This window comes from Astatotilapia calliptera, chromosome 20 (assembly GCF_900246225.1).
Source record: "Astatotilapia calliptera chromosome 20, fAstCal1.2, whole genome shotgun sequence".
Lineage (NCBI taxonomy): Eukaryota > Metazoa > Chordata > Actinopteri > Cichliformes > Cichlidae > Astatotilapia > Astatotilapia calliptera.
In genome coordinates, this window is record NC_039321.1 from 14220323 (window position 1) to 14364501 (window position 144179).

General features: G+C 42.7%; 8 protein-coding genes and 1 long non-coding RNA gene across 9 annotated transcripts; 5 read left to right on the plus strand and 4 right to left on the minus strand.

Moving 5' to 3' along the window:
- Positions 1-370: 370 nt before the first annotated feature.
- Positions 371-39266, minus strand: LOC113013699 (putative bifunctional UDP-N-acetylglucosamine transferase and deubiquitinase ALG13). The gene is made up of 17 exons (XM_026154833.1): positions 39202-39266; positions 36175-36243; positions 35949-36059; positions 35694-35819; positions 10297-10414; positions 10098-10162; positions 8907-9007; positions 8739-8824; positions 8369-8639; positions 8042-8149; positions 7653-7800; positions 2973-3093; positions 2629-2748; positions 2456-2496; positions 1833-1950; positions 1453-1560; positions 371-1005 (listed from the first exon to the last, which is right to left on the minus strand). Exons 1-17 carry the CDS (start codon positions 39232-39234, stop codon positions 644-646), a joined length of 2106 nt encoding a protein of 701 aa, XP_026010618.1. The 5' UTR covers positions 39235-39266; the 3' UTR covers positions 371-643.
- A 9144-nt stretch (positions 39267-48410) lies between these two features.
- Positions 48411-49275, plus strand: LOC113013705 (uncharacterized). Its single transcript, XM_026154843.1, has 2 exons — positions 48411-49053; positions 49189-49275. Exons 1-2 carry the CDS (start codon positions 48425-48427, stop codon positions 49253-49255), a joined length of 696 nt encoding a protein of 231 aa, XP_026010628.1. The 5' UTR covers positions 48411-48424; the 3' UTR covers positions 49256-49275.
- A 5125-nt stretch (positions 49276-54400) lies between these two features.
- Positions 54401-62890, plus strand: LOC113013698 (uncharacterized). Its single transcript, XM_026154832.1, has 12 exons — positions 54401-56069; positions 56393-56510; positions 56877-56991; positions 57071-57258; positions 57420-57492; positions 57732-57932; positions 58284-58387; positions 58570-58640; positions 58725-58878; positions 59166-59291; positions 59416-59563; positions 61945-62890. The coding sequence occupies exons 1-12, from the start codon at positions 54491-54493 to the stop codon at positions 62059-62061; spliced, it is 2994 nt and encodes a 997-aa protein (XP_026010617.1). The 5' UTR covers positions 54401-54490; the 3' UTR covers positions 62062-62890.
- A 5848-nt stretch (positions 62891-68738) lies between these two features.
- Positions 68739-88660, minus strand: LOC113013707 (probable UDP-sugar transporter protein SLC35A5). Its single transcript, XM_026154845.1, has 3 exons — positions 87835-88660; positions 70235-70503; positions 68739-69611 (listed from the first exon to the last, which is right to left on the minus strand). The coding sequence occupies exons 1-3, from the start codon at positions 87920-87922 to the stop codon at positions 69543-69545; spliced, it is 426 nt and encodes a 141-aa protein (XP_026010630.1). The 5' UTR covers positions 87923-88660; the 3' UTR covers positions 68739-69542.
- LOC113013700 (uncharacterized) lies at positions 78452-80527 on the plus strand. Its single transcript, XM_026154834.1, has one exon. The coding sequence runs from the start codon at positions 78517-78519 to the stop codon at positions 80515-80517; it is 2001 nt and encodes a 666-aa protein (XP_026010619.1). The 5' UTR covers positions 78452-78516; the 3' UTR covers positions 80518-80527.
- Positions 88661-89922: 1262 nt separating the features above from the next.
- On the minus strand, positions 89923-92891 carry LOC113013701 (uncharacterized). The gene is made up of 2 exons (XM_026154835.1): positions 90260-92891; positions 89923-89964 (listed from the first exon to the last, which is right to left on the minus strand). The coding sequence occupies exon 1, from the start codon at positions 92113-92115 to the stop codon at positions 90559-90561; it is 1557 nt and encodes a 518-aa protein (XP_026010620.1). The 5' UTR covers positions 92116-92891; the 3' UTR covers positions 89923-89964; positions 90260-90558.
- Positions 92892-99000: 6109 nt separating this feature from the next.
- Positions 99001-100143, plus strand: LOC113013706 (uncharacterized). Its single transcript, XM_026154844.1, has 2 exons — positions 99001-99921; positions 100057-100143. Exons 1-2 carry the CDS (start codon positions 99293-99295, stop codon positions 100121-100123), a joined length of 696 nt encoding a protein of 231 aa, XP_026010629.1. The 5' UTR covers positions 99001-99292; the 3' UTR covers positions 100124-100143.
- Positions 100144-121301: 21158 nt separating this feature from the next.
- LOC113013708 (uncharacterized) lies at positions 121302-134173 on the minus strand. Its single transcript, XR_003270854.1, has 2 exons — positions 134121-134173; positions 121302-122541 (listed from the first exon to the last, which is right to left on the minus strand). It is a non-coding gene; the product is annotated as an uncharacterized LOC113013708 (long non-coding RNA).
- On the plus strand, positions 134124-136880 carry LOC113013702 (uncharacterized). Its single transcript, XM_026154836.1, has 2 exons — positions 134124-135443; positions 135579-136880. The coding sequence occupies exons 1-2, from the start codon at positions 134446-134448 to the stop codon at positions 136063-136065; spliced, it is 1485 nt and encodes a 494-aa protein (XP_026010621.1). The 5' UTR covers positions 134124-134445; the 3' UTR covers positions 136066-136880.
- The last annotated feature ends 7299 nt before the right edge of the window (positions 136881-144179 follow it).

Genomic DNA, 144179 nt, shown 5'->3' on the forward strand with positions numbered 1-144179 from the left:
CACAGCAGCTGTAATGGAAAAAAATGCCTTTATTGATTTTAGTTTCCATGGAAACTAAGAAAATCAGAGTCAGCCTCCAAAGCTCTCAAATTTTCTGCTGCTATGAATCACACTCACCCCTAACCTGCACAGGTGAGAGTTTTCTACCTGAGAGCTCAAACTGACACACTGAGGCGCTGCCCCCTCGCCAGAGATGACGACCTATCACCTGTAACTCCCCTCTGATCCCCGTCTCTCACGCCCTGTGGAGAATCGCACCTTTCTGGCTTTATTATTTTACTTCCTGTTTGCTCAAAGCATAAAAAACAGGAAGTTAATGTTTGGGACTGTTAGCTGGACAATAGTCATGTGATGAAGCAAAAACGCCATCTGCTGGTGAAACAAACTTTATTCACCCAAAACCCAAAAAACAAAACATCAACACAAAGATCCCTCCACAAATAGGGACTGGTCACACCCACCACCTCATATTGGCTGTCACAACATGAATTTTAACCAACAGCAACATCCATTAACATCCAGCCAATATTTACCTTTAAATCCTAACTTTAATTTTGAAAGTCTTGCTGCAGGAAAAGTGTTCATAATAATGTTACCACTAATTCAAAACAAAAGGGGTTTTAGCCTTGAGCTAATATGCACGTTACATAGTGGGTGGGATGTAGAGTGTGTCTGTGTGGTGAGGGGGCGGGGCAGCAATGTATCCAACAACATGAGAAGGGTTGGGGGCAGGGCAGTAGAGTCGTGGGGCGTGGCCTCCAGTCGATATTGGCCCCCAGTAGACAGAGGACGGGTGGTAGGAAGAGTGGTGAGGGTGGTGGGCGGGATGTGGAAGAGGAGGTGCAGGGGCTGTAGTCAGGTAGGTGCTTGGGGGTGGAGCTTCATATGGCAGGTGGAGCAGTGGGAGAGGAGGGAGGGGCGACTGATCTGGGTAGAGGAGAGCAGAGGAGGGGGCGGAGCCTGGAGGAGTAGGACTGATGGAGGAGGAGCTTTCCATGGAGACACCTGAGGAGACAAACCACATGCCTTTATTTTCAAAGTAAATTCGTTTATAATGCAGAAAATTTGGGTTTTAATGTGGAGGCACACTAATCATGTGACCTGACCAATGACTAACAGCGCCTGCAATTGGCCCATTGTGCTTCTGCCTTCATCTGACTCCAGAATTACTGCACCGCACTTCCTGTCTGTTGCCACGCCTGTTTGCTATGTTCATCCGGTCAAATTTCACCTTAATAACAATACAGTAGTCATTGGGTACAGGAATGTGACAGCTGGATGGTGTAGGGTTTACGCCACCCTTCCCTCCTCATTGCGCCACTCTCACCATTATGCAGCTGTAAAGCTTCACCAACAGACCTGCTGACCTCCGGCACTTCTACACTGTCTTATTGACAAACACTTCCTGTTTTGGCAGCGTGTGCACTCCAAAGGTAAAGGTAAAGTACTGACCGCCGTTGCGTCCCTCTGTCTGTCCATCTGCAGACCTGGAGGATTCTGGGTAGGAGATGGCGGGCTGATGGGAGATCCGCCCAGTCTCAGAGAATGGCTGGGAGGCAGCTGGGGACGGAAGATGGGACAGATCAAGTCACAGTAAAGGGGGTGGAGCTTAAATTAAAACACCTGAGGGACCATCCATGCTGTAATGACATCACTGCACACATCTTCCTGTTAGTCATGTGTTCCCCACAGTTGCCTCCTACCTGATCGCACTGTTTTATTGTGAAAGGCTTCGCTACGGAAGTGAAGGCTCAGCTAAAAGATGAAACTTGCATCTTTTGTATACAGGTGGAGGAAGTGCAGCACCACCTGCTGGAACCGATCACTCTTACCGTGCAGAGGGGGCTCCTGGCCCAGGTAGGGCGTGTAGGGCTGGTAGGGGTAGGCAGTCTCAGGTGAGGAGGCGGGATACAGCTGCTGCTGTTGCTTCCAGCAGCTCTGATGGTACCACTGAGGAGACAGATGGTCACATGACGGTCACATGACAAATTCACAGCATCATGTCATCACCTGAACCTGAAACACCTGCAGAATCATCTATAAACATTCAAAGAACCTGAAGGAAACGTGTGTCTCTTTGAAACGGCAGCCACAGGTTAAAGGAGAGGAACACCAGTCACATGACCTCCACAGGACCCAGGTGATCAGAGTGCCCTTGGAAGATGTTTACCACACCTGCAAGTGACTCAGGTGCACTCAGACTTCTGCTGCTAAAACAGATCTGCCAGTGGAGGAGCTGAGCTAGTTTCAGTCATTATGTCCTGTTTATAGGTCGGAAACCTGCAGTCAGCTGAGACTGAAGGATCACCTGGATGATAACGAAAGGTTTCTCCCACTGAAAACGTCCAGAACAGAATCAACATTCTGTGATGCTCCGTGAGTTCATTCAGGCGTCTCACCTTCACCTGTCAGCGCCGCTTCAAATACTGCTGTTTATTGTTCAGGTGTCTCTTACCTGGATGCCCAAATTGAAGTAATACTGGAGGACTCTGCAGTCTACACACACACACACACACACACACACACACACACACACACACACACACACACACACACACACACACACACACATAAATCAAACTGATCCATATGGATACAAACTGTAGACACAAGCTTTTGACCTCTGACCTCTTGGTAAATCCCTTCCATTAGGGTCATATGAATAAGGGGGCGGGGCTACCACAGTGCAGAGCGGCTCACCCAACTCATTAACCGACCAGGAAGAAGCAGCTGGCATCGCCATGGCAACTGGAACCAGAAAACGTGTTAGTGTATGGCAACCTACTGAGAACCAATGAGACTGTCAGACTTCGTGTCAGCTAAAGCTCTCAGAGGTGACAGAAGTCCCTCCCCCTGATATTCAGACTTCCTGTTTTAGAGGTGCAGCCAATCAGAGCCAATTAAAGCGGGTTCAGGCCTTAAACAGGGCAGAGCTCTGAGAGAAGTAACTGAGGTGGGCAGTGTTTGCTTACCTGAGCGTGTCTGCGCGTGTGTGGCTGACAGCAGGTGAGCAGCTGCTGGTAGCCGTGATGAGGAAGAGGAGGGTGAGGAGGAAGATGGAGACGAGCAGATGACTGACAGCGGCTTCACTACCTGACACACACACACACACACACACACACACACACACACACACAGCAGTGAGCGAACACCTGCAGCTCTGCAGGCAGCCACAGGGGGCAGCACATCAGGATTCTGTGATCAAAAGATCTCAATTTGTTTTCAGTCACAGCGATTCTGCTCGTACAGACAGAACCCGCCAAGCGTTTTCTTTTTCCCCCCTTTTTTAATACAAAATATTTTTATAGAGTATTTATGGATAAAGTTTACAAAGAAAGAAAAGACGGACAACAAACTGTTTATAATGAATACAAAACAGAACTTCTCATGTTAGAACATTGTTTTCCTCTTATTATTTACCAAACAAGCAACGAAAAGAAAAAAACAACAAGATAACCAAAGCCAGAGGGATTATGATATTAACTAACCCTGTCCACAAGAACCACACAGAAGTTAGCTGCAACATCACTGAGCTTCACATTCCCGTTAACACAGACAGACATCAGACCACTATGGAGAAGCAAATCCGTTAGTCAGCTGGAACATCCGTAAGTTGAAGTTTAGAGACGTTTTCCAGAAAGAGACCCCAAATTTTATCGAATGTGCCCTTTTGGTTCTGGATGGAGCAGTGGATCTTTTCCAGACTGAGACATGACATGAGATCAGCAAGCCACCGAACATGGGAGGGCGGGGCAGCGGCCTTCCACCTCATCAAAATGGCACGCCTAGCCAAGAGGGAGCCAAAGGACAGCAGCCTGCGCTTTGCTCTGGGAATATACTAATCATCCTCTCCCGCTGTACCACAGAGAGCATGTAGGGGGTTGAGAGCTAGTTTCAGGCCGGTAGCCTTGTTCGAAGTGCAGAAAACCTCCTCCCAAAAATTTGCCAGGGCAGGTCCAAAACATGTGGGTTAGATTGGCATCATCAGACCCGCACCTGTTACAGTGAGGGTCTAAACTGGGATAAAGCTTAGCTAGTTTGGATTTAGATAAGTGGGCTCTGTGGACTACTTTGAATTGTAACAGGGAATGATGGGCGCAGAGTGAGTCCCAGACGGAGTGAGTCCCAGACGGAGTGAGTCCCAGACGGAGTGAGTCCCAGACGGAGTGAGTCCCAGACGGCATCTGACATAGATACACCCAACTCCTTCTCCCATGTGGACTTGAGAATGGGAGCTGGGGTTACACTGCACAGTTTATTATAGATGCGAGACATTACAGCTTTGCGTGATAGTTGCAAATTAAGGAGCTCGACCAGTAAGTTGGCAGCTGGAGCTTCTGGAAAATTTGAGAGGTGGGATTGCAAAAAATGTCTGCTTTGTAAATATCTAAAAAAGTGAGTTTTGGGAAGATGTATTTTCCTGCCAGCTGATCGAATGATGATAGTTTATTGTATATAAAGAGACCTTTAAAGTAAATAATACCTGCTCTAAACCAGACCTGGAACAAGTTGTCCAAAGCTGGGGGAGGAATAGGTGGTTTGAAAGGATGGGGCTTTGAAGTGAAAAATAATTAAGATTGAAATGTCTCCTTAACTGCGCCCAAACCCTGAGGGAGTGCCGAATTATTGGATTAGATGTAAAGTTGTCAATGAATGAAGGAAGAGAAGAACCCAGAAAGGAGGCAAGAGAAATTCCCTGAGTTGAGCCTGATTCCATTGCCAGCCAGCTGGTGGGGCCCACACCCTCCCCAGACTGGAACCAGTAGGTCAGGGACCGAATGTTGGCAGCCCAATAGTAAAAACGGAAGTTGGGGAGTGCCAGACCCCCTTCAATCTTAGGTTTCTGTAAATGCACCTTAACTACTCCAGGTCGTTTACCCTTCCAAATATAAGAGGAGATTCCAGGAGAGTCTAGAGTTGTAAAGAAAGACTTGGGGATGAAGACTGGTAAAGATTGAAATAAGTAGGTCTCAAAGGTACGGTTTAACTTGGTTTAAATCCTACCTCTCAGAGAGGCCGTTCTCTGTTGCTATGGGGCAACACTCCTTGGCTTCTGCTCCTATTTACTGTGGTGTGCCTCGAGGGTCCGTGCTCGGTCCTGCTCTTTTCTCTTTGTACATGTTGGGATTAATTTTTAGAAAATACAACATCTCCTTTCACCGTTATGCCAATGATATCCAGATTTATTCACCTCTGAAATCCGATGTGTCTGCTTCTTTGCAACCTCTGTTCAACTGTTTGCATGAAGTTAAAATTTGGTTATCACATAATTTTCTTACATTGAGCGAAAATAAGACCGAAATCATAGTCTTTGGTAGTCACACTCTGCCACACATCGAACTCCAGGTTTCTGTAAACGTCCCCGTCCAGAGACTTCATCACTTTGTAGGGCAGAGACAGTCTGGAGGGGGGCAGAGCTTCTGCAGGAGGCTGAACAACAAAAACATTACATCAGCTGCAGTTCCTCTGATGTCCAGCAGAGGCAGCAGTGAGTCAGTCCCATAAACTTCCATGTTTGCTGTCTGCTAGCTTCACCTGACCAATAATATGGCTGCTGTGAGGTTACCGTACCAACAGATCATCCAAGAAGGCGGAGCTCCAGTTTAATGAGTGAAATTCAACAGTTATGATTGGATGCCACTGACTTGCACGTCACGGATTCTTCTGGCATCATTTGGCTCTTTGCATTTTTACCTTTCTTACTTCACCAATGACGAGTTCACGTGTTCCAGCTCCTGCTGATGGCGTCCTACGACTCTGAACAAACTCAGGCTGAAACTAGACATTAAAAGCTGCAGAACAGAGGTCGTCACTGCAGAGCCTCAGGCGTGAAGCAGGAAGTAGAGCGTGTTTCTAAAGACCCTGGTGGCTCCTCTGAATGTTCTGGTTATCACATAATTTTCTTACATTGAGCGAAAATAAGACCGAAATCATAGTCTTTGGTAGTCACACTCTGCTAGACCGGTTAGCTGATGCCCTTGGCCCTCTCGCCAGCCATCTCTCGCTCACTGTAAGAAACCTCTGAGTGTTCCTGGATGGCTCTCTTTTAAACTTCAGAAACACGTCTCCACTGTGGTAAAAACAGCTTTTGCCAGTTGCGTCAGATATCCAAAGCAAAGCCGTTCCTTCCTTTAAAGGACCTTGAAAAGCTTATCCACGCATTTATCACATCCAGACTGGACTACTGTAACTCCCTCTACTCGGGCCTCCAACACTCTTCTCTTTACCGGCTTCAGTTAATTCAAAATGCAGCTGCGCGTCTTTTAACAGGTACGAGAATCTATGAACGCATAACTCCCAATTTTAGCCAAATTACATTGGCTCCCTGTCAAATATCACATAGATTTTAAAATTCTTTAGTTCACTTTTAAAATTCAGAATAATTTAGCGCCCAGCTATCTCTCTGAACTCCTCCACTTACACAATCCCAACAGAGCACTTAGATCGTCCAATCACAGGCTCCTTGCACAACCTAGGACTCAAATGAAGTCGAGAGGTGACCGGGCCTTTGCAACCGTGGCACCCAGACTCTGGAATAACCTCCCTGTTCATATTCGTACTGCCGAGTCGATCCAGTCATTTAAATCACGTCTTAAAACGTATTTTTTTACTTTGGCCTTTGATTCTAACTCGTTGGCTGTTTTAGCTTATTGTGTTGTTGTGTTGATATTGACCCTTTCCAACCTGTGGGCCAGCGCTTTAGCTAGGATCTTAAAGTCAAGGTTCAGAAGTGAAATCAGCCGGTATGATGCACACTCAGTTGTCGTTCCCCTTTTTTGCAATTAAAGTTTATGGGACGCGCGCGCACACACACACACGCACGCACGCACGCACGCACACACACACACACACACACACACACACACACACAATTAAAGTCAGTTTCTGATGAGTTTTCACAGTAAAAACCTCTCAGACCTTTACTGTGAAAGGTTACTAAGGGGAAGGAAGTGAAAATCTGAAGTGAGCAGTGGCGTCCTCACCCTGGTCCTCCACTGTGCTTATGTCCTCCTGCTCCTCCTCTGACGAGCACACGGGAGTGTTTCTGGGTGGGGGGGCAGGGGAGAGGGGCCCAGAGCCTCTCTGAACTCTATAGGAGGAGCCAGAGGGAGGGGCTGGGGCACCAATGGAGGGGGGAGGAGCCACAGTGGGGCCCTGCATAGGAAACGGTAAAATGTGACCTGAAAATGTTACACCTGACTCTTCTTCTTCGACAACAAGTCTGTGACCAATCATCAGCCGCCTCACTCAAGGGCCCTTTCTATTGGCTGCCAGCAACAACCAAGAAAAGACTGTATATAAAAGATAGACATGTTTGTAGGAGTTTAAAACTGCATTCTTGTTAATGGCCTAGAGGGGGCGATAGCTATGGTCACGTGGAAGTGGAAAAAACCTCAGTTACTCATCTCAGCTCACACACAATAAAATGGAGTCTGACGTCTCAGAGGACAAATATCTGGGACACTCTTAAAGATGTGATGTCGCTGCTTACCTCACCTGTCCTCAGTAATGTAGAATCTGGTTTTTGAGTAACCATCATTTAAACGTGTTTACCATAAACCACGTGAAGCACACGGCCCCTCCCACCTGCCTCAGCGCTCCGTGCACACACGCGCCGCATCATCGGAGGATTTTTCCAAGTACATACTCACTGGCAGCGGAGGGAAGACACCGTCGCTGGCGCCATCGAGCTGGTAGTACGAGATGGCTGCGTCCAGATCGGCCGGCTCCTCCACCGCCTCGGGAAAACCAAACTGACACTCTTTGTTCAGAGCCGCCGCCAGCTGACGCCGAGTGCGCCTGAAAAAAACCACGGAGGAGAAAATAAAAACCCACCGACTGACATCACATCCTCTTTCAGGCCAGAGTGACTTTGTCTGCGATTACGGCACCTCATGTCACATGACTCGATTCATTTTAAAAACAGGAGCTGCTTCAGAGATCAGCTGACCGGTCATTCCTGGTGGTTACATCAGTGTCGTGCATGTTGGCGTGTCGTGCGTGTTGCCGTGTCATGCGTGTTGGCGTGTCGTGCGTTTACCGGGACCTGAAGGTGAAGCTCTCGTAGTCCTGATAATACCTGCGACCAGGATGGTAATAGGTCAGCTGAGTACCAATCAGGTGACGGTTCAGGAAATGGGTGGAGCTTCTGACCAGAAACATTTGCGCGCGTGCACACACACACACACACACACATACACACACACACACACTCCTCATTAACATGATATTTTTCACTGATGGTCAGAGCCACTGACATCGATCAGGTAACTAAGGGGGCGGGTCCCACCTTCAGAAAAGTGCATTTAAAACATTTGTGTCTGTGATGGAGTCAAACTGCACAGGTGCATCTCAGGTAAAGTCTCACCTTAAGGCTCCGTAGCGTGGTGTTCGGGCTGGGGGGGGATGGTGATGGCGAGGGGGGGCATAGGGGTTATAGGTCATAGCTCCAGGTGATGGAGGAGGGGGTGGGCGGGGGTGGCCCGCCGGTTGGAAGCGAGGTGGCAGACTCGAGGGGGCGGGGCCTCCATAGGAAGGAGGAGGTGGGATTAGCAGCTCTGTTCCCTTCATCCCACGAGATTTCCTGAAGTAGCGATGGCGGTGATGCCGCTGACGCCGCTGACCACGAGAGTCCGGGTCTGAGGGAGAGACAGGAAGAGACCGTACAGGAAGTCAGGTGAGTAACACAGGAAAAGGATAATACAAAACAGGGAGTGGATGGGAAAAAAAAAAAGCACCGAGGTCTCCTTTCCTGGAGGGGGCAGCCACATTCCAGACGGGAACCGGATTCACGGGTTTGAGGTCCGTCAGAGGGACCAGGTGTCTGTGAGGAAAGACACATGAGTGATGTCACAGCGGCACTGATGGACGTGATCCTGCCGTGTGTGTGCGTGTGTGTGTGTTACTTCTTGCCCAGTTTCTCGATGAACACCGTGATGGCGGATGAGTGCGTTCCCACTTCCTGGATGAAGGCGTTGTAGTACTTGCCCTTCGGCTCCAGACGCACCTGAAACAAGTTTCATTCCTGATGTCACAAACATGGTGGCTAGGGGGTGGAGCCAAAAACAAAATGCCACCTATCTTATAGTACCACAAATGTTTTTGGAGCTTCATTCATAAGAGTTACAGACAGTAACCACAGACAGTAACTGTTTTTCAGTGCTTTCAGTGTCTGAACAGCTGATTAAAGTTTGACCTCTGACCCCTCGCTGTAGTGACCTCACCAAAAACTCACAACACGCATACCGAGACGCCTCAGAGGTCACGCTACCCAGAGTCCCCTTGATGTTTACGTGCTTGATAATTACATTCTCCAAAACTACTTCCTCCAAATGTTTCAGCATAAAAGCCTCTTTAAGAAGTGAAGTTCAGTGTAGTGAAATGCTGAGAGCTTTTAATTTGAAAGGAATACAGGAAGTGTCAAGAGTTTGTAAAGGAGAGTGAGCCTAGATGCACTGGTGGATTATTTTATTGCAGGTGAGGTCAAAGGTCAGAGAGCGGTTCCTTTTTTTCTCGTCATGTAAAATGTTGACAGAGCTTTGACGAGGACGTCCGTCTCTGCACATCAACATAAATCAGAATAAAAAAAATAATTCACCATGTCATAAACAGCGCCAGCCTTATTAAGCATCACTGGGCACTCTCCCTTTGTATCCTGTAGCATCTAGATAACCTGCCGGCTGTGAGGTCAGAGCCTGAGGCGGTTTGGTGTGAATGAACTCTGACCTCTGTGTCTGAACCTTGTTCACATCCGCATTATAAAGTTTTCAGTAATAAATGGTAAATGGCCTAGTCCCTAAGGACCCCAAAGCGCTTTACATATCCAGTCATCCACCCATTCACGCATACATTCACACACTGGTGATGGCAAGCTACATGTAGCCACAGCCACCCTGGGGCGCACTGACAGAGGCGAGGCTGCCGGACACTGGCGCCACCGGGCCCTCTGACCATCACCAGTAGGCAACGGGTGAAGTGTCTCGCCCAAGGACACAACGACCGAGACTGTCCAAGCCAGGGCTCGAACCAGCAACCTTCCGATTACAAGGCGAACTCCCAACTCTTGAGCCACGATCGCCCCAATACAGTCTTCTTACCTGACACTTGTCTCCCAGGAAGTACCGCCTCCCTGCAAACACCATGTAGTCCGTCTTCTGCATCTCTATCACAGTGATCAGATTAGACCGTCACAGGAAGTAATCAGATTACACAGCCGTCAGTTGTACAGTGTCCAGCTTCAGTTCACCAGCATTACTTTATCCTGACGCTGGTCTGGATTAGTTAAACCTGCGTTACCTTTGCAGGTGTCCTGCCACACATCGAACTCCAGGTTTCTGTAAATGTCCCCGTCCAAAGACTTCATCACTTTGTAGGGCAGAGACAGTCTGGAGGGGGGCAGAGCTTCTGCAGGAGGCTGAACAACAAAAACATTACATCAGCTGCAGTTCCTCTGATGTCCAGCAGAGGCAGCAGTGAGTCAGTCCCATAAACTTCCATGTTTGCTGTCTGCTAGCTTCACCTGACCAATAATATGGCTGCTGTGAGGTTACCGTACCAACAGATCATCCAAGAAGGCGGAGCTCCAGTTTAATGAGTGAAATTCAACAGTTATGATTGGATGCCACTGACTTGCACGTCACGGATTCTTCTGGCATCATTTGGCTCTTTGCATTTTTACCTTTCTTACTTCACCAATGACGAGTTCACGTGTTCCAGCTCCTGCTGATGGCGTCCTACGACTCTGAACAAACTCAGGCTGAAACTAGACATTAAAAGCTGCAGAACAGAGGTCGTCACTGCAGAGCCTCAGGCGTGAAGCAGGAAGTAGAGCGTGTTTCTAAAGACCCTGGTGGCTCCTCTGAATGTTCTGGTTATCACATAATTTTCTTACATTGAGCGAAAATAAGACCGAAATCATAGTCTTTGGTAGTCACACTCTGCTAGACCGGTTAGCTGATGCCCTTGACCCTCTCGCCAGCCATCTCTCGCTCACTGTAAGAAACCTCTGAGTGTTCCTGGATGGCTCTCTTTTAAACTTCAGAAACACGTCTCCACTGTGGTAAAAACAGCTTTTGCCAGTTGCGTCAGATATCCAAAGCAAAGCCGTTCCTTCCTTTAAAGGACCTTGAAAAGCTTATCCACGCATTTATCACATCCAGACTGGACTACTGTAACTCCCTCTACTCGGGCCTCCAACACTCTTCTCTTTACCGGCTTCAGTTAATTCAAAATGCAGCTGCGCGTCTTTTAACAGGTACGAGAATCTATGAACGCATAACTCCCAATTTTAGCCAAATTACATTGGCTCCCTGTCAAATATCGCATAGATTTTAAAATTCTTTAGTTCACTTTTAAAATTCAGAATAATTTAGCGCCCAGCTATCTCTCTGAACTCCTCCACTTACACAATCCCAACAGAGCACTTAGATCGTCCAATCACAGGCTCCTTGCACAACCTAGGACTCAAATGAAGTCGAGAGGTGACCGGGCCTTTGCAACCGTGGCACCCAGACTCTGGAATAACCTCCCTGTTCATATTCGTACTGCCGAGTCGATCCAGTCGTTTAAATCACGTCTTAAAACGTATTTTTTTTACTTTGGCCTTTGATTCTAACTCGTTGGCTGTTTTAGCTTATTGTGTTGTTACCTATTGTTTGTTGTCCTGTTTTATTGTTTGTTTTAATTGTCTCGTGTTTTCACTGACTGTGAAGCACTATGGTCAACACTGTTGTTTTAATATGTGCTATATAAATACATTTTGATTTGATGTGTAAGAATTTAGGAAGGATATTCATTTTAATTGAATTAATTCGTCCGACCACAGTTGTGTTCAGGGGTGACCACTGTTGAAGGCTTTGTTTGACATTCTTCAATAGTGTAAAAAAGTCGGCTTTGAGAAGTTGTTTATACTTTCTTGTAATTGTAATACCAGGTAGGTGAACTGCTCCTTGACCACTTTAAAGGGGAAACCCGACAAATCTATTGGAAATGCTTCTTCATTTGATAGACAAAGTTCGCTCTTGGACAGATTTAATTTATAACCACAGACTTGACTGAAACGCGTGAGTAGAGACAATATAGACGTTAGGGAAGCATGTGCATTTGAGATAAAAAGCAATAAATCGTCAGCATAGAGAGAGACTGTTCAGTTTGACCTCTTTGTATGCCCTGGACAAGTTTACTGCTTCGAAAAAGCATTGCTAAAGGTTCAGTAGCTAGATCAAATAACAACGGGCTAAGGGGCCGGTCCTGACGTGTGCCACGTTTGAGTGGGAATGGTTTTGATTTCTGGCTATTAGTGCAAACAGACGCAACAGGGGACAAGTATGGGCACTTGATCCATGAGATGAAGTTGGGACCGAACCCAAATCTTTCCAGCACAGCAAATAAATAGTTCTACTCTACACGGTCAAATGCTTTTTCTGCATCGAGGGAAAGAACACATTCTGGAGTGTCCTTGGACGGCGTGTGCAGGTTATTAACAATTATTAATATTACCCCTGATATTGACCCTTTCCAACCTGTGGGCCAGCGCTTTAGCTAGGATCTTAAAGTCAAGGTTCAGAAGTGAAATCGGCCGGTATGATGCACACTCAGTTGTCGTTCCCCTTTTTTGCAATTAAAGTTATGGAAGCGTCGTACCAGGAGGTTGGCAGTTTGCCTTGTGTGAATGCTTCAGATAGAACAGAGTGGAGGATGAACAAAATTAAACAAGATTTAAACAGCATTTACGACGAGGAAATCGAAAAAAAGCTCAAATTTACAAAACAAAAGTATTATGAGACGGGACCTAGGGCGCTGAAGCTTCTGTCGTGGAGACTGCGAAAACAACAGGAAAAGAACAGAATTCATAAAATCAGGAACCCTGAGTCACAAATTATTTGCAGTAAACTGGAGGATATCCAACGGGCATTTGAACAGTATTACAAAGACCTATATACCCAACCTCCCCTAGTAGAGAATACAATGATGGAAGCCTTTCTAAACTCATTAGACCTACCATCTATAGGAGAATTGCAAAATAAAAAACTCATGGCAGAGATAACTGCTGAAGAGCTGCATAAAGCCATTTCCAGACTGAAGGCGAATAAGGCACCAGGTACAGACGGTTATCCGTCCGAATGGTATAAAGCATTTAGGACACAAGTAACACCAGTGCTGCTTAATTGCTTTAATCATACACTAAGAACAGGAGTAGCCCCACAATCTTGGAGAGAAGCAGTTATCTCAATTATCCCAAAAGACGGCAAAGATAAAAAAGAATGCAGCTCGTATAGGCCAATTTCTATCCTTAACGTGGACTATAAATTATTTGCTTCAATACTAGCTAAGAGACTGGAATCAATTATCCCGGAGCTGATAGACTTAGATCAGACAGGCTTTGTTTCAAATAGACAGACTCAGGACAACCTGAGGAGAACGCTACAAGTGATGGATCATATAACATCAGGAAATATTAGTGCAATGTTGGTCAGCCTAGATGCCGAAAAGGCATTCGACTCGGTGGGTTGGGAATATCTATTTAGGGTACTAGCAAGATTCGGATTCAAAGATGGCTTCATTAAATGTATCAAAGCACTGTATTACTCCCCAACAGCCAGGATCAGGATTAATGGACACCTGTCTCAAAATATTACTCTGAAGCGAGGGACACGCCAGGGCTGTCCCTTGAGCCCGTCCCTGTTCGCCTTGTACATTGAGCCTCTGGCTCAGGCTATTAGAGAAAACTCTGAAATACAAGGAATAATGATCAGGGGTGAAGAACACAAGACTTGTATGTTTGCGGATGATGTTCTTCTTTTTATTACAAATCCTGAATCTAGTTTGTCCCAATTGATGACCTTACTAAAAGCCTACAATCACTACTCTGGCTATAAACTAAATATTCAAAAGACTCAATCCCTTACGTTCAATTATACACCTCGACCGGAAACTGTAAAGAAATTTAACTTCAAATGGGACTCTCCCACAATAAAATACTTGGGAGTAAACCTAACGAAAGACATGTCTAGACTCTATGAAATTAATTATTGCCCCCTCAACAAAGAGATCAAATCTGACCTAACTCGGTGGTCTCTCCTCCCTTTGGATATGAGTAATAGAACAGAAATAATTAAAATGAACGTTCTGCCTCGAATTCTCTATCTCTTCCAGTCACTACCCCTGGAGATAACCCAAAAACAATTTGACGAGTGGGACAGATGGATCTCACGGTTCATCTGAAACGGCAGAAGACCAAGGGTCCAGTACGAGCTTTGCCGTGCTTACAAGATTACTACTACACCGCACAACTGAAGCCCCTGGTAAACTGGTGCTCCCCAAACTATGAAGCTAAATGGAAAAATATGGAAATTACACAATTAGACTTCCCATTACAGTCTCTTTTAGGAAATAAGAACCAAGCTGAAAAATTTTACAAAGATTTGAACCATTTCACCCGGTTCACCCTGAAACTATGGTTCAGGGTAGTGGGGAAACTACAAATAGAAAAACAGGCTAGGACCTTGAATTGGATAGCTTATGACCCGGAGTTTGTGCCTGCCAGGCTGGATGGGACCTTTAAACAGTGGACTCTGAGAGGAATTACTTCTTTTTGTTCACTAGCAACAAATGGGGGAATCCAAAGCTATAAAACCATCTCAGATACATACGGACTGGCAAAGCATGACTTCTTTAGATACTTGCAGGTTAGAGACTATTACAACAAGACGTTACTATTCAGAGATGAAAACGAATACAACCTAATTCATATCTTTCAAGAGGCATACAAGAGAAAGGACTCTAAAAAGATGGTCTCTAAAATATACGGTAGTATACAAGCCTCTAAAAATCACTCTACGTTGTACATTAAGCAAAAATGGGAGAGGGAATCAGGCTCACAAATTTCAGAGGACAGCTGGTGGGGAATATGTGAGTCTCAGGCTACCACTGCAAATTCAAGGTCCTTAAGAGAGTTTGGTTGGAAGAATGTAGTGAGATTCTTTAACACTCCTAAACTCACAGCTCGGCAAACAGGCTCACAGAGCCAGGGCCTATGTTGGAGAGGTTGTGGAACCCCCATGGCAAACCATTTTTATGTCTTCTGGGCCTGCCCAGGGATCCAGCCATATTGGGGGGAGGTGGCCCTTGAGATAAACAAAATAATTGGGATTAGAATAGACTATTCATTTGATACGTTGTATCTTGGCAAATTGCCTACGGCACTCCCACATAATGATAATTATTTATTGAAAATACTTTTGGCTGGCTGCAGGAAGGCCATAACCCGAAGATGGCTAAAGGCAGACCCTCCAACTCGGGCCCAATGGCGTGGGATAGTGGAAGAAATTTTTGGAATGGAAAGACTTACCTTTGTCCTTAGACTCGAGCTTGAGAAATTCAAGAAGCTCTGGGAAAAATGGGTTGTGTACTCCCTTTGTACTGAATAATTGAACATTACCATGATGTAAGTAGATGCTATATAACACACACACACACACTTACATACAGTCCTTGTCTTGTAACCAAAGGGGGGTTGCAAGGGGAGGTGCTTTGTAAACTATTGTTTGAAGTTTGTCAATAAAAGGCAGCGAGAGGAGGCCACCATTTGGGGTTCTTTGTCGTGCTGGACACAGATGAGGCCTCCCTTGTGCAAATAATGGATCGATCGACTGTCTTGTTTTCTTCATGATGAATAAGTCTCTAGAATTAGCGGGGTTTGTGGAAACACAGACCCAACATTTATTTGGTCCTTCGGAGCCGGAGCCTAACACATTGCATCAACCGAGGAGAGGGAGAGGACGCCACCGCAACGTCTGGGATGATTGACGTAAAGCCCTGGTGTTTTTGGCTTGCCACCAGGCCGGGAAGTTTGCGCCTGACCTCCCCTCGGGATGGATGACGATTGACGGGATCCAGAGACTCTTCCCATGAATGTAAACAAACAGTGAGTACAGAAGGCCTTAGAGAGCGGCTACGGGCTGTGCGTTAAACGTAGAGCTGGGCGATAGAACGATAACGATATGTATCGCGATATAACTTTTACTCGATAGAGAAATTAAGCTATCGCGATAGACCTCGCCGCTCTTGTCTTCTTTAAAAAAAATAAAAAAAAAAAAGGTCAGCCAATCCAAATTAAGTAGCGCAGAGCCGAACCAATCACAGCCGCAGCGTCACGTCACGTGACTTGTTATGTACAGCACAAGTGCCAAGCCGCACGTGTGTTTGTTTGGGAAGCAGCCAGCGGGTAATGGAGCCAGCGCGTAATGGAGGAAATGAGTGTGCCGAATAGAAAATTCAACCGAGCGTGACCGAAGAAAAACCAGATGATGGTTCCAATGCCGGAGAGATTGTCGAACGGAAGAGCCATAGAAGTTCCGTAGTGTGAAGGTATTTCGGCTATTTCAAGTCTGACAAAAACAGAGTAGCGTGCACTGTAAATTGTGCCGAAAGCAAGTCTGGAAATACAATAAACTGGTGCATGCGTCACACTGTGCGCCACGTTATTGTTTCGGTGAAATGAATTTCTACAATACTGTTAATTCTACTCTCTGCAGTGTTTAAATGCTTACATACACACAGTTACTGTCCGTCCACACATACGACTCGGTTCTGCTTCTATGCCGCAGCTTTGTTTACTTTTTCCCACCGAGGCTTCTAGACTTCTGATTGGCCAACATTTCTGCACGGTTAGGAATCTAGCTCCACCTGCTGCTTTGGCATGTTCATAGCAGCGTTTTCCTTCATTTCTGCCTTTATGTGTGGACGGGATTATTTTTTAAAACGAAAACGGAAAATCTCCGTTTTCAAAAACACCCGTGTACGTGTGGACGTAGCCTCAGTCTCTGACTGGAAGCGCTAATTCGTCATTCGGCTTTTGTTAGACTAAAGTAACTGTTAAAACTGTTTGAAAAGCTAAGCTATACAACAAGGAGAGATTGAGAATTTCCTTTTAGTTCTCAGTTTATTTGATATTGACAAAAGTTAGTCAGTTTTGTCTGTTCTTCTGTAAAACAAACTAAGATTTATTTTTTAGAATTAATATTTTGTTTCTAAGTGGAATTGACAATTTAGTCTGTTTCGTTTGTTCTATTTTGAAACTTAAACGCTTTAGCGGCTGCCTTTTGTGTAGTTTGCAATATTTGCCTTTATTTATCTGAAAAAGTCTCATGTTCCTGAAGTACATCTACCCTGTTGAACTTATTATGGGAAATAAATATTTAAATAAAAACAAGCTGCTGATTATTTCACATTTTACTTGTGAGCAACGGCACATTTAAATCTTACAAATATAGTTATTTGGCTTATATCGTGATAGATATCGTAATCGTCTGAAATGAAAAAAACATATCGTGATATGAAAAAATCTCATATCGCCCAGCTCTAGTTAAACGTGAGTCCGGGAGCGCGCTAGCCGCGTGAGAGAGACGCAGGCTTCTCCGCCATTTGGGGCGTAGAGAGTTCTCCGCCATTTGGGGCGTGGAGAGAACCTAGGTTCAGAGTCCGGAATCTCCGCCATTTGGGGCGTTGGAGAGTGTCCGAAGGTTGAAGTCTCCGCCATATGGGGCGTTTGAGAGTTTTCAACAGAGAGCGCAGGCTGTGCGTGCAGACGCAAGCGATAGGCCTATGTTGTGTGTGTGCGGGCCAGACGTGGTCTGCGTGAGTGTGGCTGATTGTTGTCTTGTAATGGAGAATAAAATGTGTAAGTCTGCCTTAGAAGGAGATGTAAAATTTATGCAGAAAGTTTTACCAGGCAGCACGCAGTATGTAGGTTGTTGGTGTAAGAAATGTGGATTTGAAGGGACATTAGTGGAAGTTCAGTGTAAAATGCTGGTAGAAAGAATAGCTGTAAGTGTAGCAGGTAAAACAGGTAAAGCGAAGCAGAGGAAGGAATTGCAGTTAGCAGTTGCTAAGTTGTGGCTGGAGCAGGCTCAGAAGAGGAGAGAAGCAAGAATGTTAAAAGAGCAATATTGCAAGAAGTAGTTGTGAAACCTGAGGATGAAACTACAGCTTAATCCACTGCAACTACTCTAGAACAACACCGTAGAAAAGCATTAGAAAGAGCAAGAATGTTAGCAGAAAAGTAGAGTCAGAGAAGAGGGTGAGAGAGCAGAGGCAGAAGTGGAGGAGAGATTAAAGGCATATTAGGAGCAGCATTGAGTCCAAGACAGACTAGGCAAGTGAGGAAACAGAAAGTAAAGTTAGTGAACACAAACGTTACAACTACATATCCATCCCTGACACAACACAAAAAAACAACATATGGTGTTTCTGTAACAGAGTGTGAAGATGAAGAAAGTTTTTCTCCTGATCAATTCCGCGAGTGTGAGCGTGTCTGACGTCATGGTGTGTGTGAAAGGTATCCAGCTGGGCAGACGTGATTCTGCAAGTCACCTGCCCAGTGGCCAAAAAGAAATAAAATAGTTGTGTGGATGAATGATAGCATGAAGAGTGCTTGGTGTTTCTGGGTCTGAAACAGCTGTAATGCTATTTTCTGTTTTGGAGAAAAGTACAGTTAAAGAAGAAAAACAGAGAGAGATGTGTGTTGTTTTAAGCAGTGATGAGAATAATGGAAGTGTGATGAGAGATGAACACAAAAACATACTGAAAATGCATTAACCATACTAACCCCACATGCATATACACATCTGGTGTGTGAAGAAGTTTTACCATGGCACACATTTAGTTACATGAGAACTAAAATTATTATGTGCTAAGACAACAGGGTTATGCTGTATGTTGTGTGTATGGCTGATTGGATGAATGTTTGAGATTAAACTGGCTGTTAATTTGTCTTTTATTACTAAAGTTGAACCTGCCAATTGGGTTGTGACGATTTATCCCCCTGGCATGAAGAACACGTGTCATGACTTAAACAAGGCCTTGCTTTCCTTTATTTTCTTTGATTTCTTTTATTTTCTTTTATTTTGTTACTTTCATGGTGCACTGAAAGTTTTGTTTGATGATCTCTGTTTGAGCAGATCTGCACGATTAGAATCGAAGCATCGTCGAGAAAACTGTTGCAAAGTGAGCTTCTCCAAAATTAAAATGGGCTCTTATTTGGGACAATCAGGAAACAAGTTCCTGTCCAAAAAAATTCAACGAGGAAATCCAGTCTAAATTATTTTTCTTTTTGAAATGACGTTGTTTTGCTGAGCGTGGAAACGAATGCGACGATAATTTCCACAATTAGCAAAAGAAGGAATCACTGAGTGAATGAGTAAGAATTTTAAAATAAATGGGGAACTGACTGACTGACTTAACACCATTGTGTGAAGTCAACCCCCACCTGACAAAGGTGTGGATGTATCTCTGTGTGGTTCTCTGTTGCAGGAGCAGAAGGAGACCACAGGATTCCTCCTGTGGGTCACATGACTATGTGAACTCTGAAAATGTAACCTTTTTAGTTTAAATTCTATGTCTGTGAATTTACCATGTGTGTGTCATTGACTAACTTGTGGTACTCACAGAAGTTACTGTGAGAAAGTGTGTACACACCTGCGCAGCGCTAACATTTGCATTTTTTCTTACAGCATTGCAGTTTTTCATGTGATTTGATGATGTGGTTTTTAGCAGAACAACTGGTGGATGTTTGTTTCTTTATTACAGGTTTTGTTTTCTTTAAGAGTGCATGTAGCATTCAGCAGAAGTGGACAAGTGACATGAGTAAAACAAATAAGAGATTACGATATTTATGGAATAGTTTATTATGGGCTCATTTGCTGGCCACTTTTGAACCCATAATAATAATAATATATGAGTGGAGTGACTTTGCTTAAGAGAAGTCACCGATTACATTAATGTTAACTGAGCACATGGGATGATCCATGTCTGAGGCGAGTTATGGTAATGATAGTGATTTAATGATTTGAGAAAACCTGCACATGACACTTGTCTCGCCCGTGCCGAATGCTTATTACTTTTTTGATATAATTGTTTATACGTGTGAAGGTTGATTTTATTTCCAGATTTTGTATATGCAGGCAATGTTTTCTATTATTGTTGCAGTGATTTGTGTGATTAGCTGTTTATTTACAAGTATTAAACCTATGCAAGTGGTGCATCCTTGTTCAGATGAGGCTTTGATGGCCTATAAGTGAAGTTCACTGATTACAATGTGGAATAACATTGAGATGTTAAATAATTTGGAATAAATTATGGGAAAAAGTAGGAGTTTAATGGGTTTAGAATAAACCTGCAATGATACTTGTCTCTGTGATGCTGAATACTTTATTACTTTCATGATCTATAGTTGGTTGCAAATGTGAAGTTGTTTTAAATTTTAAGACTTTGTCTTCTGTGATACAGGAGCTGGGAGTTAAACAAGTTGAACATTTAAGTGCTGACTAATGTTTTACACAGGGTTACAGCTTGGAGTGAAGCTGCTCCAAGGGACAAACCCTGGAGATTGTTTTAGGGAGACTGTGCGACACTCTTTTACATGTCTCATTGGGGAGTTGACACGTGGCGAAAGCCGTGTGGCGAGAGGAGTGTCATTTTTTCAATTTGTAGATGTCGTGAGGTGCCATGACGAGAAGGAGTGACTGAGAGGATCGCCCACAAAATGGAACTTGAGGGAGCGTGCCAAGCTCCAAAAAGTGACAGCGCAGAGGAGGTCCAGCGATGGACTTGTGGTTCTGTGAACAGCACAAATACAAGGTGACTGTAAAATAACTAACAGCACTTTTTCCACAAGTGAAGCCAGTAACTTACTATCCTAAAAGATTAGCTCTAGTTGCTCGTGCTTTACCTCCATGCGTGAGATCAGTATGTGCAGCAGCTTAAGCTGTACAATGTTTCAATGGTTTATTTCACCTTTTGACATTGTTAGTTCCACACGAGGTAGATGTTTACTATCGCAGACTAAACTTACATTTCTGTCACCTACAAGACACTTGTCTTTAATGTTACTGTTACTCTCACAACCACACATATTACCATAAAGTGGTGCAGAATTCTGAATCTGTCCAACCCTTTTTGCCAACGGAGGAAGGGCACTTCTCATGAGTGTAGAGAGCGCGAGGAGAAGACGTGTAAGCTGAGGAATGACTTAATAGATGTGCCACTCGTTGAGGGAAAGGTTTGGTTTGCTGATGATTTGAGTTTTACAACAGCAGAGGGACAGACTAGAACACGTTTTACTGTAGCAGACAGTGAGAGAGAGTTATCTATGTAGGACAACTAGCATGTGTCATATTTGCTTGAGCAGCAGAGATGCTAGCCTTAACGGAAGCGTGTAAAGCTGTAGAGAGACAATATACACTGATAGGCAGTAGACATTTGCTACTGTACATTTTTCTGTAGTGCAGTGAGTGAGACGCGGTGTGACAACCTCTACAGGGAAACCTGCAGAACACACCAAACTTTTGCAAATTCTGCTGGAGGCAGCGTTGTTAACCAGTGGAATTGCCGTTTGTAAATGTGCAGCACACATGTGAGGGAAAGATCCAGTTGCATTAGGGAAAGTTTTTGCAGATAAGATCACAAAAGAGGCAGCTGTAGTTAAACATGGTGTTAACCTTTTATCAGTACAGCATCAGCAGACATGCAGGCCCACTCACCTACAGCAGGAAAACAGTTGTGACTTACAGAGGGAGCAAGCTTGCAGGATGATTTTTTATCTGTGTGATACACCAGTACTGTCTATAATTTGTATAAGACTGCTGCTATATTGAGCCATTGGCTATGCCATGTCTCAAACAGGAGGGAGATGAGCAGTCGTTATACTCACTCTAGGATTATTAAATACTTTAAAAAAAAACTTTTTTGCAGAGAGAACTAATGGAACAGTAAAGTTAAGATTTAGGAAGACAGGCAGGACATGGTTAGACTGTATAGAATAAGTACATGAGGATTACTCCAACAGAGAACGGTCTGACTCTTTGAGATAACACATGTTAGAGCATTTAGAGTTCCAGTCTTCTGTAGTGATGATAGAAAAGCAGAAGAGAGAGCATATTAGCAGATTAGATGCTTGAAAATGTTTAAAAGTAAAGTAGTCATGAGAACAAATGATCTGCCAGATGATTCTGTTTCTTCGCAGGAGCAGAGCCTGAAGTCTGGAGATTGGATGATGATAAGGCCATGGAGAGGAAGTGCTGGTCCAGTCCACGATGGGAAGGTCCATATCGGATGCTGCTGACGACGACTACAGCAGTGAAGATTGCTGGAAGGAACACTTGGATATATCAAGCGCACTGCAAGAAGGTGACACACGTCCAGGCCAGCTCGGAGTAAGTGGCAGGAAGACCGGGAACAAAGGGGGGGGGAAAGCCTCCAGGGCCCCTCGTCTCAATCCGGTGAAGAAACCAACTGAGCCACAGGTACTCATCAGAATGGCTGGGAATGTGCTGTGCGTCTTCTTGTGCCTGTGGACCCTGAGTGGGATGACAGGGAGCGCACTGGAACAGAGCAAACCACACCCAGTACCCGCATGGGTTTTCAACAACTACTGGTGGCAGTTTAAGAACACAACCGCTCACATAAAGAACGAGACCAATGGTTATGCTTGTGATGCCACTGGCTACACATTCTTCTGGACTGTGGCCCTATAGCATCACTGAGAGCGAGACAGTTTGTTTGGTTGCTTTGGCAACACATCCAGGAACACTGCCAACTTTTCAATTCCTCTGAACCTGAATGGAAGGTTGATTCACCAGTAGCTGGGAAGGTGAACTGCTCTGGTGAGACAGACCTGCTCGTCTGACTCAAAGAATATGACTTGTTGCAGGACATTATACAGTTAAACGAACTGGAAACAGGCCAATTGCCTATGTGTACGAAGGACAATGGATTAGCCCAAGTTGGAGATTAACCATGGAACATGGCAACATCACTTATTCTTTTGTCTTTTGCAAGAAGGATGTAAACAGAGAAGCCTTTTGTCTACATTTACATCATGAACACTTGAGATTTTGAGCCAAGAAGATCAAAACAGCTTGATCCAATTTCCTTTACAAAGCTTTTTCTGTGGTGACAACAGGACAGGAGAAGAGTTGTAAATGCAGATAATTCACAAGTTGACTCTAACCCCCACAGGATGCCTACAGTGAGAAGATTTGGGAGGTTGATAGGAGTCATAAAGAAGGGTGTTGGCTAGGCTGCAGCTTTGAAGTTAGCTGAGAGCCATATGGACAAACATTAAAGTCAACTGATGCGTTTAAATACCTATGTCTGTATACAGTTGGATTGTAGTGACATATGATTTTTGAGAATGATGATTCTTCTTGTTTGACCTTTGACATTCAGTTGTGTACTTGAAGAAATACATGATGAATTGCACGACAGGAGTAGATCCGCCACAAGACTGGATAGCTTGGTTACTGTCTGGTCCTTGGTGGCATCTTCTTTTGAAAATATTAATTCCTGTTTTTGAACTGTTGATATTGATTTGCTTATGTATAGGATGCATTTTACCGTGTATAAGATCATTGCTAACTAAAATGATTTCTGATACATTTGTTAATTATGTACTCTTACAGCAATATGAAATGACTGAAATTACTGACATGACAGAAGCCTGTGTATGAATGAAAGCTACACTGACACTGTCTAAACAAAGGGTGCATAAGTTGAAATTTAAGTATACAATGACAAAAAGGAGGGAAATGTTAAGTCTAATTGTTGAATGTTGCCATTGTGTTTCTTAAATTTGTATAGTCTTAGTTTAAGCAGTAGGATCAAGCCATTCCTTTGATCCTGACCACCTCTCCAGCCACTCTGTGCTGGGGGAGGTTTTATTGTAGATACATCCTAACTGAAAGATCTGTTTCTTTTGATGTAGGCTTCCTGGGTTTATGACCCTTTTGGTCAGCAGGAGGTCTAACACACACACACACACACACACACACACACACACACACACACACACACACACACACACATTCTCACATAACACACACACACACACACACATACACACACACATTCTCACATAACACACACACACACACACATTCTCACATAACACACACACACACACTTACATACAGTCCTTGTCTTGTAACCAAAGGGGGGTTGCAAGGGGAGGTGCTTTGTAAACTATTGTTTGAAGTTTGTCAATAAAAGGCAGCGAGAGGAGGCCACCATTTGGGGTTCTTTGTCGTGCTGGACACAGATGAGGCCTCCCTTGTGCAAATAATGGATCGATCGACTGTCTTGTTTTCTTCATGATGAATAAGTCTCTAGAATTAGCGGGGTTTGTGGAAACACAGACCCAACATAAACGGCCGTGAAATTGGACGGTCTAGCCTTCTGATTAGCGTCACCGCTGTCTCGGTGGAGTTTAATAAACTCAGCCGTCTGATCCTTGCTATCTAAAGTATAACAGGACACTGGCGTAAATTCTCAACTGTCTCATACTTCTGTTTAATCAGTTTTCTGTTTGACGTTTAGTCAGCTGTGTAAAAATCAAGGAGGAACCCACCCAGGGGATTAATAAAGTTTTATTTTATCTAATCTAATAACTTTAATCTCAGCCAAACCGATTTACTCACGAACAAACAAAACACTGAAAAAAGCCCAACAATAACATTTTTAGGTTGTCTAAGTGACTTATATATTACGTTTAACCCGAGCAGCGAAAGTCCGCGGTGATCTGAAAATGATGTGCCGGGCGTTGTGCCGTTCTCGGCCGCATCAGTAACCCTCGAGCTCCCGGCTAGCTTTCGAGCTGGTGGGTAGCAGACGTCTCCGAAAACGGCGAAGCACTTATGCAAATATGCGATATCTTGATAAACCGAGCAGATATTTGATGTTTACAGAGCTACTTTCTCGCCTGAAAATACGTTAAAAGTTTATTTTGTGACCCAGAAAGATTAGTATGAGTAATTTTAAAACTTAGTAGCGGCCGCCATTGTTGGAAACTGGAGTTTGGCTGGGCCGCGCTATGAATTCTGGGATATGGTAAGCCACGAAGGATACACCCGACCCATCCTTCAAATTCGGGGAAAAGGAGGACGCATTTGTTGGCTGCATTCGGAGGAGTCTACGAATTTGGACAGCCTTCGGCGCGTCGCTGTGACGTAATCGGTCTACAAATGCGGCCTCAGGAGGGTGCAGCCCATGAATTTGGACACGACCTTTGTCCCGACTGCCGTTAGACCAAAACCAAGAGAAGAAGAGAGCTCGGCGCGTCACAGGAACAGGAAGTGCTCAAAGTCCAAGCACCACCACCTTCAGAGGTTGCGATCTCTGGAGGATGACGTTGGACAGGCGCTTTAGGCCTGCTGTACAGGTTTTTGATTGGACGAACAATGTTTAGAGCTGTTCTCTGTCCAGCTTGTCGCCGCCCACCGAGACAAGGCGGAGCAGAGATGGCAGCTGCAGTCTGTGGCGCGGTCGCAATAATATTCTCCTGAAGTCTGAAGCAGGAAGTTGATCTTCCCCGGGTCTGAAACGAGACGCTCAGACTGCGAGGCAGCAGCGCCAACCACTGAGCTACCCTGGCACCGCTGTCACACACGCGATGATGTCACCTTCAAGCTACGCTGCGGGACGTACCTGCTGGCTGTAGCTGAAGTTCACGTCTGATCTCGTGGGAGAGTCAGCCACGCCTCCTTCCTGCTCATCCTTTCAAAATAAAATAAAAACAGACTGATTACAGCTTCATGGGGTCACTGATCACATGACCTCTTCACACGTGCGAATAAAAGGGCGTTGAAAGGCTGCTCCAACGGAACTTATTGTTTTCGGAGGAAAACACAACAATATGAAACAGGAAAGTACCGCAGTGTAATCCATTTATTTCAACAAAGTAACTGTATTCTGAATACCACCTTTTTAAACGGTAACTGTAACGGAATACAGTTACTCATATTTTGTATTTTAAATACGTAACGGCGGTACATGTATTCCGTTACTCCCCAACACTGTCCGTGTTCCACATGTTGCATTCGCAGATTCTCATTTTCACTGAACAATCGTCTCTTTCCGCCTGGTCTTCTGTCTCTGTGCTTCTGTAACATAAAGAACGAGCTGACATTTTTCTCACGACACCAGCAATCAGCTCAGCAGGCCCTCAGATTACCTGCATGCATCCTCCTACTCACCTGTCAGCGGTTGTTTAACACCTGCTGCTAATTCAAGAAACACGCCCACGTTACCTGGTGATAGACTTGTAGTCAAGACCACCTAATCCGAGACCAAGACAAGACCAAGACCAGAGGGTATCGAGACCAAGACAAGACCAAGACCAGAGGGTATCGAGACCAAGACAAGACCAAGACCAAGTTGAGACAAGACCAAGACCGAGTCAAGACGAGACCAAGACCAAGACCGAGACCGAGACAAAAAAAGTCTTTAAACTGCAGCCAGATGCTATTCTATGCAGGACACCTTAAACTAGTTTTTTAATTAACCAGCAAGGCAGAACAAAGTCGGGCCTGTATCAAGACACAGGGACTAAACCCCAATTCAACCAGACCCAGAACTGATCCGGAATTAAAACAGGACTACAACAGTTCAAAATCAGGACTACTGAGGACTTAACCGAGACAGAACCAGAATCAGAACTAGATGATAGTAGCACTAAAAAATCATCATAGACCTGCACTACACTTATTTTTTAATTCTACCAAAGTACAATATTTAGATTGAGAAAAGTTTATATAATTATTTAGCCTTGTTGTGCAAACAAGCCTGCATAACTTAATAAATATAGAATTTGAAAAGTAACAAATGGTATCTAAAAAGAAACACTAGGTACGAGATACATGTTCTGATGAGTTTTGGCAAACAACCATTTGACTAACATGTGTGTCTCACCTGCTCTTTTTCATCTCTGTTCTGTCCTCATTCTCTCTCTCTCCCTCTCTGTTTCTCTCTCTCCCTCTTTGTGCTGACAATCAAGCCAAACACCAACATCATCAAATATACAGTTGAAACCAGATATTTATGTACTCTTCAGATAAAAACACAAACACTTTTTTAATTGTAACATCAAATCAGACTAAATGTTTATTTTTTTTAAAAAAAAAACACATTTGTTAACTTTAAGAGTAAAGAGAGAAACTATCTGTATTTCTTAATTGCAAATGGCACCAAATTGTATTCAAAATTGAGCCACACTTATGGAGCTCGACAATTCTTTTCCTGATGTTTTGGTTGACATCTCTTTATTTTTCCCATGTCACAGAAACAGGCTCTGTGTTTTGCCTTATATGCATCCACAGGTGTGCCACCAATTTACTCACATGGACTCTACTAACCTATCAGAAGCTTCTTCAGCTCAGAATGGAATCGTCTGGAGTTTTCTTATTAATTAACAATAAACTTAGTGTATATGTACTCCTAAATTTGATGAAAGTGATTAAAATAGACAGTTCCCTCTTTTTATTCTGACATTTAACTAATTCAAAAGATATTTCAACATTTATTTATCTAAAACAAAAGTTTACTCTAAATTGATGTTTAACAGTAAAAAAAAGTTTTTATGTTTTCTCCATAAAGTGTATGTAAATATCTGGTTTCAAGTGTGAATATACTGCTGTGTATTGAAAATCCTCTTGTTTTGCATAGATATACTAAACAACATCCAAAGCATAATATATAAAATAACATCTACCTGAGTTTTTTCTTTGAAAGAAGCTCCTTATGTCCATTGTTGTGTTCATCAGTACACAATTGAAACCGATTTAGAGAGTTTGTTTAGCCGTGGAGGCAGGGGCGGAGCGTGGGGGTGGCTTACTGGGCTTAAGCCCGGGTTGTTTTGTCAGAAGCCCGGGGTATTTTGGAGTGTAATTTTTTCATAGTTAGATACCTGGCTGACAACTGTATAAAACAAAAAGTACACACAATATTCGAAGCACATAGTGCACACTGTGGGAATTTACGACTGTGCGTGAATCCCCCCCTGATATTGGTATGATCCAAGCTCAGGCACTAAGCGACTGAGCGAGGGGGCGGGGCAGCTGCTGCCCGTGAGTGCGGTGTTGGAGAGACGGAGCCAGCCATACTAAGGAGAGCTTAAGTTTGACCAGGTACCAAAGAAAATCATTCGTACTGTACAAATAATGTATATATGACGGTGCATCACGAAAGATTGATATCAAACTGATCACTTGACCAATATTACGTTACTTGCTCTTCAAGTGAATCAACAAATGGCGAAATGAAAAGCCGAACAAATGCTATTTTTTTTAGAGAGTCTTAGCTTACGTGTGTTTATTTCATATTTTCAGTTCTTACCCTCCCCGACAAAATCGGTTTCAGTTATGTACTGAAACATAAGAATGGACATTCGAGGGTTCTTTCAAAGAAAAAACTCAGGTAAATGTTATTTTATATATTATGCTTTGTATGTTGTTCAGTATATTTATATGCAAAACAAGAGGGATTTCAGGACACAGCAGGATATTCACATTTGAAACCAGATATTCTTCTGACAAAACAACCCGGGCTTAAGCCCAGTAAGCCACCCCCACGCTCCGCCCCTGCCTCCACGGCTAAACAAACTCTCTAAATCGGTTTCAATTGTGTACTGATGAACACAACAATGGACATAAGGAGCTTCTTTCAAAGAAAAAACTCAGGTAGATGTTATTTTATATATTATGCTTTGGATGTTGTTTAGTATATCTATGCAAAACAAGAGGATTTTCAATACACAGCAGTATATTCACACTTGAAACCAGATATTTACATACACTTTATGGAGAAAACATAAAAACTTTTTTTTACTGTTAAACATCAATTTAGAGTAAACTTTTGTTTTAGATAAATAAATGTTGAAATATCTTTTGAATTAGTTAAATGTCAGAATAAAAAGAGGGAACTGTCTATTTTAATCACTTTCATCAAATTTAGGAGTACATATACACTAAGTTTATTGTTAATTAATAAGAAACTCCAGACGATTCAATTCTGAGCTGAAGAAGCTTCTGATAGGTTCGTAGAGTCCATGTGAGTAAATTGGTGGCACACCTGTGGATGCATATAAGGCAAAACACAGAGCCTGTTTCTGTGACATGGGAACATCAAGAGATGTCAATCAAAACACCAGGAAAAGATCTGTGGAGCTCCATAAGTGTGGCTCAGTTTTGAATACAATTTGGTGCCATTTGCAATTAAGAAATACAGATAGTTTCTCTCTTTACTCTTAAAGTTAACAAATATGTTTTTTTTAAAAAAAATAAACATTTAGTCTGATTTGATGTTACAATTAAAAAAGTGTTTGTGTTTTTATCTGAAGAGTTTGTAAATATCTGTATATTTGATGATTGTCAGCACAAAGAGAGAGAGAGGAACAGAGAGGGAGAGAGAGGAGAATGAGGACAGAACAGAGATGGAACAAGAGCTGGGGCCCGTTCTTCGTACGTCGCTCACTACATCCAAGATCAAACCATCGCGCTAACCGTGAGCTCGCTAATCCGGTTCCCCGAACACACCTGTTGTCGACGATTAGTACTGCTGGACGCAGTAATGTGACATCACTGGGTGTCGTAAAAGGGGCTACGCATCGATAGTAGAAACATTGATCGGCAACCCGCTGATTGGTCGGCGAAAATGTCGAAGGGGCGCGCTCGGTATTTTCCGGCAGCAGAGCAAGAACTCTTGATTGAGGGATTTCAGGAGTTTCAGAGTTTAATTAAAACGCAAGGGAACACTGCAAAGGCTGCAAAAGCAAGGAGTGAGGGCTGGCAGAAAGTTGCTGACAAATTAAACTCGTAAGTAATTTAATCATAACAATAATAATGGAGTGGATTGATATAGCGCTTTTCAAGGCACCCAAAGCGCATGACAATACCACTATTCAGTCACTTTATTATTTAGTCATAGATTTATTATATTACACTATATTATCCAATATTATATTACATTATATTATATTGTTATATTATATCCCCTTTCACATTAGAGCCACAACAGGACCCACTAGAACATGGGAACAAGTAAAAGTGGAATATAAGAATATCCTACAGAATGGTAATATTTATCGCTTATATTGCTTTTCGTCTCTTGGAAAGAGACCCTGAAATAATCTGTTTGTTTGTTCATAACAGCAACCAAGAAAAGGGCGGAGCAAAAAAAGACAGGTGGTGGTCCTGCACCCCCTCGTCAACAAGTTGGTTAAGTGAATAATACCCTCACGGGAATATCGATATCTCTCTATGAGCACACTGTCGCGCTGAGCTAAAGGATCCTGTCTGTCCCGCAATATACGCTGGATTCTGAGGACTCTCCTTATCAATCTTGCACCTTCCTCAATGGGTGGCTCGCGTAAACGGACAGGACATGGCTGCGACAGACTTCCCAAATCCACCTTCGCTTTTATAGCCGTGGTCTCTCATCTTGATTACACGAAGTAATTTACAATTACTACTCTGAAATATGAATTACATCTGTAATAATCACATACATGTAATAGAATGTTAATAGTACATTTCCCGTTTTTAGGATATGACCTGTATGTATCTGTGTGAAATCAATAAAAGGATCAAGTGCTGCATTATCTTTAGTTACATTGATGTTATTTATTTATGTTGAAACAGTGGTGGAATATCGCTGTTGCTTTCGTATAAATGAAGCGGACATACCTGCGTGGCCGCGATCTAATCCTGTTTACATAAAGTAAACCTGCTCGGGAGCAGGTTTACGCTTACGGCTCTGTTGCTATGACAGCAAGTCCCGGATGAGCTTCGGGGAACCGAACGATCCAAGATCACGCGAAATCGTCAACAATCTAATCCAGCTAACTTACCTAGCGAGGTACGAAGAACGGGCCCCAGGTGAGACACACATGTTAGTCAAATGGTTGTTTACCAAAAGTATCACTGTATCATAGGTCCTCATGTATCTCGTACCTAGTGTTTCTTTTTAGGTTTGTTATTTTTCAAATTCTATATTTATTAAGTTATGCAGGCTTGTTTGCACAACAAGGCTAAATAATTATATAAACTTTTCTCAATCTAAATATTGTACTTTGGTAAAATTAAAAAATAAATGTAGTGCAAGTCTATGATGATTTTTAGTGCTACTATCATCTAGTTCTGATTCTGTCTTGGTTAAGTCCCAAGTAGTCCTGATTTTGAACTGTTGTAGTCCTGTTTTAATTCTGGATCAGTTCTGGGTCTGGTTGAATTGGGGTTTAGTCCCTGTGTCTTGATACAGCCCTGATTTTGTTCTGCCTTGCTGCTTAATTAAAAAACTAGTTTAAGGTGTCCTGTATATGTGATATATATTTTTCCCTATATGAAGTCATTCTTTTTTGAACAAAACTCAAAACAGAGCCTATTAATCTTTCAGTCATTTCTACCCCCCCCCCCCAAGGGAAAAAAAAAAATCCCACATGCATACTACCCTTTTGGGCTAAGCCCCGGGTGTTTCAAATGTCTGGCTCCGCCTCTGCGTGGAGGGTAACAACTGAAAATATGAAATGTAAGCTAAGACTCTCTAAAAAAATCAGCATTGCTGTTCGGCTTTTTATTTATCCATTTGTTGATTCACTCGAAGAGCAAGTAACGCAACCAAGTGATCAGTTTGATATCAATCTTTTGTGATACACCGTCATATTTACATTATTAGTTCAGTACGAATGATTTGCTTTGGTGCCTGGTCAAACTTAAGCTCTCCTCTGTCTGCAGCAAACTCGCAGGCAGCAGCTTCTCCCCCCTCGCTCACATGGGTGCTGTGCTCAGTCGCCCAGTGCCTGAGCTCGGATCATACCAAAATTAGGGGGAATTTACGACGGTGCACTCTGTGCTTCGTGTGTTGTTTTTGTTTTATACAGTTGTCAGTCAGGCATCTAACTAAAAAATTACACTCCAAAAGACCCCATGCTTCTGAAAAAATGACCCGGGCTTAAGCCCAGTAAGCCACCCCCCCGCTCCGCTGATGGTTAACTCCAAATCTTCCGAACACTATGTCGATTTGAGAACGCAAGACCGAAACAGCGAGACCAAGACCGAGACCAAGACAAAAGTCCGTCGAGACCAAGACGAGACCAAGACCACGTAAAAGTGGTCTCGAGACAAGACCGGTCTCGAGACATCCAACTCTACCTGGTGATAGTCACAATTTAACTGGGCAGCCGGTGCTCGATATAAAGCAATGTCAGCGCATTTTTCTGCACAAGATAAGTAAATATAGTTTTTTTCCCGAATGCAGAGCTGCTGGAGCTTGTTTCCCAACAGAGCACTTTATAGGCAAACCTACTTTATCAGCGGCTGATGTCCAATCACCGGCACAGCTTTGAAACCTCACCTGAATTTGAGCTCTCAGTGGTTAAACGCTGGACTTAATTCACTCAGGTTTTGTTTGTCGGGTCACGTTTACTTCGCTGTTTTATTCACAACTGAGCAAATTGGTTTGGCTGAGGTTAAAGTTACGTTTCATAACTGCACAGTTTTAGAGATGTTTGATGGTTCACTGGCACATGTGTTAGACTGAACCATTCGCTTTTCTTTATCTGGTGTGTTTTGGATTTAACAGTGAATTTTAAGATTGAACTGACTTTTAAAAAGAGAAGGCGCATTTCCACTGAGAGGAGCAGAGTTTGCAACAGCATGTTCATCATCAAGACTGCAACCTGGACAGAAATATTATATCATCTGTTTTTTAATAGTTATTCAACTGTATTCTAAGCACCAGCAATCTGTTAGAATTTTTAGAGTTTACTTAACTAAAAATAAACGAGGTTAACATACAATTTGTGTGATTTTTTTTCTTTTCTTTTTTTTCTTTTTCGGTCACATGATGTTTAACTGTCAAAGGCTTGTTACAAACTATGAAACACGTGGTGCAGACTTCTGGATGTTAGAAGAAAACTAATACTGCTCATGAATGAGACTAAAGGCAGGAAGGTGTCCTTTAAAACTAAACATGTTAATAGGACCTCCCTATTTATATCATAGTTTATGATATAGCACGTGTATTTCAGTAATAGCCTACTTATTTCAGTGTAGTGGTGAACAGTCACACAGCTCACGTGGGCGTTATCTGTGATACTCCTTAACTATAATTTATCCAAGTTAACTTCAGTTAACCATTCAGACAGTTCTTTTGCAATGAAAACCATAAACACCCATGCTCCTGGTAGGTTTCCGCTGTGTCAGCTGTTTACATTATAGGTGCTTATGCAGTAACCATGGTAACCACGGACTCTGAGCGGCTGGATCGACAGAGGTCAGACAACAATTTTACATATATGATCTTCAAACAGGACACAGCCATTATCCGTCCTGGCCTCATATCAAATGTGAACGCAGACTGAGTCTATGTTTGACGTTTGCTTTATATCTAATCTTCCTCTCAAACATTTAAACAGCAGCGAGTCTGCAGCTGAGGGAACACAAACTCAAATTGTCGGAACAGGTTTGCTCGTTTCTTGCGTGTATTCATTTGGTGATTTATTAAATGTGTAACTGTTATTCTAATCTGCTGCTGAGTCTCTTACGCTGATGAAAATGCAGAAAACACAGATCACGAACACCTGTTCAACCAATCACTTTCATTCCACTTTGATCTGCGACAAACTGACGGTTCATCTCTGTTACAGTGTTGCGTTAGACTGCTATATTTTTTTGTTCTTTATGCTGTAGATTTTCACGTCTCTGGAATAGTTGGCAGTAATAAGGATGATCTTCTGTAAAATCATATTGATATGACCCGTGACATATTCGTAGATGTCAGTTAGACTAGTCAGCTGGGAAACTGTGTTAACTCATAGAGCTGAAGATATCGTGGATATGCTGACCTCGCTCCGTGGTGTACAGGTCCGTTTACCCTCATGATTACTATTCACAATAAAAATATTAGCCGAACATCATGAAGTCTGTATGTGTTTCATAGTGTCGAACAACCTTTGTACAGTTAAAGCAAGCAGTTACTACATGACGGAAACACCAACGTTATCTCTTTTATACGTTTATACGCAGGTCACGCTGATTACTGAACAAAAACCCAAAGATCAGCTGTTAATCGAATTTATTTGCTCTCTCTCCTCCTTAAACATGTTTTTAATGTTAGTCATAATTCCGAATTGGCGACTGAAACACGTAGGACACATAAGAACATCAGGAAAAAAAACCCGATAAATATAACCTCAGTAAAAGAAGTCAGTGTCAGCGGGGGTTATTACAGCTGTGTACCGGGGCCTGCGCTTTGTCAGTGATAATAACAGCTCGATTGCTTGCGAGACGAGCGGGTCTATCCCACGCTTTGCCGTGAGACTGGGCAGACATCTCCGAAATCATCGAAGCACTTTTGCAAAGAGCAAAGTGCTAGAAACAATGGCCACCAGGCCAAAGCAATGGTTTTGACTCGATCAGTGTTAACCCTGCCCACTGAGTTTGATGGGTGAGGTTGACAGATAAAATTATTTCATGGTGAGACCTGAAGGAGTCAACTGTGCCAAAATGAATAAATTAAATAATTACTTAAATGTGTCAATAATTAATTAAAATGTGAAATAAATAAATAATTAATTAAATGTGTCAATAATTATTTAATTACATGTGTCGTAAATATTTATGTACCGTAATTACCGTAATTGTCGGGCTATAAGCCGCTACTTTTTGCACAAGCTTTGAACCCTGCGGCTTTTAGTCAGGTGTGGGTTCTCTAAGGATTGTCCATGATTTTTGTGATATTGTAAGAGGATTTGTTTTGTTTGTTCCGCTGTTGTACGGCACTACGTTGCCTGGCGGAAGGGCATGTGATCAGACACACAGTATCGGGGTTCAAGAGTGGTATGTTGGTCACATGTCCGTCCGCCAGGCAACGTAGTGCCGTACAAAGTAGCGCGAAAAACAAACTTCAAAGTAGCGCTACACGTTCAGCGGGAGGCGTGCATCACGAGCGGTGATAAACTTGCGAAAAGCAAGTTATGCTCAACTCCACCAGTGGATTCTGACAGCGTGGAAAAGTGTGAAAACATCCACGATCACCAACGGATTTCGAAGGGCTGACCTGCTGCATGATGGAAAGGAGGACACCGCCACGGCCCTTCTGAGGGTGTTCGACTCTGACAACGAGGATTTCTTTGGTTTTGAAAGTGACAACGAAGGAAAGAAGCGGAGAGTGGATGACGAAGCCACCCTGAGCCTGTTCGTTTCCGACACTGGAGAAGAGGACTTTGGTGGTGTTAGTGCGCAGGAAGAAGAGAAAGATGGTGGTGAATGACTGACTTTTCTTCTTGTTAAAGCCGTGTCACTGCACCTGAGCCTAAAAGGTAGTCTGAATCTATTTTTTTTGGTGTGCTGTAGGTAGGTTATTGTTATGTACTACATTTGTTACTCATTTATGAAGCACAGTACATGTTTCGTACTTGTAATTACCGCTACTTGTACATATGCCTAAAAAGTTATGCAAATATGTACTCCTAACTTGTTTTCAAAATATTAATAAAAGGGGTGTGTCTCCAAACAGCCATCTCTTTCCTGACAATTCCCTTTGTGCATATTCTCTTACATATGATAAGTCAACATTGAAACACCTGCGGCTTTTAGTCAGGTGCGGCTAATGTATGTACAAAACAAGATTTTGCCCTGATTTTAGCTTGCGCGGCTAATATTCAGGTGCGCTTTGTAGTCCAGAAAATACGGTAATTATTTCCGATTTTAATTAATTATTGCCACATTTAATTAATTATTTAATGGTGTATTTAATTAATTCATTATGGCAGTCCTGGTGTTCCATACATATGAGCTGACCATGTGACGTAGAAGAATACAAAGACATATTTTGTTGAATGCATTGAAACTGAGAACAAATTTTACCTTTTCCATGGCCACTTTGTGAATCATTTGACCCAAATGTTCTGCTTCATCTTTTGAATCGTCTTTAGATTCATCCTGTGTGGGTCTGTTATCATGTGTCCCATCCTCTTCAGATGCTGCCACCATCTGTTTTAAGAGAAGACAACAATATGTTTGGCTCATTTTTGATATATAGATTGTGGAAGCAGTGAAACTGAGGATGAATTTCACATCTCTTTGTGGCATAGGACACCCAGTTTTGTTTTTCATGGCTACCTTAGGAATCCTTTTACGTTCTTGTTCTTCCTCCTCTTCTGAATAGCCTTCAGATTCATCCCGTGTGGGTTTCCAGTCATCTGTCCCATCATCTTCAGATGAGCTCACAGACTGTTATTAGAGCAGAAAAATATATATTTTGCTCATTTTCCATGGATGTGTGGAAACAACATATTTACATCGTTAACTACAGGAGAAGAAACTTAGCTGGATTTTTCTTGCCCACCTTAGGAACCCATTCTCTTGCTTCACTCTCCTCCACACCTGTCCTATCGCTTTTAGAAAAGATCACCATCTGTTTTTAGAAAAGTAACAAAACAAAACATAGAAAATAAAATAATTTCCAACAGTGCATTTTGAGATCTAAGCATCCCAGAAACTGCACAGACATATGTCAGACATAACTTAAAACCACCAGTATAGGTTTATCAAGGCCCGAGGGGAAAAACTACGTTTCCCACAAAATATTATGTTACTTAATGGCAGACATGCATCCTTTTTTTTTTTTTTTTAATTTTGTTTTTAAAATTTTGGTCGCCAACGGAGAGTGTTTGGTAGCGCTGTCCTCAGAAAACACCGTTTGTACTGTTTCGAATCATAACTCTGGTTTTACGTGACCTATTAACACAATTAAGAAAATATCATTTGAAGTCCGCACTTTCAACACAAGTTGAAATGGAGACTGGGGCTGTGTCCCAATTCAGAGACCGCACGCTTGAAGTACGCATTTTGAGTGTGATTACGTCACCGCCACGTGACGACTGTCCCAACTCGAAGTGTACTCCAAATGCGCCGTCGATTTCCCCAAATATCAAGCGTGGTCCGGTGCACGCTTCGTGGTCCCATATATCCCGCAATTCATAGCGCGGCCATGGGTGTGGATAATTTTGCCGCATAATACGGCAGAAGGCAGCAGCTGAAGAGTAAACTGTCAAAAGTAAGTACTGAATATTATGTCACTTTTTTTATGTGCGAATGTTTTATAATGAAGAACATTGAAACATTAGTGTTGGCCGCATGTCGGCAAAGTTGTGTGACATTAGTGATGTTTGTACTTTCAGCGTTAACTTGGTTTTAAAGCTTCTACTTCTAAATATATATATAGTTGACCTTAATCTTACAGAGAATGTGATGATTTGATAGATAATTAAAATCAGTCGTATATCCACAAACACAACAAGCTGAAAGTCAGTGATGCTGCTCGGTTTGCAGTCCTGAATATCACGGCACAAGCAGGATTCACTGCACTGTTAATGTTAGCTATGTTATATTGCTGCCTCTGTTCGGTGGTGTCGAGCCAAACGGACTTTAACGTGTGTTTGAACGAGCTGACGGTTCACTCGTTAAGCTGAAAGAAAGATGCTTTAATCACAGGAGTCACACATGTGTCCACTGTACCATCTGGGAACTCTTCTTGTTTAGCACTCGTAATAACACAAACACTAAATCCTCCTTCTCTGGTGCTGTTTTGTAGCAGTGTATACACCTGAGACTGTCACCTGTCTGTCTGTCCTGCACTCTCTCTCTCTGATTGTGTAATAAAAGTCTGAACATGTATTTATAAGTTACACTTGTAGAGGAGGAGGAGGAAGAGCCAGCAGCAGCTGACAGATGGAGAGAATAGACAGCCTGTTCCCTGTTTGTGGTTGACTGCTAGAAAAGTTTACAATAACTAACCGTCTGTCCTGAATCAGTCTTATTAGGTAATGTTAAAATAATTTTATAATAATTTGTGGGAGAAAGTACTCAGGGTCTTCAAGTTAAACACTGTGAAAGGCAGCAACAAGTTTAATATTCAGAAACCTAAAGTATGTATCAGCAGCAGAATGGACCTAAAAATAAATGTTTGTTTCAGTTCTATGAAGCTTTGAGTATTTTGGATTAGTAGTGTTTGTTGCATCATTTTGCTGTAATTGTTTATATGCTTTATATATTCTGAGGTAAGTTGATCTATAGTGTTACATCATATTCTATAAGGATGTTCTGTGTTTGTATACTTTCTGCCCAGTTTGACCCATTTAGCAGAAGTCAGCCTGTTTAAGGCTCTGATATCTATTTTGTATGACTTAAAGCAGTTATGACATGGTCTGAGTTTCTCACCCAATAAAGGAATAGTTCATATATCAGTCTACTCTTCATTCTATCAGAAACAGTTATCACAGCTCGTACATTTTCTTTTTACACATAAAAGTAAGCATTGAGCCAAATGTAATAATGCCAACATATTAAACGAACAATATTTGTCTCTTATGTATAATACTGTCAAAGATACTTGTCTTTGAGTGAAGATTTAAGGTGATAGGAAATATAAATAACTGCAACTTGAATCTTTGACCCAGAGTTCAAGCTCACTGCTGTAATATGTATATAAATATATATATCATAATAATCTGACAACACATATATTATTGGCCATATTATATTTACATTACCACAGTGAGATGATTTTAGTCTCATGAACAACATTAGCTAATTGTTATTTACTAACTAATCTTAAAATGACTGTTCAGTACAGAAATGAAGCCCAACAATCATGTTTTACAGTCCTCTGGTCTCAGCCTCAGATACTCAACTAATCAAAGTGATGTCATGACAAAAATAAATGACCAACAAAACATTTTTTTCTCCTTCATTTCTGTCAAACAAAGCTGTATGAAACGTTTCTCGCGGTTAGTATCATGGTTGTTAGGCAACCTTAACAGCACGACAAAGGCTAGACCGTCCCATTTCACAAGCCTCTCACTTCCGCACTTCTCGTACTTATAGTACGTAGTACGCGCACTCAACCGTGCAGACCCTGAATTGGGACACAGCCTGGTATGGCGTTATTTTTGTGCCACTATTCTGAGCGCACGTAAAAATTGAGAGCACATAAAAAAAGTTTGCAGGTACAAGTGTTGCATTTTGAGGAGAAATTTATTTTGAGCGAACAAAAGCTGAATTTTAGTGAACAAAATTCATTCATGCGTGCAAAACATGTATTTCAGTGTTTGCTATTTTCCATACAAACACACACAACAGCAGCCCCTCTCGCTCGGTTTTTGCATTTGCGCTCGCTAACAACGTGTTGCTGGCGCTCTCAATATTTCTGCCCGTGCGCGCTCAACTCTTTCTCTACACCGTTATATTTGTGCCACAAAAACAGCCAGACAGGACAGGGTTAAAAAAAAAACCAACCAAAAACAAGCAAACGAAAAAAACCCGACAAGATACCTGTTTGTACTCATGTAACTTTTGAAAGTTAGCTTCATACCTGAGAGCTGGTACCTTCAAACTCGTCCTCCATGGTGCTTCTATCACTAAAACAATCCGCATAAGGCAAAGACTTTCAAAATAAGACAGGAAACAAGAAACCACTAAACAAAGATGGAGACACGAGACAGATACAGACTAGACACTGAACAGAAACTGCAAACTGCGGTCAAGTGAGCCCTCACTTACGAAGTCGCAGTCAAGCTAGCCGCCCCGCCAGCCGCACCTAAAATGTTGTTGCACTACTCTTACGCATATTACGGTATAGGTGCCGACTGGCTTAGAAACGCAGTGTTTTCTGTCCTGACACTATTTTACTTCACAATCCACTCCCAGTTTTGGTTAATCTCCACTTTCACCCCTGTGATCCACAGCCCAAATTACTGTATGATTCAGAGAAAATTAACAATAAAATTTACCCAATTTACTCAACTATACTTTTAATGTCCTCATCTTTGAGCTCAGATTACAGGAAAACTGAAAGAGGTGACGCAGATATCTCACTGGATTCTGACTCTGGGTGACCCCCACTCTGCATGCTGTGATCCACAGCCAAAATTACTGTACAGTTTTTGAGAAAATTGATAGTAAAATCTTCCCATTTTGCTTTACTGTACTCTACATATTGACATCTTTGATCTCCGATTACAGGAAAACTGTAAGAGGTGACGCAGATATTTCACTGGATTATGAATCTAGGCTGTCTCCACTCTGCACCCTGTGATCCACAGCCAAAATTACTGTACGGTTTTTGAGAAAATTGATAGTAAACTTTGCACAATTTACTCTACTGTACTCTATATATTCTCATCTTTGAGCTTAGATTACAGGAAAACTGTAAGAGGTGACGCAGATATCTCACTGGATTATGACTCTGGGTGACCCCCACTCTGCACCCTGTGATCCACAGCAAAAATTACTGTACAGTTTTTGAGAAAATTGATAGTAAAATCTTCCCATTTTGCTTTACTGTACTCTACATATTGACATCTTTGAGCTCAGATTACAGGAAAACTATAAGAGGTGACGCAGATATTTCACTGGATTCTGAATCTAGGCTGTCGCCACTCTTCACCCTGTCATCCACAGCCAAAATTACTGTACAGTTTTTGAGAAAATTCATGGTAAAATCTTCCCATTTTGCTTTACTGTACTCTACATATTGACATCTTTGAGCTCCGATTACAGGAAAACTATAAGAGGTGACGCAGATATTTCACTGGATTATGAATCTAGGCCATCTCCACTCTTCACCCTGTGATCCACAGCCAAAATTACTGTACGGATTTTGAGAAAATTGATAGTAAACTTTGCACAATTTACTCTACTGTACTCTATATATTCTCATCTTTGAGCTTAGATTACAGGAAAACTGTAAGAGGTGACGCAGATATCTCACTGGATTCTGACTCTGGGTGACCCCCACTCTGCATGCTGTGATCCACAGCCAAAATTACTGTACGGATTTTGAGAAAATTGATAGTAAAATCTTCCCATTTTGCTTTACTGTACTCTACATATTGACATCTTTGATCTCCGATTACAGGAAAACTGTAAGAGGTGACGCAGATATTTCACTGGATTATGAATCTAGGCTGTCTCCACTCTGCACCCTGTGATCCACAGCCAAAATTACTGTACGGTTTTTGAGAAAATTGATAGTAAACTTTGCACAATTTACTCTACTGTACTCTATATATTCTCATCTTTGAGCTTAGATTACAGGAAAACTGTAAGAGGTGACGCAGATATCTCACTGGATTATGACTCTGGGTGACCCCCACTCTGCACCCTGTGATCCACAGCAAAAATTACTGTACAGTTTTTGAGAAAATTGATAGTAAAATCTTCCCATTTTGCTTTACTGTACTCTACATATTGACATCTTTGAGCTCAGATTACAGGAAAACTATAAGAGGTGACGCAGATATTTCACTGGATTCTGAATCTAGGCTGTCGCCACTCTTCACCCTGTCATCCACAGCCAAAATTACTGTACAGTTTTTGAGAAAATTCATGGTAAAATCTTCCCATTTTGCTTTACTGTACTCTACATATTGACATCTTTGAGCTCCGATTACAGGAAAACTATAAGAGGTGACGCAGATATTTCACTGGATTATGAATCTAGGCCATCTCCACTCTTCACCCTGTGATCCACAGCCAAAATTACTGTACGGATTTTGAGAAAATTGATAGTAAACTTTGCACAATTTACTCTACTGTACTCTATATATTCTCATCTTTGAGCTTAGATTACAGGAAAACTGTAAGAGGTGACGCAGATATCTCACTGGATTATGACTCTGGGTGACCCCCACTCTTCACCCTGTGATCCACAGCCAAAATTACTGTACGGTTTTTGAGAAAATTGATAGTAAACTTTGCACAATTTACTCTACTGTACTTTTAATATCCTCGTCTTTAACCTCAGATTACAGGAAAACTGTAAGAGGTGACGCAGATATTTCACTGGATTATGACTCTGGGTGACCCCCACTCTGCACCCTGTGATCCACAGCAAAAATTACTGTACGGATTTTGAGAAAATTGATAGTAAACTTTGCACAATTTACTGTACTATACTCTATATATTCTCATCTTTGAGATTAGATTACAGGAAAACCATAAGAGGTGACGCAGATATTTCACTGGATTATGAATCTAGGCTGTCTCCACTCTGCACCCTGTGATCCACAGCAAAAATTACTGTATGGATTTTGAGAAAATTGATAGTAAAATCTTCCCATTTTGCTTCACTGTACTCTACATATTGACATCTTTGAGTTCCGATTACAGGAAAACTGTAAGAGGTGACGCAGATATTTCACTGGATTCTGACTCTAGGCTGTCTCCACTCTGCACCCTGTGATCCACAGCCAAAATTACTGTACAGTTTTTGAGAAAATTGATAGTAAAATCTTCCCATTTTGCTTTACTGTACTCTACATATTGACATCTTTGAGTTCCGATTACAGGAAAACTGTAAGAGGTGACGCAGATATTTCACTGGATTCTGACTCTAGGCTGTCGCCACTCTTCACCCTGTGATCCACAGCCAAAATTACTGTACGGTTTTTGAGAAAATTGATAGTAAACTTTGCACAATTTACTCTACTGTACTCTATATATTCTCATCTTTGAGCTCAGATTACAGGAAAACTATAAGAGGTGACACAGATATCTCACTGGATTATGACTCTGGGTGACCCCCACTCTGCACCCTGTGATTGCTAACCCAAATTCTGATTTCCCACCTTAAATAGCAGCATTCCTTGTCCTCAGCCAGAAGTTAGGGCTCCACTTGCCACTTTCCACCTCTGCCTTAGCCCAGCGGCTTTACCCTTGGGGTCCCATCTTCTTCACTTCATCTCACCCGTTAGTCTGAGCTCACCGGGACTGAGTGACGCCGAGTAATCGTGACTGTGCCTGCCTTAGGTTGTCCCAGGGTTTCGAGGTGGGATCTTACCCGTCATGGGCTATCCAGCCTTCCATACTCGCCTGATACGGGGGCCAAGTGGGCAGGGGTATGAGGGGAGGGAACACACTGGCTCTGGAGTGTAAGCTGCTTCCTTCATTGCATCTTATATTAAACTATCTCACTTCTGATTCTTTCCTAGAATAATTTCACATATGGCACTTTGTGTATGTGTGTTTTCTATTCATTAATGTAATTATCAGTTATTTTCTCTCTTCATTTTACTTTTTTATCTGTTTGTTTATAACGTTCTACTTTAGTTCTACTAAATCCTGATGTAAAAACAACACCCTCATTTCACGCACACACTCTGCAGTTTGCCTACGCACACACTTCTCTCTCAGACTTCCTTTTATGGGCATGTAACTTCCTGTCACACACACACAGGACGCAGCTTCTCAGAGCAGCTCAAGCTGCTTTTCTGTTTCTCCAGGCTAATCAAACTTATTTTGTATTTACAATCTACAAACCCTCTGTAATTCTACTAACTTTTGATCTAAAATGTAGCATCATTCACACAATGATTTCATAATCCTCTCACACACACACCTTTTTAAATAAACTAAACTCTTTGCATTTGTCAACATTCACATCACAGCCTTCAACGTGCTCACTTTCACTCAGTACCAGACACGGAGATGGACATCTCCTTCACCTAACATAAACTAAATTACCATATCAACATACAATTACTGAAATTCAAACTGAAATACACCGTCTGTTTTAATAAAGTCAAAGAGTAAACGGGTGTACCAAGTGTATGTACGTATGTGTTTTTAAACTGAAAGAAAAGAAACTCAAACTCTTATAACATCACTCATGCATCTCTTAAATTAAAAACACTTTCAAACTTTAAAACATCCTACTTTACATCACCAAAGAAATACCTCTCACACCTTTATTCATCATTCAAAACCTTCTAGTCACCGCCTTCACACACTTAAACTGTGACCAGAGTTGAGGAATATAACTCAAAACACACTTTCCTAAGAGTATTTTAGACATGCTTGTCATAATCAGAAAGAGCAAGTAAACAAAAACAAAGAAAAAACGATTGAATACCTCTATTAATTCTCACCGCACACACAAGAAATTAAAAAATAAAACACACCAGCAACTACTGCTGGAGAGAAGTAGTATGTTAGTTTTAAGTATATATAGTGCACTCAATATATTTATATATCTACATCCAAACTTAGTCAATTACTATACATCCACTACGGCAACTCAATACTTTATTTATAGTCCTCTAATGAACATAAATGGCATTTGAAACTCACACTCAACAATGTTTGCAGCAGTATTTGTAAAACCAACTGTGGTTTAAACAGTTCACTGCTTACTAATTTGCATTTTCACACTCACACACACTCCGTCTAAAAATAGCTCCAGCATTGCCTCAGACTCCTTTCACACAGAGATCCCTTATATTACAAAGACGTCTTATATTTACAATTACTGTCAGATCTGTCAGCTTTAGCGCCTAACCAATTTCGACAAATTTAAGTTAACGGTCCAACCGATAAAAGTCCAACTTTTTTGTAATCAATTAACCAGTATCTGTCCAACAGTTTCTGGCCTCATCTCTAAAGTCCCTAACTCAATTTAAAAGTGTCCAACACCCAAGGTCCAACCTTTGCTGCCCAAAAAAGCGCAGATTACCGTTCCAAACGGTAAAGTGGTCCAACCACTAGTTATTCTGGAGTGCCCCAAGCTCCACAGTGACCAACTGACTATCCCTCTTAGAGGACAATGCCTAAGCGTCCCTGGCATTGGCAAGCGTTACCTCTGAGCACTGCGCTTCCTAGAACCCCCACGGTTCCGTTCTAAGATAATTTATAATACTTTGAAACAACAATCAACACCCAAAACAAGTGTATGACTGAAGCAGGTCCAACCTTATAACCAAAAAATAACCAAATTCCCTAACATACTAAAATCATTGAGCAGTCCAACTGCTTTCCACAGTCCAACCGTATTAAATCCTTTTAGCGGTCCAACCGCATTCAATCATTACCAGCAGTCCAACTGCTTTTTACGGTCCAACCGTATTCAATCATTTTCAGCAGTCCAACTGCTTTTAAATCCTCAGTACTGTCATGAGATTCTCATCAAAATCAAAACAGACATCCACCAGTAATTTCAGTGAGTAGACTTAAATTTTATCATGTCCAATTTGGCACACTTTGGAAATAATTCAACAGGTAGTGCCTTACCTTTGGATAAGCCGGCTTATGCCCATTCACTTCGACCACTGGAATTCATGTCTGCCCGTCAGACCACCTAAAACCAAATTTCTCCATCTACACCTCCAATTCTCCCTCCTCAACCACCGGACGAAGCCCCCAAAATGTTAAGGTTCAAATATTGAGGAAGGAGAGTACAAACCACCATTGGTCCAGAAGATCTTGGTCAAACAATGATTTTTAATGAATACACATGTGTGGGAAGAACAGCTCTGTTCGCAGACAGGAACTGGTCTTCGACTTAATCAAAGCATACACAGATTTTTATAGCATCAGGGTTTGATTTACTGACGCCCCTTCATGCGTCACAGACAGGATATAGACATACGTCAATATCAAAACTACAATGACTTTTACCACCATTCGAAAGAACATCATCTTCTATTTTCATGGCTGGCACTTCCTGTCTACCTTTCAGTTCTTGTCTTGTTCCTCTTTTACCGAGACACTTTCGCAGTTCCAGCCAGACATGACTAACCTCTCCTCTAAATAAATCTAACTCATGTGTGTGTGTGTGTTGACCTCACATGCTCTTTGTGTCACCTCTTCACCTACTAACTGTCTGTGTCTCGTCCTCAAATGCTCTTTCTCAATTCACCTGTTGCACTTCTGACCTTTTACCAGAACAGAGGCTCATCCTTATGTGTTACAACCTAACTGAGACTATGTATATGTCATCTACTAAATAAATGTTCTAACCAAGAACCTCTACTAAAACCTTAATATAAAATGACCTGATATAAGTGTTTTGTAAGCATGTACGCAGTTTTAACCTTCTATAGCTCCAAGTCACTTACACAATAGATTGTCCGGACATCGCGCCGAACAAAGCTTACAACCTCCAATTAATTGACCGAGCTCCAACTCTTTAATAAGCACAGATATGCATTGTGTATAAAAAATACAAAGTTAACATCTTAAGGCCTTCTTAAAGCCATCTGTTACATTGTTACAGCCATGATCGTCTTAGCCTGCTGCTCAAAATAACTTTCTGCTTTCACTTCTGCAAACTCTCTGCAAGCCTATTTCCTGTCAGCCTGTGACTTTTAGCCTTTTCTGACAGACACACTGTTTAAACCTCTGAATGCAATATCCATGCTGCAGATTATATTTATTATTTAACAATAGCAGTAAAATAATTTCCCTGCTCCACATATGTATAGGACAATTGGCCTCATCTAATATTTTGTATGAACCTGTCCAGCTGTGATTAAATGACAAGTAGATGGAGGCAGGACTCCACAGCAGGGGCATACTCCATAATGTGCTGTGCGTTATCATATGTATATTATATATATTGCTCACTTATTGTATTTACCAACATCAAGGAGTTATGAGCAAAGAAAGGCCACACCATAGTGCATGTTTAAATAGGGAAAGTTTATTGATCAAAATGTATTACGCAAATACGCATTACATTTTTTTCAGCCCCCCAATCGAGAAAACAAAACCAATTACATGTTCAAAGCAATGGAACGGTGGCCCAATATCGGAGAGAACGCCACTCTTGAGTGAGCAGTGATGATTGAGCAGTCCGTTTTATTTTGCAGATTCAAGCTGCTCTTCAAAATTTTCACCACCAGATGTCACCGGAGAGGACTGTGTTGAAAAGCTTCGAGTAATGAACCGTTTTTCAATACAAGCTTCAGTGCTTCGGAAAGCTTCATTTGGCCATCACTATCGTAAACGGTCATGATGTGCCTGTTCACTGTACTCTGTACCCTATAAGAAATGTTGTAAGAGATTGAACAACTGACCTTCCGATTAGTGGAAGATGCACAGCCGCCCATAACAATCTTCTGTTTCTGCAAGTCCGAAAGTACAAAGATTCATTTACTGGGAAGAGATAGCTAAAAGAGCAGAACTCTTTATGAAACTTCCCTTTGATGACATGTTTATTCCTTCACTTCACACGGGCCTGTGTCATGTCCCTGCTTGCCAAAATGTTAGTCAGAATATTCATGAATATGTTAATCAAATGAAGAAGCAATGAAATCAAATGAACAAGTAATGTTTTTTTGTTTACTGCAACTTTCCAGACATTATCAGCCTGTGTTTATGCACATGAGCACTATGTGTGAGTTAATGCATGTTCACCAGCGGATGTGGAGAAGGATCCCAGATGACGGAACTGGCAAAAATCTGAACTGTTGTTCTTTTCCTCCCCTGGCAGGAGACTTTTCAGCCGGCCAGTTAGTCAACTTTTCCACAGTAACTTGAAAGTTATTATCGCACATCTCAAAAAGAGGCATTTGTCTCAACTTTGCAAATCTCAACAACCTGACATGTTTGACAGGTTTGTGGAAGATACATGTAAGCCAGAAATACTTTTTATTTTCTTTATTTTAACCCTCAAAAAGTCCAAAATTAACAAAATTCAAAAACATACTTTGCAGGCCCACATCTCTACACTGTGTTCGGGGGGGGGGGGGGGGGGGGGATTCAGGTCTCTATGGCAACAAAAGACAGCCTGTCTTTAGACATCTCCAGGAGAAAATGTGACTGAAATGATTCAGGCTTGAGGAATGGCAGGGTTTTTGTTACTTTTGATTTTCATGGAACACACACATGCAGGCTGCTGCAGTCTGCCAAGTGCTGCTCAGAATTATTTAATTGTGGTCCAGCTGACTGCAACAGATATTTGACTGATGTGGACACAGCATGATGGGACCACCCAGTAATTCCAACTACACAGACTATATCGATCCTTGGGGGAACAACCTATATATGGCATCAATCTCAATAAAATGTTGTAATAGAAACTGTACTGAATACCTCAATTTGTCATGCAAATCTTGCACCTATGGAATGGTTTGTGCGTGCTATTTTTAAGCTACAAGTTAATGCTACATCAGCATGGGTGCTCTTATCCAGTGTTAATTTCACTGACCAATTATTTTTGTCATAATTTTTGTCAGTTACCTTTGTTTTCATGATGAAAGGGAGACAATAACTAACTAAAAACTAGTGCACGAGAAAAAAAAGTGCAATGGAATATATTGATACTTTGGTCTAAAAAAAAATAAAAAATGTGAGATCCAATCAGAAATATTTAAGCTGTGTACAAAGGCCCCAGGGCAGACCCAGGACACGCTGGAAAGATTATATCTCTCGGCTGGCCTGGGAACGCCTTGGTGTTCCCCCGGATAAGGGTCTGGGCCTCTCTGCTTAGGCTGCTGCCCCCGCAACCTGGCCTCGGATAAAGCGGATGAAGATGATGATGATGATGATGACAAAGGCAGGACGAGTTTGGAAGTGACCCAATCAGATGTAATCGCCCTGTGCATAAAATGTAAAATGAAACCTGAGAGTGCTATCATGGTCAGGTTAAGAAACAATTATATCTTGCCATGTCTCCATGGTTGCTTTCGTTCACAAGTGGTCTCTGCTGGTGTGGGCAGGCCACGTGTAATTGTTGGCACCAGTGGTCAGTATTACATCCTGTCTTCACGACTCTGCTGCAGGGCTTGTCGCAGGAACTGGTTTGCTGACAATCCACGATGGCTGGAGAAACTGCCCAAAGGTTTACCAACCTTCTCCCTGCTTTTCTTACAAACAAAAAGGCCATCTGCAAGTCTGTTATGGATGAGCTCAGGAGGACTGGCAAATCTCCAACAGACATGGCAAACCAAATAAATGAACTCATGCACCTCAAGTACGAGCGAGCTCACCTGACGTACCTCCATGCCACAGGATCGGTCTGGGATTCTGAGGCAGGAGCTCATGCACAGAGGACCATTGGGCAGTTCCTGAGGAAGGAAAATAAGCCACAGGAGTTCAGGTCTTATGAAGACCCACATGCCTGGTGTGGCGTCTCTGTGTCCAGCCATTACCTGACTGACTGCCTGCTCGACGAATTCCGACGTCAACATCCAGCCATATCCAAACTCCTCCAGGGCACTTTTGGCCACATTTCCAGGTCTGACCACATCAGGAAGGTGGCACGAAAAGTCATGCTGGCATCTGGGGTCATGTCCAGTTATTCCATAATGAATGAAAACTGGCTGATTGTTTCGTGGGTCATGGTTCAGTCTGACACAGAAAGGTCCTTGGAGCCCATGTACCAGGGAATGGCCAAGAGGTACAGTGATGCAGGAGTGGAAAAGGCCGGCTACCACTGGGTGGACAGGTAAAAACCGTAATCATCGTTGTCATTCAAACTGCTAATCTGTCTGGAAAAACTGAGTTTTTCTTTTTCAGATCAATTTGATGCACACACATAATATTCCATATACTTACATGTATTTGTATTTCTTACATTTAGGGATTGCTGTGCTCCATTTAAGATCCCAGACTGCATCCCTGTCGAAAATCTATCGTGGGATGCCTGAAAAACCACTCCTGCTGTTGTTGCTGCGGCCACATCTGGACCAGTGGCAAACAGCTGTGCCTCTCGAACCCACTACAACAAGAACATTATTGTAAAACTGGACCTGTTCCACTGCCTGAGGCGATTTTTGTGGGAGTGTACCTCTGAGCATCTTCCTCTGTTCAGCACTTTCTGCCAGCTTCTCTCTGCGGCATTCTCAGTGGTTGATCAGGCAGACCTGAAGAGGCTCCAGGATGCTTATAAGTTCTGTGGCATCCATCCTGCTAATCCCACAAAGCAACACATAAGGGAGCACTGCAGGATCCAAATACCACAACCCACTGAGCTGCTGAACAGAGTGGAAAAGGTCCTGAACCATTTTCACCTGGCCACAGACCCCAACAACGTCCCACTCTTCAAGCCATCCATGCTGAAGACGTGACGCAGTGCACATTCTGCGTGGCTGCCTAAGTGACCCTGAACTCTCAGAGGGTGTAATGTTTAGGTACGGTGGGACTCTTCAGCTTAACCATGTCCCTGGTGAAGGTGCCAAGGTCCCCATCTGGATTCCTGTCCGAGGCACTTCACAGCAGGAGGGTTATCATTTCCACCAGGCCCAGTGGATCACCGGGACTCACGTTTCCACTGAACTATTCCAGGCCCAGGGCATCACAGGGGTGGCACGATGGAACTACCAACGACTGGTGGAGCTTAAGCAGCCAGGTGTCATGCTACCTTGTGTTTTTGATCCAGCTCTAGTGGTGGAGTTTAATGCAGCCTCCAGAAGAGTGACTGGTCAGGAGAAGTACACTGCACTTCACCTCTCTGACAGAGACACTGGAGAGCAATTTGGGCTTGAATACAGAGAGCCAGGCTGCCGTCCAGTCCCTCTGAACTGGGACAAACACAAAACTCTGAGAAAAGATGAACCAGCTGCCCTTCAGCCCCCACCCTCTGTTCCAAAACCTGTGGCTGCCCAGCAGCTGCTGTGGCAGTCTTTAACTGAAGGCAGTGAAACAACTAGTGTCCCTGTAGTCAGCATAGAGCCCTGCCGTCTTTAACCCGCCTCCTCCTGCCCTGTCTACACCACTGACACAAGTCTCAATAGAGAAGATTGTGGAGGGCATCTTAGAAAGGCAACAGCAGCAGCAGCAGCCACAGCAGCCACTTGGCAGCTTATTTCTAAATCACTTCATGTAATGATAACAAGCCATCCGTTCTCTAGTGGGGTCTCACAGCTTTTATCTTCATAATCTTTCTGGTTGATTTGTAATATTAGAAACATGACTGCTGTCTTTTATCTGTGTGACTGTACAGCCTGTTTCAGACATGACAACCAGACAGTGTCTGAAGTTATCTTTAATACATGCAACGCAGCTGGAGATAGTCCAGACACTTTCTCACTTCTGATGATAATATTTTTGGTTTAGGTGTTGTTGCTTTCTGGCTTGAAGCTTATCTACAAAAGCAGTTCAATAAGGAGAGATCATGTGGAAAAACTGAGCATGATTTATTGAGGTACAGAAATAAATGTAACTGTTAGGCAGTTAAACTCCAATGACCCATCATAGCAGAAGAAATCTCAGCAGTGACAGGATGTGAGTAACACTTAAATCACTTACAAAATAACCAAAATGCTGTTATCAAACAATAAACTGCAATAAAGTTACAGAAAATGCCTTCAGTTTCAGTATTTTAGCTCTGAGACTTTGAATGGGGAGTTTTTAGACCTTGTGTCACTTTGAGGCAAATTGTGAAAAACCTGTAACTCGCACGATAATTATAGTGACACTGTCTTTTCAGCTCCTCCCGTAAATGAAGCAAGCCTCGATACGCGCATCGCGGAAACGCCCCCTCAATTACTCGACACAAGCTTTGAAGCCTCGACACAGAACGTCACATCACTAGTTCCTGGTACTGCTTTAGTACCTGCTCGGACGGGTTCCAAGCGATCCGAGCAGGTATTAAACTATTACGTCATCGGACAGCATGCCACTGATTGGCTGGTCAGTGGCATCACTCGATAGGTCATGAGAACATCTACTTCACAAAAAAATGAGAGAAATGTGTTCTGGGAATCCATGCGACCTCACAAACCATCCTACCTGTTGTTTCTGCGCATGTGCACAACACAAAATTAAGTGGCAACCCGCCCTATCTACTTAAATTTCTGCTGGAATTATTGTGTGACCGCAGGAATGTACACTATGACGGTTTGCTCCAAGAAACAACGCCATGCTCCCGGAATCTGACAAACAGCCCCCGCATTCATGTCACTGTGGCGGAGGAGTGGCCCCGGGCGCAGCTGCAGGGGAGGAGTGGAGCGGAAGGCTCAACAGGGCGGCGCTGCGAGGCCGGTAAGAACAGCTGATGTTGTTTATGCACTGATGATGGTCTCCCTCCGCTGTGTTTATAGTGAGACGAGGAGGAGCGGCCAGAGAGAGATCAGCTGGGCTCGTGAGCTGTCAGACTGTGTGACTGAGTCAGCTGTCAAAACAACATCACTTCAATAAATGTGGAAGTTGGCTGTACCTACCTGTGTGTGCGTCTGTGCCTGGTGTATTCCACAAGTGGTGCCGAAACCCAGGAAAGTGCCGGTGGGGAAATGTCCGACCCACAGGCCGCGCCACCCGCCCAGCCTCTGCAATTCTTGGCGCAGATGCTGGCGGAGATGGCGACGATGAGCCGGGATCAGGCGGCCGACCAGCGTGCCCACCTGGCCGCGCTGCGGGAGCAGACGGACCGACAGACGCAAGTTCTGGAGTTCGGGGCCGCTGCCACGCCGAAGCCCTCGCCACTGTCGGTGGCGGAGCCCCGGATGGGGGACGGGGACGACCCACAGGTTTTTTTGGAGACCTTCCGTGCCACGGCGGAGGCTTGCCAATGGCCGCGGGAGGAGTGGGCTCCGCGGCTGCTCCCCCTGCTGTCCGGGGAGGCACAAACAGTGGCCCTGAGTCTGCCTCCGGCGTCGAGGAGCAGCTTCACGGACGTGAGCCGGGCGGTGATGGACAGGCTGGGGCTCACCGCCAAAGACCATCGCCGGCGGTTCCGGGCCTGTCGGCTGGCTACAACGGACCGACCATTCGCCTGGGCCCGGCAGCTGCGCGACGCGGCGGTGCGCTGGCTGCAACCGGGAACATCGGAGGGGGAGACGAAGCTGGTGGACAAGGTGGTGCTGGAGCAGTTCACGGAGGGATTGCCAGCGGAGACGGCGAGATGGGTCCGGTGCCACCGGCCCGCAAGCTTGGAGGTAGCGGTGACGCTGGCGGAGGACCACCTTGCCGCTGGAGCAGGGGAACCCGGGGACGCCGGACGGAGGCCGAACAAACAGGCCCCAGTGCCGGCCCCGAGGCGCCGTGTGCCGGCACCAGGGCAGGCAGAGCGGCTGCCGGCGCTGAGCCCCACTAACCCTTTCGCGGCGTTGGTGCCGTCCAGGGCAGCCGAGCCAAGTGGAGCCGCCCCCGAGCCACGGAGAGCAGCACAGACGCCGGGGCCGGAGTGTTGGAAGTGCGGGCAGCCGGGGCACCTGAGGAGGGATTGTCCGCTTATGGAAGTGGGGCAGGTGTTTCGCGTTGCTGGCGCCCCAGCACCCTCCCCCGGTCCAGGAGGGACATACAGTATTCCGGTAAGGACTCGAGGGGACCAGGCGTTGGTGGACACGGGCTGCACGCAGACCCTCGTACACCAAAGCTTGGTTCGCCCCGGGGCATTGCTGGAGGCAGAATGGGTGGAGGTGAGGTGTGTGTGTGACACACTGTAATGTGTGGTCACATTATGTGATTTAAGCTTTTAGGTGTAGTTTTGTTAAGGAAGGGCCTTAATCTTGTGATTTTTGTTGGAGATCCAACATGTGGTGTGATCCCTAGTTACGCCACAAGGGGGCACTTCCGCCCCAGTGAGATGGTTTAGTGTGACGCTACTGCTCGTCTTCAGATCTGGCAGAAGCGAGAGAGGAAACACACTACCTGTCGTCCATCTCATAATTTATCTGTTTTTTTCAGGTTAGTAAGTAATAAGGCCACACATGTGGTCCACATAATTTACATGCCAAATAAGGGTAAAACCTGACCAGCAGTTTGTTTTGCTGGGATCTGTATTCGTCTGTTTTGCTCATTGAAATGTGTTACGATCGAGAGTAGGAGCTAGCTTAGCTCGCCACATCCTAGAGTAGCTGTTAGCTTTGTTGTTTTCTAAACTTAAGGCACCCTCTTGTAACAAAAGTACACCACGGCTCCTGTATATTTGAGTTAATGTGTTCGCAGAGACAGTTTGATATGTTGTCACTGTTATTGTCTAAAGTTAGTGTAATAACCTATAATAATTCTGATCGCTCTGCAATGTTGATGTGGAGATTTCCACTACACAGATACGCCATTAGTATATGGTACAATACTGGAATGTTTGCTTTATCAAACGATGTGTGAAAAAAAGTGTGATTTATAGCTCTTAGTAACAAACAACAGAGATGACTGTTTAGATTTTTGTTTATACTATTATTATACTATTTTAGTTTATTCTGATTTTGGGCTTTGGGAATGTGAGACAGAGATGTTAAGAAGTTTTTGCAACCTGTTGTGAACACATGAATGTGTTTAAATAAAGATCTGGCAGAAGCGAGAGAGGAAACACACTACCTGTCGTCCATCTCATAATTTATCTGTTTTTTTCAGAACCAGACATAATCTGTCAGCCGCCCTCTTGCTTGGGGTGTGTTACATGTGCATGGTGATGTTCACAGGTATCCCAGAGTGCCGCTGTTATTAAAGTATAAGGGCAAAACACATAGAGTAACGGCGGCGGTTAGCCCGCGCCTGTCGCACCCCCTGATTCTGGGTACCAATTGGCCGGGGTTTCATCGGCTACTGGGGCAGTACGCGGGGGTGCGATCACGACCGGAAGCGGGGTGTAGCGTGTGCGCGGCATGCAGCGGTGACGCGGGGTCGTCCGACACCGACTCCGGGGGGGAGGAGCCGGCGGGTCCCTCACGGGACGTCCCGCCGGCCCCGGAAGTGTCCCCCATGGGTGATTTCCCACTGGAGCAGTCTCGTGACGGCACCCTACACTCAGCCTTTGACCAAGTGATGGCTATTGATGGTCACGTGGTGCGCCCTGAGGCCGCGCAGACCTACGTTTCGTCTTATTAAATGACCGATTATATCGAGTGAGTCGTGACACTCAGACAGAGGAAACACACACCCAGTTGTTGGTGCCGCAGGGCCGCCGGGAAACGCTTTTCCAGGCGGCCCACTATAACCCCATGGCAGGGCATATGGGCTATGAGAAAACTCTGGAGCGAATAACGGCCCGATTTTATTGGCCGGGCATCCGAGCGGATGTGCGCCGCTGGTGCGCGTCCTGCCCGGACTGCCAACTTGTTAACCAGCCGGCCATACCGAAGGCGCCGCTGCGCCCTCTCCCCCTCATTGAGGTCCCGTTTGAGCGCATCGGCATGGACCTCATCGGGCCGTTTCACCGGAGTGCACGCAGCTACCGCTTTGTGTTAGTCCTGGTGGATTACGCAACGCGGTACCCGGAAGCAGTTCCGCTGCGCACCATCTCTGCAAAGAGTGTGGCGCAGACACTGTTTCAGGTCATCTCCCGAGTCGGAATCCCGAAAGAGATACTGACTGACCAGGGCACGTCGTTTATGTCTCGTACACTGCGGGAACTGTACGAATTACTGGGCATTAAATCTATTCGGACCAGCGTCTACCACCCTCAGACTGACGGGCTGGTGGAGCGGCTGAATAAGACTTTAAAGTCCATGATTCGGAAGTTCATTAACGAGGATGAACACAATTGGGATCACTGGCTAGACCCTCTGTTATTCGCAGTGCGGGAGGTGCCCCAGGTCTCCACGGGATTTTCTCCCTTTGAACTGCTGTTCGGCAGGAGGCCACGTGGGGTGCTCGACCTGATTAACGAAAGCTGGGAGGACGGTCCGAGCCCCGCCAAAAATGAGATTCAGTATGTGTTGGACCTGAGAGCAAAACTCCACACTTTGGGGAGGTTGTCACGGGAGAATTTGCTCCAGGCTCAGCAGCGTCAGCAATGCCTGTATGACAGAGGGGCTAGGTTCAGGCAATTTTCACCGGGAGATAAAGTGCTTGTATTACTCCCTACTTCCAGCTCAAAGTTGCTCGCCAAGTGGCAAGGACCCTTTGTGGTCACACGGCGAGTCGGGGACGTGGACTATGAGGTCGCTCGGTCGGACAGGGGAGGAGCCACGCAGATTTATCACCTCAATCTCCTCAAACTGTGGCGAGAGGTTGAAACCGCTTCTCTGGTGAGCTTGGTGAAGGAGAGAGATGAGTTGGGGCCTGAGGTGCCAAATTCTATCATTCCCACCTCCCTCCCTTGTGATGACCATCTCACACAGGCCCAGAGAGCGGATGTTGTCGCGTTGCAACAGCGTTTTGCGGACGTGTTCTCTCCCCTGCCCGGCCGGACGTCCCTCATCGAGCACCATTTCGTGACGCAGCCCGGCGTGACGGTGCGTTCACGGCCCTACAGGCTCCCGGAGCATAAGCGAAAAATCGTGCAGAGGGAATTGGCGGAAATGCTGAGGATGGGAGTAATAGAAGAGTCGCACAGCGCCTGGTGTAGCCCCATCGTTCTGGTGGCGACAAAGGATGGGTCTATACGGTTCTGTGTCGACTATCGCAGGGTGAACGAAGTGTCACGCTTTGATGCCTACCCCATGCCTTGGGTCGACGAGCTCCTGGACCGGTTAGGCACGGCCCGCTTTTTCACGACACTGGACTTAACCAAGGGCTATTGGCAGATTCCCTTGTCTGCCGAGGCCAGGGAGAAAACGGCCTTCTCCACTCCGTACGGTTTGTACCAGTTCGTGACACTTCCGTTTGGCCTGTTCGGGGCCCCGGCCACTTTCCAGCGTCACGTCTAAGGACCTCAGTCCGTCTGCATTAAAGTTACAATGCTAATCTTACAAACATGTATGTACCACTTTCAACAAGGTACAAGTCAGAAATGTTAGCAGTTAGATTCACTAATAGTAATCCACAAGAAGGTATTTAGTTTGTTTATTCTGATACCTGAAACATTGGCCTCAGATGTGTTTTACAAGGAAGTTGTTTTATTATAACTAACTTTTTATAGGAATTTGATATTTTACATTTTGATTGGTTGTGTTTAACAGGCTTGACTGATAAGATGCGGGCTGATTTCAGCATCATGAAGGACTTGAGTACCCACACCAGACTGACCCCAGAGCAGAGGGAGGGACGCCTCAACAGATTTATCACTAATATACAGAGGTAGGTGACAGTCACTAGTATAATCACAATCAGAATAGAAATAAACGGATTGTTTTGAGTTATTGCCTAGGTGGTCTTTAATAGCTAGGCAATAATATATAAAACAATGATTTAGTGTTAACACTGGACTTGTCACATCTATACTGTGCTTAAGAGGAGAGGTGATTTTTGAGGCATATATTTTCAATTGATTATGACAATTAAAGCTCTGATTTTTTTTTTTTTTTTCCCCTAGAAGTTGTCTTCATCTCAGACACACTTTGGGTGTTCTGATAATATACTCAAAAGTTGACTGCAAATTTCTTCGTCATTATGTTCTGTCTGTAAGATTCCTGGCTTTGATTTACAGCTTAAATTATTTCACAGGAACGCTGATGCGCAAGCCGAGTTGGATAAGTGGGGACTCAGCTTTGATAACCAACTTCTAAATCTGGCTGGCAGAGTCCTCCCTGTGGAGAGGATTTACCAACGGTCAAGATCGGTATAATTTCTTCTTCTCAGTTAATTAAACAGATACATTTAAGGGCTCGTTTAATATGTTTAATATAATTATCACATAGTATGACTACAACCCCTGGGCCGCTGACTGGGCCAAAGAGATGCGTGGATTAGCTGTGATAAGCGCTCCTCCCTTGAACAACTGGCTCCTCTTTCACACCCGTCGTAACAGCAATGAAGCCAGTTCTCTTCTACAGAACCTCAGCAGAGTCTCAGGCCCACTGGGAATCACCATGGGAAAACCTGTCATGTGAGTTTAGCATTTTTAAGTATTTCTGCAACACATTTTTTTTTTTATCACAATGGACTGTCATGTATGTAAAGTGAAATTTTTGACTGTAACACTTGTAGGTTTTTTTTTTCTTGTCTTTTAATTCACAAACGTTATCGTGCATCCTTGTTTTTCTGTAGGATACAGTATGAAGATCATCAGGAGTCTCTCCTCGCAGCCCTGCGGCACAGTGTCGGACCCCAGATAGAGATGGTTGGTGATGTGTGAAGTGCACACACTTGTACATTTACTTTTCAGTTTTCAGGTCTAAAATGTTTTTTATGAACCACATTTGCATTTAAATGCTCGAATTGTAGCCATTTTTTTTATAACTGACAGAAACTGCAGGTCAGTGTATTGTAGTTATGTCACAATGCATTTTTGTCATCAGGGATCTTAATTTCGACGTTTCCCAAAGCGGTACCAGACCTCAGGGTGTTTCTGTTTGTTAGGTGGTGGTAGTCCTCCCCAACAACAGGAAGGATAGGTATGACAGCGTTAAGAAGTTCCTTTGTGTGGACCGCCCCACTCCCAGCCAGTGTGTGGTGGCCCGTACCCTCAGCCGACCTCAGGCACTCATGACTATAGCTACAAAGATTGCTCTGCAGATGGCTTGCAAGATGGGAGGGGAACTCTGGAGTGTGGAAATCCCTGTAAGTCCCGCACAAACTAAATACTTCAGATGTCAGAGATTAAAGTTTAAGGTGTTTTGGAAAGCAAAGAGTAGTAACTTTTGAATTGATTAAACTTTCTGGTGCTTTAGATGAGAATGTATTTTTTTTTCTCCTTTCATCCAAAACTGGTTTGATTGGGTTCACAATGCCTCTGACTGTCCTTGGGATGACTTCTTAAAAATAGATCCCCAGTTTGATCTCTGGAGGTGCAGAAATCATCTATGGTTCTGTAGCTGTCCAACATTAAGAAAAAGAAAGAAAATCTGCTAAGTCATACATCCGGAGCTACCTGCTGTGGCAACCCCTTGTGATATTGTCATGTTTGTGCAGCTCAAACAGCTGATGATCGTGGGCATCGACTGCTACCATGACACCGCTGCTGGGAAAAGGTCTATTGGTGCTCTAGTGGCCAGTCTCAACCAAAGCATGAGCAGGTTGGTTTCTGTAACTGAGGTGGGAATTCACACTGGGAGCAGTGCAATGCTCTCGGTTATGTTCAACATGTGCAAACAAGGCCTCACTTGGCGTTTTGTGTGTGTGTGTGTGTGTGTGTGTGTGTGTGGTTTCCCAGCCTTTAAATGCAATAGTACAGTTAATGATTCAAATGTTTTTCAAGGTGGTTCTCAAAGTGTGTGCTGCAACACAAAGGTCAGGAGATCATGGATGAGCTGAAGAAGACTTTGAGTGGCAAGTTTCTTTTGTCATTTCAAAAACTTTTACTTTTAAATACACAGAGGATCTCAGAAACTGTCTTAACACTTTGTTTTCCAGCTGCCCTGAAAGAGTATTTGAGGTTCAATGGCTGTCTGCCTTCACGCATCATCGTTTACCGAGACGGAGTGGGGGATGGGCAGTTGCACAGTGTGGTGAACTATGAGGTTCAGCAGATCATGGACTCCATCAAGTCAATGGGGCAAGACTACAAGTGAGTTTTTACATCTCCAACAGTTATGGTGTTTTTTAAATCTCTAAAAACCGTTGCCCTCAGAGGCAGTTAAATTTGCACTGTGGGGTTATTGATAATACAAATGGTCATACATGATTCCTTCCTTTGATTTGAGAATTGTAAGGACAGTAAAGTAAAATGACTGGTTGGAACATGGACGTTTTTGTAGTGCTGTTAGTATTTATTCCTGAGCATCTAAAGAACAAAGTTGAGATTATTTAGTAGAAGTGTCAGGTTTTCCCAGAGCCTCTGTCTTTTTGTTGTAGCCCAAAGCTGAGTGTGGTGGTGGTGAGGAAGCGCATAAGCAGCAGGTTTTTCGCCCACATAAATGGCAAGGTGTCCAATCCTCCTCCTGGCACCATCATTGACGCAGAGGTCACCCGGCCAGAGTGGTACGTCTTGTTTTGAGGGGGACGGGGTTTTTGTTGGTTTTTTGTTTTTAGCTGTTAACGGTCTTTTGATATTTACATAGGAGCAGTTGTATTGTGACAGTACTGTTGCACGTTTGTTTTCTAGGTATGACTTCTATATTGTGAGCCAGGCTGTTCGCAGTGGGAGTGTCTCACCAACCCACTACAATGTCGTGTATGACACCAGTGGACTCAAGCCAGATCACATGCAGCGGCTCACCTACAAGCTCTGCCACATGTACTACAACTGGCAGGTAGGCTGGCATCAGAGTGACCTTTTTGAGTAGAAATCTTTCTACACTGAAAATGTTGTCTTCATCTAAACCGGTCATAATCAGGCGTCTTTCTCCTCAGTGTTTTTAAGGAGTTTTCATTAAATGATGACGTTTTTGAATGATCGACTCTAATTTAAAAATTTACAAAGCAATACAATTTAATTTTAATGGAGGGAGAATATCAGTCAAAAATCAATGAGTGATATAATTATTTGATCCCCTACAACCCAGCCAGAATTCTGACTCAAATTGGCAAATTACAATCAATGAGTTGAAGAGTGTCTAATTATAAAGCACACCTGTCTACAGAATCAATTTCTTCAATTAATTATATTTTTCAGTAATTGAAAAAGAGCTGTCAAAGGACAAACGGGGAATGGGATGTAAGAAGGTGACAATTACTGGTGCAATTATCTGGAAATATAAAATGACCATCAGTTGCCCTCGGTTTGGAGCTCCACATACGATCTTTGCTCATGGGGTGCACAAGAAAGGTGGTCATCAGCACAAAACTACATGCCAGGAGCGTGTTAGAGATCTGAAGGCAGCTGGGACTACGGACACCAGGAAGGCACATGACACACCCATCTTAAGTTCGCCAGTGAACAACTAAATGATTTAGAGAAGGCTTGGAAAGTGCTGCGGTCAGATGAAACCAAAATTGAGCTCTTTGGCATCAGCTCAACCCGCTGTATTTGTAGGACAAGAAATGCAGAGTATTGCCAAAGAACATGATCTCTGCAGTCAAACATGAAGGTGGAAACTTTGTACTTTGGAGGTGTTTTTCCGATAAGAGCACAGAAGACTAAAGGTGGGTCCGAATTAGGGCTGCCACAAACAATTATTTTGATAGTCGACTAGTCACCGATTATTTTTGCGATTAGTCGACTAATCAGATCATGCATCCATTGGACGTAAAACGTACCGCTTATTGCACCAGCAGCATCTGCTCTTATATAACTATCATTAGTTTACAGCTTTAAGTGTTTATGGTATGTGCTAACTAAAAATAAAGACTAGATGATAGTTTATTAAAGTTTAATGAAATCTGCAGATTGTTTCGGTGGAGTATAATAAACTCAGCCGTTGCTCCTTGCTATCTAAAATATAACAGGACACCGGAGTATATTCTCGAGCATCTCACACTCCTGATAATCAGCTGTCTGCTTGATGTTTATTCAGCTGTGTAAAAACTATAACTTTAATCTCAGCCAAACCGATTTACTCAGGAACAAATAAAATACTAAAACAAAAAGCTAAACGATAACATTTTTAAGTTATCTAACTGATTTATATATGTTTAACCTGAGTAGTGAAAGACGGCATTGGGTTTGAAAACGATTTGCCGGGAGTCCGGTGTTCTCACCGGCTCTGGTGAGCCTTGAACCCCGGCTCGCTATCGAGCTGGTGGGTAACAGACTTCTCCGAAAACGTCGGAGCGCTTTTGAAAATACGTGGTGTCTTGATAAACTGAGCAGATATTTGAAGTTTACACAGCTACATTCTCGCCTGAAAATATGTTAAACGTTTATTTTGTGACCCAGAAAGAATAATAAGAGTAACATTAAAACTAACTAGCTGCCGCCATTGTTGGAAACTGAGCAGGGCTGCGCTACGAATTCTGGGACAAGGCTTCCTCTTCTTCAAGGTTTAACGGCAGCTGGCATCCTTGTACATGCAGTGCTGCCATCTTCTGCTTCAGTCCGTTATTACACCCTTAAATACTATTACTTATTCCTGCGTCTTTTGGGATCTTACAAAGCTTCAAACGACACATCAACTATTAAATTAGTCGTCGACGATTTTGATAGTCGACTAATCGTGGCAGCCCTAGTCCGAATCAGTCTTCCAGCATGATGATGACCTAAAACATACCGGCCAAAGAAGTAGTACATTAAGGTCATTGAGTGGTCTAGTCAGTTTCCAGACCTCAATTGTATAGAAAACCTGTGGAGGGAGCTTAAGCTTTGAGTTCCCAAGTGGCAACTGAGAAACCTAAAGGACTTAGTTTCTGTAAAAAGGACCGGGCCAAAATCACTCCAGAGATGTGTGCAAACCTGGTGACAGACTATACGGCTGTACTGGCCAAGAGTTCCTTCACAAAGTACCCACTTGTGTTTTACTTGTGTATCAAATACTTGTTTCACTCAGTGACATGTGAATCCATTCATAACTCTGATATAATGGGTTTTTTTCTGTATTTGTTAAAATAAAACTGCCATTAAAAATTAGACTTCATTTCTGTGTAAGTGAGCAAACGTATAAATTCAGCAGGATCAAATAATTTTCCCCGACTGTGTAAATGTCACTGACTTTGGCATTGTGTTGGTCATGCCTGATTGTTTTTCTTTGTGCTTTAGGGGATCATCAGAGTGCCTGCTCCCTGCCAGTACGCCCACAAGTTGGCTTTCCTTGTGGGTCAGAGCATCCGCAAAGAGCCCAATATGAAACTGGATGACCAGCTTTTCTACCTTTAATGGCTCATCTGTGAAACAGCTTATGAGGAGAAACAACTCGGTACAAAGATGACCGCAAAAGGCTGTAATTCTAAATCAAAATCATGTTTCCGCTGTCAGTAAATCTTCCTTAGGATGACAGAGTCATCGTAGATCCAACTAAATGCTTTTCCTGTCATTTTAAGAGCTGCTGCTTTTCTGTTCTACTTTGTGAAAACACAGAATACTCACATGTAGTATGAGGAAAACAATATTAAACCAGTAACACAACAGTGGGAACTTCTGTGCACCACACAAAAAAAACAAGTTAACTAGAAACACAGAACAACAAAGCAGTTAGTCCAGGTTTTTTTTTATTGCCCCGATTTACAACAACAGCCATCCCAAGTTGTTTTATATACTAAAGACCCTGCAATACAAGAGAGTTTGACTTTAACACTTTGTCTACTCAAGCTTGCTCTCTACTTAGTACTGAAATAAACAGACTTAGGTATTCTGTCATAAATGTAAGTAAGTTTGCATGTTTTTAGGAATACAGTAGATGTGATTTGCCTTAAAATACCATTTTTCAGGGAAATGTTGTTGTGTGAGTGCTGTCCATACTGAAGGCTTGATTTAAGTTTAGGTTAAGGTAAGCAACAGTATGTAAATGAATCTCAAGAAAGTAAATGGAAGTCAACATAAGAGTCCTTGGAAGTGAGAGAAACGCACTGTGGGTGATCATGTACAAACAGCTGGTCCTTTCAGCATTGCCCCTCCTCTGGTTACAGTGACTTCATCTTTGGGTTGTAGCCTGGTTGGCCAAGTGTATGTTTGCATATAGACCATATTAAAGAATGTTTGCTGTACATATCTGTGTGTGCAGTCTGTCTTCTGCCACCTACATGTACTGGGGGTTTCCTGACTTGATTGCTCATACACATTACACAGCAGAGAGTGGGCAAACCAGCCACCAAGAACTAGAGATGGACCGATCCGATATTACATATCGGTATCGGTCCGATACTGACCTAAATTACTGGATCGGAGAAAAATAAAAAATGTAATCCGATCCATTAAATATCACGAAAGCACCTCACAAAACTTGCAACACGCCGTAACTCACCTCAGAACGTTAGCACGTCGGAGCAGTATGCATCACGTGATAGAGCGGCTGTGGCATGCGGGACCTGTCGGTGGTCTGGATAGCATGTGGAGCTTCACTAGCAACCTGGCATTTCATCTCCGACAAAGTTATCCCCGAGAGAAGTAAAGCAAGTGTGTAAGTCCATCTCTGAATGTTTGTAAAGCATTCCTGCGTTAAGCTTAACAAGCGACTGCCTCTCGCTCTCCGGCTGCTACTTCAATCGTGAAATTGCTCAATGATCAGCTGATCTGCTTTTCTGTCGCGAGTCCATCTCTCGTTTGTTTTTGGCCCACTTTGCACCAGAAAGAGGAAACCAGCGGCTGAACAACAGCAGCACGTTTAAGCTTGATAAGCTGTTGTTAGAATTTATTTAATATTACTTTCTACACCAGGATCTTTTTCTACGTAGCTGACGCTGGTAACTGTGCAGGGGCAGATCTAGCAAATCAGAATCAGAATACTTTATTGATCCCTGGGGGAAATTATTTTTTGTTACAGTGCTCCATTTTAAACCAACATTAAGACAAGACAGACAATACACTAACTAAGAATAGTACAATATATACATATATATACATACATACATACATAAGTCACTCATAAATAAATAGTTGGAAAAGAAACGTGTAGCTGTAGCAGCAAACAGTGTGTTAAGTGGATGCGTTGTACAGGGAGATGGCCACAGGCAGGAATGATTTCCTGTGTCGTTCAGTGGTGCTTTTCGGTAATCTCAGTCTCTCACTGAACGTGCTCCTGTGACTGACCAGCATGTCATGGAGTGGGTGGGAGGTGTTATCCAACATTGTCTTTATCTTGGACAGCATCCGCCTCTCCGACACCACCTTGAGGGAGTCCAGCTCCATCCCCACAACATTGCTGGCCTTACGGATTAGTTTATTAAGTCTGTTGGCATCTGCGACCCTCAGCCTGCTCCCCCAGCATGCAACAGCATAGAGGATCGCACTGGCCACAACAGACTCATAGAAAATAGAAAATTTAGTAAATAAAAAGTTTAGCCAGGGGGGCCGATAGGGCATTAACTGGGAAAAGGGGGCACAAAGACATACTTTTCTTTCTTATTCTCATTTAAAATGTCGAGCTTTTAATAAATAATTATCTGACACCCAAAGTTTTAATTTGATGTAAAATGAATAGAAGTCAATTACTGTATATAGTGACTATTAAGTCTAATATATATACCCTAGTAAGCTATAGTACATTTTACTTTGGGAAGGTACCATCTGTGCAGTCTGCAATTTTGTTGAAGAAAGATGTTGAATCTATTTAATATTTCTTGAAAAATAATTGATTTCTGTGCATTTTTTTTCACACTGCATCAAATTAAGGTTGATTACGTCGATTAAGCATCATGAGGTGGAGCGTGATGGAGGTTCCCTATTTTTTATTTATTTATGTTGTTGCTGGGAGTTGGAACCCTATTAGTTAGGTTGCTTAATATTTACGCTAAGTACTCTTTAAAATACCAGAATAGGGAGGATGGTGTAGGTTTAAGTTTATTAGATTGATCAGTATTGCTGAACTATGAATTATTTTTTTTTGCATACAGGTATAACAGAATAGCTTTAGTGTAGTTGTTGTTTTAAACTTGAGTATGAACTTGCAGACTTGCAAAATGCAGCAAGATATTTTAAAAAACAGTTTTGTTGATTAAAAAACACTATATCGGATTCATATCGGTATCGGCAGATATCCAAATTTATGATATCGGTATTGGACATAAAAAAGTGGTATCGTACCATCTCTACCAAGAACACACTGTTCTGTGGTCCGTATGTCATACACACACACACGGAAGGAGCTATGATTAAAGGCTTTGGTCTGCATAAACACCAGCTCCATTAGACTTCTGAGACATCCAACCCTTTTATATCTCAGCTGCTGTCTGTCCAGTTTGTCCTGCATGCTTCAGTTCTGCTCTTCACTCAAGAGTCTAATTCTTAAACTTCTCAGACAAATTTGTTAAAGGAGCAGTTTTTTGAAATCAGCATAGATAACTAAACTAAAAGAGGAGTAAGCATATTAACTGGGAAACAATTGCTCTTCATTTTACGTTAAGAAATATGACTGTAACATGCCTTAAGCTGTTTTTGTATCTGCCCTGTACTTTTCTAGCCTTTTGAAGCCATAACCATTTGAATAATTGTCAGGAAAAAAAACCAAAAAAACAAAACAACATTCAGAAGACTCACTGTCACCAAGCAATCACTTGGTGACAGTGAGAAGAAGAAAAAGAAAAAACTCCTTTTGAACAGGAAGAAACCTCAGGTTCAGTGAGAGGCAGCCATCTGCCGCAACCGACTGGCAGTGAGGGGAGGGAGACATGACAGAAGACAGATTAACCAATAGTGTGCAGTTTTCCTTCTTTCCCCAATTTTCCCAATCTGATATTCCGGGCAATATATTAGATTTACATTTGACTTTTGGACCATTTCACTAAGATTCCAAATACAATAAATGTTATGTTCCTTTGATTTTAACAGTTAATTGATATTCTTTAAAGGGGAAATTAGTACCCCCTTTAAAGTAGGAAAGTAGATATTGAATCCTTCTAATGTGCCTTTATTTCTCCAGGGAATGACAAGCCTATGAAGGGCTTTCGTCAGGAAGACCTGGTAAACCAGGATCTGATCACAGAGCTGAGGAAAGAGTTTGGCATGACCTACGAGGAGTTCTACATGGTCCTCACAGACACTGACATGAGAGTCAAGGTAGAGACTTACTCTTTCTAAGCAGTATAGGAGGATTATGTGAAGGCTGTGGCTCTATAGTGTAGTGGTTTGCACATTTGCCTAACAGTGAAAGATCCCTATTTAAGTACCAGGAGGAGGAAAAAAAAATCCCTTGACAGCTGTGTCGGGAAGAGCATCAAATACGCCAAATTAAACACAAGTATACCTGTTGTAGTGACTTGTGAATAATTTAATTCAGGTTTAGGTAAATAGGGCCAGACCACAGTCACATCAAGGCATGTAAAATTGATAATAAAGGGGCAGCCAAAAGTAGCTAGTATGTGATGGGCAGCCCCATAACAGAATGGCCGTGCTGTGTAGATCAATTAACTTGTTGAATACTTAAATTAATGCGGTGTGAATTTGGAAAGCATGTAAGTCAAGCTGTTTTTTCACTCTAAAATGTAAAGATGTCCCCTAAATGAACCACACACACTCACGTCTTGATGCATTCTCAATCATCCAGGAGATGATTGGAGATTCACACACACTCACATTTTTGTTTTGAAAAGAAGAGTTATAAACATATACTCACTGAATGTGACGTTGTCAAGGAAGAAGGTGGTGTGGTGAGCTTTTTTGAGAACTGTGGTTTCACGCTGTGATGAAATTCTTAAACGTTACATGTTTTTGGGCAGCTCTTATATTTCACACCAATTTCAAGTCCTGTTGGAGGGACTTGGGAATGCATTACTGTCAATCAATATCCTCTCAAAGAGCCATATAAATATACAGTGGGGCAAAAAAGTATTTAGTCAGCCACCGATTGTGCAAGTTCCCCCACCTAAAATGATGACAGAGGTCAGTAATTTGCACCAGAGGTACACTTCAACTGTGAGAGACAGAATGTGAAAAAAAAATCCATGAATTCACATGGTAGGATTTGTAAAGAATTTATTCGTAAATCAGGGTGGATAATAAGTATTTGGTCAATAACAAAAATACAACTCAGTACTTTGTAACATAACCTTTGTTGGCAATAACAGAGGTCAAACGTTTACTATAGGTCTTTACCAGGTTTGCACACACAGTAGCTGGTATTTTGGCCCTAGTCTAGTCTAGTCTACCCTCTTCCTGACCAAGGATGGGATGTTTGCCTTCGTGCTTTTATGTTATATGACCCTTTTGACCACACACACACACACACACACAGTATTCTTTGTTCACATGTATACCTATGTAAGATGCTATATGTTAATGACCCTATGCATATTCATGTAACCACAATAAAAGGAGTGCTATGGGGAGCCTGGCTGAGAGTCTGACAGAGGTCAAGTGGTGGGACGACACTTGGCTCCAGGCAGATCTCCCTCATGCATGAGTAAACCAGAGCCTTGTGTCTTGCTTTTTGCTGCGTAGCAGATTGTCTGCAAATTACCTGCAAATTAGGGGCATAATACTATAAATAAGACTTTGCCAGTGTGGTTCTTTATCACAACTGATCAAGATGGCAAAAGATTATCTGCTGTGAGGGCCATCCAATTGATTTTGGAAAAGAGAGGGGCTTCGGATGATGATGTTGACAAAGAGGTTTCAGAATATTTCACATTTCTGAAAATTCAGAGTCTGACAGGGACTTTGAAGAAGAGGATGAGGTTGAGCACCATTTAGTAACAAAACGAAGACGAGCACCCCATCTGCTGCCAGCTCCAGGACCAGAACAAGCCCACCAGACAGCAAGTGAAGAAATATGGATGTCAATAACTGGTGAAATTGAATGGTCTTCTTGCCCAAGAAATGAGCCACCCTGCAGAGCTGCTACTGGCCAGGGCCAACACGGCTGACAGTTACTCATGTGCAGGACATCAAGTCTTCATTTGAGCTTTTCATCCCAGATTCCATCCAGAAAATTATTCTGGATTGCAGTAATCTAGAAGGAAGGTGTGTTTTTGGAGAGAGGTGGAAGGAGATGGAACAAATTCATCTAAGAACCCCAAAGGCCTACTTTGGGGTTCTTATCCTTGCAGGAGTTTTCAGGTCCGAAGGGGAATCCACAGAACCCCTGTGGGATGCAGAAACTGGCAAGAACCTTTCCGTGCATCAATGTCTCTGGAAAACTTCCACAAAATTTCCAGGATTATCCGTTTTGATAACCGAGACGACAGACCAGCTCGACGGCAGAGAGACAAGCTAGCTGCCATCAGGACAGTGTGGGATAAGTGTGTGCACCACCTCCCCCTGTTTTACAACCCTGGGCCTAATGTCACCATTGATGAGCAGCTGATCCCATTTAGTTGTGAAACATATTGCTTCACGTGTAAATGTGTTGTGTCTTTCCACTCACTCCACTTGATTATAACTGATTTATTTTTTTTATAACATTTTATAAAAAAAACAAAAAAAAAACGAGAAGCACATTAATTCATAAATGTGATCTAACAAAGGGAAAGGGAAAAAAATTAACCATCTTTGCTGTTCATATGGCTTGTAATTGGGATGAAGTAAACATCTGTTGAGTAATTTAACATAAAATTGTTTGATAGTGTTAATTTGGAAAGCCAAAACTCTAGCCATGAACACTGGCTGAGTAACAAAAATATGAACACCACACAAGGGTTAAAGCTTAGACATCAGACTGCGTTACAGTCTCTTTTCTCTTGGATCTGTATAATGTTAGTGGGTGTGGAACACTGTTATTCAGCAGGTGGGTAAAATATCTAAGAGTTGGCTTAAAGGAACTGATAGGGAGCTAAAACAGCTATCAAGCATGTGCAAAGTAATAGAAGAAAAACATGGAGTTAGAGCAGCTAGTACCCTTTAGGTCTTCCTCCAGAAAACCTCAGTATTTAAATAAATGCACAAATTTATGACAAGACATCAGCGATTGTATTAAATTGCATTACTTGCACAGAAGTAAAACAACTTGCCATTTATTTTACAAGAAAATGCATTTACACGTGAGGATTTTAATGGCACAAACAACAATCTTTAGACAATGTTATTTTACAGTTTAACAAGAAAATATTCAAGCCCCAAGTAAGAGAGGCAGGGAGTTTGTGGTGCTGACAGAAAGTCAGGCATTAGTGGCAATTATGTCAATACCACTTATTCTGGCTCAGAAAATAAACAAATAAAAAAAATAAACTGCCTCTTCCACAGTACAATACAAACTGAATTCATCATAGTGTGGATAAAGATTCAAAATCACCACAATTTCAAACAAATCTATTATCAAAACAATCCTGAAACTGCAGTTTCTGGTCCTTAGACGTCCAGCACCAGCAAGCAGTCAAATAGCAGCATGTACAACAGGAATCATGTAAAGAAATACACTGTCCATAAAAGGAATCCATAATGAATCCAAAAGTATCACTTATTTTCCAACAAACAGCGTTGCTGGTACTTTCCCCCATATGAATGACAGCAGTCATCCACAGACAGGCACGTTTCCAAAATATACACATTTCGCTAATTCTGTTATTAAACACTTTGTTTTTAATACTAGGAGTCTATCATATAATCTATCAACAGTATCTTTCACCGTTTACCTGCTTATCACTGTTCAAATAAATGCTTTCACAGACAATCTGTGACCATGTTCCATCCAGTCAATTGTCCAGTTCGATATCAGCAGCAGGAAAGATGCAGAGTATCCTCTGGATACTTGGGAGTGAGCTCTGTCATTACTACAAGGACTCTTCATCAGAAACACTGTCTGCATTTACCTTTGTCAGGAGATCGAGCTCCTCACTGTCCTGCAACACAAAAAAGAGACAAGGCATCAGAATGAATGAACAAGTGATCAAATCCAGTGGACAAATCTGCAGACATTGAGGCACTGTGCACATCTTTTTTCTGTTTTCAGAAAGTGGAGGGCAGTATTTACTCCCCGAAAAACACCGGGGAAGTACCGTGCATTTTAAAGCCACGGCTGCCAATGGAGAGGGTATTTTTGTTAGTGCTCTCGCAAAGAAACAAACACCTGAAACCTGGCATTTCACCTGAATTACAGGGTTTCTTCAATACAGAACAGGACGCTGGGGATGAAAAGAATTCCAGGATAGTATCCCCACAGACTACTGTATTGTTAAATAGCTTCTTCCATCAAAAAACACTTGACTACTAAAGGAATTCTATGACGTAAGGCTCCAGCATGAGCCTGGATGCTATTTTCATAGCTGGGAATCAGGTTTCCTCTTGCACTCAAGAAATGACATTACAGAGAAACAAGAGCCAAGTTTCCTGCAGAGCACTTGGTATGTGGGCGGGAGTAGAGGAAGTGGATATACATCGGGGTTAGGTGAGCGAAGTTGTGTGAGGAAAAGGAGTGTGTGGGCTTGTGTGCGTGACTACTGAGGATTTGTGGTTTGTCTCCTACCCCTCTTGACCTCTCAAACACCTCCCCGTTGATGACCCGTAGTTTCTCCCGCTGCAGGCTATATTCCAGGTCCTTGGGCCAGCTGGCATTGTAGATAAAGATGGCCAGCAGGACCGTGGGTGCCTGGAGGAAGAAGTCCAGCGAAGGGTGGAAGTCAAAGAGGAAGAGGGAGAGGCCTGTGACCAGAACAGTAGTGAACTGGCCAGTCAGCACATGGAACATGTTGTCTCTGAATTTTAAGATGAAGGCCACGGATAAGCCCAGGGCAGCTAGGGAGAACACAGAAGATTATGAGTTCTTCAAATGCATACTAGAGATAGATAAATGAACTAGTCCAGTTAATAACAACTTACACCCAGCAGCTGGATTAGTGTAACTTAGCACTGATGCCAGAAGCAGGACCAAATACCCACCAGGCTCTGTTCAAAGGCATAAAACAACTCAAGTACCAGCAGCTTACAAGATCACAAGTTAAGATGATTTTGTCTGTAGACGACAGAAATTGTACAAAGTAGTGGTTTTGCATGCTACAGTCTTTTGGAGCCCCCACCCCAACCCCTCCTCTATTTACGCCAGCTTTCATCTGATTGGCTGCCCCTACATCTGAGCTTCTACAAACAGAACCAGGTGCTGCACCACTTCCTCTGCTTATCAATTTGACAGACTTCCTTCAACCCAGCCATGCCTTCCAGCTCATCCTGGAGGACACAGTATTCCCCAAGCCCGCTGAGACCTCCTCCCAGTAGGACATGGCCAAAAACATCTCACCTACCAAGGAGTCCAGGAGGAATCCTGGTTAGATACCTCAACTGTCTTCTTTTGATGAACATATTTTCTCTTCCTCAAGCAACTTATATAATCCACATGGACATGTTTGCATATAATTCAAAGCAGCAAACTAATTAAATTAAATTAAATTAAATTAAATTAGAGTGGACATCTCCAGCAACAGAAATGACAGTAGGAGATCTCAGTTCAATCAACATCACACTTATGCCTGCTTGATATTCATCTTCCAGTCATATGCTGTATAAAACAGTATTCAAATGTCCCTCTGATGTGAGAATGATGCACTACAGTGCTGACTGAAGTTATCAATCTTGTGATAGGCAGAAACACCAAAAGTTAAAAATGGAACAGTCAGGTCACTAAACTGCTGAGACTGGAGTGGGGCTGGTGGAAACTGTGGCAGACCAGGGCACTGAAACATAGACAGACGGTTCTTTTGCAATGAAAACCATAAACACCCATGCTCCCGGTAGGTTTCCCCTGTGTCAGCTGTTTACATTATAGGTGCTTATACAGTAACCATGGTAACCACGGACTCTGAGCGGCTGGCTCGACGAAGGTCAGACAACAATTTTACATATATGATCTTCAAACAGGACACAGCCATTATCCGTCCTGGCCTCATATCAAATGTGAACGCAGACTGAGTCTATGTTTGACGTTTGCTTTATATCTAATCTTCCTCTCAAACATTTAAACAGCAGCGAGTCTGCAGCTGAGGGAACACAAACTCAAATTGTCGGAACAGGTTTGCTCGTTTCTTGCGTGTATTCATTTGGTGATTTATTAAATGTGTAACTGTTATTCTAATCTGCTGCTGAGTCTCTTACGCTGATGAAAATGCAGAAAACACAGATCACGAACACCTGTTCAACCAATCACTTTCATTCCACTTTGATCTGCGACAAACTGACGGTTCATCTCTGTTACAGTGTTGCGTTAGACTGCTATATTTTTTTTGTTCTTTATGCTGTAGATTTTCACGTCTCTGGAATAGTTGGCAGTAATAAGGATGATCTTCTGTAAAATCATATTGATATGACCCGTGACATATTCGTAGATGTCAGTTAGACTAGTCAGCTGGGAAACTGTTAACTCATAGAGCTGAAGATATCGTGGATATGCTGACCTCGCTCCGTGGTGTACAGGTCCGTTTACCCTCATGATTACTATTCACAATAAAAATATTAGCCGAACATCATGAAGTCTGTATGTGTTTCATAGTGTCGAACAACCTTTGTACAGTTAAAGCCAGCAGTTACTACATGACGGAAACACCAACATTATCTCATTTATACGTTTATACGCAGGTCACGCTGATTACTGAACAAAAACCCAAAGATCAGCTGTTAATCAAATTTATTTGCTCTCTCTCCTCCTTAAACATGTTTTTAATGTTAGTTATAATTCAGAATTGGCGACTGAACATCAGGAAATAAAACCCCGATAAATATAACCTCAGTAAAAGAAGTCAGTGTCAGCGGGGGTTATTACAGCTGTGTACCGGGGCCTGCGCTTTGTCAGTGGTAATAACAACTTGATTGCTTGCGAGGCAAACGGGTCTATCCTGGGCAGACATCTCCAAAATCATCGAAGCACTTTTGCAAAGAGGCTGTATCTTGACAAACCGACCAGACATATGAAGATTAAATCACTACATTCTCGCTAAAAAAAATATTAAAACGGTATTTGGTGGCACACAAACAGGGTTTTTCAAAGTTCAGTTCTGTGAGTTTCCACATGCTGGTTGTTGTGTGCTAAAAACAATGGCCACCAGGCCAAAGCAATGGTTTTGACTCGATCAGTGTTAACCCCGCCTCCTGAGTTTGATGGGTGAGGTTGACAGATAAAATTATTTCATGGTGAGACCTGAAGGAGTCAACTGTGCCAAAATGAATTAATTAAATACACAAATAATTATTTAAATGTGGCAATAATTAATTAAAATGTGAAATAAATAAATAAATAAATAAATAATTAAATGTGTCAATAATTAATTAATTACATTTGTTGTAAATATTTATGTAATTAATTATTTCCGATAATTAATTAATTTGTGCATGTAAATGGAGAGTCCTCTTCACACACTGAGCTTAATTATGGAGTTCCACAGGGTTCAGTGCTAGGACCAATTCTGTTTACATTATACATGCTTCCCAGCAAGAGCAGCAGTCATCAGGAACAGAGGAGCTTTTAGACAGAACGCTCTTCCAGTGTAGCAGTAACAATGTGTGCCCTGATTCCCTTGGTAAGAGTTTTGATTGTTTGGACTTCTTTCATATATAATCATTTACTCCATCATGAACAAAACATATTTAATTTGTACCATAAACAGATGGTGAGCCCAGGTCAGGGTGAGGGTGCCGGTAGTGCCGGAGCCACAATAAGAGAAACTAAACAGGATTTGAAAAAGGAGGTGGAGCATCTACAAAAAGTGACATACCAGTTGCGCAAGAGAAAAGTATGTAATGTATGTTCTTGCACTTGTTTTTAGTGTTTTCACTGACCACTGGCCACGGAAAAGGTCAAAATTGTCCTCGGTTTCAATGCCTTGACCAAAATATGTATTCTTTTACATCAGATGGTCAGCTCATCTGAAATATGCAAGGAGTAAAGGTATTAAAGGTAAATGAGTTTAAATACCTGGGGTCATTTTAAGCAAATTGACTTCCATGTCTCCTCAGAAATATTAATATTTAGGTCATTTCTCCAAGATTATAACTTAGAAACTGATGTTTCTGGGGAGGCAGAGACAATCCAGTTATAGAATGTTGAAATTAAGCCTTTGTTACCACTTTTTTCCCCTCCACCATTAACTCCTCTAAATTAGTTAACTGGGGAAGGTTGGGAGACTGATTTTGCATGGAAGAAATGAAGCTTCAAATCTGTAAATGCTTAAAGAAGTGTTTTTGGAGGATTTGAAATTTTGAGGCTAAATCCTCAAATGGAACCATTATTCCATCACAAAAAAGATCACCCACTTTCCTAACACCTTTATCTGCCACATTTCCTGGTGCAAATAAGGCATTTTCCCCAAATAGGACTAAAATGAGAGAGATTATTCTTAATATTCAAAATTTCTTTTATTGTAAACCAAACTTCAATCATATTTCGGACTATAGGATTATTTGTTTCTTTCTTTAATTGTTTTGGCTGTGCAGAGTATAAGTACAAGTTTAATGGCATTTTAAGAGAATTTGCTTCCATGAAAAATAAAACATTATTGTCCTTAGATGAATAGCCAGATAGTACCAGTAAAAGTTGGGGCATTTCAACCCCCCTGTATCAAAGGCAAGATACAACAAAGACAAACAAATGCGGGGATGCTTCTTGTTCCAAATAAACTCTCTGATTAATGACGCTAGTTTGGTAAACAATCCAGCAGGAGGAGCCAGTGGGACATTCTGAAACATATACAAGAGTTTAGGTAATACATTTATTTTAAGAACACTTATAGATAGTGGTAAACTTATCCAACGCTCCAGATCTTTGGAAATTTTCTGTAGAATTGTATTATATTTAAGTACCACCACATCTTTTATTTTAATGCCTAGATGAGTGAATTCAGAATTAACAGTAAAGCCCTTGTTTAAGTAACATTAATGATGATTTTGTTACATTTACTTTATACCCTGAGAAGGCCCCAAACTGGTCTATTAAATCCTTTACAGCAGACACAGAAGTTTTTAGTTGCTTTAAAAATAATATGACATCATCAGCAAATAACGCAATTCTATGCTCCTTTCTACCAATCTTAACACCTTGTATTTGTCCACTGGTTCTAACCGCTATTGCCAGAGGTTCAATAGCTAAAGGGAATAAAAGTGGAGATAATGGTGAATCCTGCGGGCACCCTCATTGTTGCATTCTGAATTATATAGCGTTTCATAAAAAACTTTAAATGCATTGTTTATCTCGATTGGGTCTATTATGATATTTCCATTTGAAGTTTCAAGTTTGGTAATTGCCCTTTCAGATTGCTGCTGTTTTATACGCTAAGCCAGGAGTTTGCTGGGTTTTTCACCTTGGTCATAGGATTGTTACTTTAATCTCAATAAATGTACAGCTGCTTTTTCGCTTGTCATTTCGTTATATTGCGTTCTCAATAGTAATAATTCTTTGACATTGTCCTCCTTATTCTGGCCTGATTGAAAGCTGGTCTCTTCTAACATTTTTATTTTTTTATTCCAGATATTTTATCTTTTGGTTTCGTTCTCTTGTTTTCTTACTAGTATAGCTTATAATTTGCCCTCTTAAGTATGCCTTGAAGGCGTCCCATCTCACACTTGCCGATGTTTGATTTGAATTGTGCTCAAAGTATTCATTAATTTGCTTGCCTAAAACTCAAGAAACTGTTTGTCTTGCATCCACTTCAATTGAAACCTCCATTCAATTCGAGTTTTAATCAGTTTTGACTCTATGAAAGTCAAAGTAACGGCTGCATGGTCAGATATTATTATTTCCTTATACTGTATACTATATCTTTTGTATAAGGAGCCAGCTCAGTTGATGCCAAAAAGTAGTCTATTCTGGAATACACTTTGTGTGTACCTGACCAGCAAGAATATTGTAATTTGGTTGGATTTTGATCGCGCCATATGTCGGTTATATTGAACTCCTTCATAAATTGTTTGATCACCTTTAGTGTTCTATTGTAAGTGTTATCCATGCCTGACGATTTATCCTTCTGTGGGTTCAAAGCAAATTGCAATCCCCAGCAATTATACATTTACCTTGTAAATCTGAAATTTTAAGAAATAAATTGCTATAAAAATGTGGATTATCTTCATTTGGGCCATAAGTATTAATTAAATTGAGTCTAGTAGATAGTAGGTTACCTTGTAGTATTAAAAACAAAACGTCCATTAGAATCTTGACGCACATGCTCAACATGAAAAGGTATGGATTTGTGTATCATTATCATAACGCCCCTAGAATTGGAGGAGTAAGGAGGTGATAAAATTTGACCTGGCCATCTGTGTTTGATTCTATTTGTCTCACTGCCTAGCATATGAGTTTCTTGTAGAAACACAATTTTGGCTTTCAATTTCTTGATCCTACTAATGGCTTGTTTTATTTTTACTAACTTGGGTTTCAACCCAGCCCACGACCACCACTGCGACTACTACAACAACCAGAGCAACTACAACGACAACCAGAAAACCCACCACAAAAAGGCCGCTGATCCATACTACTACAACCGCAGAGAGGGAACGGTACCCACCGAAAACCCGGAGATAACCGCACTTTTCATTGGAGCTTTTCAAATGAAATAGCTGTTTAGCAGCCAACATAACTCATTTCACCATCATTTTTTGTGTGTACAAAGAAAAGTTTACCACGACACCAGCTCAAGACCAAATCATTCTCACAATGTTTGAATCAGTGAAGAAAATGAAAAATAATATCTGCTTTTGTGCGCTGGTGTTGACTAACGAGTATGAAGACAAGTATGAGCCTAGCAAGCCAACAGCAAGCAATCCAGAGGAGTCAGAAGTCATCACTGTTATCACTCCTACCAGGAAGGGAAAGCACGATAAGCATGACAAGAAGAAGAAACCGAATGACAAGGGTGCCAAGAAAGCCGACAGAAGAGGAAAGCCAGGAAAGGAGGGAAAGATTGGGGGAAAGAAAAATGGAAAGAAGGCGTCAAAGTGGACTATCCAAAGCCCACTAAAAAGCCAACGCCACCACCAAAGGGTGCCCTTGCCTCCTTTCTGGATTACTTTGAAAACAGGAGGCGGCTGCTGGTGAGACGTAATAGCATGACATAATATTGACAGTTCATAAGAGGCTCTTTCACCTGGCAAAACTCCAGGCTTCGAGCTTTGGCCAGAGGGAAATGTCAGTACTCAGAGCACCATCGCTAAGTGTGAGGACAGGTTTAACATTTTGGCCAAAGTGCTTATTTGATTTCTTGCCAAAATACAGATGAATTCAAATGTCAGACTATGGGCATCTGGAACAGTTGCTTATTAGCCTATTATATTTCAAACACAGCCACTTCCTGATAAGCAGATAGCATGGACTTCTCTGCACCCAGCCAAAAAATGGCTCCAACAGATGAAGCATGATATGTGATTTAATTTCTGATTTAGCATTACCTCAGTAATTAATTGATGTTGCCTCCTTTCTGTAATAATCTAAATATCTCCTCAGTAATTAACTGAGTTTTCTGTCAAATACAACTATCAGCCAGCTTTATGCTAAGCTAACTGGCCAATAGCTGTAACTTAATATATTTCCCAAACAAACTCGAGAATGGGATCAATCTCTTCATCCTACTTGCAGCAAGGAAGCAAATAAGCAAAATTCCCTAAAATCTCAAACAGTTTCTTTAAAGAAAGACATCAGCACTACAGTAATGAATGCAGCTATAAGAGAAATTAAAAGACACAGCCATCAGTGATCCAACAGACGTGCCTGCCAAACTCATTAGTCAAACATGAAATTAGTGCTTTTTTTTCTGGACTTCAAATTTTGATCAACTGGATAGGTTTCGAGTTGGGAAGTTGAGCATTACACCATTCTGAATCACTGAGCAGCTGGCAGTGTGGAGCAGAAGGAAGTGACCTAAAGTTGGTGCGGCTCCAATAAGGAAAGACTTTGTTTTCCAAGACAGAGTACTGAAATGTTCTAAAGACTCACATCAGGACAAATAATTTATTGTTGATTAATTTTAAACTAGTCAACAAACAGGTAAGCACCTCTGTACAATTTATTGTACAGTGTCACTTTGTGATGGCATGCCACACATGGTAAGCTCCACACCTCACCACCCGCTGTTCACTTTAGTTTAATTTACAGTCACTACTTTAAAATATTCTACTTATTGTTCAATATCGTTTCTTTATTAAATGTATTCATTTTTCCATCACACCTTCCAATGTTTATATGGCGTGCACACATATTAACCTTGCAAGGTCAAAGTTCTGTTTTATGTTATATTAATACATCTTTCTTTGTTTGAGTTACCTGGGGGTTGGTGTCTCCTCCTGTCTGGCAAAAGGTGTGGCAAAGGGCTGGGAGACCTCAAGTACTACTGACAGCCTAATTGGATTGCACCACATGCTTCATTGCCTGGGGGGTGTTTCATGTTTGTTTAAATGTTTTGTATTAGTTGGTTATATGGCAGCCATCTTATTTTCCCCCGTGTGTGTCATTTGGTTTAGCTAAACCAGTATTTAAGTCCCCCTGTGTGTCATTTCAGCAGGTCAGTTTGTCATATGTTTGTTTGAGGTTCTGTTAATTATTATCTTGAGTTTATTGAGCTGACCTCTTTTATTGGTCTGCCTGTTTAAGTTTTGGCTTTGTTAAATATATATTTTCATATTTTTGGGTCAATAAAACCCATTTTTTGAATTAAAACCACCTGTGTCCTTTATGCTTTACTGCTTGGTCCCTGACAATTGGTGGCAGCAGTGGGATCATCCAGTATTGGACACAGGTCTTTTTTTTTTTTCTTTCTTCTGTTTTCCCCATGAGGAAGAAGAATGCATCGTGGTGGCAAGAATGAAAAGAAAAAGGGATCTGCTCAGCAAACCTGCGAAGAGGAGGAAAATGGAGCCTCAGGAGTCACTGAAGTTGTGGAGAGAGTGGAAAAGGAGCCTACTTTGTCTGATCTAGTCAATATGCTACATGCTCACATGGAACAACAGGATGTCCGGGATGCAAAACAGAGTGAGTTAAATGCACGACAAGAACACCGATTTAAAGCCTTTCAACATCAGTTTAGACTTCTGCAGTCAGAAATCCAAGTCAGAACATCACCATCAGATTCTGCAGAAGCTCGCTCTGAATCATTAGAGTTTGATATTCATCCTTCTTCCTCTGCTCAGCAGGCCCAGGCTGAACCAGTTATGACTAATTCCAATCCAGCCATTTCACCAGCATTTCAGTTTCCCCTACAAATAGAGGGCAGATTGGAAAGATTAACTGAAGCTGATGATATTGAACATTTCCTGATCACATTTGAACGTATGGCTACAGCTTATCGATGGCAGAAATCAGATTGGGTTTTTCATTTGATACCCTTGCTTACTGGTAAAGCTAGAGGTGCCTATGTTCACATGGACATTGATGATTCATTAGACTATGATAAAGTGAAATCAGCTATTCTGCCAAAATATGACATTAACCCTGAAACATATAGGCAAAGATTCAGATCCCTGGACGTTCAACCAGATGAAAGCCCTCGTGAGCTATATGCGAGACTGAAGGAGCTTTATGGGAAATGGATCCAGCCAAAGGGTAAAACTATTCATGACATTGGTGAAACTATAATCTTGGAGCAGTTTCTCAGAATGTTATCTCCTGAGCTTCAGGTTTGGATCAGAGAACACAACCCTGGTTCAGCAATGGAAGCGGCTCGGTTAGCTGATGTTTTTGTTGCTGCCAGAAAGAAGGGGCAAGCATGGAGCCATAATGCATGGAAGGCATCGAGGGACATATCTCAGCAAAACCATCTGGATTCAGCAAATACAAGCACCAGTAAGACCTCTCAGTCTATCACTAGACCACCAAAGGCCTCTGGTAAGAAGCTCATTTGTTATCTTTGTGGATTAGAGGGCCATACAAAACCTATGTGCCCAAGAAATTCTGCTAAAATGGTGCAAATGTGCTTTGCCCCTCGTTCTAATGCTGATCCTGAGCAGGAGAGTGACAAATCCATCAAAATGAGTCAGATTGAAGTGAATGGGGTTCTACTCAATGCCCTTCTTGACTCTGGCAGTTCTCGGTCTCTTATTCACTCAGATTTTGCCCCACCTAATATTGTTCGCACCAGTGATACAATTTCAATCTGTTTTGTCCATGGAGATGAGAAAAGATATCCGACAGCTGACATCTACATTAAAGTTCAGGACCAGATGTATCTGCTGAATGTGGGTGTTGTGAACAGTTTGCCTTACTCTGTCGTGTTAGGGCGTGACCTTCCTGTGCTTTTTGATTTGTTGGAGTCTGAGCAGACTGAGGAGTGTAATGTAGCTGTTACCAGAGCTCAGGCTAAGCAAGTCAGTACCCACTCTGAGATCCTGAGTGCCCTGCCTTTTTTTAATGAGGAGTTTGAGACAACTGTGGTGAAGCCACGGAAGACCCGCAGACAAAGAAGGCAGGAGAAATTCAAATTTTCACCTGTGGATACACTAACAGACGCCGAGCCAACACCGTCACCCCTAGGGTTTAATATTCCAACTGAAATTGCTGAACTCCAAAAATCTGATCAATCTTTAATATCTCTTTTCCGGAAGGCCAAAGAAAAGGAAGCTGGAGTGGAGCAGGTTCTTAACAGTGAGTACATCTTGCAAAATGACATTCTCTATCGTCAGCAGGGGTCGGTGCTGCAGCTGGTGGTTCCCCAGAAGGTTAGAAACGCCATTCTCACCTTAGGGCATTCTATTCCGTGGGCTGGCCACCTTGGTAAACACAAGACCACAGCTCGCATCAAACATCATTTCTACTGGCCAGGGGCCCGTTCTTCGTACCTCGCTAAGTAAGTTAGCTGGATTTGATTGTTGACGATTTCGCGTGATCTTGGATCGTTCGGTTCCCTGAAGCTCATCCGGGACTTGCTGTCATAGCAACAGAGCCGTAAGCGTAAACCTGCTCGGGAGCAGGTTTACTTTATGTAAACAGGATTAGATCGCGGCCACTCGGGTATGTCCGCTTCATGTATACGAAAGCAACAGCGATATTCCACCACTGTTTCACCATAAATAAATAACATCAATGTAACTAAAGATAATGCAGCACTTGATCCTTGTATTGATGTCACACAGATACATACAGGTCATTTCCTACAAAAGGGAAATGTACTATTAACATTCTATTACATGTATGTGATTATTACAGATGTAATTCATATTTCAGAGTAGTAATTGTAAATTACTTCGTGTAATCAAGATGAGAGACCACGGCTATAAAAGCGAAGGTGGATTTGGGAAGCCTGTCGCAGCCATGTCCTGTCTGTTTACGCGAGCCACCCATTGCGGAAGGTGCAAATTAATAAGGAGAGTCCTCAGTATCCAGCGCATATTGCGGGACAGACAGGATCCTTTAGCTCAGCGCGACAGTGTGCTCATTGAGAGATATCAATTTTCCCGTGAGGGTATTATTTAACCAACTTGTTGACGAGGGGGTGCAGGACCACCACCTGTCTTTTGTTGCTCTGCCCTTTTCTTGGTTGCTGTTATGAACAAACAAACAGATTATTTCAGGGTCAAGAGACGAAAAGCAATATAAGTGATAAACATTACCGTTCTGTAGAATATTCTTATATTTCACTTTTACTTGTACCCATGTTCTAGTGGGTCCTGTTGTGGCTCTAATGTGAAAGGGGATATAATATAATATAATATAGTGTAATATAATAAATCTACCCTGCCGCCTACTGGTGTTGGCCAGAGGGGCCGATGGCGCGATATGGCAGCCTGGCTTCTGTCAGTCTGTCCCAGGGCAGCTGTGGCTACAACTGTAACTGCCTCCACCAGTGTGTGAATGTGAGAGTGAATGAATAGTGGTATTGTCATGCGCTTTGGGTGCCTTGAAAAGCGCTATATCAATCCACTCCATTATTATTGTTATTATTAAATTACTTACGAGTTTGATTTGTCAGTAACTTTCTGCCAGCCCTCTCTCCTTGCTTTTGCAGCCTTTGCAGTGTTCCCTTGCGTTCTGATTAAACTCCTGAAATCCCTCACTCAGGAGTTCTTGCTCTGCTGCCGAAAAATACCGATCGCTCTCCTTCGACATTTTCGCCGACCAATCAGAGGGTCGCCGATCAATGTTTCTACTATCGATGCGTAGCCCCTTTTACGACACCCAGTGATGTCACATTACTTCATCCAGCTGTACTAATCGTCAACAGCAGGTGTGTTCGGAGAACCGGATTAGCGAGCTCACGGTTAGCGCGATGATTTGATCTTGGATGTGTCATTTGATCTTGGATGTAGTAAGCGACGTACGAAGAACGGGCCCCTGGTCTTAGCAAAGATGTGGCTCAGTTTTGTAAAAGTTGCCCACAGTGTCAGATAACATCTGCTAAAATCCCCCATAGAGCTCCACTCCAACCTCTCCCTGTCATCGGCACTCCTTTTGAGCGTCTTGGAATGGATGAATAGGGCCTGTTGAGAGGAGCAAAGCAGGAAATCGTTACATGCTTGTTGTAACAGATTATGCCACAAAATATCCTGAGGTGTTCCCTTTAAAATCTATAAAGGCCAAGCCCATTGCATTTTGTTTAGTGCAGTTCTTTGCACGAGAAATACTAACTGATCAAGGCACTAACTTCATGTCTACTTTGTTAAAGCAAGTTTATCAGTTGTTGGGTATCTGGAGTCTGAGAACTTCACCATACCACCCTCAAACTGATGGGCTGACAGAACGGTTTAACCAGACATTGAAACAGATGCTCAGGAAGTTTGTCAACGACAGTGGTAACGATTGGGATCAATGGCTGCCATATCTACTCTTTGCTTATAGAGAAGTCCCCCAAGCCTCCACAGGTTTTTCACCTTTTGAGCTGTTGTATGGTTATGAGGTTTGCGGCCCTCTAACTCTGTTAAAGGAGATCTGGGAGGGAGACAAGGCGGAGGAGGGACCCAAGAACATTTTGTCTTATGTCATTCAGATGAGAGAACGGTTGGAGAAAATGAGTGAACTTGCTCAATCACATATGGTGGAGGCCCAGCAGCAGCAGAAGTCTTGGTATGATAAATCTGCTCGTCAGCGTGCGTTTGAGCCAGGACAAAAGGTGCTCGTGCTCCTCCCCAGTGACAACAACAAATTGTTGGCAAAGTGGCAGGGGCCATTTGAAGTCATGAGGAAGCTGGGACCCACCACATATGAGGTGTCCACCCCAGGGCAGTTGCGCTCAAGCAAGGTCTTGCATATAAACCTTCTGAAGGAGTGGGTGGAGCGTATTGAACACAAGGCAGATGCAATGCTCATACGGCGAGTGCCTGAAGAAGATGAAGCAGATGAGCAATATCTACCACCTGCTGGCTCTCTGGATTATGATCTCAGCCATCTCCCAGAGGACAAGCAGCAGCAGGTGAGAGAAATGTGTAAATCAGCAGTCTTTCAAGAGAATCCAGGGAGAACTGACATTGTCGAACATGATATTGTGGTACGAGAAGGTGCCTCTGTGAGACGATTAAGTTACAGGATCCCGGAACGTCTGCTGCCTTCATTGAAGAAGGAAATTGATTTGATGTTATCCCTAGGGATCATCGAAAGATCTAAGAGTGAATGGTGCAACCCTGTGGTCTTGGTACCCAAAAAGGATGAGAGTATGAGGTTCTGCATTGATTTCAGGTACCTGAACTCCATATCCATGTTTGACTCCTACCCGACACCAAGAATTGATGATCTACTTGAACGTCTGGGAAAAGCAAGGTACCTGACCACAATAGATCTGTGTAAGGGTTACTGGCAGGTCCCACTCACTCAACGGTCCAGAGAGTTCACAGCATTCAGAACACCATGGGGGCTTTTCCAATTTACAGTCTTACCATTTGGACTACATGGAGCTCCAGCAAATTTCCAACGGCTGATGGATCAGGTATTACATGACTGCTCTGACTTTGCTGCTGCTTACTTGGATGATATTGTTATCCACAGCAACACCTGGTGTCTCCTCCTGTCTGGCAAAAGGTGTGGCAAAGGGCTGGGAGACCTGAAGTACTACTGACAGCCTAATTGGATTGCACCACATGCTTCATTGCCTGGGAGGTCTTTGACCAACTCCACCATGAAAATCGACCACACATACGCACACACAGATAGGTGTGGGTGTGTTTGTCTCAGGTGTCCAACTCCAGGTTGTGATGGATCAGGCCACATCACTGGAAACTATGCTTCACATCGCAGGTGAGAGTTTGCCTCTCTAATCACATATTCGTTACAGACTACATCAGTTACTCAGTGTATTTATGTCACACTTTGGCAATAATAAAAAAAAAAAAAAGTCTGTGTGTAGACTTATTTCCTTGGTCCCTACTGCTTACACAGTCCACCAGTCTCACTAAGACAGAAGCTGACATTGAGTGACAAACATTAAGCTAACAGAATATAATGTTCACATAAACTCACTGTAAATGTACTGAGTCCTTGTAAACTGTTAAAATGCACATTAAACAGAATCAGCCTCACCCATATTAGCTTACATGTTTCAAAATATACAAATGACTTTTTTACTTTTTGAGATCATTCTTTTAAAGAATTTTATTTAGCCTATGTTTAAGCAAAGCTTTGTCTTTTCTGTGTGGTCCACTTTCTTCCTCTGTGCCAGTTTGTCTGGATGCCCCCGAGCCAAGAAAAGTGGAGTCAAATCAACTCCTACCAAGGATGACAAAGAAGATTCTGAGCTGCTCAGGTTGGCAACAATAGCTCATTAGCACTGGGTGTGTGTTTGCCAGATTATAATTTGGTTTACTTTGGCTCAAAAGAAATGTATCATAGATATTAAGTATCAGAAGATGAATTATGATGATTCAGATGAATGATGGAGTTTTAGTTCTTACACCACCTTCAGGGCTGTCACAGGACAGCACACTGACCCTGTGAAGAGGACAATCCATCCATCTTCATCCGCTTTATCCGAGGCCGGGTCGTGGGGGCAGCAGCCTAAGCAAAGAGGCCCAGACCTCCCTCTCCCCAGCCACCTCCTCCAGCTTATCCAGGGGAACACCAAGGCGTTCCCAGGCCAGCCAAGAGATATAATCTCTCCAGCGTGTCCTGGGTCTGCCCCGGGGCCTCCTCCCGGTGGGACATGCCTGGAACACCTCACCCAGGAGGCGCCCAGGGGCATCCTTGTCAGATGCCCGAACCACCTCAGCTGGCTCCTTTCGATGTGGAGCAGTAGCTGCTCTACTCTGAGCCCCTCCCGGATGGCCGAACCTCTCACCCGATCTCTAAGGGAGAGGCCAGCCACCCTTCGGAGGAAGCTCATTTCTGCCGCTTGTATCCGCGATCTCATTCTTTGGGTCACTACCCACAGCTCGTGGCCATAGGTGAGGGTAGGGACGTAGATCGACCGGTAAATTGAGAGCTTCGCTTTTACACTCAGCTCCCTCTTCACCACGACGAACCGGTGCAGCGTCTGCATTACTGCAGCCCCAATCCGTCTGTCGATCTCCGGCTCCCTTCTCCCATCACTCGCGATAATACAAAGAATCTTGAGGTAACGGTTGTTATGATTTAGCACTGTATGATTAAAATTTAATTCAATTGAAAATACCAAGATGTACTGTCCCCACTGCTCTTCTGGGGCTACGTCCACACCTACGCGCGTATTTTTGAAACAGATATTTTCAGTTTTCTTTTTTTTTTTACTTTAAATCCCATCCACACATGCAGTTTTGAAAAATATCTCCATCTACATGTAAACGCAAAAAATAAAGTCAAACGCTGTCAAGAACATGGCAAATCCTAACCGTATAGAAATGTTGGCCAATCAGAAGTCTAGAAGCTTAAACAGGGTTTTGTGCCCTCACAAAACCTTAAGTACTTCTGAAAAGTTTTTGTGTTTTTTCTGGAAACACAGCTAATTTTGTGTTACTTTTCAAGCTTCTGTATCATTTCAAATGTTAAAAAGTAAAGACAGTATTTTGAATTTTGTCTCACTGGCTCTCTTGGCCAGAGTTTATTCAATTAAGAAAGAAACTGAAAATTTTACATTAGTCTGAGTGATTCATAATCATAAGTCACAGTGCTGTGAAATATGGCTAGTGTAGACTCAAAACTCAAAAATGGACAAAATCCATGCAGAATACATGATTTAATTATGTATTCAAACCCAACGACAGCGTTGGCATCAGGATTTGGGTTGTGAAAGTGTCTGTGCTGAATGTAGAAGCCACGTCCAAAGTTCACTCTGACGCCTCTGTCTTTGTAAATGGAGGGACAGTAACTGTGTTTTGATATGTAAGCGTGTAAAAACTGTAGATTGTAAGATTAACAGCAACAGTATTTTGTCTATATCCACCATTGTTGAAATTCATCTCATGTAAACAATAATGTGGCGCACACCTTTGACATTGCGTGACTAAATCTCAGTTTTCCTTGTCCACATGTAAATGCAAAAAATCTCCACCCTGGCAGGAGTTTTTAAAAATCTCAGTTTTCAGTGATCCAAAATGCTGTTTACGTGTGGACAAAAGGTCCAAACACATAGAAAAAGCTGCGTTTTAAAAAAAAAAAAAAAAAAAAAAAAAGAGAAAAAAGAACCATCTACATGTGGACGTAGCCTGGATAGACCTCAACCTTCTAAGCCAGTTCATTAAGAGCGGATACAGATATCGTTTCAGGAGTGAAATGAGTGGAATAACCCTCAGCCACTCCTGTACAAGGATGTCATGAAACTATACACCAGGAGTGAGCAAGACATCAGTTAACTGTAGGTGATCCAAACCAAAGGGATGAAGTTCACAGAAGGTGCGATAGCATACGTGTAGCACAGCTCCAGGTACATAGGTACCCAACAGGCCAATGGGGACCATCATGAAGAAGCAAAAAGGTCAGTCACAGCCAAATATATCTATGCCCAGGATAGAGTCACAGTAAGATCCAAAAAGTAAGAGAGACACATTAAAAACAAGATCAATAGTAGGATTAAGGTTAGAGCTATTAATACATACATACGCTATGCAGATAACACCCAACTTTATCTATCATCCATAACACACACCAATTATTTAAACTGCAGGAAGGTCATAAAGACCTGGATGGCCTCTATTTTTCTGCTTCTAAATTCAGATAAAACTGAGGTTATTGTATTCAGCCCTGAACATTTTAGAAATACTGTATCTAACCAGATTCTTACTCTGGATGGCATTACCTTGGCCTCCAGTAACACTGTGAGGAACATTGGAGTCATTTTTGACCAGGATATGTCCTTCCATACCCATATTAAACAAATATGTAGGACTGCTTTATTTGTACTATATCTCTAAAATTAGAAATATCCTGTCTCAGGGTGATGCTGAAAAACTAATTCATGCATGTTTTACTTCCAGGCTGGACTACTGTAATTCATTATTATCAGGATGTCCTAAAAACTCCCTGAAAAGCCTTCAGTTAATCCAAAATGCTGCAGCAAGAGTACTGACAGGGACTAGAAAGAGAGAGCAGATTTATCCTATATTGGCTCCTCTTCATTGGCTCCTCACATAAAGGTATTTAATAATCAGGCCCCATCTTATCTTAATGACCTTGTAGTACCATATCACCCATTTAGAGCCTCACCTTGAGGCAACAGTTGTTGCCTCAAGGTGAGGCAATCAGAGGCAATAGGTCTTATGAAGTAATGAGTTCAAATTTGGAATTATAAAAAAAATATTTTCAGAAAAGGTCAGGTGTAATAGTAGTTGTTTACAGGGAGTTGTATTTTTTTTTTTTTTTTTTTTTTTTAAACTGGAACTCTGTCATGGTTTAGTGGTACATTTCAGCCAGTAGGGTTGGAGATCTGGTCTCTTCCAAGTTAGATGTGCCTGGAACATTTCCAAAAGGAGGTGCCCAGGCTCTTTTTCACACGCAGAAACAGCTTTCTTCTGAAATCTTTCTGGATGTCTGAGCTCCCTAACCTTCTTCTAAAGCCGAACCCAGCCATCCTACAGAGAAAACTCTTGTGATGTAGAGGGACTGGTAAATTGAATGCTTTGCCTTTCAGCTCAGCTTCCTCTTCACTATGGCAATCCAGTACAATGCTCACATTACAGTTGATGCCACACCAATCTGCCAGTCCAACCTGTACTCCGTTACTCATTACTCATGAATAAGACACTTGAACTCCCTTGATTAAGGAGGCCTCTCACCTCTGACCCAGAGAGACCATTCCACTCTTTTTCTGGCAAAGAACCATGGCCTCAGACTCTTGGGTGTGCTGACTCTCATCCCAGACATTTCACACTCTGTTGCAAACTGCACCAGTGCATGCTGAAGATTGCGCTCTACTCTTCCACACCCTTCTCAACCTGGAAATGCCTTGCAATCCTGTCAATATAAATCAAGAATGTTAGAGACAAGGGGTTGAATCCAACACCTGCTGAAAACATGCTTAGATTTGTTACATTTGTTTGTTAAATTTGACAGCCCCACAATGTCAGTGTCAATGTTGAGATGCGAGGGTGAATCTCATCCAAACATGGTGCTCACACCCATGATTCTACAATTGTCAAAGCCACAGCCCTTTTGGTGCTCTGATACTGCTCTACTGCTTCACAACACCCCTGGTCCCACTGCCGTGACAGGTACAGATGAGCTGGATTCCTCCGAATTGGTCCTGAACATGGCCCATTATGACTTTATTTACCCCACCCTCCCCTGGGATGGGACTCACTCACTCACTCACTCACTGCACAGATTTCCAATAACATTGTGGGCACTGAAGTCTCTATAGAGAAACATTGCACCCAACCACAGTGCTTGCACCCATGGGTGGTGGATCCACAGGGTGGCAAAACTATGTTATTTTTGTGTGCTGTGCCCGAACAGGCCCCATGGACCCAGGGCTGGATCCAATGGTGGGCCACAATTTAAGGTTAACCAGCCCCAAGAACTCAGTTCCATGAGGGTTTTTTGAATTGTTCTTTGACAAATAATAAAGGTGGCCATGCAAAATATTTACAATAAAGCTCATTTGAAATGTACAAATTCTATTTTTGCTGTATTTTCATGTATGTTTGTACATTTAAATAAAAACCTATTTTCCATTTCCCTGGCAAAATCTGAAAAAGTGAGGGGTTGCTCAAGGTGTGTGTGTGTGTGTGTGTGTCTCCCTTCTCATCCATGTCCACTATTTCAGCCTTGTGTGAGAATGTAAGAGCTCTTGATCCTCATCAGCTGCTTCTCTCAGTCTGTCAGGTTGTCCCAGAGCATCAGCCAACAAGAAAAGAGCCAAGTTCCCTGGAGATGAGTATATCACTGCAAAGTTCAGAGCCAGTGATGGTAAGAAACCCTGATTATGCTGCCCTCACGACACGTGACCCTGTGAGGTTAGACAGCTAGCGAACAAATAGAAGAGGTCTTCCACACAAGGCTTGACTTTCTTGTTTTTATTGAAGATCCTTTTAAAGCCTTATGTCTCTCAAGGCTTCTCCTTGCTATTTCTTATTTGTAACTGAAACACAGAAAATAAAAATAAGTTGCTAGCTAATACACATCTTAATAACAACTTGCCGATTAGCCTAGCTTAACATGTACATTACATCAGCATACAGTTCGCTCCATGTAAACACATATAACGACTGTCTCTATGTAACCAATACGTCTACTCACCAAAGAATGAGTGAAGCAATATGGATAACAGCAGAGGACAATTTATTTAGGGTCTGATGGCAATTTACCATCGGTGTCCAGCACTTTAAAGGATTGATGGACTGGAGCACATCTGTCCTTAACATACCCTCTTAAACATCAGCTTGACACTGATATATCAAAGGAAACTTAACCGACTTTAAGTGCAAATGTTTCAACCTGAACAACTTAAAACCTCTCTGGGATACAATGTAAACAAAGACAAGAAGAAGAAAAAATATTTCCATCAATAGTCACTTTTCCTAACCAGGAGACAAGTGAATATATTATGTAAAGAGTCCTTTTTCTCAGTCCTGGGGTTGTAACACCACAACCTCCTCAGTCCGTAATCAAAGAGTGTCTATTTGACAATAACCAAAATGTCTTTGGATAGTCTTTGTGAATGAAAACAAAACAAAACAAACAAATGGTATTAGCTGGCCAGCAAAATAAAGAGAGTGTATGGCACTGAGTGCGGGCGTGTGTGTGAGTACTTCGGTCCAAATAATCAAGGTCCGGATGGATGAAGGGATGGCGGCCGCTTGTCCTTTAATGGCACCAGTAAGGCAGCACAGTAGTAAGGCAGCACAGCAGCGAGGCAGCACAGCAGCGAGGCAGCACAGCAGTAAGGCAGCACAGCAGCGAAGCGTCTGGCAGGAGAACGAACAATAGTCCTTTTCAAGGCTACTGCAGAAGGCGATATTCCCCGCTAGCTCACCCCAGCTTGCTCTCTGGCACAGCTACAAGCCACGTGAGCTCATAGCCCCTTAGTGACATACGAACTTGGCTACCAACGTCCGCTTAGCATGGCGGCTAATTGTCGAGCTTGCTAGCTTAGCCTCGATTAGCGATTAGCACCTTAATAACCATTACTACACATCACATCATAGCAAACACATGATAACACATGGAATAGTATAATATACATACGAAACAGATTTTTACCTGGCAGGAGAACGAACAATAGTCCTTTTCAAGGCTACTGCAGAAGGCGATATTCCCCGCTAGCTCACCCCAGCTTGCTCTCTGGCACAGCTACAAGCCACGTGAGCTCATAGCCCCTCCCGCTAGGATGTACTACCACAGTCGACTGTCGTAAAGCAGCCGCAAACCAATAGCAATAAAAAAAAACCTCAAAATCATTGAAGAACATTTTATAACACCCAATATAGGTATATACATATATACTGAATATCACACAATATCAGATAACCAAATTAACACTGGGTTACATCCACCCCTGCTTAAAGTGTGACGTCCCCGTCACTATCACCCGACAGAGATTGCACTAACCCAGCAATCTGTTGTTGTAATGACAGGAAAAAGTTATTGAGCAATGCAAGTGTCATCGGAAGCCGTGGCTCTCTACCAAACATCAGAAGGAAGGGCGCTTCTCCAGTTGCGTCATGTTTTGTACAGTTATAAGCATGTACAAGGGGGCGAACATACTTCCTCCACTCCTCTTTTTTTTTTTTTTTCCTCCAGTTGCTCTCTGGTACAAGCATCCAGCGCTGTGGGAGGGTGCCAGAAGGCCTGCCGTCATCTGTGGCTACGAGTGTTCGAGCCTGCACTTTAGTTGAGGTGCCGCTCATGTAACGTCTCCTGCGCATTTCTTTTAACTGACTCTCTTTCTCATGTGTTCTGATTTTAAAAAGCAGCTCTGAGAAAGTGGGAATAACATGATGTGCAGATCCCACTATTTCTTTTAGATGCAGAGTGGCAATTAGAGAGTCATCCCAGCAACCTCTGAGGAACTGCTTTAGTAGCTGAACATCAAAATCACTTCTAGGTATGCCATTACCGTCAACTACCTCCTGCAGCAACGTCTGGAGTCGGCGCAAGTAATCAGATGCCTTTTCTCCACTATTCTGATGAGTCTCTAGGTACTGGATATACAGCTCTTCACCTCCAGTGACATTGCCATAAGCCTTGTCAAGCTCATCGAGATAGTCTTTTGGTGGTGCTTGAGACCCAATAGAAAGGGCCACATTCAAAGCAGGGCTAGCCAAGCTATCGAGGAAAACATGGCGCTGCTGCCCTTCGGAAAGGGTAGAGTCATTTAGTACCTGTTTAGCTCTAAGTCGCCATACCCTGTACTCTACCTCATTAGGGGGTTTTGGAGAGTTTCCTGAAAATGAGCGGAGCTCAAAACCAGAGGGAGTGTGCATGGGCGAGTCATGTTTTACAATGTGCTCCACAATGACTCTCTGAACCTCCGCTGGCAAAGGATCAACAAGCAGGGAGTCCGCATCAAGTGCCTGTTTAGCCTTGGGCACATGGCCATCATCACAGGCGGCAGTTGACCTGGGACCTGGTGTGGACTGAGTTTTAACTCCCAAGGCAGGAGTTGAGGTAGCTAACCCCTTATATGTATCATTTTTCCCACACATGTGGCTCACTGCAGCCTGATTTAAAGTCATGGGGCTCACATTATATGCTAATGCCAGTTCGTTTACTTGTTCTCTGAAACTAGCAGTCACATCATCAATTGCTCGAGCGAGGGGGACCACATCATGCGCCAGGTGAAAACTGTCAGGTCCCTGAGGACAGTACTCATCTATCTGAATAACCTCCCAACACTCCCCATCTGCTGAATGTTCTCCATCTAAGAGCATTGGGGTAATGCACTCCATGAACTGACACAAAATAGTGTCAGGGAGACTATCTATTTGTTGAATTTTGACAACGTGATCCAGCAAAGCAAATGCTCTTTGCACCTCTTGTAGTTTAATCCCGGCTTTAGCCCCTTTTAACAAAACAGTGTACTCTGGATCAAAACCATACCTGTCACAAAACTCCATTGTCTCTCTCTGCAAAGCAGTAGATGAATTCACAGATGTCTGAGCATGTGCTTCAGGATAAAGTTAGTGATGCGCTCCAGTCCCTGTTCGGGCGCCAATTTTTTTTTCCTACTACTCTTAGTTGTAACCAATACGTCTACTCACCAAAGAATGAGTGAAGCAATATGGATAACAGCAGAGGACAATTTATTTAGGGTCTGATGGCAATTTACCATCGGTGTCCAGCACTTTAAAGGATTGATGGACTGGAGCACATCTGTCCTTAACATACCCTCTTAAACATCAGCTTGACACTGATATATCAAAGGAAACTTAACCGACTTTAAGTGCAAATGTTTCAACCTGAACAACTTAAAACCTCTCTGGGATACAATGTAAACAAAGACAAGAAGAAGAAAAAAATATTTCCATCAATAGTCACTTTTCCTAACCAGGAGACAAGTGAATATATTATGTAAAGAGTCCTTTTTCTCAGTCCTGGGGTTGTAACACCACAACCTCCTCAGTCCGTAATCAAAGAGTGTCTATTTGACAATAACCAAAATGTCTTTGGATAGTCTTTGTGAATGAAAACAAAACAAAAAAAAAAACAAATGGTATTAGCTGGCCAGCAAAATAAAGAGAGTGTATGGCACTGAGTGCGGGCGTGTGTGTGAGTACTTCGGTCCAAATAATCAAGGTCCGGATGGATGAAGGGATGGCGGCCGCTTGTCCTTTAATGGCACCAGTAAGGCAGCACAGTAGTAAGGCAGCACAGTAGTAAGGCAGCACAGTAGCGAGGCAGCACAGTAGCGAGGCAGCACAGCAGCGAGGCAGCACAGCAGCGAGGCAGCACAGCAGTAAGGCAGCACAGCAGCGAAGCGTCTGGCAGGAGAACGAACAATAGTCCTTTTCAAGGCTACTGCAGAAGGCGATATTCCCCGCTAGCTCACCCCAGCTTGCTCTCTGGCACAGCTACAAGCCACGTGAGCTCATAGCCCCTTAGTGACATACGAACTTGGCTACCAACGTCCGCTTAGCATGGCGGCTAATTGTCGAGCTTGCTAGCTTAGCCTCGATTAGCGATTAGCACCTTAATAACCATTACTACACATCACATCATAGCAAACACATGATAACACATGGAATAGTATAATATACATACGAAACTGATTTTTACCTGGCAGGAGAACGAACAATAGTCCTTTTCAAGGCTACTGCAGAAGGCGATATTCCCCGCTAGCTCACCCCAGCTTGCTCTCTGGCACAGCTACAAGCCACGTGAGCTCATAGCCCCTCCCGCTAGGATGTACTACCACAGTCGACTGTCGTAAAGCAGCCGCAAACCAATAGCAATAAAAAAAAAAACTCAAAATCATTGAAGAACATTTTATAACACCCAATATAGGTATATACATATATACTGAATATCACACAATATCAGATAACCAAATTAACACTGGGTTACATCTACACATGTCAATACTCACAAAGACGAACGTTTTCCGAGGTGCGAACGTGTAGAGCACTCTTAGTGTGAACATGAACTAGTCCCTATTTAATAACTGCCGGAGCACTTTTCACGACATCATAAACGAAAGGGTACATCAAAGATAGGTTAGTGAACAGGACGCTCCCTCGCTCCATTTCCGCACATAGGATACAAAGATCTCTTGTGGAAATGATGTCTCACTCTGAGCTTATTTATCACTCTGCTTATGTGGCTCAATCAGCACACACACCAACCGCTGACCTTTGACTCAAGGGCATAACACTCGCCGCTTGATATACACACATTATATCACAATAAACATCAATACAACATATTCAAACATCATCTAGCATTGAAGAATATTCATTCAGTCTCTGCAAGCAAAACAATCTCTGAAACTGGTCTGAGAAACATTTTAACAGTCCCATCTTTTACAGTCCGCACTTCCACTTTTCGGACCTTCTTGTCGCTGCTGGGGAATGTTTTTACTATTAGTCCCATGGGCCATTCGTTCCTGCTGGCTTGGGAGTCCTTTAGCAGGACCACATCTCCTATTTTGACATTAGGTCTAGTCTCTGTCCATTTTGCACGACCTTGTAAGGTGGATAAATACTCTCCCTTCCACCTTTTCCAAAAAGTGTCAGCGAGGAGTTGAACATGTTTCCATTGTTTCCCAAACAGCTGCCCTGATGAGAAGTTCCCAAGTGGGGCGGACACAGCACTCATCTTCTGCGTTAGTAGCACTGCTGGAGTGAGTACTGCAGGACTGTCAGGGTCGGTGGATATGGGGACAAGAGGCCTTGCATTAATAATTGCCATCACCTCGGCCATGAAGGTGCACAACACTTCATGAGTAAGGCGTGTTTGTTCAGTTCGTAGCAACATTGCATCCAGAATCCGCCTGGCGACGCCTATAAGGCGCTCCCACGAGCCTCCCATATGAGACGCATGAGGGGGATTGAAAGTCCAAACGCACCCTCTCTCTTGCAGGTACTTTCCTACTGCTTTGTTTCCTGAGTTTAGGTCTAATTCCTTACAAGCGCCCACAAAATTCGTGCCTCTGTCCGAGCGCAGAAACTTGGCTGGGCCCCGAATAGAGAAGAGCCTTCTTAATGCATTGATAAAACTATCAGCAGACATAGTCTCTATCAGTTCGATATGCACAGCCCTAGTTGACATGCATGTGAATAACACAGCCCAACGTTTGTTCTGGGAACAACCACCTCTTGTACGACGCGTCACAATAGTCCATGGCCCAAATACATCTAGGCCTACAGTGGTAAAGGGTGGTTCAGGGGTGACTCGGTCTGCAGGCAAGTCTGCCATTTTCTGGATCTGCATTTTGCCTCGCAACTTGCGACATGTGACACACCGATGAATGACAGATGACACAAGCCGCTTCCCTCCAATTATCCAGTACCCAGCACCACGGATAGCTCCTTCAGTTATGTGTCTTCCTTGATGAGCCACTTGTTCGTGGTAGTGAGTCACAATTAGCATAGCGATGTGGCTGGTAGATGGGATAATCAGAGGATGCTTTTCGTTTTCTGTGAGATCGGCGGCGGAAAGACGTCCACCAACTCGCAAGAGACTGTCTTTGTCCACCACAGGATCGAGCTTTTTGAGTGTATCAAACACGCCACTGACCTTCCTTCCTTCTTTAATGTTTTCAAGCGTCCCTTTGTAAGCTTCTTGTTGGACAGCTCGAATGATGACTACTTGGGCTCGGGTGAGTTCTTGGACGCTCGGTGTCTCACTGAAACCTTTCCATCCCCTTTGTCCACTTGTCTTTTGTGCAAAGGATGTAACTACATGAATGAGTCTGGCTATGACTCTGCAAAGAGTGATCCAGTTTGAGTACTTTTTGAAACGGTCAGAACCCAACTGTGGCTCTGCTACAGTAGTTTTCATTACTTTTATTTCCGGACGTATCTCTCCGTCTCTTTCAGGTTCGATGAGCGTGAAAGGACCAGTGTGCGGTTCTTTGTGTGGGTCGGAGTACAGAAAGGGTGGACCTGAGAACCAGGTGCTGTTCTGCAGGTCTGCTGCTGGAATGAACCGAGTGGCCTGATCAGCTGGATTTAACTCAGTTGGTACATAATGCCATTGACTCGGATGGGTGGATGCTCTAATGCGCGTAACCCTGTTGGCAACATACATGTAGAATCGTCTGGAGGTGTTGTGTATGTACCCCAACACAATCCTACTGTCTGTGTAAAAAGTCACATTGTCTACTTTAATGTCTAACTCATCTCTGATGAGCTCAAACATTTCCACCGCGAGCACAGCAGCACATAGTTCCAGGCGTGGTACAGTGTGTGCGGGGCGAGGTGCGAGTTTAGACTTCCCCATCACAAACCCAGTATGACACTGTCCTTCACTGTCAACTGTACGCAGATAGACTACTGCACCTATAGCGACAGTGGAGGCATCACAGAAAATGCAAAGTTCTTTCACTTTCGTTGTGCTTAACGTACCTGGGCTGTAGCACCTTGGTATTTGGAGGTTCTCAAGGACTTGCAAAGAGTCTTTCCATGAGTCCCACCTCTCCTGTTTCTCAGGGGGTAAGAGTGTGTCCCAGTCTTTTCCATCAGATGACAGTTCTCTGAGTAATGCTTTGCCCTGCATTATTATGGGAGCAGCAAATCCCAAAGGGTCATAGAGGCTATTAACTGTCGACAATACTCCCCTCCGTGTGAATGGTTTGCTCTCATTTGACACCTGGTAAGTGAAGCTGTCAGATTGTAGGTTCCAACAGAGTCCCAAGCTTCTCTGAACTGGAAGAGGGTCTACTCCTAGGTCTAAATCTTTCAGGTCCTTTGCACGATCCTCAACAGGGAAAGCTTCCATGACTTGACTGCAGTTTGATGCCACCTTGTGAAGGCGTAAGTTAGACTCTGCCAACATGTTTCGCGTTCTTCTGAGCAGGTTGATTGCTTCCTCTGGTGTGGCGACTGATGTGAGACCATCGTCAACATAAAACTGACGCTCAACAAACTGTCTTGCATCAGATCCGTGTTCTCGTTCACCCTGCTGTGCTGCCTGTCTCATGCAATAGATGGTGACAGCTGGTGACGGGCTGTTTCCAAACACGTGGACCTTCATTCTAAACTCGACTATGCTCTTTGTAATGTCATTGTCCTCATACCACAGATAACGGAGATAATCTCTGTGGTCTTCGCGCACAACGAAGCAGTAAAACATTTGCTGCACGTCGGCTGTCAGGGCTATGGGCTCTTTGCGGAAGCGCAACAGCACTCCCAACAGGGAGTTGTTCAAATCAGGTCCACCAAGAAGCACTTGATTGAGCGAAATTCCACCACATTCTGCACTTGAATCAAACACGACTCGTATTTGTTGTGGCTTCTGTGGGTGGTATACACCAAACGTGGGCAGATACCAATGTTCTTTATTTTGTGGCAGAGGCGGGGCAGGCTCGGCTTGGTCGTTATCCAACATTTTCTGCATGAATTGGATGTAGTGATCTTTCATTTCTGGTCTCTTTTCCAAAGTCTTTCGGAGAGAGCAGAGGCGTTTTAGGGCTTGTTCTCTGTTGTCAGGGAGCCTCCTTCTCTGTGAGCGAAAGGGTAAAGGTGCAACCCAGCTGTTCTCTTGGTTTTGATAAACTTCATTGTCCATTATTGTCAGGAATGCTCTGTCGTCGATAGACATGGCTTGTTTGTTATCACCCTCAGATCTAACAAACACAGAGTGTCCCAAATTGTCTGTGATGCAGGTTGCATTCATAGTGACCCCATAATTCTCTTTAACGTGAATTGTGTTTGGGCAAGGCTCAAAATAGGATGGACGTCCATTATCTAAGGTGTGTGTTTTATAGACATTGACCTCTGACTGACCGTGTGCTTTTCCTAGACACACCTCCCCCACAATAACCCAACCCAGGTCTAGCCTTTGGGCGTATGGTGCATCATTGGGTCCGTTGATTTGCTCACGTACCTTATGGACCCTGATGACATCCCTTCCAAGGAGTAAAAGGATTGGGGCGTGGTGGTCGACAGGTGGGATGTTATCTGTCACTGGAAGAAGATGTGGGTGATGCTGAGCAATCTCTGGAGAGGGTATTTCAGATCTATTGTCTGGAACAGAGTCACATTCAATTAAAGGGGGTAGTTGGATGTTGACTTCTCCATCCAAGGACTCGAGGAAGAAGTTTACAGCTCTCCTACCTAAGGCTTGTTCTCTGCCAGAGCAAGTCTTTAAGGTGTATGGAGTGGGTTTGGCATTGATTTTGAAAAGGCTGAAAAACTCTGACTTAACCAGTGACCTGTTTGACTGATCATCTATTACAGCGTACATTTTTACAGCTCTCTCTTTTTGGCCTGCGGGATACACTTTGACCAGACTGATCTTAGAACATGAACGTGGGCTATCACCTTGGCCACATACCTCTGGGCACTTTGACTCGACTGAAGGTGCACTCTCGATTTGCTCTTCATTGTCGTTGTTTCCTGGTGTAGTACTCTTAGGGACAGGAGTAGGACCAGGATGCATTGCAGATAAGTGTTTAAGGCTGTCACATTCAATACACTTCACCGTTGCTTTACAGTTTTTCGCAATGTGTTGGACAGACCCACAGCATCTGTAACATATGTGGTGCTCTTTGAGATAGGCTTGTCTTTCTTCAATAGGTTTGTCTCTAAAGAGCTTACACTTTTTGAGTGGATGTGGTTTTTTGTGGATTGGGCACTGGCGATCCGGTTCCTCCATTTTCTTTGGACTGAGATTATTCTGGTCCGGGTCTGCCGTAATGTCCATTTTGTGTGCTGACACGGTAGGTTTGCGACTATAAGACCTCAGCTTTTCTGTGGGGGAAGGGACACTGGTGTTGGCCTTGGACATAGCAAAGCTTGGGTCATTCCTCATTTTCGCTTACCGCTGGACAAATTGTGTGAAAACTGAGAAAGGAGGAAATGACACACTATGAGTCTCCTTGTACTGTGTTCCTACAGTTGTCCACTTTTCCTGTAGGTTGAAGGGAAGTTTTTCCACTATTTGCCTGACTCCTCTGGCTGTGTCCAGGTAAGCAAGTCCTGGGAGTGCGCCATCTTGTTTAGCACACTGTAGCTCCAATAAGATGTCACTAAGTTCCTGCAGCTTAACATTGTCTTTGTTTGTGAGTTTGGGAAAGTCCTCTACCTTTTTTAAGAGTGCGTCTTCAATAGCCTCATGTGAGCCGTAGCACTCTTCAAGGCGTTGCCAGACCATCTTCGCACCTGCAGCAGGATTGAGGGTGTGTACAGGGTGAGGGTGTGGAGAGATTATATCTCTCGGCTGGCCTGGGAACGCCTTGGTGTTCCCCCGGATAAGCTGGAGGAGGTGGCTGGGGAGAGGGAGGTCTGGGCTTCTCTGCTTAGGCTGCTGCCCCCGCGACCTGGCCTCGGATAAAGCGGATGAAGAAGATGAAGATGATGATGATGACAAAGGCAGGACGAGTTTGGAAGTGACCCAATCAGATGTAATCGCCCTGTGCATAAAATGTAAAATGAAACCTGAGAGTGCTATCATGGTCAGGTTAAGAAACAATTATATCTTGCCATGTCTCCATGGGTGCTTTCGTTCACAAGTGGTCTCTGCTGGTGTGGGCAGGCCACGTGTAATTGTTGGCACCAGTGGTCAGTATTACATCCTGTCTTCACGACTCTGCTGCAGGGCTTGTCGCAGGAACTGGTTTGCTGACAATCCACGATGGCTGGAGAAACTGCCCAAAGGTTTACCAACCTTCTCCCTGCTTTTCTTACAAACAAAAAGGCCATCTGCAAGTCTGTTATGGATGAGCTCAGGAGGACTGGCAAATCTCCAACAGACATGGCAAACCAAATAAATGAACTCATGCACCTCAAGTACGAGCGAGCTCACCTGACGTACCTCCATGCCACAGGATCGGTCTGGGATTCTGAGGCAGGAGCTCATGGACAGAGGACCATTGGGCAGTTCCTGAGGAAGGAAAATAAGCCACAGGAGTTCAGGTCTTATGAAGACCCACATGCCTGGTGTGGCGTCTCTGTGTCCAGCCATTACCTGACTGACTGCCTGCTCGACGAATTCCGACGTCAACATCCAGCCATATCCAAACTCCTCCAGGGCACTTTTGGCCACATTTCCAGGTCTGACCACATCAGGAAGGTGGCACGAAAAGTCATGCTGGCATCTGGGGTCATGTCCAGTTATTCCATAATGAATGAAAACTGGCTGATTGTTTCGTGGGTCATGGTTCAGTCTGACACAGAAAGGTCCTTGGAGCCCATGTACCAGGGAATGGCCAAGAGGTACAGTGATGCAGGAGTGGAAAAGGCCGGCTACCACTGGGTGGAAAGGTAAAAACCGTAATCATCGTTGTCATTCAAACTGCTAATCTGTCTGGAAAAACTGAGTTTTTCTTTTTCAGATCAATTTGATGCACACACATAATATTCCATATACTTACATGTATTTGTATTTCTTACATTTAGGGATTGCTGTGCTCCATTTAAGATCCCAGACTGCATCCCTGTCGAAAATCTATCGTGGGATGCCTGAAAAACCACTCCTGCTGTTGTTGCTGCGGCCACATCTGGACCAGTGGCAAACAGCTGTGCCTCTCGAACCCACTACAACAAGAACATTATTGTAAAACTGGACCTGTTCCACTGCCTGAGGCGATTTTTGCGGGAGTGTACCTCTGAGCATCTTCCTCTGTTCAGCACTTTCTGCCAGCTTCTCTCTGCGGCATTCTCAGTGGTTGATCAGGCAGACCTGAAGAGGCTCCAGGATGCTTATAAGTTCTGTGGCATCCATCCTGCTAATCCCACAAAGCAACACATAAGGGAGCACTGCAGGATCCAAATACCACAACCCACTGAGCTGCTGAACAGAGTGGAAAAGGTCCTGAACCATTTTCACCTGGCCACAGACCCCAACAACGTCCCACTCTTCAAGCCATCCATGCTGAAGACGTGACGCAGTGCACATTCTGCGTGGCTGCCTAAGTGACCCTGAACTCTCAGAGGGTGTAATGTTTAGGTACGGTGGGACTCTTCAGCTTAACCATGTCCCTGGTGAAGGTGCCAAGGTCCCCATCTGGATTCCTGTCCGAGGCACTTCACAGCAGGAGGGTTATCATTTCCACCAGGTGAAGGCAGGCAAGAGCATAACTGGAATAAAGTAATGATGTCAGTGCTGAGTTTGTGCTGGAAAATGAATAGATATAAACAAGACAAAAGATGAACTTTTCCCGTGTGAATGCCTGCTTCCAGCTTCCTGAGATACCTTCCGTTAGCAACATGAATGTGTGAGACATTGAGGCATGCTAAAAAGCCCGTGGCACCAAAGCATTGTACAATAAAATAATGTGAATAATACATAAATATAAATAAAAGATATTCCTTAACACAGTATAGGTACATAATACTCCACAGGCCAAAACACTATGATATAAATAGAATGATAATCAAATAATAAGAAAAAGCAAAGTGAAAAATACATTTTATCCACATTAACTAAATTAAAAATGGTGTTTATCTTTTGATAATGTAACACAGGCTTTGTCCCAACCAGGACTCGAACCTGCGCTCAGACGGTTCAGTGGAAAAAAAAAAAAAAATCATCTTTTACACTGGCTGAAAAGCTGCGATTTGATTGGCTGTTTCTCCGTTACACCGCGATGGGCCAGTCTGTGATTGGCTGGTTTTGTGGGACAAATATAACGGCGTAGAGAAAGAGAGAAAGAGTTGAGCACGCATGGGCAGAAATGTTGAGAGCACGAGCGACACATTGCGAGCGAGCGCAAATGCAAAAACTGAGCGAGAGGGGCTGCCATTGTGTGTGTGTGTGTGTGTGTGTGTGTGTGTGTGTGTGTGTGTGTGTATGGATAATAGCAAACACTGAAATACATTTTTTGCATGCAGGAATGAGTTTTGTTCGCTCAAATTCAGCTTTTCTTCGCTCAAAATAAATTTCTCCTCAAAATACATCATTTGCACCTGCAAACTTTTTTTACGTGCGCTCAAATTTTTTTTTGCGTGCGCTCAGAATAGTGGCACAAAAATAAGGCCATATATTTTGACCTATTTTGACCCCGAAAATGGCGCATCAGGCCAAAATCCTTTCCACGCCCACCCCCGTGACATCACGCTCCAATGCCCTATGGTAACTAATGTTATAAAAATGTTCCGCCCCTAATGAGCATTTGAGCAGCCAATCAGAATCATCTATGTCATGTGATCATGAGTACAGCAGCGGATTGTTCTAGTGAGAGTTTCGAAGCACCATGGATGAAGGTAAATGCACCTTTCAATTGTTTGCCAATACGACTGTCAGAAAGAAAGAAAGAAAGAAGAAAGAGTTTGAAGGTACCAGCTCTCAGGTATGAAGCTAACTTTCAAAAGTTACATGAGTACAAACAGGTACCTTGTCGGGTTTTTTTCGTTTGCTTGTTTTTGGTTGGTTTTTTTTTTAACCCTGTCCTGTCTGGCTGTTTTTGTGGCACAAATATAACGGTGTAGAGAAAGAGTTGAGCGCGCACGGGCAGAAATGTTGAGAGCGCCAGCAACACGTTGTTAGCGAGCGCAAATGCAAAAACCGAGCGAGAGGGGCTGCTGTTGTGTGTGTGTGTTAGTGATGGGTCGTTCGCGAACGAAATGGCTCTTAGAGCCGTCTCTTTGACGTGAACGACGCGAGCCGGCTCCTTATCGCGAGCCGTCACGTGGGTTTTTTTTCTTTTTCTTTCTCTCACTCTCGCTCTCTCTCTCGCACGTTTTTTCCGCTTCACTCTGCACGTGGGCAGAGGGGGGGAGGGGCGGTAGTTACTCTCAGTAGCACAGGAACAGCCAGAGGGAGAGAGAGAGAAAGAGAGCCAGGGATAGAAAGGTATAGTAATCATCCACAACTATTTTCGGTTGCAGATGATAAAGGATTCAGAAAGTTTATTCATGCGGGCCCATATGACAGAGAATATACATGTTCTTTTTGTTTTCATATTATAATTTATATTTAATTGTGTTGTGGTTTGCAGTGTTTTGTGTTGTTTTCACTTTAAATTTGTAAAAGGAAAAAGCTGAAAATTTAAATAGTTAAAAGTTGAAATGTGAATAGTTGATTTTTGTATTATATGATTTATTTATTACATTTTATGTGGATTTTGCAGCAAAATTATCCACACCCACCGCCGCGCTATGAATTGTGGGATATATGGGACCACGAAGCGTGCACCGGACCACGCTTGATATTTGGGGAAATCGACGGCGCATTTGAAGTACGCTTCGAGTTGGGACAGTCGTCACGTGGCGGTGACGTAATCGCACTCAGAATGCGTACTTCAAGCGTGCGGTCTCTGAATTGGGACACAGCCCCAGTCTCCATTTCAACTTGTGTTGAAAGTGCGGACTTCAAATGATATTCTCTTAATTGTGTTAATAGGCCACGTAAAACCAGAGTTATGATTCGAAACAGTACAAACGGTGTTTTCTGAGGACAGCGCTACTGTAGAAAACCCCTGTGATTTGTGTATATAGACTGTTCCACGGACCCCCTCTAACCACTGCTAAGATGGTACATTCCTTCCATCCCTTGTTTGTGTTTGCGCTGGTCCACCTTGATAGCGCTGGTGGAGCTGGGCTGTTGTACTGAACATGTGTAGTGCGTGTGCGTGAATGATAAGTAAGTGCCTTGTATTTGTTTGTTCTATGGTTGTAACTTATCATATACTTAGCTATGTACATTGGGTGATGCTTAGTAGAGTTTTCCAGCTGTTCGTGTAGCCACGAGACACTGTATATTCACGCTGATTTGACCAAAATGGCGCTACCCTTGTGAACTGAGCTGCCCAAAGTAAAGATGGAGTCTATCCCTGTGCAGCAGCCCATTTGTGTCCACCAGGGGGTGGTGTTTAGTCATTTCTGTTCAACCCTTTCTGTATTATTTAGACCAGTTTGGTTGACTTTAATTGTTTGCTAATTGTAATTTCTGTTATTTTACAGAACCACACACACATATACATATACTCACACGAATTCACTTCTGGAGATGTTTGGATTAAAAGAACCCTAATTATCATTGCTGTGGACCCTCTCTTTCATCATATAAGTCACCAGTGCCTTCTGACCGAGGATAGGAAAATCCTGCTGTAATTTGCCAGTCTATTAAGCACACACATGTCCAGTTCAGCTACCAAACACTCTCCGTTGGCGACCAAAATTTTAAAAACAAAATTAAAAAAAAAAAAAAAGGATGCATGTCTGCCATTACCTGCCAAAACCGGAAGTAACATAATATTTTGTGGGAAACGTAGTTTTTCCCCTCAGGGCCTTGATGAACCTATACTGGTGGTTTTAAGTTATGTCTGACATATGTCTGTGCAGTTTCTGGGATGCTTAGACCTCAAAATGCACTGTTGGAAATTATTTTATTTTCTATGTTTTGTTCTGTTACTTTTCTAAAAACAGATGGTGATCTTTTCTAAAAGCGATAGGACAGGTGTGGAGGAGAGTGAAGCAAGAGAATGGGTTCCTAAGGTGGGCAAGAAAAATCCAGCTAAGTTTCTGTAAATATGTTGTTTTCACACATCCATGGAAAATGAGCAAAATATATATTTTTCTGCTCTAATAACAGTCTGTGAGCTCATCTGAAGATGATGGGACAGATGACTGGAAACCCACACAGGATGAATCTGAAGGCTATTCAGAAGAGGAGGAAGAACAAGAACGTAAAAGGATTCCTAAGGTAGCCATGAAAAACAAAACTGGGTGTCCTATGCCACAAAGAGATGTGAAATTCATCCTCAGTTTCACTGCTTCCACAATCTATACATTCAACAAAATATGTCTTTGTATTCTTCTACGTCACATGGTCAGCTCATATGTATGGAACACCAGGACTGCCATAATGAATTAATTAAATACACCATTAAATAATTAATTAAATGTGGCAATAATTAATTAAAGAGAAGATTTAGAAGAAGATTAGAAATGAGTGATGATGGGAAACCTCCACCAGATAAATTTAAAGACAATTGAGAAAAGATGAGTTTAAGGAAGAGGTGAGTTAGCTCCAGTCCATTTTTAGTGAGGTCATGAGGAGGAGTAGTAGTGGGTTTCGTACACAAGATGAATTCAAAGACAGTATATATATTCAAAGAAATATAAAGGTCAAATCAAAAGTAGTCAGAATTACTAACAGTACTGCAGATAATTTATTTTCATTGGCATTTGTAAATATTAAGTAAGAGTAAGACAAAAAATAAAACTTTTTTAGTAGTTGTATGCATCTTCTTTTTGTGTACAGGGGGCGTTCGTGAGCAGTGAGTTGCCGCAGAGGACAGAGGAACGGCAACAGGTTGCTGTCGCCTCAAAGTCTCAAAGGCATCACTATGTCAGAAATGGACACAAGTGTCCCATATGTGGACGTGTATATGCTGACTTCATCTACAGTTCACAGGGTGAGTAACGTGATCCCGCTGTGACACGCCTCCCTGCAGCAGCCATGTTGGTGACTCTGTCTCACATTATTTCAGATCAGAGTTTCCAGACCTCCGGAGTTTACAGCGCCACTGAGACCTCCACCAATCAGGTAAGAGCTGACCTCTGCCTCTGTCTCCTGTTAGTGTGATGCAGGTCAGCATAATGTTGCACATGAAAATTGGTTTGAAATTTGCACGTGTGAAGAGGTCATGTGATCAGTGACCTGTTAAGGTTCAAAATTGAGGAGGGAGAGTACAAACAACTCTTGGTCCAGTAGGTCTTGGTCAAACAATGATTTTAATGAATACACGCGTGGGAAGACACTCTGTACGCAGACAGCCAGTAGTCCTCGACTCAATCAAAGCATGAACAGATATTTTATAGCATCAGGGTTTGTTTACTGACGCCCCTTCATACGTCACAGACAGGATATATACATACGTCAAATCAAAACCACAATAACCTTTTAACACAGTTTAAAAGAACATCGTCTTCCATCTTCATAACAGGTGCATCCTGTCACTGCCGGATGCTCGCTTGTCATCTTGACACCTCAGCAGCAGTTCTGCGACAAACTGCTCTTTGCAACATCAGCAAAACATAATTAAACTTTCCCCCATAAATGAATCTAACTAAAAGTGTGTGTGTGTCTGCGTCTGTGTGCTAACCACAATTGCACCCTGTTTCACCTCGCGACTAGCTCCTGACCCCTCACCAGACAGAGAGACAGAAACCACTCTCGTATATGTAATAATCGAACTGAAACTATGGATATGACTTTTACTAAATAAATGTTTTAATCAAGAACCTCTACTAAACATAATAACTGTGTGCATAAGCATCTTAAGGCCTTCTTAAAGCTATCTGTTACATTGTTAAAGCAATGATCATACTGCAGATTATATTATGCTGGTCAAATACTTTTTGTTCATCCCCACAGACCCCATGAAGCTGTAATCAGTCTGTTTCTATTTTATTTTGAAAGGATGAGCAGGAAGGAGGCGTGGCTGACTCTCCCACGAGATCAGACGTGAACTTCAGCTACAGCCAGCAGGTACGTCCCGCAGCGTAGCTTGAAGGTGACATCATCGCGTGTGTGACAGCGGTGCCAGGGTAGCTCAGTGGTTGGCGCTGCTGCCTCACAGTCTGAGCGTCTCGTTTCAGACCCGGGGAAGTTCAACTTCCTGCTTCAGACTTCAGGAGAATATTGTTGCGACCGCGCCACAGACTGCAGCTGCCATCTCTGCTCCGCCTCGTCTCGGTGGGCGGCGATAAGCTGGACAGAGAACAGCTCTAAACATTGTTCGTCCAATCAAAAACCTGTACAGCAGGCCTAAAGCGCCTGTCCAACGTCATCCTCCAGAGGTCGCAACCTCTGAAGGTAATGGTGCTTGGACTTTGAGCACTTCCTGTTCCTGTGACGCGCCGAGCTCTCTTCTTCTCTTGGTTTTGGTCTAACGGCAGTCGGGACAAAGTCTGAGTGTGTATTTCCTGTTTCTGTTCAAAAACATAAACGCATTCATTCCTTTCTTCATACGGGAACAGGGATATCTGCATCTGACTGAAAGGAGTATTCCTTTTTCTCCTCCTCTCACATGACCAAAGCAGAGAGCACGATTGGTTGAAAGATCTGAATGCTAAGATCCCCATAGATTATATGCAGAGCTGTTAGTGTTCATTAAGTTGAAGACGGTGGAATTACATAAAGGTAAGTTTAGATAAAATTAACTAATTCCTTCCAACTGGAACATCCAAATCCCTAAGCTCTTGTGTTGAATTTAAATGCTATAATTCCAAGTATTGTATATAAATCACTAATGTTTAGGTTCCCGCATGAGGTTATTCTTTTGTGTGTGGTGGGGGGGTCTTTCATAATTAAAGTCTACAGTCAAGGAAGAAGTGAGTAACAAAATGCAATACTTGTTCATACCTTTATACCTTGTAGCACCACACGTTAAGACCTTAACAACTGTCAGCAAAAATACTGCTTTAAAAAATCGGAATCACCTTGTTTAAGTTCAATATAAATACACGGAAGTGTTATGAAAGCCCTAAGTCAAATGAAGTCATTTTAAATGGTTCAGCATTGTCTGCATCTGCAGAGGATTCATGTGTACATGTATTTTAAAATAATGATGCCAAGCGCCTTGATGGAATTGAAAAATCAATAAATGTTTTTCACCCCTTAATGTCTTACTTACAATCATTAATTTAGAGAAAATGTAGGAAATTGACCTCCCATTCTGAATTAGACAACCCCTGAAAAGGCTCTTCTGGGACCGCAGAAGCAGGTCTTGTGTGTACTTACCCCATTTTTCTTCTTTTTACTTACCAGATTCCACGAGCCATGGATGATGTTGGCAGGGAAAATATGCGTGCTTTGTCCAAAGCATTCACGTGCTCCCCAAGTGTGCTGAACTTCCTCACTGACCCTGACATCCTCATTCCCCTCCAAGCAACTACTGTTGACAGTCCCGTTGAACAACTAGCTGCTCAGTTCAATATCAATGGGATAGTCATCGAACTGAACTTCTTGGAAAAGTTGAAGATTCAATTCTCCAAGTTGAGGCTTTCACTATGCAGAAACCCCCAGCTGCGAAATTCCTGGCACATCATTAAAAAACACATTGATCGTACAAAGTATTCCAGCGAAGGGTTAGAAGTGCTCCACAGGCTGCGAGGTATTGATCTAGCTGAGCTCAATGACGGATTCAAACTCCATGTCACAGCAATCCCGAAATCCCCTTATGGGATGGAAAAGGTATTTTCCACATTTGGATATCTGTCCTTCAACACCATAGAACTCATCAATGCGATGTTGATGAACTTCATTGAGAGTCTGAGAGCACTTCCACCAGAACAGCTTTGTAGACCCTCGCTCCAAAAGATTATCCTCCAAAACAAAGGTTACATGAAAGTCTTACCACAGGACCAGGAATTCCTGCTGCGCACTCTCGATCAATCCAAGGATTTGCTACCTGAACATGAGACGTTGGATTTACATTTCTATGTCTACAAGTTTGGCCACAGATCCCAGGAACCGCTGATTCTGTCCGACATCACTGACTTTGACAACATTGTTCGCTTGTCTTTACATGTTGCGTGCACATTGTCAACAGAGGACCCCCACACCCTATTGTTTTGGTCCAGAGCAGGGTTAGAGAAGTTGGTCGGTCCAAGAACAACATTCTATACTGCCATGTCAATGCACGAGTGCGCAAACATGCAGACTAAATTGGATGAACATGAGGTGGACGTCAGTCCAGTTCTGGGGTCTATTGCCGACCTGCTGTTTGCGAACCATTGGCAGTTTTACATGGACAGTCCCCACACCCACGCTCTGGCAACGTTCCGTCACCCAGTAAGTGGCTTGATAGTCATCGGTGGGCTCGGCCACCCCAACTATACCAAGGCCCTCGAATCCCGTGCGCAGGACTACTACGTACACATGCGGGACCTTGCAAACAAGGCCATGTGCAAGTATCCCTTACGCATCGAGATGGTGCAAGCGCTGGACGCCGCGGACCTCTCATGCCTGATCGAACCTATTCTCGCTGTTCATTTCTTCTCCCTTCGTCATTTGAAATGGTTTTTAAACGAACTCCCAATGGTGATACCCTTCAAATGGGACGAGGGAGACTGTAGTGTCCAGGAGATACTCTGTACATGTCTCACCTACATGGCCGACGAGCTCTGGACTCTGGGAAATGAGCACTCGGGAAAAGGTGGGTTCATCCCATCGTGGAGAGCCTTTCAGCTCGAGCTCGCGCTGGAAGAAGCTTTTTACGGCCACCCTTTGTCCAATGTGGACAATGTCTACTCCTCAGCAATGGGCACTAGCTCACGTCATGAGTTCAGTGCCACTCATATCAGGGGGTTCATGGCGCTTGGCTCTGCCACAGCGCCAACAAGTGAGGACACACCTCCACCTGTGTTACACTGGACAAAGGATGCTCTCCAGACCCATCGAATCCACAGGCTGTTCTCTCTTACATGTAACATGGAGGCTGAGCCTTCTGTAGTTGGCCCTTCACTTGTAGTCCTTCTCCTCCAGGATCTTTTCGGGAGAAACGAAGAGATCCCCATCTCTGCGCTCCAGGGAGATAAGTGCCCTGACATTCTCAAGGGACACGTTAACCTGTCAACATTAGTAGGCAACCTTGCAACCAGGGACACATTTCCAACTCCCTTTACATTCTCCAGGGCCAGGATCCTCATTCAAGAGGCAGGGAAAGATGTGTACGAATGCCTGATGGCTGGTTTCCTGCAGCTGAAGCTTAGGTGGTTCCCCGAAATCAAATATCGTGATGTCAGAGGCACGACCACGGCCTCATGGAACTTTCAGCACTTCATTGAAGTACACAATGATCACCATGAGCCTTCAATGGAAGCACGGGCGTCAGCCATGGTTGGAGACATTGCAGTGGAAATGGAGCGCCGTTCGATGTGTTATGGCCGCAAGTTGGAAAGATACCAGGAACATGGCATGCCGTGGTTGGCTGACGTTTTGAAAAGGATCCCAGGAACAGTCCCTGTACAGACCCAGAAGAACATCTTGATTCTGGCCAGTTCAATCGGAATGTTGATGAATGGTGATTATGTGTCATTTGAGAATATAAAGGACCTGCTCATCGAGAAGAATATCAGCCAATCCGAGCTGCAGAAATACAAGATCCTGTCAACTTCTCCATGCGAAAGAACATCTGGATTTACATTTTACAAGCTCCACTATGACATCCCCTACAAGATGTTGCACCGTCCATTCCTTCCAGACCAGAAAATGCCTCCAACAGTCCAGCTGGATATGGAGGAACTGAAAGCTCCTCTATTGCTAGAGGACGAAGTACCAGAGTCTGTGGTCACAAGAGCTGTGTACATGCCAGCCAACGTGAGGAGGGATTGGACTCCAGAGGAGACAGGGTTTGTTAAACCGGACTCTGCAGTCCCAGTTCTTGACGGGTACCGCAGTTATGTCCAACAATGTAAGGCCGCTGCTATGGCTGCTCGATCATACCAGGCATACGTCCAGAAGAGGAGGGAAATTTTGTTCAGAAATTTATAAGTAAACGTTCATTGTGTTCTGATTCCAGATGTGACTTCACTTATAAGTTACATTCCAACCAGATCATGCTACACGTTATGTTATAGGTTCGATGCCACTTGACAGAAGTGTGATTTAAGTTATATTTCATTTCAGGTGAAAAAAGTGCTGTACTACAGCATGTGTGTTCCATGAAGAAGTTACCTTCCAACCAAAGTGTTCAAAAAAAGAGAAATCCATAAAGAGATATAAGGAAAGGAGGAGATGTGTAAAATACTTCAAAAATATATATTTCAAATAAAAAAAAACCCAAATAAAATGGGGGCAAAAGCCAGGAGAGAATTGCATTGTGCGTCTGTCACTCTCTGTGGTGTGTTTGAGTCTCTGATTTTTAAATGCACAGCAAGTGTCTCTCTCTCTCTCTCTGTCACACACAAACATACACACACACACTGAGCGGGTCACAGATAAGGGAAAAATAACAGAAATGAGGAGAGGTTTCAGTGTCAGGAGAGGGCCTGTGATGCTGGGAGATTTTGTGACAGTGCATGGTTTACCTGCGGGTGCTGAGTACTCCCTAAAGGTCCCAGGAGGAGGAGATGAGGAGGCAGCGGGCGGCTGGCTTTGGGCTGGGCCTCAGGAAAGTGATTTGTCTGTGTGGTGCCGTGTGTGCCCTGTGAAGCTTAGATGGCTGCTGCTGACGCTCTGTGTTTCCTGTCATCTCCTCGTCCACACATATGCCTTCAAGACACAGCCTACAAGTGGAGACCAAGACATCATCGGTTGCCACAAATAATACAATCTCCTTCTGCGTCTGACATTCTCTTTGGTTTGTTTGAGTGTTTGGTTTTTAAATACACAGCAAGTGGCTCTCTCTCTCTCTCTCTTTCTCTGTCTGTCATACACACACACACACACACACAAACAGTTAAGAGGTCAAGATTAGTCAGAAATATATATCTAATTGGTTGGTGATTGATTATTTATTGTCAGATGTGAACTCAATTCAGTTTTGCTTAGTGCCATATAGTGCCAAATTCCACCAACAGTTTCTTCGAGCTGCTTGGAAAGGTAACGACCCTTACAATAATATCACGAAAACAGAACAAAATGACTATGGCCCTTGTGAGCAAATTCTAAGGTGACAATCGCAATGAAAACCTCCCTATTAACAGGAAGAAACCACTACCAGGCTCACAGAGGGGCTGCCATGTGCTGTGACCGGCTGGGAATCTGTCTGCATATCAATTCAATTTAATAAAACCTTACTGATACCAAAGGTTGACCCCGAAGGAAATTGGTTTAAGGGTGCCGACCTTTTGCCAGCGCCAGCTTACCCTTCCGAACATACATATATTACACAAACATCACATAGGGAAGACAGTTCAGAGAGGCATAACAATGGAAAATCCACAACACGAGGAAAGACGAGGAGAAAAAAGAACTCCCCCAAGACTGAGCTCACACAGGGAGATCAGTTTGAGAACAGATAGAAACACCTCAGTACATGAATCATCACATCTCACAACATAGAAGACATAAGCTTCGAAGGTGTTTGGCGGGGGTGGGAGATGGGGATGGGGGGGGGGGATCTGTGTCAGTGTGAATGTGACTGTGTCCTGCCGAGTGAAAGTGTCCCTTCACTTTGTTCGGTAAAAGTCAACTATCTTCGGTCGACGCACATGGTCTTGAATGAGGAGAGAGATACAATAAATGGTCTTGTTATCAAAGGAGAATTGTTATTCCTGTCAGCTTTTGCCTCAAGCATCCAGTCGGTGCCAAGGGGGCCGCATGAGGTGAAGATGGTAGTTGTTTTGGTTAGTGCGAACAAACTGCTTCCAATTTACAGTAGGTCTAATGTCCGTCACTGGTGACCAGGTCTCTAAATTCCTGTTGTTCTTCTCCAAAATCTTAACCATGTAGCAGAGCCATGAGCTTTTCCAAGATCTTGTCCATGTTGTGTCAAAAAAAACCACAGTCTGAGTACTCACAGCCCTGCCCATCGTCTATCATGTCGGCCAGCCTTGTGGGATTTTGAACAGCTGTAGCCGCTTCTTGTTTTTCTTTAAGCCAGGTCCGAGCCAGCTCCAACCAGGAGTTTGTCAGTCTTGTTAAGGGAGCAGTTGATCAAATCCATAATTCTTCTTTAGGTTTATAGAGAACAAGTCTGGTAGACTCTCTCATTATTAAAGAATAAGACAGACCATACAAAAGATATGAGAAGCCAAACAGGAAAGATAAGGGAGAAGGAGAAATTGCAACGACCTCCGTCAAAAGCCAAGAGATTCAAAGTGTTGTATTCATAATACTATTTCCTTTGTGGTATTGTCTTTTCTATTTCTATTTTAAATGTCATTGTTTTCCTGTCACGCTTAGTGTGGTTCTTTCTACCTAGTTTCCCCTAATCTCCACCTACTTTCTGCTAATCACAACATCACACTGATCAGATGGCGATGCCTTTCACCCTGGTTTATCTCTGACATCAGCACCAACTATTCTGTTGTTCTTATAATTTTTTTCTACATTGCAACATAACTTTGTATGTCCAATAGCCAGATAAGAAATTAATCTAACTATAAATTGTTATCTACAAATTATATTAAGCTGTTACGTTCACGCGGTTGTTAATTTTTATTTACATGTAGTTAGTGTACTGCTGCCAATGAGTTCATAACCACGTCTGTTTGAAGGTATTTTATTGGAGTATCTAACAGCAAGAATTTTGAGAATCAAAGATCATGGGTGCAGTTCCCCCCTCCAGGGGCAAGGGTACCTAGACCCGGTTCGTAGAGTACGCTTGGGGAGTGTGATTGTGTGTACAGCGTCTCTTTATGTCTGTCTCCACGTTGGTTGAATGTGGAGTAAGTGCATATGAGAGCGTGAGGGTGGGAATGGATGTTTGTATCTGTGTGTGCCTGTATGTCTGTGTCTATATGTCAGGTTGGGTATCAGACGGCACCTCTCTGGGGACATCTCAGGCCCTCCAAGGTTTGGAGGCCTATCTCCCCCCACCACCACTTCCCATGCCAGTGGCGGACTCCCTCAGACATCGGTGCGTTGGTGGTTCTTTGTGTCTGGGGATGGGCGTCCAGGTACACACCGGCTCACTCCTTGGCGGCCGCTTATCGGGGCCTGGAGCCTGGGGCTCGCTCGGGCCACTTCGGAGGTGGGGTGCCCCCGGCCTCTCGGCCTGGGGCTCGGTCACTCAGCCACAGCTGGCTGCCGGCGGAGCTCACAGGCGCGTCACTGCAACTCCCCCTGGCTTCTGCTCTGCGGCTGCTGAGTGAGCCCTCATCCGGGACTCTCCTCAGCTCTTTCTCGGACAGTGGCGCGGCTGCCCCTCTGTTGATCTTCCATGGTCTCTTGTGTTCTGGGGGCCTCTGGAGGTCTGGAGTTTTGATCTCCTCCATACCTGCTTCATGCCCTGGAGGACGGGGCTGTGGCCCCCCCACACCCTCAGCAGATCATTACATGAAGGAACCTTTTAAAAAAACAAGCGCGTCCATGCTCACAGGTGTACACACGGGTGCTCACACACACAAACTACACCCTTTTTGGCTCCTACCTCAAAGCACACTGTGTTCTGTTGATCTTATGTGCTGCACAATAATGTTTAATATTTAGTATTTACTGTCATATTCCCATATATCATTGTGATGTTGTTTATTCTATTACTCTTGTTCTCTTCTGCTTGTTTTCCTTTTTCTTTCTCAACAGGTGATCCAGGTGATCGATAGATGCATTTTCTTTTTTTTTTTCTGCCCATTCTGTTGGTTTTTGTTTTTTGCCCTTCTCCCCCGTCCCTCTTCTCAGCTGTTTCTCTTTCCCTCTTTCTTTCTCCCCTTCTTTCCCCCAGTCAAGTCTGTCCCGTATTCAGCAAGTGAAAATAAAATAAACAATAAAAGGTGAATCAAATGGATCATTATGGCAAGGCTGGGATGGTCAATTTGGTAAAGTAAATCCGTTGGGCATCTTTCTTTGCCTTTAGACAATAATTCTGATGTCAAAAGAGCCAAACGGGACAGGCAAAAAAAAAAAAAGAAAAAAAAAAAGAGAATCAAAGATCATTTTAACAAGCAGTGATTTCAAAAGAGTTAAACATTGCACTAACACAATTCCTAAAAGCTGTTAAGATATTAATTTAATTATATTTAGTTTATTTTTAATTGCAGAAAAGATTCCAAACGAGTCGTCTTCCGTTCCAAGTACTGGTACCATCAACTGTGTTGGTAAATTAGATCGTGTGATTGGGTGAAGAATCTGATTTGTCATGAACTTTGGGGGGAGGAGCAATAACATCAAAGTGTGGTGAGAGTACAGCAGAGAGCAGATTTTTTTTCAAGGTAAGTGCAATCCTAACCACTAATTCTTTCATTTTGTTATGATCCTAATTGGAAACATGCACCAAACATCTGAACTACATTTAATGTTTTTGTTTATATTTCATGTATTTTTAAAAATAATTTCTCTTTCAACACAGTATTGCAAGTCCTTAGTCAAGTGGGCTCCTCACAAGAAGAGGAAAATGGATAGAAGAGGGAGTACTCCAATTCCTGAGGACCCTGTGAAAAGCAATAAACCACCACTGGTGGAAAAAGATGAAACTAGGAAGCTGGAGATTTCTGAAGCCATTAAAGAGCCTCAGTCCAGCAATGATGGTGTGCCAGTGAATGTAAGTTAACAGAGTAACACAGCCAACAACAAGTGAAATATCAGATGAAATGAGTTACTGCAACAAATACTAAGAATCTCCTCTCTTCATTTGTCTTTGCAGGCAGACGGTGTTGCTGATGGGAAAGGAAAATGACTGCCAATAAAGACACACAAACATAGCTACACACACACAAGCATGCATGCACCTGCACACATATGTTCATATACAACAATGTTCAGATAAAGTTCACTAAAGTTCTTGTTGTTCAACTGCAAAATCCTGTGTTTTCTTTCTCACACTGATGGAGGATGGGAAAAGTCCACAGTCATGGTATTCAAAAAGAATATAATGCAAAGATTTGCAGCTGAATGTAAGAATCAGCATTGTAATGTAATCCTTATATAATAATATTGTATACCTACTGACTATCTGAAGCACTATAGATAAAAAGTCCCATTTTAACTGTAGATTCAAAAAATCCTTTATTCAAAAAATTTGTTTTATTCTTTTCTTTGTAATTCCAGATTAAAGTTATAGTACACTAACAAGATTCCTAAAGGATGATAACCAAATGCAATTCATTAGGTTTGTTGAATTAATTACACAAAATTCCTAAGAAGTCATCCCTCATTCCAAGTTACACTGTCCTGCAATGTGTTGTAGAAATGCATTGTCTGATTTGCTAATCAAGAGTGATGTCACCAGAAGTCCCGAGAGGTGTGATTTAGTAAACGGTAAGTCTAATCACAATTCCTTCTATCCAAATGACTAATTCTATTTTTTTAAAATCCTCATCCCTAAAGGTTCCAATTTTAGAATACAAATCAATAATAATTCTTTCAATTCCAGTTTTTTCACTCTAATTCATAGATCTTCCACTTATTGAATAGAAATTACTAATCCTTCCAAGATACTACCGGTAATTCATATTTCCTCTGTGTGCAGCTTATCTTTTGAAATTGGGTCTTTTGTTCCTTCTTATTCCTCCTGTGAGAATGTCAGGTATGTGCCAGTGTGTTAGATCTACACCTCTTTGATTTCTCAGATTGAGTGGTCTCAACTGATGCTCCTGAAATGTCATTTGTAATTCCTGCAGTGGAAATGCAGATGCAATGCGTTGCTCCCAATATAGCACCCTTTGGTCAAATCCAGAGCCACCAGGCTGAACATCCTGTAGCAGAATCTTGCAGGCAAGAGCAATTTCTCTTATACCCTTATATTTTACACATTATAATAAATCAAATGATGTTTACATTTTCTTTGTATAAACTGATAACTTTCAGATGCAGATGTGGACGTTTGGACAAACTGTTCATGTGGATAATCCTCATTGCTGTTTTTGCGATCATTGGACTCTACATGATCATTTTGCTACTGCTTTATTACAACAACAACTTTTCATGAGTTCATTCACAAACCACTGAGGAAAGACAATAAAAGTGTTGTTGTTCAATGTCAAAATACGTAGTCTTCATTCTCACACTGGGGATGTACTGGTTATGGACAAATTAAGTGTGTGATCATGTATGAGTTGTATAGTTTTAATGTTTTATTTGGGAACAAAATGGTGTGTATATGTAAGTTTGGTGATGGAGTTTTTATTATGAATGAATGATGAATTTTTATGATTATGTCTATTTTTTAAGCTTAAGGTTAACAGATGGAAATTAGCCCTTGGCTATAATCTGGTATGTTTACATTCATGTACTTTTTTTTTACATTTATGTTCATTAACATGCACTGTCCTAAATAAATACTTAATAAATAAATAAATAATAAATGTCAAAGGTTGTCTAACATCAAGATTTATGGTGGTTCAAACTGCAGACAAGAAAAGAAAACTACAGGTGAATCCAAATGTGATGCTCATTGTTGTTCCCAAGACTAAGCAAAAAATGCAATGTAATATATTTGTACTAATCTTTAGCTGTTAGACTACTAAATGCTGACAGGGGTCGTTTGGATTCATATTTATGATCATTATGTTACACCCCGGCCTAGGCAACCGGGGTGCAACGTAGAAAAACAAAGATAAGGAAAATAAAACCACGAAGGCTCTCCACCAAAATCCCAAAACGAAAATATCCCATGACGAAAGTATTAACAAACCCATTCACAACTATTTACAACAGACTATTTATTTACAACAAAACACCAAACTATTTACAACACGGGGGAGATCGACCATGACACACTGAAACACAGGGTTTAAATACATAGAGGGAGCAATCAGGAAATGGACCACAGGAGGGAAACACAGCTGGGGCAAATTAGAACTGACGAGACAGGGAAAATGTAAACTGAACACACTAAGATAACACAGACTTTCAAAGTAAAGCAGGAAATACATAAGTCATGCAAAAACAAAACACTGACACACCGAAACGTAACATTTCCCCCTACCCAAAAATCAAACATGTAACCCCAAGTGAAAAGTTTGATTCAGACAAACGAAGGCTGAAACGAAGGCAGACGAAGCTGATGGAGGCTGGAGCGGTCCCACTGACCCTCCAGCAGACGACGAAGGCTGGGGCGGTCCCACGGACCCTCCAGCGAAGGCGGAGGGTGAATGAGCAGACAAAAATGGCCCTTTTTGGGATTAATAAAGTTATGTGAGATTAGTTAAAAAGAAAAAAAATGGGCATTTGTGCAACATTTTATTTAATATTACAGAGTCAAAGTTTATTGATTTCTTTTACAAGGTATAATTTCAAATAAAATGATTCCTAATGGTAGCTGTGCAAATCTTGTTATTAAGTTAGTTGTATTAGTTACACATAAAATTCCTAATGGGTATTCCTATTTTCCAAGATCCTATAAAAGACAGCAGAATTCAGTGTTCTTATTCGCTGAACGGTTGTTGTATAACAGCAAACTTTAGAGGAGTGGCAGTGGAAACAGGCTTGAATTAGGAGTCCATGTTGTTACCTTTTAGGAGAAGATGGAGAAGATGGATTTATTTGAAGGTTCTCCAATCAGGGTTAGTGGATCAAGCTGGAACCAGGGAGGTTGTTGCAGCTCTTCAGGGGTCTCAGTTTCAGAGCAATGACGTTCCATCCACTGTAAATTCATGGAGCACAGGAACACAACAAATCATTAATAAAAAATAAAAAAATGAATAAAAAGATTGCAAAAGGCACTTAGAATCGCCACCATAAATTTGTCTTTGCAGCCGAGGAGTTCTAATTATGGGAAAGAAAAATAAATGCTAGACAAGACATACAAACATGACCACCACACACACACACACACACACACAGAGAGACACTCACACAAAAGATCAAAAGCTATGGCGACAGCAGCAAGGAAAACCTCCCTTTTAACAGGAAGAAATCTCCAGCACTACCAGGCTCATGAAGGGGCTGCCATATGCTGTGACCGGCTGGGATTCTGTCTGCATATCAGAGATACAAAGTGTTGTATTCATAATACTATTTCCTTTGTAGTATTGTCTTTTCTATTTCTATTTTACTTGTCATTGTTTTTCTCTCACACTTAGTGTGGTTTATTCCACCTACTTTCTGCTAATCTCCACATCACACTGATCAGATGGCGATGCCTTTCACCCTGGTTTATCTCTGACATCAGCACCAACTATTCTGTTGTTCTTATAATTTTTTCCTACATTGCAACATAACTTTGTATGTCCAATACCCAGATAAGAAATTAATCTAACTATAAATTGTTATCTACAAATTATATTAAGCTGTTACGTTCCTGCGGTTGTTAATTTTTATTTACATGTAGTTAGTGTACTGCTGTCAATAAGTTCATAACCACGTCTGTTTGAAGTTATTTTATTGGAGTATCTACCAGCAAGGATTTGGAAAATCAAAGATCATTTTAACAAGCTGTGATTTCAAAAGAGTTAAACATTGCACTAACACAATTCCTAAAAGCTGTTAATATATTAATTTAATTATATTTAGTTTATTTTTAATTGCATAAAAGATTCCAAACGAGTCGTCTTCCATTCCAAGTAGGGGAGACCGGGGATAGTTGTAACATTTTTGACATTTCTGTCTGTAAATTGAAGCTCTTTTAAGGTAGTGGATTCAAAATGTAATGCAAAGTATTTACATGTCTCTGCTATTAAATAGTGCAGCTATTTTCTCTGCAGCACAATTACCCATTGCATGGTATGGCCTCAAACACGAAGAGTGAAATGTTACAATTAACCCCATAGTCTGGGTTAGTTGTAACATATCCTGGGGTAAAATGTAACACAATGAAATAAGGGTACTAACAAAATATTAACATGTAATTGTTGGGTCTAAACTCAGACCCCGCTGTATCCAAGACTTATTCCCATGAAAGAAAAGCAAGGCAACAGTGTTCGATCGATTTCTTGCGCAAGGGAGGCCTCTCGTCTGTGACCAGCACGTTGAAATGACCACACTGGTGGCCTCCTCTCGCCGCCTTTTATTGACAAACTTCAAACAATAGTTTACAAAACACCTCCCCTTGCAACCCCCCTTTGGTTACAAAGACAAGGCACTGTATGTAAATGTATACACTGAGTGTGTGTGTGTGTGTGAGAATGTGTGTGTGTTATGTGAGAATGTGTGTGTGTGTGTGTGTGTTGGTCAAAGGGTCATAAAACCTAAAAGCAGGAACAACATCCTTGGTCATAAAGAGGGTAGTCTTCCCCCACACCCAATGTATGGTTTACCAAAGATAACACAGTGAAACCATACAAAGGGTAGGAAGCTCTACCAAACATCAAACAGATCTTCAAGTTAGGATGTATCTACAATAAAACCTCCCCCAGCACAGAGTGGCTGGAGAGGTGGTCAGGATCAAAGGAATGGCTTTGATCCTACTGCTTAAACTAAGACTATACAAATTTAAGAAACACAATGGCGACATTCAACAATTAGACTTAACATTTCCCTCCTTTTTGTCATTGTATACTTAAATTTCAACTTATGCACCCTTTGTTTGACAGTGTCAGTGTAGATTTCATTCATGCACAGTAAACTACATCCTATACATAAGCAAATCAGTATCAACAGTTCAAAAACAGGAATTAATATTTTCAAAAGAAGATGCCACCAAGGACCAGACGGTAACCAAGCTATCCAGTCTTGTGGCGGATCTACTCCTGTCGTGCAATTCATTATGTATTTCTTCAAGTACACAACTGAATGTCAAAGGTCAAACAAGAAGAATCATCATTCTCAAAAATCATATGTCTCTACAATCCAACTGTATACAGACATAGGTATTTAAACGCATCAGTTGACTTTAATGTTTGTCCATATGGCTCTCAGCTAACTTCAAAGCTGCAGCCTGGTCAACACCCTTCTTTATGACTCCTATCAACCCCCCAAATCTTTTCACTGTAGGCATCCTGTGGGGGTTAGAGTCAACTGGTGAATTATCTGCATTTACAACTCTTCTCCTGTCCTGTTGTCACCACAGAAAAAGCTTTGTAAAGGAAATTGGATCAAGCTGTTTTGATCTTCTTGGCTCAAAACCTCAAGTGTTCATGATGTAAATGTAGACAAAAGGCTTCTCTGTTTACATCCTTCTTGCAAAAGACAAAAGAATAAGTGATGTTGCCATGTTCCATGGTTAATCTCCAACTTGGGCTAATCCATTGTCCTTCGTACACATAGGCAATTGGCCTGTTTCCAGTTCGTTTAACTGTATAATGTCCTGCAACAAGTCATATTCTTTGAGTCAGACGAGCAGGTCTGTCTCACCAGAGCAGTTCACCTTCCCAGCTACTGGTGAATCAACCTTCCATTCAGGTTCAGAGCAGTTGAAAAGTTGGCAGTGTTCCTGGATGTGTTGCTAAAGCAACCAAACAAACTGTCTCACTCCAAGTGATGCTATCCGGTTGTGTTCTTAAACTGCCACCAGTAGTTGGTTGAAAACCCATGCGGGTACTGGGTGTGATTTGCTCTGTCCCAATGCGCTCCTGTCATCCCACTCAGGGTCCACAGGCACAAGAAGATGCACAGCACATTCCCAGCCATTCTGATGAGTACCTGTGGCTCAGTTGGTTTCTTCACCGGATTGAGACGAGGGGCCCTGGAGGCTTTCCCCCCCCTTTGTTCCCGGTCTTCCTGCCACTTACTCCGAGCTGGCCTGGATGTGTGTCACCTTCTTGCAGTGCGCTTGATATATCCAAGTGTTCCTTCCGGCAATCTTCACTGCTGTGGTCGTCGTCAGCAGCATCCGATATGGACCTTCCCACCATGGACTGGACCAGCACTTCCTCTCCATGGCCTTATCATCATCCAATCTCCAGACTTCAGGCTCTGCTCCTGCGAAGAAACAGAATCATCTGGCAGATCATTTGTTCTCATGACTACTTTACTTTTAAACATTTTCAAGCATCTAATCTGCTAATATGCTCTCTCTTCTGCTTTTCTATCATCACTACAGAAGACTGGAACTCTAAATGCTCTAACATGTGTAATCTCAAAGAGTCAGACCATTCTCTGTTGGAGTAATCCTCATGTACTTATTCTATACAGTCTAACCGTGTCCTGCCTGTCTTCCTAAATCCTAACTTTACTGTTCCATTAGTTCTCTCTGCAAAAAAGTTTTTTTTTAAAAGTATTTAATAATCCTAGAGTGAGTATAACGACTGCTCATCTCCCTCCTGTTTGAGACATGGTATAGCCAATGGCTCAAAATAGCAGCAGTCTTATACAAATTATTAGGCAGTACTGGTTTATCACACAGATAAAAAATCATCCTGCAAGCTTGCTCCCTCTGTAAGTCACAACTATTGTCCTGCAGTAGGTGAGTGGGCCTGCATGTCTGCTAATGCTGTACTGATAAAAGGTTAACACCATGTTTAACTAAAGCTGCCTCTTTTGCGATCTTATCTGCAAAAACTTTCCCTAATGCAACCGGATCTTTCCCTCACATGTGTGCTGCACATTTACAAACGGCAATTCCACTGGTTAATAACGCTGCCTCCAGCAGATTTTGCAAGAGTTTGGTGTGTTCTGCAGGTTTCCCTGTTGAGGTTGTCATACCTCGTCTCACTCACTGCACTACAAAGAAATGTACAGTAGCAAATGTATACTGCCTATCAGTGTATATTGTCTCTCTACAGCTTTACACGCTTCCGTTAAAGCTAGCATCTCTGCTGCTCAAGCAAATATGAAACATGCTAGTTGTCCTACATAGATAACTCTCTCTCACTGTCTGCTACAGTAAAACGTGTTCTAGTCTGTCCCTCTGCTGTTGTAAAACTCAAATCATCAACAAACCAAACCTTTCCCTCAACGAGTGGCACATCTATTAAGTCATCCCTCAGCTTACACGTCTTCTCCTCGCGCTCTCTACACTCATGAGAAGTGCCCTCCTCCGTTGGCAAAAAGGGTTGGACAGATTCAGAATTCTGCACCACTTTATGGTAATATGTGTGGTTGTGAGAGTAACAGTAACATTAAAGACAAGTGTCTTGTAGGTGACAGAAATGTAAGTTTAGTCTGCAGTAGTAGACATCTACCTCGTGTGGAACTAACAATTGCAAAAGGTGAAATAAACTATTGAAACATTGTACAGCTTAAGCTGCTGCACATACTGATCTCACGCATGGAGGTAAAGCACGAGCAACTAGAGCTAATCTTTTAGGATAGTAAGTTACTGGCTTCACTTGTGGAAAAAGTGCTGTTAGTTATTTTACAGTCACCTTGCATTTGTGCTGTTCACAGAACCACAAGTCCATCGCTGGACCTCCTCTGCGCTGTCACTTTTTGGAGCTTGGCACGCTCCCTCAAGTTCCATTTTGTGGGCGATCCTCTCAGTCACTCCTTCTCGTCATGGCATCTCACGACATCTACAAATTGAAAAAATGACACTCCTCTCGCCACACGGCTTTCGCCATGTGTCAACTCCCCAATGAGACATGTAAAAGAGTGTCGCACAGTCTCCCTAAAACAATCTCCAGGGTTTGTCCCTTGGAGCAGCTTCACTCCAAGCTGTAACCCTGTGTAAAACATTAGTCAGCACTTAAATGTTCAACTTGTTTAACTCCCAGCTCCTGTATCACAGAAGACAAAGTCTTAAAATTTAAAACAACTTCACATTTGCAACCAACTATAGATCATGAAAGTAATAAAGTATTCAGCATCACAGAGACAAGTATCATTGCAGGTTTATTCTAAACTCATTAAACTCCTACGTTTTCCCATAATTTATTCCAAATTATTTAACATCTCAATGTTATTCCACATTGTAATCAGTGAACTTCACTTATAGGCCATCAAAGCCTCATCTGAACATGGATGCACCACTTGCATAGGTTTAATACTTGTAAATAAACAGCTAATCACACAAATCACTGCAACAATAATAGTAAACATTGTTTAATGTTACTTCTGGACCCCACCTCTTGACGCATGGACACTCTCATGCGTCAACTCACCAAACCTGGATCCCTGCCTTAAAAACTGGCTCCACCAGGAGCCTGCATACTCACCATCATGGCCTGGAAAACAAGATCTGGAAGTAAAATCAAACTTCACACTTATAAACAAGTATATCACAAGGGTAACAAGCATTCAGCATCAGCAAGACAAGTGTCATGTGCAGGTTTTCTCAAATCATTAAATCACTATTGTTACCATAATTCGCCTCAAACATGGATCATCCCATGTGCTCAGTTAACATTAATGTAATCGGTGACTTCCCTTAAGCAAAGTCACTCCACTCATATATTATTATGGGTCCAAAAGTGGCCAGCAAATGAGCCCATAATAAACTATTCCATAAATATCGTAATCTCTTATTTGTTTTACTCATGTCACTTGTCCACTTCTGCTGAATGCTACATGCACTCTTAAAGAAAACAAAACCTGAAATAAAGAAACAAACATCCACCAGTTGTTCTGCTAAAAACCACATCATCAAATCACATGAAAAACTGCAATGCTGTAAGAAAAAATGCAAATGTTAGCGCTGCGCAGGTGTGTACACACTTTCTCACAGTAACTTCTGTGAGTACCACAAGCCCATGAATAACACACCTCTGATAGATTCACAAACATAAAAATGGCATTTAAAAGGTTAAACCATCACGCAACCTCAGATGTTGCTATCATCTTTCTGCTCCTGTAACAGAGACACACACAGAGATACATCCACACCTTTGTCAAGCGGGGGTTGACTTCACACAATGGTGTTAAGTCAGTCAGTCAGTTCCCCATTTATTTTAAAATTCTTACTCATTCACTCAGTGATTCCTTCTTTTGCTAATTGTGGAAATTATCGTCGCATTCGTTTCCACGCTCAGCAAAACAACGTCATTTCAAAAAGAAAAATAATTTAGACTGGATTTCCTCGTTGAATCCTTTTGGACAGGAACTTGTTTCCTGATTGTCCCAAATAAGAGCCCATTTTAATTTTGGAGAAGCTCACTTTGCAACAGTTTTCTCGACGACGCTTCGATTCTAATCGTGCAGATCTGCTCAACAGAGATCATCAAACAAAACTTTCAGTGCACCATGAAAGTAACAAAATAAAAGAAAGAAAATAAAAGAAATCAAAGAAAATAATGGAAAGAAAGGCCTTGTTTAAGTCATGACACGTGTTCTTCATGCCAGGGGGATAAATCGTAACAACCCAATTGGCAGGTTCAACTTTAGTAATAAAGACAAATCAAACAGCCAGTTTAATCTCAAACATTCATCCAATCAGCCATACACACAACATACAGCATAACCCTGTTGTCTTAGCACATAATAAGTTTTAGTTCTCATGTAACTAAATGTGTGCCATGGTAAAACTTCTTCACACACCAGAAACTCACAATCAGCTCACTCAACTCACTCATTCAAGACCTCTCATCAGCATTCTGTTTCCTCCTCTATGATGCAACCATCTGTCCTCCTATAATATTCAGTCCACTAGTCTATGTATCACTTTCATCTTACTAGTGACTTGGACAAGATGACAAACAGAATCTCATGCTTAAGATGCTGTCTGGTCTCATGAGTATCATTGTATGTGTATATGCATGTGGGGTTAGTATAGTTAATGCATTTTCAGTATGTTTTTGTGTTCATCTCTCACCACACTTCCATTATTCTCATCACTGCTTAAAACAACACACATCTCTCTCTGTTTTTTTTCTTTAACTGTACTTTTCTCCAAAACAGAAAATAGCATTACAGCTGTTTCAGACTGAGAAACACCAAACACTCTTCGTGCCATCATTCATCCACACAACTATTTTATTTCTTTTTGTCCACTGGGCAGGTGACCTGCAGAATCACGTCTGCCCCAGCTGGATACCTTTCACACACACCATGACGTCAGACACTCTCACACTCGCGGAATTGATCAGGAGAAAAACTTTCTTCATCTTTTCTGTCTCCTCTCTTGCCTAGTCTGTCTTGGACTCAATGCTGCTCCTAATATGCCTCTAATCTCTCCTCCACTTCTACCTCTGCTCTCTCACGCTCTTCTCTGACTCTACTTTCTGCTAACATTCTTGCTCTTCCTAATGCTTTTCTACGGTGTTGTTCTAGAGTAGTTGCAGTGGATTGAGCTGTAGTTTCATCCTCAGGTTTCACAACTACTTCTTGCAATATTGCTCTTTTAACATTCTGTGCTTCTCTCCTCCTCTGAGCCTGCTCCAGCCACAACTTAGCAACTGCTAACTGCAATTCCTTCCTCTGCTTCGCTTTACCTGTTTTACCTGCTACACTTACAGATATTCTTTCTACCAGCATTTTACACTTAACTTCCACTAATGTCCCTTCAAATCCACATTTCTTATACCAACAACCTACATACTGCGTGCTGCCTGGTAAAACTTTCTGCATAAATTTTACATCTCCTTCTAAGGCAGACTTACACATTTTATTCTCCATTACAAGACAACAATCAGCCACACTCACGCAGACCACGTCTGGCCCGCACACACACAACATAGGCCTATCGCTTGCGTCTGCACGCACAGCCTGCGCTCTCTGTTGAAAACTCTCAAACGCCCCATATGGCGGAGAATTCAACCTTCGGACACTCTCCAACGCCCCAAATGGCGGAGATTCCGGACTCTGAACCTAGGTTCTCTCCACGCCCCAAATGGCGGAGAACTCTCTACGCCCCAAACGGCGGAGAAGCCTGCGTCTCTCTCACGCGGCTAGCGCGCTCCCGGACTCAAGTTTAACGCACAGCCCGTAGCCGCTCTCTATTGTTTTGGGTCCACGTGCGCTCTCGTGACCAGCGCTCCCCGGGACTCAAACGTTTCACGCAGAATCACGGTGACGCGTTTCTAGGATCCCACATTCATTCACGCGGTTATAGAGACGCTCTCTAAGGCCTTCTGTACTCACTGTTTGTTTACGTTCATGGGAAGAGTCTCTGGATCCCGTCAATCGTCATCCATCCCGAGGGGAGGTCAGGCGCAAACTTCCCGGCCTGGTGGCAAGCCAAAAACACCAGGGCTTTACGTCAATCATCCCAGACGTTGCGGTGGCGTCCTCTTCCTCTCCTCGGTGGATGCAATGTGTTAGGCTCCGGCTCCGAAGGACCAAATAAATGTTGGGTCTAAACTCAGACCCCGTTGTATCCAAGACTTATTCCCATGAAAGAAAAGCAAGGCAACAGTGTTCGATCGATTTCTTGCGCAAGGGAGGCCTCTCGTCTGTGACCAGCACGTTGAAATGACCACACTGGTGGCCTCCTCTCGCCGCCTTTTATTGACAAACTTCAAACAATAGTTTACAAAACACCTCCCCTTGCAACCCCCCTTTGGTTACAAAGACAAGGCACTGTATGTAAATGTATACACTGAGTGTGTGTGTGTGTGTGAGAATGTGTGTGTGTTATGTGAGAATGTGTGTGTGTGTGTGTTGGTCAAAGGGTCATAAAACCTAAAAGCAGGAACAACATCCTTGGTCATAAAGAGGGTAGTCTTCCCCCACACCCAATGTATGGTTTACCAAAGATAACACAGTGAAACCATACAAAGGGTAGGAAGCTCTACCAAACATCAAACAGATCTTCAAGTTAGGATGTATCTACAATAAAACCTCCCCCAGCACAGAGTGGCTGGAGAGGTGGTCAGGATCAAAGGAATGGCTTTGATCCTACTGCTTAAACTAAGACTATACAAATTTAAGAAACACAATGGCGACATTCAACAATTAGACTTAACAGTAATCTTTGTTTATTCAATACATGAATGCACTTACATCCATTTATGTAGCTGTGTGTGTGTGTGTGACAGAATGCAGAAATCTAGCTTTTGAATATATTCCAACCCCCCCAAAAAAGACAAATTATGGAATTTTCTGCAACTGAATATTTCATTCATTTTGGTTGGTCTTCCTTGAGTTTGGCCTCATTGGCTCAGTGGGCATCTTGCACCAATTTTGAACATAACAATGAAGCTGAAAAAATGTAGTTGTTCACCAGCATCGCAATTCCATTACTTTTTATCATGGCTTACCTTGGTGTGGTTTGCAAAGTGCTTCAGAAAGATGAGGAAATCTGTTCCTTGCACCCATCCTGATTTATTTCCACAACCAGTACTTCCTACTGGTCTGACACAGTGGTCTGCATAATGTATGTGTGGGAACACAAACAGTGGGGGAATTGTGTTGCCAATGGCATTAACCGCATATACAAATCCGACCAGTGAACCTCTCTCTGCTGATATCATTGCCCCAACTTGTTTAATATAAGTTAAAGTAAAAGTGTGGTAAGTTGTAACATCTGCATTATTGTTACAACTAACCCAGACTGTTGCTGTTACAACTGACCCAGACTCCTATAGCCATGAACTAGCTAACATTACAGCCAACGGCTAAAACACTAGCACTAAATAGAACAGAATATATCCCCATAGACATACAAATAACATAATTTAGGTTTGATGAGTTTAACTGCAAAGCAGATAATGCTATTAGAAATTGAAATAAAGTAGAAAAACTTACTTTTTGGCATACAAATTGCTTTTTTTCGTGTTAAATTGTCTGTGTTTGACGAAATGTGCTGATTTTTCACATGTGATAGCAGAACTGAGTTGGGCATGCACAGGATGAGTCACATCATTTGAAACTTAGCCCTGATTGGAGAAATTGGAAGTGTTACAACTGACCCACGTTACAACTATCCCCGGTCTCCCCTACTGGTACCATCAACTATGTTGGTAAATTAGATCATGTGATTGGCTGAAGGATCTGATTCGTCATGAACTTTGGGGGGAGGAGCAATAACGTCAGCGTGTGATGTAGGGCTGGGCAAAACGATTATTTTCCTAATCAATGAATATAGCGATTAATTTTTCGATGCATCGATTAATCTAACGATTCATTTTTCAATCCAATTCGATTTCGATTCGATTCGATTAACGATTTTTTTCCCCATTATTTGACTTGTATAGCAATTTCACATTTATTAATTTATGTATATAAATGAAAAACACAAATTTATTCATTTGAAGACCTTTTAATAAAAAAAAATTGCAAAATAAAGTTGTAGAGGTCGTACAATCAATACAATAGAGATAGCATTTAACAAGAAATGAAATGTGCAAACATATAAAATTAAGGAAAAGTTAACAAAACATTTCAAATAAATAGCAACAATGGTGTCTTTAAACAAACAAAATGTAACATTCACTTTGCTTTCTGCCAAAAAGTGCTCTTCATTCACAAAACAAAATCCACAATAACATTGTACTACAATCTTCTGTTTTTAACAAAAAATTAAATGTTTTGCAAAACAAACAAAGGAAATCATAGCAAAAAAATTAATAATATACAAACAGCAGCAATGGCGTCTTTGAACAAATAATGAAATGACAAGTTACCCCTAAGTAGGACTCTGTGACCAGACTTGTCCAAGCATCAGTGGTAAGGGAGATTTTGGATGTGGCTTGTTTTAGTTCATTCCTTAGTTTCTCCACTGAAGTTTCATACTTTCTCTCCATCATGCTTGTAAAATGACGCCTAGACGGCAGAGTGTAACCTGGTTGGAAAGTGGTCAGCATTTCTTTGAATCCCTCACCCACAGCAAGTGGTCTCTTGTCTTTTAAAATCATAGCTAAGACGCTCTCAGTAAGTACAGCCACCTCCTGGGGGGTGCATGGTGTACTTCTTCTCTGACAGTAGTCCTCCAGACTTTTCTGTTTATTCCTGAAATCATAAATCACACACAGCACACAGATGAATTCGAATAATTACAAAATAATTATATGGAAAGCATAATATCAAAATAATTTGATAAGGATCTGGTTGAGCTAGATAGATAGATACACACACACTGTTATGCCATGTGCTTTCATAGCATAACAGTAAGAGGTTAATAATAATCCCCAATGTTGAACATATGATATGCAGTAATCATGATGGCTGGAAAAGATAACGTTTAAACAGCCATAGCTGATGGCACCTTTACTGGTGCACTGCTTTCTAGTCATTAGATGGCATAACTTTGACCTATAAGATCAAGCTGGAGAAGCATTATGTATAAAAACAGCGTTCAAATAGGATGAAACACATTAAATTTGACAAATCAAGAGTTCATTGTCATTTTGCTTTTGCAAGCACTTTAACAATGTTGTAACATTGTCCACGACGGCTACGTTTAGCAGGTGGTGCATTATCCTTGTTAATATTTCTCCTGCGGCCAATTCGCTGTCTAACATTTTTGCCTTTCGCCGATTCTGATAATCAGCCTGCGTGCATTCCGACTCATTTTGCCAGCATGGGCCACATACAAAAAAACAATAACAACAGCAGCTGCTATATGTTACTGCTCAGCAGCTTAAATGAGTTTTGCATTTACGGAGGTTGGGTGTTTATCTGTGTCTATGAGTGAGTGTACGTCTACGTTGGGGGGGGGGGGGGGGGGGGGGGGGGTCTGGATGAATTAACGGGTAAAAACTAGCATTAGTAAAAAGGTTGAAAACTTACGGTGGTTTGTCCTTTGCAGAAGCTGCTCCTGGATGCCGTCGTTTGAGGTGCTGGTGCATAGCCGTCGTGTTTTTATGATAGGCCATTTCCACCTCACAAAGCCGGCAAACGACTGAATCACTTCCTTTTCTGTTAAAATATCCCCATACTGTAGAACTGCGTGTTCGGGTGGAGTGATTTAAGTTGACTGCAACTTCCTCACTCATGATTCCGCTACTCGCTGCCGCCATGTCTTTTTTTGAAAGTGACGACGCATCGACGCAGATTTTTTTACGTCGACGTATTTTTTGCGTCGACGTAATCGATTACGTCGACGCGTTGTCCCAGCCCTAGTGTGATGAGAGTACAGCAGACTGGCAAAGATTTGTTTCAAGGTAAGTGCAATCCTAACCACTAATTCTTTCCTTTTGTTATGATCCTAATCCTTAGTCCTTCCAATGATACAATGCAAATAGCTAAACTTCCATAATTTTCATCCCTGTCCCTGGACATTCCAGCTATGTAATATACATCACTAATGCTTCCAACATTGTGCTGATGTCCTCTGTATGCAGTGTGTCTTTGGAAACATGCCACGCTATGTGCACCAAACATCTGAACTGCATTTAATGTTTTTGTTTATATTTTATGTATTTTTAAAAATAATTTCTCTTTCAACACAGTATTGCAAGTCCTTAGTCAAGTGGGCTCCTCACAAGAAGAGGAAAATGGATAGAAGAGTGTGATGGCATCAGCCACACATGGGTAAATCAGTCCATTTGTTCACTTTATTAGTTTGTTTTGCAGTTTTCTTCATTAATATAATTCATTAATCATTTGGTTAAACCTAACATTGGTATTATGAGGCACGCACATAGTAACATTGTGTGGTTTTTCTTAAATGTTTTGTTATAGTAATTATGTTTCTCTTTCTTTGAGTTACCTGGGTTTGGGCGGTGGCTGTTTCCTGTCTGGGCAAAAGGCGTGGCTGAGGACTCTGGGAACAAAATGCCTGCTCAGCAGGACCAACCATGGGCTTACCAGGAGGAGGGGTGTTTTAGGTTTAGTTCGGTTATTCTGTGCTTAGTTAATATTAGTGCGCGTTTTTGTTTCCCCCCTATTGTGTGTAAATGGTTTGGCCAAATCATTATAAAAGCTACCCTCATGTGTCTTTGTAATTAGGTCAGTTTGTCAGTTAAGTTGTGTCTCACTTTGTTTTGTTTAAGTTTCTGGAAATTACTTTTCGTAGAGTTATATTTAGTTGACCTCTTTTATGGGCCTGCAAAGTATGTTTCTGAATTTTGTTAATTTTGGACTTTTTGAGGGTTAAAGTAAAGAAAACCCTTTTTGAAGATAGTTTTTGCCTGTGTCCTCTATGTTTTAGCTGCTTGGTCCCTCACAAGAGCGAGGACTCCAATTCCTGAGGACTCTGTGAAAAGCAATAAACCACCACTGGTGGAAAAAGATGACCTGGAGTCACAGGATGAAACTAGGAAGTTGGAGATTTCTGAAGCCGTTAAAGAGCCTAGAGTTGGATGTCTCGAGACCGGTCTTGGTCTCGAGACCGGTCTCGAGACCACGTAAAAGTGGTCTTGGTCTCGTCTTGGTCTCGACGGACTTTTGTCTTGGTCTTGCTGTTTCGGTCCTGCGTTCTCAAATCGACATAGTGTTCAGGAGATTTGGAGTCAACCATCAGCGGAGCGGGGGGGGGGTGGCTTACTGGGCTTAAGCCCGGGTCATTTTTTCAGAAGCATGGGATCTTTTGGAGTGTAATTTTTTAGTTAGATGCCTGACTGACAACTGTATAAAACAAAAACAACACACGAAGCACAGAGCGCACCGTCGTAAATTCCCCCTAATTTTGGTATGATCCGAGCTCAGGCACTAGGTGACTGAGCACAGCACCCATGTGAGCAAGGGGGGAGAAGCTGCTGCCTGCAAGTTTGCTGCAGACAGAGGAGAGCTTAAGTTTGACCAGGTACCAAAGCAAATCATTCGTACTGAACTAATAATGTAAATATGACGGTGTATCACAAAAGATTGATATCAAACTGATCACTTGGTTGCGTTACTTGCTCTTCGGGTGAATCAACAAATGGATAAATGAAAAGCCGAACAGCAATGCTGATTTTTTTAGAGAGTCTTAGCTTACATTTCATATTTTTAGTTGTTACCCTCCATGGCTAAACAAACTCTCTAAATCGGTTTCAATTGTGTACCGATGAACACAACAATGGACATAAGGAGCTTCTTTCAAAGAAAAAACTCAGGTAGATGTTATTTTATATATTATGCTTTGGATGTTGTTTAGTATATCTATGCAAAACAAGAGGAATTTCAATACACAGCAGTATATTCACAGCTGAAACCAGATATTTACATACACTTTATGGAGAAAACATAAACTTTTTTTACTGTTAAACATCAATTTAGAGTAAACTTTTGTTTTAGATAAATAAATGTTGAAATATCTTTTGAATTAGTTAAATGTCAGAATAAAAAGAGGGAGCTGTCTATTTTAATCACTTTGATCAAATGTAGGAGCACATGTACACTAAGTTTATTGTTAATTAATAAGAAAACTCCAGACGATTCAATTCTGAGCTGAAGAAGCTTCTGATAGGTTCGTAGAGTCCATGTGAGTAAATTGGTGGCACAGCTGTGGATGCATATAAGGCAAAACACAGAGCCTGTTTCTGTGACATGGGAAAATCAAGAGATGTCAACCAAAACACCAGGAAAAGAACTGTGGAGCTCCATAAGTGTGGCTCAGTTTGAATACAATTTGGTGCCATTTGCAATTAAGAAATACAGATAGTTTCTCTCTTTACTCTCAAAGTTAACAAATATGTTTTTTATATTTATCAATCTAAAAAAATAAACATTTTGTCTGATTTGATGTTACAATTAAAAAAGTGTTTGTGTTTTTATCTGAAGAGTACATAAATATCTGGTTTCAACTGTATATTTGATGATGTTGGTGTTTGGCTTGATTGTCAGCACAAAGAGGGAGAGAGAGGAGCAGAGAGGGAGAGAGAGGAGCAGAGAGGGAGAGAGAGGAGCAGAGAGGGAGAGAGAGAATGACGACAGAACAGAGATGGAACAAGAGCAGGTGAGACACACATGTTAGTCAAATGGTTGTTTGCCAAAACTCATCAGAACATGTACCTAGTGTTTCTTTTTAGATACCATTTGTTCCTTTTCAAATTCTACATTTATTAATAATTATATAAACTTTCTCAATCTAAATAGTGGACTTTGGTAGAATTAAAAAATAACTGTAGTGCAGGTCTATGATGATTTTTAGTGCTACTATCATCTAGTTCTGATTCTGGTTCTGTCTTGGTTACTGTTGTAGTCCTGTTTTAATTCCGGATCAGTTCTGGGTCTGGTTGAATTGGGGTTTAGTCCCTGTGTCTTGATACAGGCCCGACTTTGTTCTGCCTTGCTGCTTAATTAAAAAACTAGTTTAAGGTGTCCTGCATATGTATATAGAATAGCATCTGGCTGCAGTTTAAAGACTTTTTTGGTCTCGGTCTCGTCTCAACTTGGTCTTGGTCTTGGTCTCGATACCCTCTGGTCTTGGTCTCGGTCTTGGTCTCGATACCCTCTGGTCTTGGTCTTGTCTTGGTCTCGGATTAGGCGGTCTTGACTACAAGTCTAAAAGAGCCTCAGTCCAGCAATGATGGTGTGCCAGTGAATGTAAGTTAACAGAGTAACACAGCCAACAACAAGTGAAATATCAGATGAAAGTTACTGCAACAAATACTAAGAATCTCCTCTCTGCATTTGTCTTTGCAGGCAGACGGTGTTACTGATGGGAAAGGAAAATGACTGCCAATAAAGACACACAAACATAGCTACACACACACAAGCATGCATGCACCTGCACACATATGTTCATATGCAACAATATTCAGATAAAGTTCAATAAAGTTCTTGTTGTTCAATGGCAAAATCCTGTGGGTCATTTTGACCCAGTGTTTTGTGTTTCCTTTTGGTATCACCTTGTGTTTTGTGCAGTGTTGGGGAGTAACGGAATACATGTACCGCCATTACGTATTTAAAATACAAAATATGAGTAACTGTTGGAGCAGCCTTTCAACGCCTCTCTCTGTCTCTCGCAAGCAAAGTTGACCCAGACAACAAAGTAAAGCTAGTTTTTAGCTACGAGCCCGACATGGAACCGTATTAGTCAGAGGTCCCTTTACTACAGTTCGGAGCCGCGGACCTTCAGTAACAGTAATAAATCACAGCAATAGTACATTCACATAGTTGTAAACAGCATGATAATATATTAAGTAATCCAAAGTATTCAGAATACGTTACTCTCATTGAGTAACGGAATACGTTACAGAATACATTTTGGGGCATGTAATCTGTATTCTGTAATGGAATACATTTTAAAAGTAACCTTCTCAACACTGGTTTTGTGTTAATTCTGATTTTGGTATTAGTTCTTAGGGTTTGGTTCTTGTGCTTAGTGTTTGAGTGTTTTTATCAGCCCTACCTGTGTCGGTCCTCTATGTTCATTCACTATGTTCCTCTGCGTCTCTCTGTCCAGTCTTCCTCATCTGCCATCTCTGAGTTTCTCCCACTGACCTTATGTTCCAGGTTTGTTTGTCCTCCCCATTTTTTTCATGTTGTCATGGTGAGCGTATACAGCGTGTCTTTTTTTCTTCTTCTGTGTATTCCAACAGAAACAATGTAAGAGTAACACTGTTTTGTCAAATATTTATGTTTCAATCTCAGCTCAGCCAGCTGTTCCAGTTCCACTGGCTGGTTATGAGCACGACCTCAGCAGCTGGAATTGTTCTCCGCACCAGAAGCTGTGGATGAAGACTGAGCTTCAGGACCTTGGACTGTGGCCTGGGTCTCGACCAGTGCGTCACGCAGTGAATGCAGTTTCACTCTGGCGTCTCCCTCCACAGCCTGTGATCATAGATACAGTGGCTGACCTTCTATCCCCAAATTTCTTCCAGCTCCACCCCTTCTTTATTTGGAAACCTGAGAGTGCTATCATGGTCAGGTTAAGAAACAATTATATCTTGCCATGTCTCCATGGTTGCTTTCGTTCACAAGTGGTCTCTGCTGGTGTGGGCAGGACACGTGTAATTGTTGGCACCAGTGGTCAGTATTACATCCCGTCCTCACGACTCTGCTGCAGGGCTTGTCGCAGGAACTGGTTTGCTGACAATCCACGATGGCTGGAGAAACTGCCCAAAAGGTTTACCAACCTTCTCCCTGCTTTTCTTACATACAAAAAGGCCATCTGCAAGTCTGTTATGGATGAGCTCAGGAGGACTGGCAAATCTCCAACAGACATGGCAAACCAAATAAATGAACTCATGCACCTCAAGTACGAGCGAGCTCACCTGACGTACCTCCATGCCACAGGATCGGTCTGGGATTCTGAGGCAGGAGCTCATGGACAGAGGACCATTGGGCAGTTCCTGAGGAAGGAAAATAAGCCACAGGAGTTCAGGTCTTATGAAGACCCACATGCCTGGTGTGGCGTCTCTGTGTCCAGCCATTACCTGACTGACTGCCTGCTCGACGAATTCCGACGTCAACATCCAGCCATATCCAAACGCCTCCAGGGCACTTTTGGCCACATTTCCAGGTCTGACCACATCAGGAAGGTGGCACGAAAAGTCATGCTGGCATCTGGGGTCATGTCCAGTTATTCCATAATGAATGAAAACTGGCTGATTGTTTCGTGGGTCATGGTTCAGTATGAGACAGAAAGGTCCTTGGAGCCCATGTACCAGGGAATGGCCAAGAGGTACAGTGATGCAGGAGTGGAAAAGGCCGGCTACCACTGGGTGGACAGGTAAAAACCGTAATCATCATTGTCATTCAAACTGCTAATCTGTCTGGAAAAACTGAGTTTTTCTTTTTCAGATCAATTTGATGCACACACATAATATTCCATATACTTACATGTATTTGTATTTCTTACATTTAGGGATTGCTGTGCTCCATTTAAGATCCCAGACTGCATCCCTGTCGAAAATCTATCGTGGGATGCCTGGAAAACCACTCCTGCTGTTGTTGCTGCGGCCACATCTGGACCAGTGGCAAACAGCTGTGCCTCTCGAACCCACTACAACAAGAACATTATTGTAAAACTGGACCTGTTCCACTGCCTGAGGCGATTTTTGCGGGAGTGTACCTCTGAGCATCTTCCTCTGTTCAGCACTTTCTGCCAGCTTCTCTCTGCGGCATTCTCAGTGGTTGATCAGGCAGACCTGAAGAGGCTCCAGGATGCTTATAAGTTCTGTGGCATCCATCCTGCTAATCCCACAAAGCAACACATAAGGGAGCACTGCAGGATCCAAATACCACAACCCACTGAGCTGCTGAACAGAGTGGAAAAGGTCCTGAACCATTTTCACCTGGCCACAGACCCCAACAACGTCCCACTCTTCAAGCCATCCATGCTGAAGACGTGACGCAGTGCACATTCTGCGTGGCTGCCTAAGTGACCCTGAACTCTCAGAGGGTGTAATGTTTAGGTACGGTGGGACTCTTCAGCTTAACCATGTCCCTGGTGAAGGTGCCAAGGTCCCCATCTGGATTCCTGTCTGAGGCACTTCACAGCAGGAGGGTTATCATTTCCACCAGGCCCAGTGGCTCACCGGGACTCACGTTTCCACTGAACTATTCCAGGCCCAGGGCATGACAGGGGTGGCACGATGGAACTACCAAAGACTGGTGGACCTTAAGCAGCCAGGTGTCATGCTACCTTGTGTTTTTGATCCAGCTCTAGTGGTGGAGTTGAATGCAGCCTCCAGAAGAGTGACTGGTCAGGAGAAGTACACTGCACTTCACCTCTCTGACAGAGACACTGGAGAGCAATTTGGGCTTGAATACAGAGAGCCAGGCTGCCGTCCAGTCCCTCTGAACTGGGACAAACACAAAACTCTGAGAAAAGATGAACCAGCTGCCCTTCAGCCCCCATCCTCTGTTCCAAAACCTGTGGCTGCCCAACTTCAGGTTCCAGCAGCGGGACCCTTCTCCAGCCTGGCACCGCTTGGTGTGGCATCCTCCGCACCCAGCACCACCTGTCACCCACCCTTTCTCTGGTGCACTTTTAAAGTAGGAGTTAGCATCAGAAGACACCCAGCAACCTACAAAAACTTATTTTTACTCAATGATCATCTCTCATATGGACTATTGTTTGACGTCCTGGTCACTTGCTTGTCCAACAACACTTAAAACTATTGAAAACATTTATAAAAGAAGTTTAAAACTACTTGACAAAAAACCGACTTCCCACCACCACTGTCATGTGTTAAAAAAACAAATTACTGAACTTCAATAACTTAGTGAAACTTAAAAGAGTGTGTTTAATATATAAAGTCTTATACTCCCTTGCTCCACCACCACTAAAGCAGTTCATTAGGCATAAAGAAAGCTCAGACAGGACCACTCGAGCTACAATCCGAGGAGGCTTGTTTATACCCCACAGACGGACAGCATTTGGGCAGAACGTCCTCTCTGTTAAGGGTGGCCAGCTGTGGAACAGTCTTCCTCAACCCATAAGAGAATGCTCGACATTCAATTTGTTTAAGGCAAAGGTTAAAAACTGGTTATAGACAAATCAAGTGTGTGATCATGTATGAGCTGTATAGTTTTAATGTTTTATTTGGGAACAGAATGGTGTGTGTGTGTAAGTTTGGTGATGGAGTTTTTATTATGAATGAATGATGAATTTTTATGAATTATTATGTCTATTTTTTTATGTTTAAGGACAACAGATGGAAATTAGCCTTTGGCTATAATCTGGCATGTAATTTATTTTTTTACATTTATGTTCATTAACATGCACTGTCCTAAATAAATAAATAAATAACTAAATAAATACAACAGTCATGGGTAAGTTAACATAATGGTATTGTTAAATAATTCCGTGTAATTATTATTATTATTATTATTATTATTATTATTATTAATATGTAAGTTATTATTATTAGTTCATTACATGATATATGAGTAACTATTACTATTGTTTCCCAGAAATCTCTGAAGCTCTACCTCTGCCGCTGCGGGCCTCACCAAGGAGTGCTCGCACTGGACCTATAAAAACAGGTGGATGGGTTTTTGTGCTGGACCACACACGCTGGCCACGACCCATGAAAGAGGCAATACATGATCTGTTGCAAAAGTACCATGGGAAGAAGGACATGCTGAAGCTTGTGGATCAAGATCATGCAGACATGGTCCATTGCTCTGCTAATGATCCCAACAGCCTGCTGCATCCCACATCCAAGGCGCACATATCCCAGTATGTGAAGCACTTGGCAAAACTTCTCAACACCAATTCATCTTTGAACATAAGCCCAGAAAAACTTCTGGAGACTCAGCAGCTGTGGCAGTCTTTAACTGAAGGCAGTGAAACAACTAGTGTCCCTGTAGTCACCGTAGAGCCTGCCGTCTTTAACCCGCCTCCTCCTGCCCTGTCTACACCACTGACACAAGTCTCAATAGAGAAGATTGTGGAGGGCATCTTAGAAAGGCAGCAGCAGCAGCAGCCGCAGCAGCAGCAGCAGCAGCCGCAGCAGCAGCAGCAGCAGCAGCAGACTGAGGGGAAAAAAAGGCAGACAAAGACTTGTCTTGCCTGTGGACAGCCCAAGTCTCAATATGAGACAGATGGATCCACCGTCCATTATTTTTACCAGAGAGGGCCTGTGCGCTATTTCTATTGTTCCAACAAGGTGCATCAAACTTATGCTGCTGAGGGAATCACTGACCCTAAAATGCCCTTTGAGGAATTTGCCCAGACAGACTTTTTCCAAAGGGAACTGGATGCTACCAGGAAGAGGTCAGAGGAAAGGATGGAGAAAAAGAGGAAAAGGCCAGAAACCCAACAAACAGGCCGCCTCTACAGGTTCTGCCACATGGATCTGAAACAGGGCCCAAATAGCCCACATGTTCACACAGGCTTCCCTGGAGTGGCAGGGAAATATATCTACTGCCCTTCAAAAGTGCATTCTCTGTACAGGGACAAGGGCATGGCCAAGGAGATGACCTGGAAGGAGTTTCAGGAGTCTCCTTTCTACAAGGCAGAGAGACAAAGATGGGTGGAAGAAAAACGGAAATGGGGGAGAAACTGTTGATCATGAGAGATCATGTGGATATACTGAACATGATTTATTGAGATACAGAAATAAATGTAACTGTTAGGCAGTTAAATTCCAATGACCCATCATAGCAGAAGAAATCTCAGCAGTGACAGGATTTTGCACAAGCCACACCCCAGAGTCAAAATGCTGGTAGTGATGAAGATGGAAGCTGGGACAGGGTTCTGAGTGACCACGGTGAGGAGGAGAAAGGAGAGGAGGCGGGCTGCATAGCTGAGGATCTGAAACGCAGAATGGCAGAAGCAGAAGAGCAACAGATTTAAAGCATGCAGAGTGGAGGCTGGCATGCTCGGTGAAGGCAGGCAAGAGCATAACTGGAATAAAGTAATGATGTCAGTGCTGAGTTTGTGCTGGAAAATGAATAGATATAAACAAGACAAAAGATGAACTTTTCCCGTGTGAATGCCTGCTTCCAGCTTCCTGAGATACCTTCCGTTAGCAACATGAATGTGTGAGACATTGAGGCATGCTAAAAAGCCCGTGGCACCAAAGCATTGTACAATAAAATAATGTGAATAATACATAAATATAAATAAAAGATATTCCTTTACACAGTATTGGTACATAATACTCCACAGGCCAAAACACTATGATATAAATAGAATGATAATCAAATAATAAGAAAAAGCAAAGTGAAAAATAAATTTTATCCACATTAACTAAATTAAAAATGGTGTTTATCTTTTGATAATGTAACACAGGCTTTGTCCCAACCAGGACTCGAACCTGCGCTGAGACGGTTCAGTGGAAAAAAAATATTTCTTTTTACACTGGCTGAAAAGCTGCGATTTGATTGGCTGTTACTCCGTTACACCTATACGCGATGGGCCAGTCTGTGATTGGCTGGTTTTGTGGGACAAATATAACGGCGTAGAGAAAGAGAGTTGAGCACGCATGGGCAGAAATGTTGAGAGCGCGAGCGACACATTGCGAGCGAGCGCAAATGCAAAAACTGAGCGAGAGGGGCTGCCTGTGTGTGTGTGTGTGTGTGTGTGTGTGTGTGTGGATAATAGCAAACACTGAAATACATTTTTTGCATGCAGGAATTAGTTTTGTTCGCTCAAATTCAGCTTTTCTTTGCTCAAAATAAATTTCTCCTCAAAATACATCATTTGCACCTGCAAACTTTTTCTTACGTGCGCTCAATTTTTTTTTTACGTGCGCTCAGAATAGTGGCACAAAAATAACGCCATAGTACCATAGCCTACTACTAGATTAACTTGTGACACATCTGCACCTGCTGCTATGATCACATTGAGTAGAGGCTGAGTGGCTGCACTAACCCCTGGTACATCCAAATCTACCCACAAATATGTTGAAAGATGCAATCCCAGCAATGTGGATTGTCAACACTAAAAACAATCAGTAAGCAAAGACAACAGGGATCACTTTTTTTCTGTTTATTTAGCACCCACAACATTTGTAGTCGCCTTCTGCACAGGGGAAGTCCACACACACTGTGTGGTACCACTTTCCGCAGAAAGTGCATTCAATCTGCAAGATTGAAAGAGATTGTCAGAGTCATTGTCTGACTGTTTATTACTAATCACCTGCTGTACATTCACAGTAACTGCCATCTCCTTACAAATGTTTATTAGATTGACCACACTTATGCAGACTGTACAACCAACTCTAAAATGTTTGTTCGCGGAGAAAAGACACAGGCAGACTACGCTAACAACATGTGATGTTACAACACTAGTGAAATATTAGTGTCATTTCATTCATTTCAAAGGTTTATTTGCATGACGCACAAACAGACACAATTGAAAGGTACAAATGTGCATGAAACGAATTCAAACGTCGTGCAGATGTGTGTCACAAGTTGATCTGGCTGTAGGCTGTGGCACTTGGTCAGAGGTGACGCTGGTTGATTTGAGTCCATGTTAGTGCACAAAGTAAACTGCACGCTGTAGTTGTGAAGCAAAAACGCTGAAACCGGAGAAATAAAACGTTCGAGGGGTACGATAACGACGACAAGAGTCTCCCGATCGTTTACAACATCGGCGTGGTGTTAATTGTTTGCTGTTTTCGCGATCGCGTCGCCCATGAAGATATCACCAGGTAAACTCGCGACATTTTTAAACATTTTGTTGTTCAACAGCATCGAGGCTGACAGAGTGTGTTTGAGATAACCTCACAAGTGTCACAGATGACACATTTGGCTTTTTTTTTTTTTTTTCGCTGGTTTGTCGGTAGCAGCTCTTGAAACGCAAGACTGCCACATATCTGTTCGACCAACGCCAGTTGATCTAAACGCCAGTAGATCTGGAACACCGGCAGTGATCGGTGAGAAAGTGGACGGAGATGCAGGAGTGACCCAGAGACGTAAAGAAAGAGGCATTCACGGGTAGTGGAAAACTCCGATATTACACAAAATTGGCATTGAAAATGTGAAAAAATATATGTAAATTTAAATATTATTGTACTAGATTTCTTTGCAACAGAAAACAGCTAGCAGAAATTTGATTCTATAAGTTGAATCAATATTTCAAACAGGATTATTTGAATTTGAAATAATGGTTAAAAGTCATAAATAAATATATTTTTGGCCCACTTTGCACCAGAAAGAGGAAACCAGCGGCTGAACAACAGCAGCACGTTTAACCTTGATAAGCTGTTGTTAGAATTTATTTAATATTACTTTCTACACCAGGATCCTTTTCTATGCAGCTGACGGCTGGTAACTGTGCAGGGGCGGATCTAGCAAAGTTTAGCCAGGGGGCCGATAGGGCATGAACAGGGAAAAGGGGGCACAAAGACATACTTTTCTTTCTTGTTCTCATTTAAAATGTCTAGCTTTTAATAAATAATTATCTGAATCTTACACCCATAGTTTTAATCTTGCGCAAAATATATAGAAGTCCATTACTGTATATAGTAACTGTTAAGTCTAAATACCAGAATAGGGAGGATGGAGTAGGTTTAAGTTTATTAGATTGATCACTATTGCTGAACTATGAAATATTTTGTTGTATTTTTTACATACAGGTATAACAGAATAGCTTTAGTGTTTTGTTTATTTAAACTTGAGTATGAACTTATACAAAATGCAGCAAGATAATAAAAAACAGTTTTATTGATTAAAAAACACACTATATCGGATTCATATCAGTATCGGCAGATATCAAAATTTATGATATCGGTATCGGACATAAAAAAAAAGTGGTATCGTGCCATCTCTAATTTAAACCTTTAGCTAGAATACAATTGACCTTTTTGCGTTACAGTACTCATTACATGCTCCATTTTTAGGACTTTACTACACAGCGTTTGCTGGTGTATGATGCAGTGATATGCTGTTAACTCACCCGTACACTTCACATCCTGCATCTTTTACTCGAATCCTGCCAAATAGTTCACTTTTTTCACCACACATTGCGGGTGCTCCATCTGTTGTAAGTCCAACAAGTTTGTCCCAGGGCAGACCTGGATGACCTCTAATTTTCTGCTTCTAAATTCAGATAAAACTGAGGTTATTCAGCCCTGAACATTTTAGAAATATGGTATCTAACCAGATTCTTACTCTGTATGGCATTACCTTGGCCTCCAGTAACACTGTGAGGAACCGTGAAGTAATTTTTGACCAGGATATGTCCTTCAATGCACATATTAAACAAATATATAGGACTGCTTTCTTTCATTTGCGCAACATCTCTAGAAATATCCTGTCTCAGCACGACGCTGGAAAACTAGTTCATGAATTCATTACATCTAGGCTGGACTACTGTAATTCATTATTATCAGGATGTTCTAAAAACTGCCTGAAAAGTCTTCATTTAATCCAAAATGCTGCAGCAAGAGTACTGACGGGGACTAGAAAGAGAGAGCATATTTCTCCAGTACTGGCTTCTCTTCATCGACTCCCTGTTAAATCCAGAATTGAATTCAAAATCCTGCTCCTCACATACAAGGTCTTAAATAATCAGCCCCACGTCTTATCTTAATGACTTTGTAGTACCATATCACCCTATTAGAGCACTTTGCTCTCGCACTGCAGGCTTACTTGTTGCTCCTAGAGTATTTTACAAGTAGAATGGGAGGAAGAGCCATAACTTTTCAGGCCCCTCTTCTGTGGAACCAGTTTGGATTTTGGAGACAGACACTATCTCTACTTTAAAGTTTAGGCTTAAAACTTTCCTTTTTGCTAAAGCATATAGTTAAGGCTGGATCAGGTGACCCTGAATCCTCCCTTAGTCATGCTGCTGTAGGTGTAGGCTGCTGAGGGATTCCAATGAGGCATTGAGCATTTCTTCTTCAGTCACCTTTCTCACTCACTATGTATTAATAGACCTCTCTGCATTGAATCATATCTGTTATTAATCTCTTTCTCTCTTCTGTCTTTATCCTGTCTTCCTTCTCTCAGCCCAACCGGTCGCAGAAGATGGCCCCGCCCCTCCCTGAGCCTGGTTCAGCCAGAGGTTTCTTCCTGTCAAAAGAGAGTTTTTCCTTCCCACTTTGGCCACAGTGCTTGCTCATAGGGGGTCATATGATTGTTGGGTTTACATCTGTATGTATTATTGTAGGGTCTACCTTACAATATAAAGTGCCTTGAGGCGAATGTTGTGGTGATTTGCCGCTATATAAATAAAATTGATTTGAACCGAATTTTCTCCACAATAGATGTGTGTCGTTTGTCTTCAATGATGAGGTATCTGGAGACTGCTGTCTTCAAAAGTGTTTTGTCATGCTCAATGATGTTGTTTGACCACTGTCACTTTTCTGCAGCCATTGGTATAGCTAATTTGATTCCACCCCATGTTTTATAGGCAATCTGAGTTTGGTTAAGTCACCCTAGCACTAGTGGTTTTAACTTAATCCAGATTAATTTAGTACAAGACTCAATAGTCCAGGTGGTAGTAATCACTGATTAGTCTGTGTTTCGGAAAGGGGATTATCAAGAACTGATTAACAATTATAGATTATATAGACGCATCTTTGTTCCCTACAAGAATTATGAGGAAACACTACACAATGTGTTACTCTTCTATCACTCCCAGTTTCAACATTTTTCCCATTTTCTTCTGAACAATTTGCCTGTTGTGCTCGAGTCAGGCTATGAGTGCATTATCACCCCAGGCTGTGTTTCAAAATAGCGCTCTATAAGCAAAGTAAGTTTCTGGGGTGGCTGTAGCTCAGGTGGCAGAGCAGGTCAGCCACTAATCAGAAGGTCGGTGGTTCGATCCCAGGCTGCCTCCTGGCTGCATGCCAAATATCCTTGGGCAAGGATACAATGCAAAGCATTGTATTAAAAAAAAATAATAATAATTACTCAAAGCAATCCTGCCCTGCTAAGACACATAGAAGGAATTTGGTTCCATTTGAGGGCGTCTTTCAAGCACAAAAAAGTAAAACACAATCCATATATGTGTATGGACATACATAAATACACACGCACACAGGTGTATAAACTAACAATATAA

What these genes read in the sequence shown, in the direction of transcription:
- LOC113013705 (XM_026154843.1), top strand. Translation starts at nt 48,425, where the DNA reads ATGGCTGGAGAAACTGCCCAAAGGTTTACCAACCTTCTCCCTGCTTTT. An exon ending in GGCTACCACTGGGTGGACAG is followed by an intron (nt 49,054 to 49,188) that starts GTAAAAACCGTA and finishes TCTTACATTTAG; the next exon opens with GGATTGCTGTGCTCCATTTA.
- LOC113013702 (XM_026154836.1), top strand. Translation starts at nt 134,446, where the DNA reads ATGAAGACTGAGCTTCAGGACCTTGGACTGTGGCCTGGGTCTCGACCA. An exon ending in GGCTACCACTGGGTGGACAG is followed by an intron (nt 135,444 to 135,578) that starts GTAAAAACCGTA and finishes TCTTACATTTAG; the next exon opens with GGATTGCTGTGCTCCATTTA.
- LOC113013707 (XM_026154845.1), bottom strand. Translation starts at nt 87,922, where the DNA reads ATGTCTGGGATGAGAGTCAGCACACCCAAGAGTCTGAGGCCATGGTTC. An exon ending in ATGGTCTCTCTGGGTCAGAG is followed by an intron (nt 70,504 to 87,834) that starts GTGAGAGGCCTC and finishes TGTTCTCCCTAG; the next exon opens with CTGCCCTGGGCTTATCCGTG. An exon ending in TGTTTGAGAGGTCAAGAGGG is followed by an intron (nt 69,612 to 70,234) that starts GTAGGAGACAAA and finishes TTTGTGTTGCAG; the next exon opens with GACAGTGAGGAGCTCGATCT.
- LOC113013706 (XM_026154844.1), top strand. Translation starts at nt 99,293, where the DNA reads ATGGCTGGAGAAACTGCCCAAAGGTTTACCAACCTTCTCCCTGCTTTT. An exon ending in GGCTACCACTGGGTGGAAAG is followed by an intron (nt 99,922 to 100,056) that starts GTAAAAACCGTA and finishes TCTTACATTTAG; the next exon opens with GGATTGCTGTGCTCCATTTA.
- LOC113013700 (XM_026154834.1), top strand. Translation starts at nt 78,517, where the DNA reads ATGCATCGTGGTGGCAAGAATGAAAAGAAAAAGGGATCTGCTCAGCAA.
- LOC113013698 (XM_026154832.1), top strand. Translation starts at nt 54,491, where the DNA reads ATGGCAGGGCATATGGGCTATGAGAAAACTCTGGAGCGAATAACGGCC. An exon ending in TTTACCAACGGTCAAGATCG is followed by an intron (nt 56,992 to 57,070) that starts GTATAATTTCTT and finishes ATTATCACATAG; the next exon opens with TATGACTACAACCCCTGGGC. An exon ending in ACATGTACTACAACTGGCAG is followed by an intron (nt 59,564 to 61,944) that starts GTAGGCTGGCAT and finishes TTTGTGCTTTAG; the next exon opens with GGGATCATCAGAGTGCCTGC.
- LOC113013699 (XM_026154833.1), bottom strand. Translation starts at nt 39,234, where the DNA reads ATGGAGGACGAGTTTGAAGGTACCAGCTCTCAG. An exon ending in ACAAAGTGGCCATGGAAAAG is followed by an intron (nt 10,415 to 35,693) that starts GTAAAATTTGTT and finishes TTTGTTGTTCAG; the next exon opens with CCTCCTGCAGAAGCTCTGCC. An exon ending in ACTTCAATTTGGGCATCCAG is followed by an intron (nt 1,951 to 2,455) that starts GTAAGAGACACC and finishes CTGTCTCCTCAG; the next exon opens with TGGTACCATCAGAGCTGCTG.
- LOC113013701 (XM_026154835.1), bottom strand. Translation starts at nt 92,115, where the DNA reads ATGGAGTTTTGTGACAGGTATGGTTTTGATCCAGAGTACACTGTTTTG.